General features: G+C 36.9%; 2 protein-coding genes across 4 annotated transcripts; one reads left to right on the forward strand and one right to left on the reverse strand.

Annotated features, from left to right (window-relative positions):
* Positions 1-20,367: 20,367 nt before the first annotated feature.
* Positions 20,368-26,239, forward strand: NXPH3 (neurexophilin 3). The gene is made up of 2 exons (XM_051994786.1): positions 20,368-21,483; positions 24,270-26,239. Exons 1-2 carry the CDS (start codon positions 21,430-21,432, stop codon positions 24,972-24,974), a joined length of 759 nt encoding a protein of 252 aa, XP_051850746.1. The 5' UTR covers positions 20,368-21,429; the 3' UTR covers positions 24,975-26,239.
* A 2,126-nt stretch (positions 26,240-28,365) lies between these two features.
* SPOP (speckle type BTB/POZ protein) lies at positions 28,366-118,379 on the reverse strand. Of its 3 annotated transcripts, XM_051994779.1 has the most exons (11): positions 118,212-118,379; positions 115,926-116,058; positions 65,878-66,027; positions 65,206-65,327; positions 61,216-61,367; positions 60,973-61,100; positions 53,085-53,262; positions 50,240-50,295; positions 48,942-49,064; positions 45,349-45,491; positions 28,366-42,837 (listed from the first exon to the last, which is right to left on the reverse strand). In XM_051994779.1, the coding sequence occupies exons 3-11, from the start codon at positions 65,953-65,955 to the stop codon at positions 42,693-42,695; spliced, it is 1,125 nt and encodes a 374-aa protein (XP_051850739.1). In that variant the 5' UTR covers positions 65,956-66,027; positions 115,926-116,058; positions 118,212-118,379; the 3' UTR covers positions 28,366-42,692. The 3 variants fall into 3 exon arrangements, with proteins under 3 accessions (XP_051850739.1, XP_051850740.1, XP_051850741.1); XM_051994780.1 differs by lacking the exons at positions 115,926-116,058; positions 118,212-118,379 and adding an exon at positions 102,653-102,758; XM_051994781.1 differs by lacking the exons at positions 115,926-116,058; positions 118,212-118,379 and adding an exon at positions 73,521-73,678.
* Between the last annotated feature and the right edge of the window lie 19,236 nt (positions 118,380-137,615).

A 137,615-nucleotide genomic window follows, 5' to 3' on the forward strand; every position in this document is an offset into this window, starting at 1 on the left:
GTATAAATGCTACCAGCACCCTCCAAATTTTGCTGTCCTTGGGTAAGACTCCCATCACCCTACCCTAGTTATGATTGTAGGATCATGGATATGAAGCTAATCTCAGGATTAGCTTGGATCCTATCATCCTTTAAGGAGTTTAGATGTTTTTTGCCTTTCTCTTTCTTTTATCTAAACCAGAAAGGCTTCGATGAAGTCAGGAGCAGACAGAAGACAAGCAGTCCTGAAGACCAGAACTCTTGTTTCTGAAGCAGGAGTTCTTAACTTTTGTGTCTATGTGTCATGAATCTTTATGGCAGTCTGGGGAAATGTAAAGACTTCTCAAAATGTTTAAAAATAATTGGAGGTAATTATAAATTTCAGTTAGAAATTAATGAAAATAAAGTTAAATGGCCCAATGAAAAGCACTGAATCTGGAATCAGGAAGATCAGAGTTTAAATTCTGCCTTAACACTTAACTGTTCTGTGATTCTAGGTCTCAGTTTCTTCCTCTGTAAAGTGGGAATAATAACCTATTTCAAAGGGTTGTTGTAAGGATCAAATAAGACATTTGTAAGGACTTGAATACCTTAAAGTACTGTTACATACTAGCTTAATAATAGTAATTTGGTCTTTGTTATTGAGTTTTTCAGTCATATCTGATTCTTTTTGACCCCAATTAGGATTTTCTTGGCTAAGATATTGGAGTAGCTTGTCATTTCCTTCTCTAACTCATTTGACAGATGAGGAAACTGAGGCAAATAAGTTAAGTGACTTGCTCAAGGTGTCATTTAAGAACCCTTGCTCTATCATCTCCCAATTGATAAATGATCAAAAGGTAAGAACTATGCCCAAAAGGCTATAAAATCATGCATATCCACTGACCTATCAATATAACTACTAAATTAGTATCCCAAAAGAGATTTTTTTTTAAAGGAAAAGGACCTATATGTACAAAAAATGTTTATAACAACTCTTTTCTCAGGGCAAAGTATTGGAAACTGAGGGGGATGCCCATCAATTGGGGAATGACTAAATAAATTGTGTATGTCATTATGATCGAATACTATTGTTCTATAAGAAATGATGAATAGGATATTTTCTGAAAAACCTGGAAAGTCCTCTATGAGCTCATGCAAAATGAAATGTACTATGTATAAAGTAATAGCTATGTGGGATGATCAGCTGTGAATGACTTTGCTATTCTTAGCAATACAATGATCCATGACTGCTCTGAAGGATTTATGATGAAAAATACTATCCATACCCAGAGAAAGAATTGATTGTGTCTGAATACAAAATGAAGCATGCTTTCTTTTTTAAACTTTATTTTTAAGGTTTTTTGGGGAGGAAGATCTGTGCTTTCTTTTGCAACATGACTTTTATGGAAATAGTGTGCATAACTTCAAAAGTACAGCAGATTCTTACAGACCTTACCTCTGTTCCCCCATTATTTTGACAGCTCTTCTCTCCCTCAATATCCCTTCAGTTTCCTCCCATGTTATAGTGGAAAGAATGGAGGACCTGGGTTCAAATTTTATTTTTGCTACTTAGTACCTATGTAATCCTGAACAAGTCAGTTAACCTCAATAAGACTGTTTCCTCTTCTATGAAATGAAAAGATTGGGCAAAGTGACCATTAAGGTTCTTCGGGTTTTAAATGTATGGCCTCTTTGAGTCTTATATCCTGTCCCAGTTCCTCCATTATCCCTTTAGCCCCTGTGCTTCTCCCACAGTATTTCTCAGGTCCTTCCTCAGTGATTCTCCCAGACAAAATTTTCTCTCCCTTTTTTGTTGAGTCTAAGAAACTCTACAATTAGAAAATTCCTCCACTGATGCAGACTGGCAATTTAACCAGAACTTAAAATCTCAGCGTTCTGCCTGTAGCACTGAGAGATTAGTGACTGGCGAGGGATCACAAGGCTAATATGTGCCAGAGTTGGAACCTACCCCAAGGTTACCTTCAAGGCTAACTCTCTAACCACTGCTATAACCTTCCTTTCTTCTGGTCTTACAGTCTGAATTTTTTTCTTTGACCACCAGAGGGCAATACAAGCCCTTTAAAAAAAGCCCTTTTAAAAAGATGGACTAAATTAGTCCAATCAGGGGTCCTCAAACTTTTTAAATAGGGGGCTAGTTCACTGTCTCTCAGACTGTTGGAGGGCTGGACTGTAGTAAAAACAAAAACTTTATTTTGTGGGCCTTTAAATAAAGAAACTTCATATCCCTGGGTGAGGGGGATAAATGTCCTCAGCTGCTGCGGACCCCTGAGTGGTCTCTTACTGTCCTTCCTGTTCAGTGTGTCCTTGCCCCCTCCACAACTTGCTCCACTATTTACCTCTCTTTCTGCTCTCTCCCCCAGCTTGATCTTTTCCCCACAGAGACCCCTTCTGGACTCCTTTGCCTCCTTCCCCAGGGGGGCAGCAGAAGCAAAGCCATCAGGGAAAGTATTCATATCAAGGGAAAAAACTTATTTCAGTCATGCTAATACCTGGGCCAGCTACTGAGGCCCTATAGGCTCTTCTAAAAAAAATTGCAAAATGAGAGTCATCCATTTTCAGAAGCTGACTGTCAGAACAGAGCCCCCAGCAATGGGGAATCCAATGAGGGAGTCCCAGTGGGGTTGACTCTCCTGCCTGAAACATTTTAGATTGCCTAATCCAAGAGGACATGGTGCCTTAAAGGAAAAGCCATCCAGCTGTTTCTGTTCAGGTTTCAGTCTCCACAACATGGCATTGCTGAGATCACAGGGCACTGAGGGTAGAGAAGAAGTGGCCTGAATTGGTCCCTATTCTCCTCTGCCTCTCAGCATCCCCTCCTTCTCAGACTAGCCCTTTCTTGGATTCCATTCCTGGATCTCCTATTTCCTGACCCCCCCCCCCCACTTTCATTATCTCCTCTCCCCATTCCATTTGAGGGTTTTTACATCACACACACACACACACACACACACACACGCACACACAGCCAGAATGCTCACTTGGAAGCTCATAGTCACATATAGAAATTTGATTAAAAATGGAAATAATACAACTGAAATCCTCAAATTGACTACAGGGGAAATAATGTTGGATTTGAATTCAGAAATCCAGGGTCTTGAACTTCACCTCTGTTATTCAGTATGTAATCTTAGGCATATGGACCAATCTGTTTGGGCCACAATTTCTTCCTCTGTAAAAATGAGATTAAACTCAATGATAGGTAAAAATCCTATGATCCTATTGTAGGATCACCACCACCTTTTTTGAGGAAATGTAATATAAGGATTCTTTTTCTCTCTTTCCTTCTCTCCCCACCACAAATGCAGATATTCTTTGATTACAAAAAAAAAAAAATTAAAAAGAAGGGGCTTTATAACACATATATACATAGTCCAGAAAAACGAATTTTCACATTGACTATGTTCCAAAATGTATGTCTCATTCTTCATTTTAAGTCTATCACTTCTCTGGCAGGCATGGGGTGGGGGGGGTGGGGGGGAGAAGCTCCTTCATCTTTAATCCTCTGGGTTTATGGTTTATCATTGTATTGTATTGATTTTGTATATATGCTGCATCTATTTATTTATGTGTACAATATCTCCCCAACAGAATGTAAGTTCTTTGAGATCAAGAACTGTTTCCTTTTTGTCTCTGTTTAACCAGTGCCTAGTACAGAACTTGATACTAAATGTTTTTTGATTGATTGGCAATCAGAATGAGAAGGATCCTGGAGGTTATAACTCTACCTTGCTAGATGGGGAGATGACACCCAAAAAAACCCTAGAAACTCATCCTTATTTTGAGAATTTGTGAATTCTGTGGAATTGGGAAAATCTATGAGGAAATGTCAGAAAGCCAGAGGGGAGTACTCCCTTTTGATTAATTGTTTGCTCAATCAAGTTGCTTCCTTTCATTCACCAGAGAAAGATATTTACACATTAAAAAGGGATCAGTAGATGTCAGAACCTTGCTAACAACTCATTATCTCTGTTATTCACTCTGCTTTCTGTGATTATATAAATTGAGGTGGGGTAGGGGAACCTGAAAGAATCAAAGGAAAGTGGTGTCTCTCTGGAAAAAGGGAAGGTGGGAAGAAGGGCAAGTTTGACCAGTTGTTTTGGACATGTTGAATTTGAGATGTCTTTAGAACATCCAGTTTGGGATGTTCGACAGGCAGATGGTGGCATGAGGATGGATCTCAAGAGAGATGTGAGAATGGAATATATAGATCTGCAAGTCATCTGCACAGAGGTGATAAATGCATTGGAACTGAGGAGATCACTAAGTGAGAGACTACAGAGACAGAAGGCCTCCAAGATGCAGAAGGATATGGGTGATGAACTAGCAAAGGAGACTGAGAAGTAGTCAGACAGGTGGGAAAAGAGCCAAGAGAGAAAAAGTATCATGAAAACCAGAAGGAGAAATTATCCAGAAGAGGATGGTTTACAGTGTCAGTTGCTGTAGAGAGGTCAAAAAGATTGAGGATGAAAAAAGAATGATCAGATATAGCAATTAAAATTGGTCATTTTGGAGGGAACAATTTTATTTAAGGGATGAGGTAAAAAACCAGACTGCAAAGACTAAGACATAAAAACAGCTGAGGTGAAGTTACTGAGTTTAGACAGTTTTCTCTAGGAGTGTGACTATGAAAGGAGAAGAGATGAAGGATGACAACGGGGGATGGTGGTAGGCAGCTAAGTGATGCAATGGATAGAGTGCTGATTCAGGAAGATGGGAATCCTAATCCAACCTTAGACACTAAGACTTTGCCTCAGTTTCCTCATCTGTAAAATGGGAGATATAATAGCACTCACCTCTCAGGATTGTTGTGATGATCAAATGAGATGTTGGTAAAGCACTTTACAAACCTTAAAGAGTGATATAAATGCTAGCTACTATTATTAGAATTTAGTGAGGCAGAGATATGCTGGTAAATGTTTAAAAGCCAGCTCTCAAGGAGAAAAAAAAAAAGTAGCATACTACTCTCTTTTCAGTTTAATTTGTATTATTAACACTTTTCCATATTTTTCTTAGGTTTAGATAAGCAACAACAACAAAAAAAAGAATTAAGCTCTGAATTATAGTGTTTTGTCGTCTCCAAGATATAAATGCTCACACCAAAAATTTTATATCTGACTCCAGTAGCCGGCACAAATCTGGCTCCCGCACACAACTGTGTGACTTTGTATTTTGTGTGTTTGTTTTTTTAAGAATGGGGAGGGGAGATAAGCATGTTTGTAGGCAGCAGGGAAGGGATAGGTAAATTGAGAAAGATTGAATATTGGAGGCTGAGGAAGATTATGGAGTTGATATGTTGGAGCAGATGGGAAGAGATAAAATAAAAAAAAATACATTGGCAGGGAGGAGTCACCATTGTAGAAGAGAAAGGTCACCTCTTCTTCAGAGACTAAAGGATAGAATGATTGACCAAGTCTAGGTATTCTGAGATTTGAGAATGAAGAGAAAGAGATCTCCTGGAGAAAGGTCTTGATTTTTAAGATTAAGGTTTAAATAGAGAACTTTAGCTAACAGAAGGAGCTGGGGAAGAGAGAAGGTTTGGAACAGAGGCTATGGGAAGTGGGAGAAAGTCAACAAATGCTACCACGCCAGGGACCACCATGCCTCTATTGATTTCTCAATCCCTGACCCTTCCTGCTGTACTTTTCTCACCTCTCCCTCTCTCGCCTCCTTCGTAACCAGATCCATTTTCTACTAAGCATGTCTCTGAACAGACACGATTTATTTTCCAGTCCTAATAAGCATTTCTGTTCCTAGTCTTTTTCTCTGGGAAAAGAGGGAGAAGAGAAAGCTCGCAAATCTGCTACAAGAATAATAGCTCACGTTTCTTGAAAGATTTATCATACTTTCTTCACCCTATGAAGTCAGTATTTTCATGAATTAGCAATATCATCATACTCATTTTACAATGAGGATGCTTCATTACCTCCAATTCCTCCCTTCCCCTCTAGCTGATTCTTTCACACTATATCATATTCAGATTTCAATCACTTCTTACCTCCCCCTCATACTGACTTTCTCTTTCTTTATCATTCTCTTTTATTGTTTTTATTGAGTCATGTCTGAGTCTTTGTGACCTCACATGGTGTTTTCTTGGCAAAAACACTGGAGTGGGTTGCCGTTCTGTCTCCAGTTCATTTTGCAGATGAGGAAACTGAAACACGTGGTGAAATGACTTACCAGGATCGTGCAGCTAATAAATGTCTGGAGGCTAATTCTGAACTCAGATCTTGATTCTATACCAGAAGCTTTATCTATTGCACCACCTACCTGCTTTAAATTTCAATTTAGAGACCATCTAAATGAGCCTTTCCTTTATCCTCCACCCCATACCTCTCCCTTCCAAACTATTTCAATTAATTAATTTTATATTTATGCAATATACAATTTTCTATGCATTTATTGTTTCCTCCATTAAGGAAAAAAGCTCTGAATAGGGAAGGGTTCCCTCTTTGTATTATATCTCAGATATCCAGTACAGTTTTTGGCACATAGTAGCTGCCTTTCTGATACTTGTTAATTGATTCTCTACCTCTTGCTTGCATCCTCAGTGCTCAATCACTTTCTCCAAGGAATGATCTCCTAACTTTTTAATCCAATGGCTTTTTTTCAGTCCTCATCCTTCTAGACTTCTTTGCAGCTTTGGATACTGTTAACCACTTTTTCTTCCTAAATATTCCCTCCACGCAGGATTTTGTGACACTGCTTCCTCCAGGTTCTCCTTCCTGTCAGAATATTTTTTCCTCAAACTTATTTTGCTGACTAATCACCCATTTCCCTCCCCCTTTTCATGGCTACATCCCAGGATTCTGTCTTGGGTCTTCTCTAAGTATAATCTCATATTGATCTCATTGTCAGCTCCACCTGGGTGCCCTTAGAGATCTCCAAATCATCACAACCCAAACAGAATTCGTGGTCTTTCCCCCAAACTTGATCCCTCTTCCAATTTTCCTGTTGCTGTCAAAGATACTGTCATCTCTCTGGTCATCCAGGGTTCACAAGTTAGGGATCATCCTTAAGTCATCCACACTACCTATATCCAAAGATTAGCCAAATCCTTTTGAATTTGTGTCCCAAACATCTCCATATGTATCTCCTTTACACATCTATATTTATCTTCTATACTTACACCCAAGTTCAGGTCCTCACTATTTTAGAGCAGACAATTACAGTGACCTCCAATAGGTCTCAAATCTCTTCCTCTCCACTTCATCCTCCTACAAACGGATATTCCAAAAGCACAAGTCTGATCATCAGTACCCTTCCTAAGAAACTTCTTATTGTTCTGTCGCATCCCCCTCTTTGTGACCCATAGGCCATATCACACCAATGTTGTCCATGGGATTTTCTTGGAGAGCTGGCCACTTAGGGCACTACGCCATCTAACTGTCCCCAAGAAGTTTCATTGGTTCCCAGATTTCTCTATCATTTAAAGCTTTCCACCATCTGGCTCCAACTTGACCCTCCATGAAGATCCTACATTACTGTCCTTCACACACTCTACATTCCAGTCAAGTAGGGCTACGTGTCTTCCCTCACTTAAGGCATTTCATCTACCTCCTTGCCTTTGTACAAACGTCTCATGTCTGGAATGCTCTGCCTCCTCACCTCTGCCTCTTAGAATCTCTAGTTCTTATCGGTTGAATTCCATATTGAAGTCCATTGCTAATTCTTGAACTGTTAGTGATCTTCTCCCTTCCTCCCCCCACTGAAACGACTTTGTCATCATTCTGTAAATGGCACAGGGGGAATGACCTCTCGGAGCTCGTTTTTGAAACAGGTGCAGAGATTCTCTGATTGATTCCAGCTTAAGCAACAACATGGAAACTTGGGAGGTTAGGGCTGTTTTCCAGCCATGTGTAACTAAAAGGCTTGTACCCTATAATGAATTAAAGTCTTCTAATTGACTGTGAAGCCAGAGGAACTTGTGACTCAGGGATTGCTAAACCAGAACTGAGTGGGAATACGAAGCAGGCAGCCTGCCCTTATGTTGATTTCTTTCCTCTGTGGCTGAGACAGTTGGGTAGAGAAGGGTGACCTCCCTTATTTCCCACCCAGCCATGGTGACTGTTGGGAGCACATGGCTGCCTCTGCATCTGTGTTTGTTCTTTCCCGATCTTAGACAAGCGAGTATTCAGAAATAGAAATGTCCAGGAAACATTGGCAATTGGAGCTGACGTTTCATTAGAGGTCTCACTGGCAGTCAGAGTTGAATATCAGTTGGAACAGTAATCACCAGAGCAGTAGTGGGCAACAACAGAGGAAGTAGCTGCAGATGGATGGGAAAAGACAATCATCTGAGGATACTAAGCAGCTTCAGAGAGCACAACTCCTTGCTTAGCTATAAACTCCAGAAAAACATTCATTATTCCCCACTGCACCCCAATAGATGTTGTATGCATTGGTGGGAGGATATTCCTCAGGTTTATTCGTTTATTCCTCAGGAGAGAGCTGATTATTATTTTATACAATTATTTTTACTATATATATATATATTTTTTTTAAAGCTGCCTGATTAATTGTTAATAAAGAGCACACCCATGGAGGCTTTCAAGTGATATTATTTAAAAAAACAAAAACAAACAAACAAAAAAAACAGTCCCTCAAGATTATTTCTAGAACTTGGAAGGAAAGCAGTTAGCCACTCTCTGGAGATCATAATATGTTAGTTCAATTGAGGGCCCACTCAGGGGTACTGCCTATTATACATTTTGATATATATACAATTTTTCCCCAATTGAATATAAGCTCCTTGGGTTCATTTCCACTTTGTATCTATATTTCCTGAATCTAGCTTATAATAGTCCCTAGCATATAATAGAGACTCAATACATTTTTGATAAATTTCATTGAATTTTACAGATGAAACTCAAGCTCCTAGACACAAAATGGATTGAAGGTAAAATTCAACAGCAGGTCCCTTAAGTTTAGGTCTGGCCCTCTTTACTATCGATCACTGTGTTAGCTCTATGTTTGCTGCCCCAATCTTTTCCCTGAGTTCTAAACTCCCCTCTCCCAATGCTTGGTAGGTTTTTTTCACCTAAATGTTCTTCAGGTACCCCAAACTCAGAATTTTCCAAATTAAACTCATCATTTTATTCCAAAACTTGCTCTTCCCCCAGACTTGCCAGTCTCTGCCACTGATACCACATTCTCTCAGTCACTCATGCTTGAAACCTGAGTCATTTTTCACTCCTACTACTTCTTCAGCCCCTATCTCTAGTCACTGAGCCCTGTCAAGTTCTTCCTTCACAATGGTTTTAAAAATCTCTCCCTTCCATTCTAAACCAAGCCCATCTCTTTTCATAGATATATTATTGAAGAAGTTTTCCAGTTGGCCTCCCTACCTCTGATTCTATTTATCCATATTTATTTATCAATTTAAACATATTTATCAATTATTTTTTCAAATTTATTCATAAAAGTAGGAGGGAAAGAAAATTGGTTTTTTGTTCATTCAAAAATAAATAAGTTTAAAACACAGGCAGAAGACTCTTCAACATTCTAAAGCCTCTTCCATTATTCTCTATAATCTACTGAAGAAGATTGAAATTTGTTAATCCTGGCATTCAAGACCTTTCACAATTCCCTGACATGAAGCCTTCACTCCATCACACTGCTATCTTTGATGAGATTCAGGAAGAGTAATTTCAACACCAAATGATGAGTTTGAGATCCAGCACCAAATGTTAGAGTTTGAACATATGACAACTTCACAATGGCTTTCTCTCTGCCAAAAGGTACATTTACTTACAAGAGGTTACAGACAATACAAAGAAGTAAACTAGACCCAGGAGTGGTAAATATGAAATAGATTTGGGAGAAATCTAGCTAGGAAAGGTGTTTTAACAATTAAAACCAGTAGAACTCATAGTTAACCAGGAGAAAGGGAATACACCATGAGGTGGGAGTATACTGTTGACTGACAGGCTAAATCTATAGAGAAATTTAGCACCCTAAAAGAGTTTATTAGCTATAACAAAGAAAGACATCATGAAGCATGAGAAGAGGGGATAGGAAGAAGATAGGAGATAGGAGGATAGGAGATACCATGAGGCAGGACCCTGTGGCAGGCTAACCCAAAAGATATTCAGCAAAGATGGCCATGGGTAGATTTATAGGAGAAATTTACCTTTGGGGGTTTGAGATCATAACGTAATTTTCTGATTACAGTAAGGTGGGGCTTACCAAGATCTCCAGAAGGGTGATGGAATTGTAAGGCTGAGCTGATCCCCTTCAGTACCTTTCACTGCTTGCCTCAGTGAGATTATAATCTTCTTAAAGAAGGGAAAGGGACCTGTATGTGCAAGAATGTTTGTGGCAGCCCTTTTTGTAGTGGCGAGAAACTGGAAACTGAGTGGATGCCCATCAGCTGTGGAATGGCTGAGTGAATTGTGATATATAACTGTGATGGAATATTATTGTTCTATAAGAAACGATCAGGAGGATGACTTCAGAGAGATCTGGGGAGACTTCAATGAACTGATGCTGAGTGAAATGAGCAGGACCAGGAGATTATTATACATAGCAACAGCAAGATTATATGATGATCAAATATCTCAGAGACTGGCAGAGTGGCAAGAGCCACTTCTGATGTGGTTCTCTTCAACAATGAGATGATTGATAACAGTTCCAATGATCTTGTGTTGAAGAGAGCCATCTACACCCAGAGAGAGGGTGTGGGAACTGAGTGTGGATCACAACATAACATTCTTACTCTTTTTGTTGTTGTTTACTTGCATTTTGTTTTCTTATTCATTTACTTTATTTTTTTGATCTGATTTTTCTTGTGCAGCAAGAGAATTGTATAAATTGTATATACATATTGGATTTTAAATATATTTTAACATGTTTAACATATTGGATTGCTTGCCATCTAGGGGAAGGGGTAAGGAAAAGGAGGAGCAAAGCTGAAATACAAGGCTATGCAAGGGTCAGTGTTGTCAAATTATCCATGCATATGTTTTGAAAATAAAAAGCTTTATTTTTTAAAATGTTAAAATTGTAATTGGAGAGAAAATACTAAATAAAAATTTTTAAAGATTAAAAAAAGAGAGAGATTATCAGTACTTCAGACTCTGCCAATCCCACCTAGTTACTTAGGACCTCATCATTTTTCCTAAACAGACTGGTCTTTCCCATCCACTCCTTCTTTCACCTTCAGTTTTGCTCATATCATTTCCCACCTCCACCCCAAATGTCCTCTTCTATCGGTACTCTCTCTACTCTTGCACGTCTTCTTTCCATGATCTCATCAGTCCCCATGGTTTCATCTACCACCTCCATACAGATGACTCTCAAATCTACAAATCCAGCCAGCTCTCCTCTCTCACTTGATCTCCAGTTCCACAGCTCGCTCCATCTATCAGCTTGAGATCAACATTTGAACATCCCTTTATCATTGCTGTTGTTCAGTCATGGTCCACTCTTCCTAATCCCATTTGGGGTTTTATTGGCAAAGATACTGGAATGTTTGCCATTTCCTTTCTCCAATTCATGAGGAAACTGAGGCACACAGGATGAAGTGACTTGTCCAGAATCACACAACTCGGGGTTTGCCCTTTTTTTCCCTCCCAGCTCATTTTACAGATGAGGAAATTGAGGCAAACAGAGTAAAGTGATGTTCCCAGAGTCACACAGGTAGTTGGTGTCTGAGGTCAGATTTGAACTAAAGATGTGTTTTCCAGATTCCCAGCCCATTGCACCACCCATATTACAACATCCTATGTGCATTTTAAACTCAACATCTCTGAAAGCAAGTTCAGCTTTTCATCCCTTAAATCCACCCCACCTTCTACCTTCTCTATTTCTGTCCTTACTCTTTACCCTTACATAGCTACCATTCTCATGCAATTGCTATCTTTTTAATCTTTTTAAGAGTTTTATCTTTTTAATATCTTTAGCATCTATTTCCTTCTTTCTACTCATATCGCAATCACCCTAATCCAGGCTCTCATCATTTCTTGCCTGAATTATTGCAACAGCCTCCTAATTGGTCTCTCTGCTTCCAAACTCTCCCCTTTCCAATGAATCCTCCATATAGCCCCCAAATGAATGTTCCTAAAACTTAGGTCAGGCCATATCCCTCCTTTGCTTAAAAAAAAAAAAAATCAGTAGCTTTCCCTTAAAATGCAAACTCTTCTATCTGACATTTAAAGTCCTTCACAATTTGGCTCCAGCCCATCTTTCCAGGCTGATTAAACATTACTCTCCCTCATGCATTCTGTGCTGTGGCCAAATTGGTCTCCTTTTAGTTCCCGTACACAACATCTCATCTCCCATCCCTCTGCCTTTGCTGCCCTCCATTTCCTATCCATCCCTCCCTCTTCGAACTCTTAGCATCCTCAGCTAAGTGGTACAGTGGTTAGAACACTGGAGCCTGGAATTAGAGCGACTTGAATGCCAAAAAAGCCTTACTAGCTGTGTGACTCTGGGCAAGTCACTTAATCTCTATCTCAGTCTTCTCAATTGTAAAATGGAGATTTAATAACAGTAACTACTTCCCAGAGCTGTTATAAGGATCAAATGAGATAATGTTTATAAAATGATTTGCACCTCGCTTAGAACATAATAGAGGTTTAAAAAGCTAGTTCCCTTCCTCCCTTCAAGGCTCACTTCTTTTAAAAGCCTTTTCCTGATTTCCTCACTTGTTAGTGCCATCCTCCAAATCACAGGCTTTTAAAAGATATTCCTGCGTTTATTTCTTTGTGAACACACTGTATTCCAGGAGAATGTAAACTCCTTGAGTACAGGAATTGTCTCCCTTTGGGCTCAGAATCCCCAACCTTGTGCAAGGCACTTAGTAAATAATTAATAAATGCTTGTTATATAATTGATTGATTTCTAGGGCTCATAACCTCAGAATCACACACTTTCCTTTCCCTCATCTAATTTGAATCTTTGCTAAAGTCTATTGGGTGGATAGAACCCTGAGCATGGATTTAGGAAGACTCCTCTTGCTGGGTTTAAATCCAACCTCAGACACTTATCAGCTGTGTGACCCTGGGCAAGTCCCTTAACCCTGTTTGCCTCAGTTTCCTCATTTGTAAAATGAGCTGGACACAGGTGGGTCCACAGAGGATTGGACCATGATCCCCCATCAGTGCTCTTCCCTGCTTGCCTCTGGGAGTTGTCTATCAGAACTTCAATTTTTCTTTGCCAACCCTGCTTAAGTTACTCAGGACTCCATCGCCATGAAGAGGGTTTGTTTATTTTTATTTTATTTTATTTTAAATTAACTTTTTATTGACAGAACCCATGCCAGGGTAATTTTTTACAACATTATCCCTTGCACTCACTTCTGTTCCGATTTTTCCCCTCCCTCCCTCCACCCCCTCCCCAAGATGGCAAGCAGTCTTTTACATGTTAAATAGGTTACAGCATATCCTAGATACAATATATGTGTGCAGAACCGAACAGTTCTCTTGTTGCACAGGGAGAATTGGATTCAGAAGGTATAAATAACCCGGGAAGAAAAACAAAAATGCAAGCAGTTTATATTCATTTCCCAGTGTTCTTTCTTTGGGTGTAGCTGCTTCTGTCCATCCTTGATCAACTGAAACTGAATTAGCTCTCTTTATCGAAGAGATCCACTTCCATCAGAATACATCCTCAAACAGTATCGTTGTTGAGATGTATAATGATCTCCTGGTTCTGCTCATTTCACTCAGCATCAGTTCATGTAAGTCTCGCCAGTCCTCTCTGTATTCATCCTGCTGGTCATTCCTTACAGAACAATAATATCATGAAGAGAGTTTAGAGCTTTCTTTTGTCCCATGACATCCTGCCTTTTATCACACTTACTTGGGAACCTCTTTCTCCTCCTCTCTGACTAGAATGGAAATGCCTTGAAAGCAGAAGCGTGGGACTTTTTTCTTTCTTTTTGTATCTCCGACACATAACAGAATGCTTTGCACTTAGTAGGAATTCAATAAATGCTTGTTGGTTTGATTCGAATTGATTAGTCTATGACTTTGGGCAAGTCACCTCATCTTTGACCCAAAACTCATCATTTCTGAGTCTGTTTTTTCATTTGTTAAACGGGATCGGTGATATTGTTCCGCTTGTCTCACAAAATTTAGGGGGTTAATGAGTTAATGTACCTGAATAATTTCTAAAACCCCTAAAGCTCTTCATAAATGGCAGTTACTGCAGTTATTAGATAGACTTTTCTATTCTTAAGAATCTACATCTCCTTTTTCCAAGGAAACCCAAAGCCCCGGGACAGTCAGCTAAGGAGATGGGACAAAATCTCTAAATCCCCCACAGTGCTGAATGTGCCAGTAGGTGTTCAGGAAATAAACAGGGAAGGAATGAACGGTTGGATGGATAGCTGGGAATTCTCTAGAGGGGTCTGGGATTCTTGCCTCATCCATATGGGCAAAGAGCACAATTTATCATTCTGGCCACAGGAGGTGGCTTGGTCCTGGGTGCCGGATCCCTAATTGTCCACCAGGTGGCAATCTGACCTCACTTTACCACCTACCCTCTCCCACCTACCCAACGTGATGTAACATTTCACCAGCCCTGACGCTGACTCTCCACCGCCCCCTGGGGGAACCTAATGCCAAATACTAAACAGACCTGGGGCTGCCCCAGGAGGAGCATTGGGCTGAGCGCCAGAAATCTACGTTCTGGATCTGGGGGTCCCCCAGTATCCCCAATTCTCCTGGTCCCTGTAACCTGCTGCTGCTAGGATTTCACTCTTTTCATTGGATTGATTATATTGGATCATCTATTTACACTGATTGACACTAATATACATATTATAAGGCCAGAGAGCCGAGGAGGCTCCTGAACCCCTCTATATCCTTGCAACAAAAAACAAAAACAACCAAAGAAAATTCCTCCTTTCTTTCTCGTTTGAAATGTCTTGAATGGAATTTGGGGAGGGCAGTTGTTATCCAGCTGTTTAATAAAGCAAATAACAACTCGGGCCTGGAATCCTCCAAACACCCATTTTCTCTTAAAACAAGAATGATTAATTATGTCATTGCAGTTGTTTGTTGCATCTTTATTTCTAATGCCTTTTTTTTTTTTTTGGCCAAAGCAAATACCAAGTGATTCAAATTCAAAAGAATATGTCTTGGGGGCAGCTGGGTGGTGCAGTGGATAGAGCACCAGCCCTGAAGTCAGGAGGACCTGAGTTCAAAATTGACCTCAGACACTTAACACCTCCTGGCTGTGTGACCCCGGGCAAGTCACTTAACCCCAATTGCCTCAGCAAAAAAGAAAGGAAAAGAAAAGATGTCTTGTGGGATTAGGGCAAAAAATGAACACCAATGGACTGAGATAGGATTTTAACCCATTATTCACCTAACACTTCTGCTCCTAATCTGTGACCCTTTGAATGCCATCAGAGAGAAAGCTAAGGAACATCCTACCAAGGGAAAGCTTCAGTTATGGGTCTAGTGGAAACTTTATGTCCATTGTCTGAGGAAAAGGGGCCATGGTCCAGAGGAAGGAGCACTAGAACTGGGTTCTAAACATGCTTGTCACTTCCTACCTGTATGACCTTGGACAAGCCACTTAATCTCTTTGGATCTATTTTCTCTTCTCTTAAATAAAATGAGGGAGTAAGCTTAGAACAGTGGTTCTTAACCTGGGGTCTATGGATTTCATGGATAGATTTCAGAAGGTCCATGAATTTGAATGGGGAAAATAATTACATCTTAGTTTCAAATATAATTGGTTTCCTTTATAATTCTAGATATTATTTTATGCATCTAAAGCATTCATCTGAGAGGGGGTCCATAGGCTTCCCCAGACTGTCAGAAGGGATCTATAACAGAAAAAGAACGCCTGACCAAGATGATTTCTAAGGTCCCATTCCCTTCTAGCTTGAAATGTAGGAGAGTATGACCTTCTTCTCTATGACTGAGCAAAACTGCTGAAGGATAGCTTGAGTCTGGATGAGTAGAAACATTTCCTGATAGGGATGCATTGGGGAACTCCTAATGTGGATGACTCTTGTATCTCCCTTGCTGGAAGCCTTTCAAGCCAAAGGAGAGTCCTATAAGTCCTTTGTGTAGGGATATAAGATTATTTCTTATATTATTTAAAATCATATTTATTATATTAATTATTAAATTATTAAAATAAATAATTACATTAAATAATCTTATATTATTTTTCTAGATTTCTGCAAACTTAAAGTGTCTGTAATTTTAGAATAGGGGAAAATAAAATAGAAGCCAGGGCTGAGGGGACCTAAGAGATCAATTAGTCCAACCTCTTCATTGTTTAGAAGCAGAAACTGAGACTCAGGAAGGAAAAGTGGTTACCTAAAATTATTTATTCTGTTATCAGCAAAGGATTCTTTAACTTTCTATAAGAGTTGGAATCATGGCACAGCACTGCTCATTATCTCACAAAAATCCATCTTATCGCAAATCCCAAAATATGCACTATTTACTTTTCAGAATTGTGGAGTAGTAAGATTGTAGTTAATAGATATGCTAGGTGGCTCAATGGATAGAACACCAGATCTGGAATCAAGAAGACATGAGTTTAAATTTGGTGTTAGAAACTTACTAGCTGTGTGACCCTTTACAAAGTCCTTAAACTCTATTTCCTCATCTGTAAAATGGGGATTAGAAAACCACCTCCCTTGCCAAGGTTATTGTATCAAATGAAATAATGTTTGTAAAAGTCTTAGCATAGTGCCTGGCACAATTTAGGGACTAAATGCTAGCTATTGACCCTGGGCAAGTTCACTTAGCCCTATTTGCCTCAATTTCCTTATCTGTAAAATGAGCCGAAGGAGAAAATAACAAATTGCTTCAGTGTCTTTGCCAAGAAAATCCCAAATAGGTTCACAAAGAGTCTGACATTACTGAAAAAAGACTCAATAATAAATTATTATTACTATTACATAGCAAAACTTCTATTTGGTAAGTTTTCCTAGAATTCTTCCTTACAGTCTTACTCCTTTCTCCCTCCTTCCCAGAAACTTCCAACAAACCTATATCCACAGTGATGAGGGAATTTAAAGCAAAAGAAAGATGCCAGGATGTATAGTTAGCTGGACAAAATTTCATGGAAGTGGAGGAAAGGGGGCTCATCACCAAAGGATTCATTGAAAAGACTTCCCTTTTTCTCTCATCAAAGAGGAGAGATAGTGGACTACAAGTAAAGAATGGGGCAAACCTTCTTAGAACTGTCCAGCATATATACTCTGGTTTCTCTTAAAATTGTATAAATCTTTCATCTTTTACCAACATATTGGTCCTTATTTGGAGAGTATCTTGGGTAGAATAGAATGCTGGATTTGGAGCCAAGAAGACTTGAGTTTTAATTCTGCTTCAGACACACTTATAAGCTGTGTGACCCTGGAAAAATCATCTTATTTTTCAGCATGAATTTCCTCTACTCAAAATAGGGATAAAAATAACACCTACACAAGAGGTTTATTATGAGGGTCAAATAAGAGAATATGTATTTTTAAAATGTTTTTTGTTGTTCAGTCATTTTGGTCATGTTCAACTCTTTGTGATCCCATTTGGGGTTTTCTTGGAAGAAATACTGGAGTAATTTACCATTTCCTTCTGCAGTTCATTTGACAGATGAGGAAACTGAAGCAAACAAAATTAATGACTTATCTAGGGTCACACAGCTAATTTTTTAAAATGCTTTACAAAACTTAAAAGCATTATATAAATGCCAGTTATGGCTAGTATTCTTATTACAAAGGAGAGTTTTTTGGGAGAAGGGATAGTAATTGAGGTTGAGAGGGACAGACAGAGATGGAGACAGAGAAAGGACAGAGACAAAAAGAGACAGAGAGGCAGAAACAGACAGATACAAAGAGAGGATAGAGACACACGGAGTTAAAAAAAAGAGAGACAAAGAGGACAGTGAGAGATAGAGAAGACAGAGACAGAGGCAGAGAGACAGAGACAAAAAGTAGAGACCCACACAGAGACAGAGACAGAGACAGAATGAGAGAGAGAGAGAGAGAGAGAAAGAGAGAGAGAGAGAGAGAGAGAGAGAGGATAGAAATATAAGAGATAAACAGATAGACAGAGGATATAAAGTAATGGACATATATTAGAGAGGAGAAAGGATTTTTTTTTTTTTTAACCGGGAGAAGCACTGTTATTCAGAGCAGGGACTTGCTTGACCCCTGGGCTTTGACTCCCAATGTAGAACTCTGCACTCCCTGTGGGAAGGAGGGGAGCCCTCCCGGTGAAGTGATGACTGAGCAAAGCTTTCTCCCTGTCTGACCTTAGAAATGACCCTCTGTTAGGCACAACTGCAAAGCCTGCTGAGTTGTCTCTACAAGCTGTCCCAATTGCAGCTTTCCTCTCAGACATCCCCAATGGCCATCTTCGTCTGGAATGTCTTTTGTTTCTTCTTATGGTTTTTGAAGGGTCACTGTTTAAATACATATCTACAACTCTCCACCTAGTCCAGCATTTCTCCCCTGGGAGCTGTGGTCCTGATCATCCAAGGCTGTGGTGTAATAATAATAATAATAAAATGAGGGCTTGGCAATGCATCCTAAAACACTTTTTTGTTTGTCTTCCTCATTACACTAGCTCAAGCTGATATTAAGATTCATCTGCATTCCCTGTGCACACACAGACTGACAGATGGTGGGGGAGGTGGCTGGGGGCTGGAGCAGGGGGGAAGCCATCCTGTGATAAAACCTTGGCCTTGGACAATCCACAAAGCACAGAACCCACAGGCCAAGCACTGAGAAAGTGTTTTCTAATCCCTTCTGAGGAGGGGCCCCCTTCTCAGTCTGAGAAATGGACTTAAAATGTAGAGACTTACATCAGACCTCAGAGGTTAGATGATATCTCTCATCTTCCAAGATTCCAAGATCCAATATTAGAGGATCTTCCACTTCATCCTCCCCTTCCCCCCCATATGATATAATAGTTTCCCTCAAAGAACATTGATTAGAATTAAATTAAGGTATTTCCTGATTAGGGAGGGATCAGAGGATCATAGATTGAGAGCTTGAAAGTGCCTTTGAGGCCATTATGTCCAGTCTCTTCATTTTACAGATGGATAAACTGAGGCACAGAAAAGTTATGAAGCTAGTAAATATATAAAGTGAAGGCTCTTATTTTGGGGGATCACTTACATTAGCCTCATTTTGTTCTCCCTTTTAATTTGCTTTTGAGGGCCATTTGGAAGCAATTCTGTCTGAAACTGTTGAATACCTGGCACCCTGACTGCCAGTCTGAACCACAGAGAACAAGAAGCAGTAAAAAAAAAAAAAAAGAAAAGAAAAGAAACAAGAAAAGGAGGCAGAGAGAGAGAGAAAAGAAGAAAGAAAGAAAGAAAGAAAGAAAAGAAAAAAAGAAAGAAAGAAAGAAAGAAAGAAAGAAAGAAGAAAGAAAGAAAGGAAGGAAGGAAGGAAGAAGGAAGGAAGAAAGAAAGGAAGGAAGGAGACAGAGGGAGGGAGGGAGAGAGAGGAAGGAATGAAGGAAGAATGAAAGGAAGGGAGGGAGGGAGGAAGGGAGGGAGGGAGGAAGGGAGGGAGGAAGGGAGGGAGGAAGGAAGAGAGAGAAAGGAAGGAAGGAAGGAAGGAGGAAGGGAGGAAGCAAGGAAAGAAGGTAGGAAAGAGGGAAGAAGGGAAGGAAGGAAGGGAGGGAGGAAAGGAAGAAAAAGAGAAAGGGAGGGAGGAAGGAAGGAAGAAGAGAGAAAAAGAAACTATAGGAATTCTGTCCATCACAGACTTGCCCCTCCCTCATTCAGCCACACTCCCAAAAGCCATACTTACCAGTTCTGACCTATCACTTACTATTCAACTAATAAACTTAAATTGAGCACCTACTATATACAAAGTCCCTTTGAAGGTAATGAGATGGACTCGGGGACAAAGCCTGCATCCAAGGATTAGGGTCTTGTTCTCAGTCTCATAGAAAAACCTCCAGAAAGGGGTCAGATGAGAACAGGTCAAAGAGGGTCAGAAAAGATGGTAATGCCCTTAGATTGTGGGGGGAGTGATTGAGAAGGAAGTGACTATCTCCAAGTCAGAGGAAATGCTGTGCCCAAAGTAGGAAACAAAAACTTAAGAAAGGGGCAGACTGAGCTTAGACTTCCAGAAGAGAGAGAATCTGAAAAGAATTCAGAGGGGGAAAGTATCTTTTCTCTCTGAAAGATTTTTACCGCTGAGACACATGTGATGATTTTAAGGAGGCCCCGGGTTAGTAGCAGGAAGTCGGTCTTTCCATCGGTTTAAGCAGGACCACCCTTCCCTTCTACAGCTCATCCTCCCCTTGGGAGTTAGGGACAACGCTGATCAAGGTGAACAGATTCGCTTGGCCAATACAAGTCAGCCCCTGGCTTTAGAGTTGCCTAATCCAATCTGTGTCAAACTCAAACAGAAATGGAGGCCATCAAACCACACCTAAGGATCCTGGGGAGTCAGTTATTGATTCGGGAAAACATATTATCCATGTTTTATTACAATTTTTAAAACACTTTTCGGCTGCGTTTTAATATGGTCTGGAGGCACTCCGAGTTTGGTGGGATCGCACCCGGTGGAGTGTGTGACATCTCTGACCCAGGGTCACAGTCAATATATGTCAGAAGTGGATTTGAATTCAGGACTTTCGGGCTGGGAAGCAGCCTAATCCACGATGGCTCTTCTAGAGATGGGTGGGGATGGATTTCTGGATCTGATGATTCCTAGAGAGCCCTGATCCAGGGGGGCTGAACGAGTAAGGTCACAAGTGCACTTTAGCGCTGTCCAGGAGCTGTCCTTTAGCCCCAAATCCTGGCTCCCAGATGGGAGGAGAGGGCGCCTGGGTCCCCTGGCCTATGGGCCGGCAGGGGAGGAGTTAACTCCGGAGGTGCCGGCTCGACTCACTGTACCTGCTGCCGCCGCCGCTGCCGGTGGGAGGGAGAAAGGGAGGGACGAGGAGAGAGGGAGCCGGCTGGGCGGCGGGAGCGCTCCAGTCTGGGCCCGCGCTACAGCCCGGAGCAGAACGGGAGGGCTCCAGGAGGAGTGGGCAGACAGTGAGGGGGGCACGTACGCCAGGGGGCGCGCCAGTCCGAAGGGGTGGGCTGCCAGGCTAGGGATAGGTGTCACCTCTGGAATTAGGGCTGCAAAAAAGAGGGGCTGCGAGACAGTCCCTCGCACATCTGGAAGAACAGGGGGGCCCAAGGGCGGCGGCGCCCCTGGAGCCGAAAGGCGCGCAGGACGCACATCTGGACCCAAGGAGCGGTCGCGCAGCTGGATCCAGAAACGAGCTCAGAACGCACAGCTGGGACTTAGGGGTGGTGGTGGTGGTGGGCTAACACCTCGAACAGCTGCAAGAGAGGGAGAGGACGGCCACACAGCTGGACTAAAGCAGGGGGCGGGGCCCATCGTAGACAGCTGGAAGTGGGAGGGGCGCTCCCCGCAGGGAGCCGGAGAATGGAACAGTGAACCTAAGGGCGAGGGGCAGGTGAAGGGGGCAGGGTGGTACCCCAAGAGGAAGAGGGAAGGAAAATGCAACTCACTCGCTGCTGCTTCGTGTTCCTGGTGCAGGGCAGTCTTTATCTGGTGAGTAGCCCGCGGGAAGCTGGGCGGAGAGGGCCCTGGGTCTCCAGGCAGGAGGGAGTGGGGGAGGAAGGCGGGAAGCTTCTGAGGACCAAAACTTTCTCTCCCACCCCCACCTCCCAACTTCCCGAGGCTGGACGTGGAGAAGCGAGAGTCCCGGGGCTGGGGCAAAGAATTGTGCAGGAAAGGGTTAATGGACCCGGCGGGTTGGGTGGCACGTCCCTCCCACAGTGATTCCCTGGTGAGGGAGAGGAGAGGAGAACTGAAGGGGGAGGGCTGGAGACAAGTCCTAAAGGGTAATGGGGCCCTCTCTTACGGGACGAACCACAGGATGTTAACCCAAGGGCTGCCTCCCGCTGTGCCCCCCCCCCACTCCCGCCTTCCGGGCAACTGATTTTAGCCCTCGGGGAATAGCGGTAAATAGATGGAAGCGAAGAACTCGTTGATTTTATTCTGGATGGTGGGCCGTCCCCCCTTCCCACTTCCCCCCAGGCTCTGGGTCCCCCAGCGCGGAGTCAGATCTGAAGAGGGTCCGGCCCCCACCTCCCTGCCTCTCTCTCTCTCCTTCGCTCCCTCCCTTCCTCTCCGCCTGTTGTTTTCCTCTCTTCTCTCGGCTGCGCGCAGCCCAAGCCCCACAGGACTCTGGCAGCCGGCTCCCCGCCCCGGGCTCTCTCGGCAGCTGAGCGAAGCTCCCAGATTCCCTGTTCCCTTTTTCCTGCTTCCCGCCCATCGCCACGGAAACAAGTCCCCCTCCCCAAACTCCTGGACTTCTCCCTCCAATTGCCACTTCTGTGTTTCTGACCCACCCCCGGCCGCACAAGGAGAGTCTGTCTCTTACACTTGTTCCCCAGCTCCTACCTGACATCCCCCCGTGTCACCTTTTTTCCCCTCAACATCTCCAAATCACTCCTTAAATCTGGGGAAACCCGATCCCCAGATGCACATTTCTGGCCCTGTGCCATCAATTAAGCCCACCCCTCCCCCACCCCACATAAAACAGTCCTCTCTTCTCAGCCAGCCAGCCAGCCAGCCACCTGTGGCCTTCATCTCTACTCTACACCTCCATCCTCAGCTATACGCATCTGGATCTACGACTCCTAACCCTTAGTCTCCCTCCGGACCCATGTCCTCTCATCCCTTATCTCTAGGTCCAGGAAGACTCACCTGGAAAGGGGGAGAATAGTCAGTCAATCAATAAACATTAAGCCCCTAGTATGTGTCAGGCACATGAGATAGAGATGGATACACAGTCTCTGACACTGACAGGAAGAAGAAAAGGTATTTCAAAAGGAGCAGTAGTGCCCTTCAGAAAGATAAGGACATCTATCCCCTTCTCACTAAATAACCTATTTATTACTGACTCTTTTCCAAGTCAGAGTCAGGGAGCTGTCCAGCATTTTCCATATGCCATTCAGTGGACCTAAGTCAATATCCGGAAACACATGCAAGCCCAACAAAGACATACTTACAAAAATACCCCTGCACACATACTGTGTTACCTTCAGGCTACCATGCCTGGGCTAGATTCCCTCAGATTGTCCATATGCTTGGACATCCTTTCCTAGCAGCACCCTTTCCCTCCCTCTCTCCTCTAGAAAGATTAGTCAAGGGAGAGAGAAAATTGGCATTCTCTAGCTCAGCTATGTCTTGGGAGGTGACTCTCCCTGTCTGACTCTCTGCCTCCCCCTCTCTTTCTCTCTCCACGTAGAGATATATAGATACATAAATAGATCTCCATTTAGAATATGTGTATACATATGTACACATATATAACACATACATACATATGCATCCTTAGTCATGAATACAAGCTCTTTGTGGTTTGGTCCATGTTGATATTGCACTGTCTGCCCTTTTTATGTCTGGGCATCAGTTTCCAAGTAGTATATCCTATGTAGACTGAATGTGCTGTCTCAGGTTGGGTGCTGTATTACTTCCTTTGCTGGTAAGATTTCAGGAGGAAGAGCCTCAAAATTGAAGGCATAATCATTATTATGGCAGATACTATGGTAGATGGCAATAGTAATAGGGGCAAAAACTCATACATACTGCTTTAAGATTTACAAAGGGCTTTCTTACAATAAACTAATTTCATGATGTAAGTATTATTTCTGTAAAGCTTAGAAAAAGTAAGTGATTTGTTTCTGGTCACATAGCTTAGTAAGTGTCCCAATTGGAAATCAAACCCAGATATCTCCTGACGGCAAGTTCAGTGTTTGTTCTAATACAAAGGAATTGGAGATGTGAGGAAGGGGAAGAGAACAAGAAAGAAACAAGAGAAACTTTCAACTCAGGGCAGATGTTCTTCATTTGGTATAGGTTTAAAGTAGGAGTGAGGAATGAGTACTCCTTTGTTCTATCAATCAATCAATCAAAGGCATTTATTGTACCCACTCTGCATCAGGTACTGTGCTAGTCACTGAGGAAACAAGTATAAAGAATGAAACAACCCCTACTTTCAAGGTACTTATAATCTAATGGGGAGACAAGTGCACATAAAGTATATACATAGCATAAAAAGAATATAGTGTATATAAAGTCTAAAACCAAATTAATAGCTGTGAAGTAAAATACAAGGTAGCTTGGTGAGGGGGAGTAAACTAGCTTTGGGGGTCTCAGGAAAGACTTCATGTAGAAGATGGAACTTGAAATATATCTTCAAGGAAGAGAGGGACTCATAGAACCAGAGATAACATCAGTAGACTGGAAGAGGAGGAGTTAGCAAGGACTTGACCATCTAGATTTGCTATGAATGGGACTCTCACCTTTCTTTCCTCTCACCTCCCCAGGTCATCTGCGGCCAAGATGAATCCCCCCATGGCTCTGATGACCCTGAACGTGATGATGCTGAGGGACAACCTCGGTCCCGTGTGCCTCGGAAACGGGGACATCTTTCCCCCAAGTCCCGTCAGATTACCAGCTCCACACTCCTTGGGTTGCTGGCCCCACCAGGAGAGTCATGGGGGGATCCAGGACAGCCCCCTGCCCATTCCCACCATAGCGCTGCATCTCCTGCCAAGCTGAAAAAAATCTTTGGTTGGGGCGACTTCTATTCCAACATCAAGACAGTGGCACTGAATCTCCTGGTCACAGGGAAGATTGTGGACCATGGCAATGGTACCTTCAGTGTCCACTTCCAGCACAATGCCACTGGCCAAGGGAACATCTCGGTCAGCTTAGTGCCCCCCAGCAAGGCTGTGGAGTTCCACCAAGAGCAGCAGATATTCATTGAAGCCAAAGCATCCAAGAGCTTCAATTGCCGGGTGGAATGGGAGAAGGTAGATCGGGGCCGGCGGACCTCACTCTGCACTCATGACCCTGCCAAAACCTGCTCCCGGGACCACACACAGAGCTCAGCTACCTGGAACTGCTCCAAACCCTTCAAGGTCATCTGTATCTATATCGCCTTCTACAGCACAGACTATCGGCTGGTCCAGAAGGTGTGCCCAGATTATAACTACCATAGTGATGCTCCCTACTATCCTTCTGGGTGATGCCCTGGGTGGGTAGAGGGGAGGACCTTCAGGTACCTTCCCTCCCTCCATCAGGGGCTAAAGGGGATCATACTGCCAAAAAAAGTGGGAGACCTGGGGGGGAAGGAGGGGGAGACAGACTGATTTCTCAGCAGGAAGGGATAGTGGAAGAGAATTGTGGGGAATGATCAGAATAAAAGTTTTGGAGTGGGAAGTATAGAATAACCTTGAATATGTGAAATGGAAAAGGATGGGTTCTAGTTAACAGCCTTACAGAAGACTATGGCTTATGGATAGACATTGAGTTCCAGGATTTGGGAGGAGTGGGTTATTGAAGCCTCTGGTAAAGGTCTAAAGTCAAATATCTAGGGATCAAGTGATGTAGAGGCACCTAGAACCTTAGTTCCTTGGCCAATGTACTCAAGAAGAGACAGACATGAGATGGTATCTTTAGAGAAAATGCAACATTGGGAAGGCTCAGGGAAGTTTAGAGTTAAGGGTATTTTCCAACAAGCTTGTGGAAACAATAATTTGGCTTAGAAAAAATACCTATTCTAGTGGTTGAGTGGTCAGCACCTGGTCTTTGAGTGTAGTAGAGTCAGTAGAGTGAAGTAGGAGGGATAACCCATTGATCATAAAGGTCTCGGTTAATGGAGCACCACACCCCCCCCCTCATCTTCAAGATCCACTCACCCCAACTAATAAGGATTCTTAAGGAAATCCTACTTCCCCTTCTCAATGTTGAGAGGTATACTCTGATGGGATAAGATTTGCTAAAGTTTGGGAAAAGAGTCTTCTAACTCCAGCAAAAGATTCACTAGGCACAGATGGAAAGACATTCAAACATTGTACTATTGATGTCTCCTCCTCTGCCCCCCAATCCCTCCTGAGTTCTATCCTCCTGTACTGGGTATCTTTCCCCAAAGGAGTAAGTTTAGGAGAGGATCCAAAACACCCGAGTCCCCTCTGCAATCTCTGCTTCCTCCTCTTTAGATGGCTCTAAGGAGTTGCCAGTTACTTGGGAAGAAGCAAGACTGAATGAGACAGAGGGCACTGGGTCTCTGTTTCATATGTTCTGTAGAGTCTGTAATGGGGGGGAGGGGGAGGGTTATGGTGGGAGGAAAGGGAGGGAAAGGGGATGTCTTGTAAAATTATCTTGAATGTCGATTTCTGTTTGCAGAATCATGTTTTTGGAACAGAGAATAAAGCATTCCCAGGACTTGGGAATCTTAGTTGTCTAAATGAGAGAAATGACATTTGCTTTACCTAAATTCCATCCCCACATCATTTCCTTATCCCTCATTGGTCCATCTAGTCTTGGAGACCAGAATTAGGATTTCCTTCATTTTTCCTGTCCTTCCAAGAGTCAGCGTCATGCAGATAAGGAGAGGATCAATGAGCTGTTTTGAGGATATTTGTCATAACTACATGATCAAAGTTAGAGAAAAATTCATGCTATTCCTTCCTCTCTTGAAGTTTAGAAAAGCAGTTTTCAGGTAATGTGACAGAAGGAAGGGAAGGTAGACTCATGGAAAGAAACCTGAAGTCTAGTCAAGAGTTTTGTCACTGAATTGCTGCATGACTTTAGGCAAATTCCTTTAAAAAAAAAATCTTTTTTCCCCCAATTTCTTCATCTCTGTGAGATAATGCTCTACGAAGCTTTTAGATCTGGACATTACGTTTCTAGAAAATCTGTGATTCTAAGTGACTATGGAATGCAGAAATACTATTCTTTAATTTTTGTATTATTTTATTTCTGCCTGCTGTCACCAGCACTCCCACTCTCTCCAAGAGAGACAGCTAGTGATGCCTTATGAAGAGTTAAGTCAGTCATAAGAGCTTGTGCCTTCAGATTTTCTCTAGGAGGAGATGTATTGAATCAAAGGATATGTCAACAAAGGAACAGGCAATGAGGGGCGATTTTGAGGAAGCCAACCACCCAGTACTGCCTGTCAGCGGCAATTGAGTGGGGTCTGGGAAGAGTAGTTACTAGGCAACCAGTGCTGACCATCAGCTTTCTGACCCTTAGCCTCAAGGTGCTTCCAGGGTCAACATGGGAAAGGGAAGCAGTAGGGAGCCTCCCTAAACCCGACCCAGGCCATAGCTCCCTTAACAGGTATCTGGAAGATTCGGACATCAGGACATCTCACTCTCCTTCACTATGTTAATATGAAGACGTTATTTTTACTGGCTGGATGAGATGTAGAGAACCCTGGCATTTGGCCAAACATGTTCTCCATTTGGAGGCAACAGGACAGGTCTGTGGACTGAATCAGGGGATGGGGCATTGAGGGTGGAGATGGTCAGTGATGGTAATCCCTTTGCTTTTCTTCTCTTTTCTCTGGAAGTGCCCCCCACCCCATCTCTCTGAGACCCAACCTGAAAAATGAATTCTTTCACTTGGTTCTCCTTGACCCTCGTCCCGCTCCTCAAACCTGCAGAGATCCAGCTGCTGGCAGCAGCTGCACACCCTGGGCCTTGCATGCCCGACAAGTGCTCACCATGCAGGGGGTTGTTGCATTTTAATTACTTCATTTCGCACCCCCCGATGCTTTCCCCCCTACCCACCCCTCCTTTTCCAACAAGGCCAAAAATGTTCATTCTCAACCTGCTTTCTGCTATTTCATCTTCTTTGAAGCAGTATGGTCCAGTAGAAAGAGTCCTAATTCTGGAATCAAGAGATCTGGGTTTAAATCCTGCCTCGAGACTGCCTGTGACACCTTGGGGCAAGTCACTTAAATTCTCAGGCCTCAGTTTCCCCTTCTATACATTAATGTGGTTGAATACATTGAATTCTATACATTAATGTGGTATTCAGCTCCAAATCTATGATCCTATTCCAACTACTCATTCACTCGACCATATTTCTTTCCCATCCCCAATATAGTGTCAATTCTCAATCCTTTTTGATTGTAACTGTCTATTCCTCTACTTCTATATACGACATTCAAAAACCCTCTCTCTCTAGGATGTCAGGAGCCAGTCTCTCTACACCTGGAGAGATGATCACTGGGAAGTACGATGCCTGACCTCCCTTCCTCTGCACTTCAGGCTTTCAAGCCCTTTCTTTCCTCTGTTCAGGAGAGTCTCTTGAGAATAACTTTGTTCCTCCCCCATCCCAATGAAAGTTCTGGGAGAATTTCTCAGCCCCCCTCGACCCCCCCCCCCATGGAAGTTTTGGAGGTCTTTTTTCAGACTATAACAGTTGTCTACTATACCATTTAGCCTTGCTGCTTTGTCATGCTGCTGGGTACATGGTCCTACAGATCCTCTCCACATAGGTGTGTCTGAGACTGTTACCTGTTCTGTTGGCTGGGAGTGCCAATGGTGGCTCCCAGGAAGTGGACCATGTTCCATATGGCCGAGCTTAGTTCTAATAGCAAGAACCTCGACTAGGATGTCAGAACACCCATTCATTCAATAATCATTTATTAAAGGCCTTCTATGTTCAAGGCACTGTGGACATAAAAATAAAAATAAAACAGTCCCTGCCTTCAAGGAGCTTACATTCTACAAGGAGAAATAAGACATATACACGCAAGTCAATACACAATATATACAAAGTAATTTCAGGGGTGGATGTGGAGGGGGAGACTGGAGCTATAGATCCACTCTTCCCTCACACTGTGACCTCACACAAATCACATCACCTCTCTGGGCCTCAGTTTCCTAATCTGCAACTCCAAGTGTCCTTGTTGTCCTATGGGATAGTAAGGCGGCTATATGATGTGAAATATCTGTTTGAATGTCAATCACTCTGACGGTTTCTCTTGGTAAAAAATGGAGAAATGACTGTGGAACTAACAGTCTTCCCTCCTTCCTGCCATTCTGGGGATGAGCAAGCGGAAACTGAGTCACCCGCTTCTCTTCTCTCAGTGACCTGGGCTTGTTTCCTGACTCTCAGAGAGAGGAATGGTGGGTGGGCAGCTCGGCTGGGAGAGAAGGCTCATGCTGCTCGGGCATCTGGGTCACAGTGTTCATATGGGGAAGGGAAGGGCGGTGAGGAAGGAAGCAAGGATACAGAATGAGCCAGTCATTCCCCATTGGGAGATAATCCACTGGCGGGGTTGGGAGTGGGAGAAATGTCATTTCTGAAGACTTCCAGTCCTATGGTGTTGCCAGCAGAGCTGGTGACTGGTGTATCTATGTGTGCTAGCATGTGTGTAGGGATAGGCAAGGGGATGAGACATAGCAATGCGGATGCCCTCCAACTCCATGAAGCCTGAGCTTGGAGAAATCATGAAGGCATTTGCTAATTACCCCAAAGTCATAGGGGATTGATCAGCAGCTGCCTTTGCCCTCCCTAACGTGGTGGAACACTGTCCCTGTCATAGCTCTCACATATGGCTGGGAAAGGAAGACTGAGGATTTGTCTGTTGGAAGGGACTGGCCCCTGGAGAGAAGTGGCACAGGAGAGGGGGCTTGGAGAGGAGGATCCTGTTTCTTGGCAGAATATAGACCCCTAAATGCGAGCTGGGGGATAGTGGAGACAAAGTGAGATCTTTTTTACTATCCAAGTGGCACCTCGCCAGACAGCCTAAGGCAAGGAGAATCCAGCACCTCCTGGGCCACAGAGACAGCCAAATAGGTTTCTTTCCCCCCAGATGGTTGGCCAAGAGGACTGGTTTGGAAACTGCTCTGGGTAAAAGGAAGAGCCAATCTCTTTGCTTCCTGCGATGGGTTTCCAATATCTTGAGCTTCACTTCCAGCGTGGCTGGCTACAAAAGCAGATTCTATTACTGATTCTTGTCCTCATGTGACACCTTGAGTAAACCACTTTTTGCCTTTGGGCCTCAGTCTCTCCATCTGTAAAACAAGGTTTATCCCTGACAAATACCTCAAGTTTGTTACAATGACAATTTTTTTAAAAGTGAAACTGCTTTAAAAAGTGTAATACTCTCCTGATATTATCATGCCCTTCACCTCCATCTCGGGGTTGGAGTCATTCAAACCTGCTTCTTACATAGACATAGAGGGCTCAGAAGCATTCATTACCACCCAGTGTCTTCTAATTCCCATTTGAAATAACTCTGGCCCCAGAACTCAACCTCTGCTCAGCTAGGTCCCCATCCACTTTCTAATATAGCTGACATAAGATCCTCATTAAGGGCCTGGCTCATCCCAGCCAGATGGGATCCTAATTTAATTAAGACCCTTTAATTAAGACCTGCAACCACACAGCTTTGAAACTCCCAACTGAAGTAAGGTGATTGGTAAGAGGGGGAGATCCCAGCTCCATCAAAAATAGCATTAACAAGTCCTGATTTTGGAGGGAGGGGAGCTCATCACACTTGATGGGGACTATGTCTTTCCATTGAGTACAGAGTTTATTATCTTCCCAACACAGTAAAAACTCCCTAAGAGCAAAGACTGTCTTCCCCAACAGATAAAAATCACTTTTGGAGTAGACACAGTGTTTCCCCCCTCATCACAATGGGAACTTTCTGATAAGCAAACAGTGTCTATTCAATCTGATTCACTCTCTCCAGGAAAAGGACTTTGTCTTTCATTGCTTCTTTGCTGCTTAATACTCAATACTAAGTCCTGAACAACTAGAATATGAAATAAAAAGACTTGTTTGCTGTTGTTATTTAGTCATTTTTTTTCAATTGTGTCTGACTCTTCACAAACCCATGTGAGGTTTTCTTGGCAGAAATACTAGAATGGTTTATCATTTCTTTCTCCAATTTAAACAGGGTTAGATGACATGCCCAGGATCACACAGCTAGTGGAGGTCTGAGGTCAAATTTGAACTCAAGCCCAGAACTCTTATCTACTCTTATCTAAACTTACCTTACAACTCAAGAAGCAGATAAACCATATTATCTGTCATGTCAAAAACATATAACTGGTATGTATAGATTCTAGAAATGCTGTCTCAAAGAAGCCCTAATCTAGACATAAGAGACCTGTCTGTCAAGCTAGACACCCCAGAAAGAAGATGATGCCCATATTCAGCAATTTCAAGGACCCGGTTCTCTGTGAATTTAAGGAAAAGAATTTTATTCCTAGTAGCGGTGAAAGAAGGCCACCACCTGAACAGATTTGGAATTTGAGCTCCTCTGAAGATCAGAAATTCTTTGGGGAGAGCAGCTTGGGACTCACTTGTGAATGTTGTTCCCCCTTCCTGTAGGGAACATCTCTTTATAATTAATTCAGAAAATTCTTGTTGACTGGTCCTGCTGGTTGGGTTTAATCTACTCAGATACAGTGAAAACAATCAACATGGCCAATGTGGGTTTTTGTTAGACTATGCATATCTGTTACAAGGGTTGTTTGTTTTTAAGAGTATAGAAGAAGGGATTGAAAAAGAGAAAACAAACGTTTGTTCACTGGAAAAACAATTTAAAAAGAAATAGTGCTACACGTAAAGTCAGGAGACCTGGTTTTGAATGCAGGTGCTGATATCTACTTGTAGCCTTGTACATATGCCACTTAATCTCTTTAAACCTCAATTTCCTCATCTCTAAAATGGAGCTAATAATGTTGTGAAAAAGCACTTTGCAAACCTTATAGGGAGAAACTTGTGTTATAATAATAATATAAAAACCAAATATCATTAAGAGAACTGAGAGATGGCAAGAAATCCAGAGAGTAGAACAGCTGAAACAGAAAAAGGATAAAGAATTCAGTTTTTTAAAACTGCATTACGCAATGGAAGCAAATTAGTTGTTCGTGGAAATGGGGACAGGATTGAGGATGGAGTTGTACAGCAAAGGGAAATAACACCCCATTTTCCATTCACTTTGTTTTCAGGCCTCTGATAGGGCCTGCTGCTCCCTCGTTCTGATTCTGCCATCTGCCACATCATATCAGAGATCAAATCTGGCGGGTTTATTGGTAGCTTTCTTTCCACACACACACACACTCCCTCCCTTTTCCCCCCCCTCCCTTTTAATGCAGAGGATCTGGCTCAGGATGTCACTCTACTGAGCAGAACAGGAAATTGAGGGGGAGGTAGGTGGTCTAAGATATATGCCTGGGGGGGCAGGGGAATGGGAGAAAACTGGAAGCATCAATCAATACTGTTAAAGGAGAGAGAGAAGGGGGGGGGGGGGAGAAAAGAGAATGTTGAGGGAGGTGGGGATAAGAGGAGGGGAAATAGAAGCAGGAAAAGAATGTTGAGGACAGGAGGACATGAACTTCTCCAGAGATGTTGTCTTGTATCAAGTAGGTTTACTCAGATTCCTGACACTTTCCAGAAAAGTGTAGTAGCCCCAGAAGCCCGACTCCTGAGTTCAAATTCGTAAATGGAATCGACTTCACCTTTTTTTCTGTGTTAAGTTTTTTCATCTGGGAAAGCCTCATCTTTCTGCTCCTCATTTTTTTCCTCTGGGACAGGTGATCCTACATGTTTGATCCTTTTAAAGATAGTTGGAAAAAGCACTGCTATTTGAGACTGGGGATCTAAGTTTAAATCTTGTCCCTGAAACTTTTATAAATGAGTTTGGACAAATCATTTAACTTCTCTGTTCTTTAGTTTTCTGATCTTTAAAGTGGGGAAAATACTATCTCATAGAGAAAAGCACTTTGTAAAATCTTAAGGCACTATCTAAATAAGCTAATGTTGCCATCACATCAAAAAATGAAGGGAGAAAGCAGCACAATTTAAATTGTCCTTATGTTCCATCTGAAATTTCTAATTTATCATTAAGTATGCCCTTAGAAATCATATCTTGGTCATTCAAAGAAACTTGACTCTCAAGCTGAGAAATCAAACAACATACCTTGTTTTGCTTCCCCATAACTTTCATTGTCCAACTTACAACTTCCCAAAGTATGCCCACTGACAGCTGAATGTTGACTCTTCCCACCCCACCAAGATCTTTTGCTTTGCTAAGAATATCCCACAATCTCATTTTTTTGGTTGGTCAGTGGCTCAACTATTCGTGACCCCCATATTTGAGGTTTTCTTGGCAAAAATATTGGAACGGTATGCCATTTACTCCTCCAAGTTAATTTTTCTCAGTTCCAACTTGGTTCCTGATGGGGATGAGGGCAAACAGGGTTACGTGACTTGCCCACACAGCCAGTACCTGAGATTAGATTTGAATTCAGGAGGATGAATCTTCCCGAGTCCAGGCCCCTCACTTTATCTACTATGGCATCACCTAGCTACTCTAGAATTCCATTTTATTGACCGTAATTCCACTCTTTTCTTGTAGGAAGACAAATCATCTGCTCTGCCTTACTCCCCAAGATCCTCTGAGCCTAGGCATCTGCCCTGCTACTTTCCCTTCCTAAATATTGTCTGAGCTCATCTGCCATGAACTAAACATAGCAATGATCTTCCTTTTTTCTACCTCCCTCCATAAGAATACTGAGTTCCTTGAAAGTAAGAACTACCTCAATTTTCTTTTTGTAAATCCCAGCCCTTAGCACAATGTTTAACACATGGTTAATGTTTTTTAATCAATACCTTTCCATCACATTCCTCGAATGCAGAGTCACAGTATCCAAGATGGGACTTAAGGCCTCCAGCAGAACCTGCCACCTCCCTCACAAATTCACCATAACAACACAAACCCACACTTCTAACTGCTAAGAGATCAGCACTATCTGGATGTCCCCCTAGAACCTCAAACTTAATATGTTCAAAAAAAAATTTTATTTTTTTAACAATTTAAAACTTATTTTTCAATGGAACCACAGCAAGCCAATGTTCATTGGGACACTGATTTTCATTACCTTGCATAACCAGTTACCAAGTCTGTTAATTACACCTTAGAAACTTTTTTTGCATCAAAAGAATCTCAGTGCATTAGAGGTCATATAGTATAATTTCTGCTTCTCTGTATATATATGTATGTATGTGTACATATATATGTACATATGTTCTCTCTATATCTGCCATCCCCCCAAAAAAAAGTTATCTCTGCAAAAGTTGAGAAATTGAATATGTCCTAAACTAACTTAATTCTTATTGGGTAGGGTAGCTCTAATTCTTTTCTAATTTGAAAGGTTTTATTTATATATATAATTTGTTTTTTGCAACTAGTTCATTTCCCTATAGATTCCTCCCCCTCCTACCCAGTGAGCCATCTCCTAGAATAGTAAAAAAAAAAAAAAAAAAAAAAAAAAAAAAAAAATACAGTTCAGCAAAAACTAACACATCAACTGTGGACAACTCTAAATTTTAAGTTTTTACTTACGAATTGAAATTTGCCTCTCTGAAATCTTTGCCCATTACTCTTTTCATCACTCCCCATTGCCACCACCTTAGTATGTCTTCATTACCATACACTTGAACTTCTGCCTCTTAAGAGTTCCCACTTCCATTCTCACTTCTTCAAAATCATATTGCTTGTAGAACTCTTTGACCATAGCATTCTTCAGCTCATTTTGAGGGATTTTTTTCATTCTTGCTAATTGCAACTCCAGCATCTAGCATAGTGAAAGATACTTGTCGAAAAACTGTAGGAATGAACTTTGAAAGACTTAAAAACTCTGATCAAATTGATCAACTGTGATTCCAGAAAGCAGATGAAGAATATGACCTACCTGACAGAGTTAATGCAAAATAAAAGTATCTTTGAACATGGCCAATATGGAAATTTGGAGTTTATTTTGTTTTTCATGTAGGTGGGGAAGGGAAGAGGAGGAGTTGGAAGAAAATGCTGCACAACTGATAAAAGTAAAATTAAAAATACTTAATGGCTGGCTTCCTTTTGCCTATCACCTGAGTTCAAATGACTTTCCTGGCATTTAAGGCTGTGCATAATTGGCTAGCATCCCCCAGCCAAATTTCAAGGTGCTCCATTCCCAAACTCTCTTGCTTTGGCTAGTCTGAACTACTTGCTTTTTCTACAGTTGTTGCAAAATTCTGAACTTGAATCTTTGGTCACAGTATTCCCTTTATGCCTCAAGTGCCCTCTGATTTATATTCTTTCTAGCTATCTTTGAAATTTTAAATGCTACTTCCTCCAGGAAGCCTTCTCTGGCTTTCTGATTCCTGTTTTCACAGCAAAAATTAACTTTTCTCTCCTAAGGCTCCATGAGTATACAAACCACACTGGATCTAAACTTTGCATTTTCCCCAACACTTAACAGGATGGGTGGACAAATGGTTGGCATTAAATGTCTGTTGAATGAATTTTAATGGATTGAGTTCTAATGGCTAGTCAAAGTGGTTAGAATAGGAAAATATTTGAGAAAGGCTGTTTTAAACCGGTTCCCTTATGCCATTTACTAGTTGTCACAGAATCTTGTGGAACCTTAGCTTATTGTGATAAAGCAAGGATACTACCTACCTACTTTGTGCTTCTCAAGGTCACCTGAAGGTCAAATTACCAGTGAACTGGTAAATGCTAGAGTATGCACTTGGAAGGAATTAATATTCTTTTTTCTCTAGGAATCCTTAGAAAAGGAGGTTCCACAGCATCTTTTGGGTGATTGCTCCGAAGTTTTTTAATCAGGAATTTTTTTTTCTTTAAACTTTTCTACAGTAGCAATTTAAGCCAACGTTTTAAAAATACTTTTGAGCTGAATGAATTTATTTTCTTAGGAAACTAGGTAGATGCAGTGGTTAAGGCAGTTGGTCTAAAGTCAGGAAAACCTGAGTTCAAATCTGGCTGTAAGTCACTAAAATCTTTTTGCTTCAGTTTCATTTGTAAAATGAGGCTAATAGCACCTAGTTTCCAGGTTTCTTGTAGAGATTATCAGTATAAAACTCTCGGTCTACAACCCAAAATATAGTGCTATATAATTTTAATCATTATGCTAAACACTTATAGTGGGCTACTGATCCAGAATAGTAACGACGATGGTATATCATTTCAGCATTACTGGGAATTGTAAGAGATGGCTACTAGAGATGCTCAAGGAGTGGAACTGGATATAAAAGTTGAGTGCAAAATGTGAACTGGCCTCTCCGCTATTCCACAAACAAGACACTCCATCTTGGTTCTAGGCATTCCAATTATCTCCCTATCTAGAATGCTTTCCCTCCTCATGTCTTTCTATAATTTCCCTGACTTCCTCCAAGTTCCTTTCTACAGGGAACCTTTCCCAATCCCTTTTAATTCTAGTGCCTTCCCTCTATTTCCTACTTTTCCATTATAGAGTTTGTAAGAGTAGTTGTCTCTCTCATTAGAATATGAGTTCTCCAGGAGCAGGGACTATTTTTTTTTTTTGTTTGTTTGTTTTGTTTTGTTTTGTTTGCCTCTTTCTGTCCACTTAACACTGCCCCCAGCACAAAAGCGTTTAATCAATGTTTACTGATTGAACCAAGGTTTTTTAACACAGGAAATTGGGTGAATAGTTGTACCATAAGACAGAAATAAGTCAGGAGCAGCAGCAGATAATTTTTCCGGAAAGATAAAACTGCTTGGCTTTAGAAGCATAGACTCTAATGTACTACTGGTATTCCAGGTATGGAACTATCCATCCTGTAAACAGTCTGACATGTAAGTGTGAAGCGTATAAATTGCAGTCATTATATGTAGGGTAAAAGTAGAACTCAAAAGTGGGTATCAGTGTAGTAGGGCACCAGCAGAACTTCTGGGAATGTACATTTTTAAAGGAGATGAGCAAATTAGTAAAGAAGTGGAGTGGTTTAAGAGAGGGGGAACTAGAAGAAGGCGGGGTTTCAGCATCTTACATATGAAAGGGAATGCAAAAAGGGGCTAGTGAACAATGTTAAATACTGCTGAGAGATGAGATGATAAGAATTGGAAAAAAGCCTAACAGTAAATACAGTAGTGATTAGCTAGTCTCTAACTGTAAATACAGTAATAGAAATGAAAATCAGATGGCCAACAATTGAGAAAATCATGGTGAGGAATTGAAGGCATTACCAAGTAAATGAGAAGATTGGCACCAGCATAGTAATGTCTTGTTTGGATTTTTTAAAAGTGTTTTTTAAAAAATGAAGGCGCAATCTCAATATTAAGGAAATAATAAACATAACAGAAATGTAACAAATTTATACTGTGGTATAACAAGCCTATTAGCTGCTGTTAGTGATGTGTTATGACCATAGTGCAGTATGGGTAAAAAAAAAAAAAGTATTAATTCAAAATGGCATGATCACATCTGACAACATTAAGAGAATTTATGGTATTACAAAAAGCTAATAGAGGCAAGTTCCAAATCTAGACATCTAGCAGACAATTTAAGTCTTTGACAGTAAGTTCCAAGGATAAGCTTATCTGAATACCTGTACACCCAATTTACCTGAAAAACAGAGTAAGTTAAAATAAATAATCTACTATGTGCCATTCTCAGAAATGAATAAAAAGTGATGGTGGCCACTTTTCATCCGTGTGATAATATTCTAACATTACAATTTTACAGCTGTTATTCAAGTACATACTAAAGTTTTGTACCTAATTTGTTGAAACCACCTTAGAATTTGATCCAGTATTATTGTTTTAAAAATATAAGTGTAGTCACCTTGATAATGTATAATCATTAATTCTATAAGATATCACTCTAGGACACTGCTTATTCAGGTCATGAATAATATTAGAACCACTAGTCTAGGAAGACTGCTAAAGGGAGACCTAGGATAAACCACATGCAAAGATCCTTCTTGTCCTTAGATGTATTTAGCCACTTGAACATTAAAGCTTTCAAGAGTTATGGAAGACATAAGAATATGGTTTGAAGAGAATTCCACTACTAGGATGAACAATCATCTGGAGAGTCCTTCCTTTAAGTGGTTGTAGTTGGCCAGTAAACTGAAATCTTTCTAAGAAAGTCCCAGAGATAGGAAGACAAAGCAAGAGAGTGTGGTGGAAAGACTGGGCTGAGAGAAGACCTGGCTTCTAATCCAAAATTACCTCCCAACCAGCTATATAACATTGGATTAGTCACTTCTCTGCTTTGGGATCATTTCATTATCTGTGACATCAAGAAGATGGCTTACATGAATATCAAGGTCTCCTTTAACTTTTTCAGTCCTTTTCATAGGCAGGAACAGACCCATCTGGGCATCTTTAACTTTTTACCTAACCTATGTCAGATTTTTCTGTTTTGCATATTGGAACTTCATCTCATCTGAGTAAACAGTTTGTTTATTGACTTATTAGGGTAACTCTAGATTCCCATTCTCATTTTGGTTCACTATTCCTAGGTATTAAAATAATTTGTTTTCTGCTAGATTTCAGCTCTTAAAATCATCGAAGGCAAAGTCAATGTTGAAGAAACAATTTCCCAATATACACACTAGGGAAAGATTGTCTCTTCAGGACATACCCAGAGTTTGAAAATGTCAAAAAAGTGCTCTGAGGCTCTTAGATGTAGAAATCGAAGGCACCATTGCTAAATCCTTTAGCCAAGTTATACAGATTTCATTTTCATGTTTTCCCCTAGAGTTGATCCTTCCCAAACCCTTAATCATTTCTGTTGCTTATTCTGAATTCCCTCCAGCCTGAAACTATTTTTTTCCTGGCACTGTAGCAATCAGAACCAAACAAAAATCCAGATGCCATTCCCAAGCCAGCCATACAAATTGGGAAGGGGAAATGGTGCTCATCTTACTAAAATGTGATTCTTCTGGCTTATTGACTCAAAAATCTGAGTCAATACTGTTCCAAGTCTATATTTCATTTGTTCAATCATACCTTGACTTGAACTCAACCCTTCTGCCTCCTTTGGCTCATTATCTGAAATAGTATCCAAAATTTGTGGTTGTCTTTATTTAATCTCTGTTCCTATGGGGTGGGCTGACCTATTGAGAATTTGATCTGTTCCCCTTGAAATCAAAAGTCAGGAAAAAGATACATTGAAAATGCAGACACCCGTCTTACAAGATTTACCTAATCACTGGTTAATTTCTAATGGTTTACTAGATAATTTAGACTCAATAATTCCTTGGCAGTGTTCAAACAAATCACAAGGTAAAGAAAATGAAAGTGCAGAGGGATCCACAATAATTAAATAAGATAATTACTTGTGGAAAATATGGTAGGGTCCTGGCTGCGAATTTATACTCAACTCTTTTAAGTTTGAACCAAAGGAGCCAGAGCAGACATGTATGGGGTTTTAGCTGTTGTTCTTTTAACAGCAGTCTAAGAGCCAAAACAAAGCAACAGACCGTTTCAAAGTGGGGGCTGAACACCCCCTCTGTTTGCTGTTATCCTCATAAACAGACAAGCTGTTTCTTTTCATCTGCCGAGGCTCACACAAGAAAGAGAGAGCCTCTACCTTGGGAATCTGTCTAGATAATGAAAGAACAAACACCCAGAACAGTTCAAGCAGCAGCAGCACCAAGCCAGTGGTTACAAGCATCGATGATTTTGGTTCATCACTGCAGTTAAGGATAACAGAGTCCTTTTAAAATAAAGTGGATTCTCCACCTCTCGTTTACAAAGTCAATAACTTTATTATTAATAAGGAAACAGGGATTTCTTACCCAAGTTGCTAAAACCCCAAAAAGGAGTTGGAAGTCCTGAAGAAAAAAAATGAAGTTTGATTTCTCTAGAAAGAATGGAAAAAAAATTCTGAGGACATCATGATACGAGGTGGGTAGGTAGGGATACGAAAAGGGGCCTATATGAGGATGATGTATATAGATTTCAAATATCCAACTGGACATAAATCACAGCTCCTAAGATTCTATGAAACCACTTGCCTGAAATATTGTTTTGATAAATAAGCCATATCCTTGTGGAATTGAAATCTCCAACTGTTCTACTGGCACAGACATCTCTGCAGTGACAGCACAAGCCACAGATTGTGGAGTTAACTCGAATTAAATTTCAGATGTGAGGGAACTGGGGGAGGGGATAGTGATAGTGGGAGGTTTATGAACAGTATGCTATGGCTCTGATGTGGTCATAACCAGATGGTTCCAACAGTATCATTTGGGGGGGTGGGGGGGACCAAACACCACACCTAATAAAAATAATAACAACAATAGAAAACCTATAAAGCACTTTCACCTGAGATGCTTGAATTATATGAATTCCTAGTGTAAATCTCAAATTGGAATTTTCACAAACTTTGGATAATCCCAAAAGAAATACTTCAAAGTCCCAGAAGCCTTCCAGAAGTTACATAAATCCCTGTTTACTTGGACAAACCTCCAGTTTTTCAGTGAAGGAATAAGAAATCAAATTTTAACTATGATTGTTCACTAGGAAATATCTAAGGAATCACAACACTGAATCATTCTTGCAACTCCCAGTGGAAAAAACTCCCCTTTTGTTAGCTTTCCCACCAAGAAAGAAGCTTCCTTAGGTTAATTATTGAACCTTGGAGCACTGGGCAGGTCTATCCCTGCCTTTGCCAATTACTAAACGTGGACCCTTAGGCAAATCATTCCCATTCCTTAGCTGTATGACCTGGGATAACAATCCCTACTCTTGAGACCCTTAGAGAGGATCCAATGAGAAAATGCACATAAAAGAACTTTGAAAACCTTGTAGCACAATACAAATGCATTATTACCAGCTATGCAAGAGATAAAATGAATGTCAGCTATCTTGCGGACTTGTTCTGTGTATTAACTTCACAAGTTGGGGAGACAAGAAATTATAAGCCAAAAAATTTACAGCCCATTCCTTTACAATGATATTGTTAATAGAATGAGATCAGACTTTAGTTCAGATAGCATGTGGTAAGAGATTAGCAGATTGCAAATCTTGCTCTTGGTTATACTGATAATATACGGTCTATTCAGGACTTTCTTCCTCCATATTGCCAAACAGAATAAAACCTCTAATTTTTAGTTTAAAATCTACACTATATTTAACTAAATGAATAAAGTTAAGTGTTGACCCACACTCAAAAAAATCCAACAGCCCAGCTCAGCTTAAGTGCATCTGGGACTCCATTGTTGATAAGTACTGCTATGAATGGGGCATAAAAGGTGTCCAGGTTTCCAGGTGCTCAGGAAATTTAGTTTTATGAGCATGTCCATTAGTAATATAATTACAAAGGCTCTATTTTTTTTCTATAGCTAGATCAGGATGAACAAAGACACCACTCCAATCTCAATTCAGTCACAGTATGTCACTGTACCAAATTCATTTGCTTAAGTGATTCTGTGATGACAATCTCGATTCTTTTTTGTTTCATTATTAAGTGAGGTCTGTAGTCCTGTAATCCTGTAATTTGGTGTGGAGAGTGACACAGATCTTACGTGTTTCAGAAGGGTTACACTTTTTTACTCTCATTTCTATAGTAGGCTCCAATCCAATGGCAAACCTGAGGAGTAATTACTTAATATTTACCCTAACAAAGGAATGAAAGGGCAAGTGTTAAGTAAGAACAGGGCTGACAAAGGCTGACAGCTTTTGAAAAGGTAACTTTGATCCTATTTCTCATTTAAAGACATTGAGTCTGTGCTGCTCAAGCACTGAGATCAGAATTACTGTTTTTAATAGAACACCTGGAAAAGTGGCATTAGCTAGGTATAATTTTAAGGAGCCAATCAGCCCTGGAAATTCCCTTGAACAGATGCCTCTGATCCAAAACAGACCAAGGGAGTAGGAGAAAAAAAAGAAAAAAGGAAAACCAGGGATACCACACAGTACAAAATAGTAATTATTTATATTTTCAAAAAGAAAAAAAAAATGACCATTTGGAAGTTCTCCCCATGGGAGGAAGGAAAGGAAAAGAACAAGACTGGCTCCTATGCAGGCGGCAAGTCAGGTACAAAGAACTGAGCATTTCAGGACCAGGAATTTTTCATGCAGTATTAGTGAACAACTAACACAGCATATTAGTGTTTTTAGTGGGGTGGGTTTTCCCCCCACGCAGTGTTAGTAATTAACACTGTGTGTTAGTGTTTTCAGTGTTTTTTCCCCCACGCAGTGTTAGTGAACAACTAACAATGTGTTAAGTTTCCCCCCTACCCTTTTAAAAAAAAGGGGGCTGGAGAGAAAGAGGAGGGAGAAATAAAATGAGAGAAAAATGCCAAAAAACATTTTCCACAATATCTAAAAACAGAGAACCACAGTTCTTGTCAAGAAAGTACAAGATAGGGATGAAGGATTGTTTTCCCCCAGTTCTTCAAAACCAATAAAGACTCTTTGTAAAGGGCGCCATGTCCGAGTTCTTGATTCCCAAACCAGAGGGCCTCCTCTCCGCCTCTCACCTTCACAGGTCTTTTTCCCTCACAGAATGATAAAGGGTGTTTTCCGTTTTTGCAAATAACATATAAGTGCTAATAACAAGAGAGAACTGCTCTTCTGTTCGCTGTACGACGGTAAAGCGTTTTCATAAACGTCCCAGTTTTAGCACAGCTGAAAGGGCTAAAGTTTCTTTCTCTCAACATAAATACTACTGGAATCCTCCAGAAACGGCCGTTTGAGAAATTCCATCAAAAATTCTTTCCTCCTCTTCCTTTTTTCTTTTCCCTTCTCTTAAAAACTAAGCGTCCTTTTTTGTTTTTTTACTCCAGGCACCTGACGATTTGATCTGTTCTGTGCTGTCAGATGCAGAGATGGGTTATACCCTAGTACCACCTTCTGGATGTCTTTGTGGGGTGTCAGCACCTAAACCAAATCCCTGGAGGATCGACTTGTCCAAGCTGAAGGGAACACACAGACAATGCAGCAACAGGGTTTTCATTAGGATGAACTGCCCCGAGCCCCAGGCCCTCCCCTCCCCCATGTCCCCTCAAGTTACTTGGTGCTGTTTTTAAAAGTCAGGTTGTCATGAAACAGTCTTTCCCCCCATAATAGAGTAAAAGCTCCACAGACTGAGCTGTCTCTATGTAGTGGTCAAGGACAGCAAACGTGCTGCTGCTTCTGGGAAAAAAAAAATTGGGTCCTGCAACAAGCAGGGGCCTTAGGATTGCTTCAGGCGCTTTCGTGGGGGTCCCAAGAAAGGGCATTGTGCTGAAGCCAGGGAACGGTACGCTTCGGCCACCAAATGGGGGTGTGAAACCACCATGGACTTCCATCCAGAGGTCTCCATGACATCTGAAGCATGACTAGAAGAAACACAGACAGACGAGTTAATGGTGAAGAGAGGAGGTAAGCAAATTGTGGAGTACATATCTACCTTTGGTCTAATTTTTAAAACTGTCAAAAACAAAGATTCACAGAAGCTCACATATATGGGTGATGTGGATGTATGACAACAGCATTTTGTAGTTTTGCTCACTGTATTTTGTTGCACTTCTCTGAAATTCAGGTCACCAATGATTTTAAAGGTCAAGTCTGATGGCTTTTTTTCAGGCCTCAGACTTTCTGACTGCAGCACTTGATACCATTTATCATCTCTCCCCCTGGACACTTTCCTGACACTTCAAACTTCTCTCTTGAGTCTCTATAAAGCTGACCATATCTTCTTGATCTCTTTTGCCAAAATCATCACCCTGAGCTGAGGATGTACTCAAAGCTAGGTCCTGGGCTCTATTCTCTTCTCTCTTTACATTCTTTCATTTGATGATGTCATTTCTTGTCATGAGTTCAATTATCATCTTTACTAAGATGACTCCCAGATCTCTATGTCCAAGTTCTAGTGTTTCTCCTGAGCTCCAGTTTTGAATTACTCCCTATCTACCAAACATTTCAAACTGGATTATTCCAAAGATTTCAAACTCAACACATACAAAAATACAATTCATTATCTCTTCTTCCAACCTCCCCCTTCTTTTGACTTTCCCTATTTCTGTCCAAAAGATCGCTCTTTTTCCATTCTTCCTTTACCCCACCCACTTGGGGTCCACTCAGTTGCCAGAAGTTGTCATTTCTACTCCCACAATATCCCTTTCCCATCTGATCCCTTCTCTTCATTCATTTAGTCACTACTCTTGTCCTACAGACTATTGTTTCATTCTCAAAAGTGTTTCCACTTCAATCCACCCTCCAAACAATTGCCAAAGTCATCTTTCTAAACTGCAAGCCTAACTATGTCACTCCTGATTGCTTTCAGGATAAAATATAAATCCTGATTTAGCATTTGGATTTCTTCATAACCCAGATTTACCTTTCCTACTTATCAAAACATCACTTCCTTAGATTTCAGTCCAACCAATTAGCCTTATTTCTTCACTTGTAATCTCTCATCTCCATTCTACATGTCTTTCAGTGCCTAGAATTCACTTCTTTTATAGTCACTTGTTTCCTTCAAAACTCAGCTCAAACATCACCATCTGTAGGAGGATTGACAAGAAGATACTTCTTGTATCTCTTTTCACTTGTCCTTACCTAACATTTATTTTCTATTTTGCACATACTTCCTTATGTACATGCATAAAAAATGTAGGAAGTTTCTTGATAGACAGGAATTGCTTCATTTTTGTCTTTCTATCCCCATTTCCTATAAAAGTGACTGGCACTTAGTAAATGCTCGCTGGTTAACACGATTTACAATCTTTTATACAGTAAAAATCCCAACCTCCTCTATTCCTGTAGAGTGTCTCTTTGAAAACAATTTCATTTATAAGCAAAGAAATATAGTTCTTTATCTTTGAGGAATTTTAGTAAAATATGCTGGTTACTCATATCTCTAGGATACTGATCAAGAAGTTAATTTAAAGGGGGAAAGATGAGAAAAAACAACATATTTGGTCCAGAAATAGCTAATTGCTAAGATTCTAAGATCTAAGAAATGTGCTTGAGGAGTTAATGAAGTTTATCTACCAATGTAGTTAAGTCACTTTTGTTAGAATTTGAAATACTATTAAAAAAAAAAAACTATCAAATTTTCTCATTTAACCTAAATGAAAAAATGATCTGACCATGAAATACCCTGGCTTCACTGGTTCCTTTGGCTTCTCAGGTCTGCCAACCTCCAGAACCCTAGTCTGAAGCTCTACACCTTTTGTTTCTTGTCTCTGTCCCATCTCTGGGATGAATAGTCTCCAGAATTTGCACCTGAGATATATCCACCAGAGCAAGAATACTGTTACTCAAAAAATACTGACATTCTTTTGGCACATTCATCTATTACCTGATGACCATTGCTAATTGAGACTATTTCACGGTCAGATAATTTTTTCCACTTACTATGAGAGAACAGATCTAATGGAATAGACTGTTTCCACTTTGAATAGCCTAATCTTCTGATAAGCCCAACCTTCTTTTTTCCCATTTCATAACACACCGGTAGAGAAATCTCATTAACTCCTAAAATACATTTCTGGTTTGAGAAGATCTTCACAATTAACTTTTACTGGACTGAATCCCAAAACTGAAGTAAGAAGTAAAACAACTATTTTCTGAGGGTACAATGTTCTTTCAAATCAGTAAGTTACAAATAAATTAATATAGTTCTTCCCTTTTAAAATTATTCAAAAACTTCAACTCACAAGAAAGAGCATACCCAACAAAGGTAAAACTATTTTCCAAACTGTGAGGTGAAGAATTGCCTAAAATATACAAAACCTTACCTGCTATATCTGGAGAACTAATGAAGTCACCAGCATTCAAAGAGTTTTCTCTCATCAATTTCCCTCCCCTTTACTCCCCAAAAGGCCTTGAAGATTCCAACTCACTAGTTGATGAAATCCACTGCCTGTGTTTTCAGTTGATCTGCACTGTGCAGGTCAGCCAGAATAAGAATCTCTGCTGCATTCTCCACGGACAGGCTACTGCAAAGCGCATCTTCACACATGACCTTTAAACGCTCCAGGGCATACTGTGAGACACAAACACCACCATGGTCAGGGCAGTAATAGCTATGGGCAGAATGATTCTTAAGTTGCTTCCTTGGCAGTACACCCTCCTCCAGACAGACCTCAGACTCCATTAGACAAAGGGATAGAGTTGCACGCACTGATAGACCACAAAAAATACTGGTTCATTTACTCATAGCAAATTGGCACATTTTGAGGGACAATTATATAAATTTTAAACAAAGGCATCCAAGAAAACTTTCAAATATCTCGCATACAATAATAATTAAATAGAAATTCTAATGTCTACCCGCAACAAAATAGCAATTATCATAAAATTCTCTCTTCCCAAAATATATCCTAGTTTCCCCCACCTTATAGGAGTATACTACTATATTTTACTGTTTAGAGTTCAGAAGCAGTTTCACTTTAAAACTTCTGCTACATACTATTTTGGAACTAGAGTGAGGTGAAATATGGTTTTATTCCACCTCTTTCTTGCCTGAAAAAGCAACTTGCTATTTCAAATGGGAAAAAGAACTCTATGGTAGTTCAAGACCTTCTTCTGAATGGTTAAATGGAGTCCCATTCTGTTGGGGTTAAGGAAACATGGGCAAAGCAATAGAGACCTTTCCCCATCCCCCCAATTCTGGTTTCTAAACTCTCTATAGTCTAAGTAAAAGACTAAATATCCTTGAATGTGGACAGCAGAATTACAAAACACAATCTATCTGGATGACTTTGAAACAACAGTATTGTTTAGTTCCTAATGTTAAACTGACTTGATTTAGAGACTTTGTAAAGAAGAAACCAAGCCAGCACAATATAAATGTAATTCAACAGGATTCCCTAGTGGGCTGTTGTGCCATGGAGGCACCTAGGACCTGTCTTTGGAGCTGCAGAATTCTATGGGACAACCTCCCTTCAGGCAATAAAAATGAGGCTAATTGTATTTTTATGAATTTTGGATGAGGAGGGCAAATCTACTGGGCACTCTGATATCCAAGAGCAAAAGAAGATGGGGAAAGGAAAGAAGAGGGAGAGAGAGAGATTTATTGGTTTTCGTGCTCTGTGCATTTGTGCAAGTGGGAAAACAGTTTTTGTAAAAGAAGAATGATACCAGATGACAGCAGTAGGATGAGATTTCTGCATTCTAAAACTGGGACAGCTCTCTACAACTGTAAGAGAAATCTTCCCATTCTTCCTCCATCCATGTATTATAAGGACCTGTACTACGAATAGCTCTAATCCCCAAATGCATAATTAGACAATAGTAGCCATTTTGGTCCTGTGGGAGAGGGACTAAAGTTTTTTTTCCCCTTAATTATGATTCTGAAAAACCTGCCTAATAGCAGTACTTACCCAAGAGATTGAAATTGTCTCTCTTGGGCCTGGCAGACATGATGTGCTTTGTTTTTGGTCTAATTACACATGTTCTCAAGGGACTGGAAAAGCTCTGAAGAAACTGGTTTAGCCTCTTGTGCAAACACTACATAGTTTAGGTCCTTCCATGAATGGTTTCTTTTTCTGCTTTCCTTACATTCACAAGAAAGTTTAAAAGTAATATGCTAGGGCAAATCCCCCAAAGTTGGGACATTCTGAGTAGACCCTGAAAATTCTATTTTGTCAGCTTCTCTTTCAAAAATGGAAGGGAATACTAGGATTCAATTGCTTTAACTGATTTTTTTTTTTTAAATACCAATGAACATGTTGTACTGACAATAGTCTACCTGGGAATAGCTGCAGAAGCTATTCTCCTGTGGAGTTACAATAGGTCAGAGGCAACATGGTTCCCTGGCCAAGTAACCAAAGAAAAACCCAGGGGCACAGAGTTCTAATCTTGGCTCTACCAATGGCATGTTACACAATACTACGTGACTGAAGGGCCCTGCTACTCAGCATATCTCTCTGTAAACTAGGATTGCTGATTATTTGTCTCATGAAATTTGGGGAAAAGTTATCTAATGACTGCAAAATAGCTAAGGATGAAAGACAGTCTTAAGTTTCTAGTGAACAAATATCCATTAGATGACAATGGACACAAATTACCAACTATTGAAAAATCCCAGCAGAAAAATTAAAGGCGGAATATAAGCTCAAACATATTTTAAAGAGTCTTATCTTTAACTTTTACTTGTACTCCTATTATATATTTTCAGTACCCTGAAACCAACCAATGACTAATAAATACTTACTGATTGCTAAGTCATCACCAATTCTTGGCAGAGTAGAAGAAGCAATCAAAGGGAAATCAGGAGATTTGAATTGTAGTCTTAGTTCTGCTAAGCTATATTATCTCAGGTTAATCCCCACCCCCACACTGAGTCCCCAGTTTCTTCATCTGTAAAACAGATGGCAGCCTGCAAATTCCCTTTTAATTCTAATACTTTTATGATTCTGTGATTCTTTGGAAAGCAGGTATCCTCAGGCAGGTAGAATAATGAGGAACCTACATAGCCTTTTCCCCTTCAAAAGATTTTTTTAATTAAATTAAATTTTTTCTTTTGCTTTGTACTCAACAAACATCAAACATTTTCACATACACAGGAAAAACAGAAGAGGATACATAGAAGCCACAAATCTCTATTATATAGAGCTTGTGTGTTTTTAAAAGACTTTAGAAGAAAATATCTTCAGTTTTTTCAAACCAATTCTTATATCAGCATTAAATTATCTTTTATAATGTTCCCACCCATAAGAAGGCCCAAAATTCAATTAAACAAAGTTAACAAACACATCTGATTGAGAAATATAAAATCTCCACCTGTAAACAGAAGTCACAGAGTGATCTCCTCCATCCTCAGGATGTGCCAAAGGAGGTGGAGGGAGACCATGATGATCAGCAGATCCTAGGACAGCTCTGAGCCCTTAGGCTGGAGCCATCTTTTCCCTCTGATGAGTTCTGTAGCATCAGAGCAGGAAGAGAAAATGCTTTCAACAGAAAATCACCTTTCTCCACCAACAAGGTCTATTACTGCAGCTACATGAATCCTCCCAGCACACTTTCCTTAAATTCCTCCAAAAACATAATTATTTTCAAGACAGCAAAACCAAACAAGTAAAGAATGAATCTTTGTTTCTTTACCAGCTGTTCTGCCTGGAATTTTGTTTTCATGAACTATTAGGTGATATTGTAGGAATGGTTCAAGAAGCATGTACTCAGAAACCTTGGATTATTTTACAAATATTTCAAGTGATCACTTAAGAAAATATCCTGAAATGCCAACTAAGAAAACAAAATGAAAAGGGATCATTTTCCATTTCTTCCTACCCTCCACCCCGAGGTTTTTCCTAGATAGTTAATTTCACAACAGGTGACTCATTACATTAAGATGACACAGCTTAGACTGGGAATGACAGGAGAGTAGAAAAAGTATAAGTCATCAAACTCATGCTTCTTTCCTGATAGTGCCTGATAGGGGCCTGCCATGGAAATCAGAATATACCATGAGCCTCTAAAATGCGGACCTTACCTTGTCTGCAGCTGCCAGAAGATCATCAGCCATTTTATCTAGGTTGGGGGCCTTGCCAGTGTAAATGAAGCACATCATTTCCTTAAAAACTTCTGGCTCCACATCATTGATTTCCACCCGGTTCTATGTCCCAAACAGAGAAAAATTTCAACAAAACAATTCATCAGCTACTTTCATTATATTAGATTTCAAAGGGGATTTGCAATTTAAAATATTTACTAAGATTATATAATAGATTAGGAAAAATATGTTATGTCCTATTTGAATTTAATCCTTATTTCCTACTTGTATATCTTAGTACTCTATGAAACATAATGAACAGCAAAACAATCTGTAAAGTGGTACCCAGATAACCTCAAGAAGGACCAGATCTCAATTATTATGTATGGATATGATAACAAATTTTAACATATTTTGATGCTTTAAGAATCTACAATTTAATTCCTTCGCTCTATCCAAGGCATATCACAATTTCCTGAATAACTATGGCCAAAAATAACTTGGTTTTGTCCACCTTCCCAGAAGAAGAGCCTCTCTGAAGTTAGCTTGGTTGATACTTAGAAGACAGGCACAGAGTCTATACCTCGACACATACTCTTTAGCCTTCCCAGTTTCATGGACCTTGTGACTATAGTGGCATAGTCTTGGAAAATAATTGGTCACCATAATGACACATGCAAAGTAAACTGATAGATGAATTTTCATATTAAGGTAACAGAATTAGGAAGGTAAATCTTTTGCATTTCTAAGTTAAATATTAATAGACTGAATTATCTCTGATTTTATATCATCCACATAACAGTTCCCCTCTATTAACAAGGATAATTGAAAGCTGATAACAGGTGACCTGAGATTTAGTAACCTGTTTAAAAAAGATGCTCCATGATGGAAGTGGATATCTTCGACAATGAGAACTTCCAATTCAGTTTCAATTGATCAATGATGGACAGAATCAGCTACACACAGAGAAGGAACACTGGGAAATGAATGTGGACTACTTGCAGTTTTGTTTTTCTTCCCAGGTTATTTTTCCTTTCTCAATCAGATTTTTCTTGTGCAACAAGAGAACTGTACGGATGTGTATACATATATTGGATTTAAGATATACTTTAACATGTTTAACATGTATGAGACTGCCTGCCATCTAAGAAAGGGGATGGAGGGAAGGAAGGGAAAAAACAGAAGTGATTTCAAGGGACAATGTTGCAAAAATTACCTATGCATGTTTTGTCAATAAAAAGCAATAATTTAAAAAAAAAAAAAAAAAAAAGATGCTCCATACCTCATCAGGCACATACCTTTTTGCTCTCTTCCATCTCATGCTCAAACATGGCGCTGAAAACAGGAGAACGGGCTATGGTGAAGTAGAATAGAAACACAGAGTTAACTTATAACTTTTGAGATGTTTTGTCTTATCCAGTGATGATAAAATTTGCAATTTGCTTCCCATTTTACTGCCAAAGAAAAGGATACTAGTAATATCAATCCCAAAAGCTGCCTTGTGTGGAAAGATGGTAAGTATAGTTAGTGCAAAAGACCTGGGTTCCAACAAGCTTGTGATTTGGAGCAACTTATTTAATCTTTCTGAACCTGTTTCTGCCATAAAATGATGGGAATGGAATAGATGATCTTCTATAATGTTATGATTCTATTAACAATCTTTCACTGTAACTTCAAAAATTAAACACTTATTAAGTTCCTAATGCTGGGTACTAGGAAAATAGAAAGTTTATATATGCAAGGTATCTGGTACTCAAGTCTAGAATTTTTTGTGTGCATCCTAGATCCCTTTGGCAGACCACGGATGCCTTCTCAGAGTCATGTTAAGTGCATAAAATACACTATCAGAAGTATTTTTTTTTTAAAAGGTCATGGACACTAAGTTAAGAACCCATTACAATAGAGTAAAATAACTGAAGAACCTGATATTGTTTTTTATTTTAAAAAATCAAAATCAAACATTTATTAAACTCTTACTGTGAGCAAAGCATTATGGTTCTGAAAAATTTTAACATGTTTTGATATGAAATCTGCTCCTACTCCAATGTGTGTCTGGAATCTCTCAAAGGCTTAAAAACTATTTTCTTCACTGCACCTCAGAAAGTGGAAGTGTTGTTCATAGCAAGGGTATAAATAAAGAAGTACAATATCTGGTATTGTCAGTTCTATAGAAGAAACTATTGGTCATGTTTAGAATGAGCAAGCTAAGTATTCAGTCCTTGAGAACAATTTGATTCAATTCTTTAAGCATTTATTTAGTATGTGAGGCAGTGAAATGGATGAAGTGTTAAGGATACAAAAGCAAATCAAAATCTCTGCCATCAAAAGACTTCTAATCTGGAGTAAAAAATATACAACAATTATACAGTTAAGTAAATTTAAGATTCTTTAAGAAGAAAGAGATGTTAACAATGAGAGGAATCAGGAAAGGCTTCTTCAAATAATGGCACCTGAGTTGATCTTTGAAGGAAGTTAGAAAATCTAAGAAGCAGAGGGTGACCCATGTGTATAAAAATAAATATAGTCACAGATTCCTCAAATTAAAGTCATCTTTGATTCTTCTGTTTCCCTCATACCCTATGTCAAGTCTTATTCTAGTATACCTTTTCAATCTCACTCTAATTATCCCCTTTCTCCTTAATCCCACTGTAATCTCTTCATGAAAGTTCTTATTACCTCTTGCTTGGACTGTTGCAACAGATTCCTAAAAGAAATGACTCAGTTCTCTCCCTGTTCCAATTCATCTGATTATAGCCAACATTGGTTGACCATAATTAATCTTTGCAATTCACAAGTTTGATGAGATCACAGCCTTGCTTAAAAACCTTCAATGGCCTACAACGTTGTCTTATAAAGAGAAATCCTAAACTAACAAATTAGTCCAGTCATTCTAGAAAGGAAATTGAAACTAGACTCAAAAAAAGGACTAATATTAGACTCATTCATATCTCAAGGTGATCAAAAGGAATCATATTGTACAAAAATATTTTAGAATAGAAATCTTTGTAGTAGCTACAAACCGGAAACTAAGTGAGGCATAGGGTTGCCCATTTATTGGGAAATGGATAAAGAAGCTATAATATATACAGATAAGGAAATATTATGGTGCCATAAGAAATGATGAAATTGTCTATTTAAGAAGAAACTGGGAAAATCTCTCTGATATGATGTAGAGTGAAGTACACAGAACTAAAAAAAACAAATTCACTGATTCCAATGACATTACAGAAAAAAGCAACTTTGAAAGACTTTAGAACTCTGATTACTACAATCATAAAAGAGTTCAGAGGACTAAAGATAAATCAAGTTGCCCCTCCTCCCCCAACAGAGAGGTGATAAAATTTAAAATCCAGAATGAGACATATTTTCCCCAGTGTGGGAATTTGTTTCCTTGGAAAAGGTGGGTTTATTTTGTTTTTAAATTGTTCAATATGGCAAGGAGTTAGACAGATGATAAATGTTCCTAAAAACAAATACACAAATGAATACAGAATATTTAAAAATCAAAGATCACAGCATTTCAGAGTTGGAATAAACCTTAAGGACTATCCAGTTCAACTATTTTGTATTAAGATGAGAAAAATGAAGTCCACATAGATATCCAGGGACTTGAATAAGATGATAAAGTAAATGGCATAAATTCAACTATTTATCCTTTCCCAAGACAGTATACTTGTCGATCTCTGGGTCTGGCCTTTCTTCATGCTGTTTTTGATGGCCTCCTTTGTCTGGCATGTTGTATTGCTACCTACTTGCCCTTTCAAGGTTCAGCTCACATGACAAGGCTTTTCTGATCACTCTGCTTTGCTTGCAACCAACAGACATAGGATCTCTTTTCCTGTGAATTCTTGAGGCACTATATTTACTCATCTCCTCCATTTTCCCACTCTGCTGTGTCTGTCTATGTCTTGTTTTCCACCCCTACCATCTCACACCCTCCCATCCTTTATCAGCACTAAGGTTCTTGAAGGAGAATCTATAACTTATTTCATCTCTATATTACCTCAGGGCTTAGCACAGTTCCTTACACATAGCAGATATTAAATAAATGGTTCTTGAAGTGAATTCCAAAAGTTGAAAGGTTATTTGGCCACTCAAGATCTTACCTTGTAACTAAAACTCACCCCTGGAATCAATACCAACCTGCTAAGATAGCTTTGTGAGCTTGGAACTCTTGGCCAGCAACACACAAGCAGCAATCTGTGAAGCGGGAATTTTCCCAGAGTCCTCCCAACTCATCTGCCAACCGGCACTCAGGGACTTTCACCATATTCATGGTATTCTGGCCAGAAATGTTGACTGAATCTTGCACCACACTCACCTGTGAAAGGCAGGAAATGTATATCAAAGCTTTTTCCTATCAGACATTTTTCTTTTTGGAGAAAGGGGTGATATAAAGGTCTTGCCAATTACTTCCCCCAAGCTTTTGTACTGCAATTAAATGATAATATGGACTAGCTGTAGGCTTCTGAAATCAACTCTACCCCGCTTTCCTTTTTGAATCAAATAATTTCAAAAACATATTTAACTTCTTTTTCCTCTCTTGGAATCAGGCCTTCTCCCTCTGTTTCCTAACCTAAATTGTTCATACTGCCCAGAAAGTTACTCTTAGCCAAGACTCATTGGCTTCATAAGTACTACCTTGAAGTACTGCCAAGAATCCATGGGGGGATTGGGGAGAGGAAGGGAGAAGGAAAGGAAAGGGGAGAGAGGTAGATATGACAGAAAAAAAAAGTAAAAATAAAAACAATAGTACCCACCTTATTCAACTTAAGCAAAACATCAGGTACAAAGAGCTCCTAAAAAGACTACTTTTTGAATCTGCCACCTTGCCAGAATTGAGCCTGATTTCTTAAACCCAAAGGAATAATGCCCAAAAGCTATGCTATTTAACTCAGAATTTAGAATGAGGAAAATAAAATGTGCCATCTTCCACATATGAAGCTGACATTACAGACTCATAATCTGTAGGGCAAGTGCTTTGAAGCTTTTTTTTTTTTTCATTAAAGGTACAGAAATATATTATGATAAGGTTATTATCACTCGCTTGCCTAGTACCCCATGGTACCCAAATGGTACACCAATGCAAGATGGCTGACTGGAATACATGAAAGCAACCAGCTCATAGTAAAATCAAAATTAGGAGTATAGCCTCAATAGTATGTCTTAAATAGTTAAGCTAACTGGACTCAGATAATAAAACAAAGATATTTTCTCCAAAGTGAGTCAAAGAAATTTTGGCAAATCGCTTAAGCATAAAAGAAATAGGACCACCTGTCACCACTTGCTTAAAAACAAGTTAGTTCTATCTTCTGCAAGAAACTTTCCCCTTTCCTTAATGCTAATGTTTTTGTTATGTTGATTATTCCCATTAATTCATGCCATAGTTTGTGTGCACACAATGGACTGAAAACTGTCTCTCTCAAAATACTGAAAACTCCTTGAGGGCAGGAACTATCTTATCTTTCTTTGTCTCCCCAGCACTTAGCCCAGTGCCTGGTACATAGTAGGTACTTAATAAATGGCAGTTGACTGACTAGACACTAAGGCTTTGCAGTTATATTCTCTGTTGACAGCCAGCCTTCAACTTTACCTCCTATACCATCAGGTAATAAGTGCAATCATCACCATTTAAAAAGATGAGAAAAATAGACACTATGAGGTGAAGCCACTTGCTAAAAGTGGTCTCTGAATAGGTGAAAACAGAATTTGAAGTCTAATTTCTAGTTCCCCATTTTTTTCTTTTTGATAAGAGCAATATAGGAAAGACAGTTCAGGGATACCCCAATACCCAACTTGCTTCTTAAAATCAAGATTTAAGTCATCCACTGAATGCTGATATAAACCCAGAGGCAAAATTAATGCTTCATTCAATTCACCCTGAGTCTCTTCTGTGCAGGAGAGGGATATTTACTGTCATGTCTGGAAATTTATTCATTTGTTTTAAACTAGCCATTATGGTCTTGGGCAGTGAGGCAGCCAAGTTGATAAATTATGGATGTGCTTAGCAGCACATTAATCAGAAAAGATTATAGCATTATTTTGATAGCCAGGGGCAGAGTTAAATCCACCCCAAGGAGACTTCCCTCTTGACCTGTGCATAATAACAACAATTCTTGTCCTTTGACATTAAATGACACAAAGTCTGTTTCCAGTTAAAGCACTGAAACACTGATGACCACAGAATAGATTTGAAAAAATCAATTACACCAAATTTCCACAGAAAGAAAGGTAGAACCCTTGTGGGACTGAGGACAAAGAGATTGAAGATCTGACATAGGATTAGCAGTTTACATTAAATCAGATTGACAGCAACTCATAGTCATTAACACTTGATAGCATTTAAAGATTGGGTGAAATGAACTGGGAAAGTCACCACTGAATCCCACGCAACCAAACATAGTCAAAACTGATATGTAGTTTTGCCACCTGGACTGGATTTATTCTGTAAATATTTAAAAGGCTATAACCCCTTGGGGCTCTCAGATTTGGAGCATTTTCCCACCATTAAATATGCTTATATAACAAATAAATTTTAAATGATATTTAACAAGTGAGTCTTCAGAGTAAACTTTTAATTTTAAAAATCATTTTTTTTTTTTTTTTTGCAAATGATACTGTTGAGGGATGAGGATACCCTAACAGCGATGGGAGTCTCCAATGTTGCACGTTTTGGGAAAGAATTCTCAGTCCCAGTCTAGAAGTGAGGTTTTTGGCAAAAAGGGTTTATTTTCACTAAGAAACCCTTTCTCTCAGTGGACCTCTTCCTGATAAGATTGGGGTACAGAGTTTTTATTTTATATAGCCTTCTATGACTTGGGGGCTAGTGAATAATTAGGGGTTAATTTCCAAATCAATAAGGGAGGTGAGTGTTTCCCAGACCAAAGTGATTCCCAGATCAATTGGAGGTGGGAATTTCCCATGGTAATTTTCCCAGATTCAGGGTTTTTCTAATCCAGTTTCACCCCCCACCCCAAAGATCAGGGGGATACAGTTCTATTACATCAATACTTTTTTTCAAAAGGCAAAGATTTTTTCCAATGCCTATAAAACTGACTATAGTGATTCATTCAGAACTACAACTGTAAATCTACACAAATGATATTCCTTTCTTATAAATGGCTACATGAAAATGTCTCATCACTCACCTAAATTTAAAGTTGTAAGAGTTTCTTTTTTAAAATATATTCCTGTTTCTAAACAAAATCAGTTTTCACTAAAGAGCACAGAGTCTGCCACATTGAAATTTTTTTCTCGAGGTACAGAAATTTACAAAGTTAAGCAGCAAAGTTAAATTTTGTTTGACATTTGTGTGTTTAAATGCAATCTAGAGAAATAAAAATGAGCAAAACCTCCTTATTTCAAATTTGACCTGAAAATCTTGGGCTAAGAAGGGTTAACGTTATATTTAAAACCAGAAGGAATGTTTTTAAAAAGTTTAAAAGCCCCTGGAAATAGAATGATGGTCATTTCAACCTTAATCACAATACTGCAAAGTGGGTACTAAAACATCCTATTTCCCAGAAGGTGGAAAATATGTATCTTCATTGATAACAGCCACTTGTTTTCAACATTAAAAAGCTCAATATTAAAAAAGACATTGGTCAACACAAGCAAAAATTTTTTATTCAGGAACCAAATCATGTTCTTATCTTAATTTCCTAAGGTTCAAAATGTATGAAAACTAACTAGGGGGATACCTATAAAAATATAATTGAAGTAAACTGAGATCTTTTGGGGATTCCGAATCCCCTTCTGGGGAGGCTCCAGCCCCTAGAAAAAACAAACCTTTCTCAGACAACACCCAGTTAAGTGATCTCATTCAATTGGAGATGACTCTGGGACCACTCCCAGTAGCTCAAACTCCTAAAATAAGTGATCTCTTTTCAATTAGAGATTTAAGTCCTGGGCATTGACAACATTGAAGGAATCTTATTCAATTTTGAATTGAAGCTCTAAGCCTCAGAAGGCTAATAAAAGACAACTATGAAGCCCGAATCTTTGCAGAAGTCCAAAACAAGAATTTGCTTTGCCAAGGAAGCTCTCTTCTTGGCAAGGCTGCCTTCCAGGACTTTTGCCCAGTGTGAAGATATTCTCTTCTCAGTGTTAACCTTTATGATTTCCCTAACAGGACCTTTTTACCCAGTAAGAAGTCTGTCTTCCTAGCAAAGCTGGCTTCTCAGGGTCAAATTCCTAATAAGGAGTTTTGCCTGCTAAGAAAGCTTCCTTCTTAGTGAACGATAAATCCCTTTTGCCATACAGATTTTCAGGTTTGCAAACTCTTTCACATTAAACCCAGCTTGCAGACCAGAGGGGATTCCCCACCCCAATTCTCACACCTCTTCACTCCATTAATACCTCATCATTTGTACCTCATCAAAATGAATAGAATGACTATCACTGTTAAGTAAGAAACAATTAATACAATTAATAAAAAAGAAGCTTTGGAGCTGGGAAGGAACCTACTACAACTGATAAAATACAACCAGGAATAGAATATTCAAGACTACCACAATGGAAATGAAAGAACAAAAGCAACCAAAAAATCAAAATCTATGAAATTATAATGACCAAGGCTCCCCTCCAAACAAAAGTTATGAGAAGGAACTGTCCCCTGGCTTCTTCACAGCAGTGATAGAACTATGGGTCTGAAACACAAGATGTAAAGTTATATTTTATTAGTTTTGCTCAACTTTTTTTAGTCTTCACTATGGGAAATGTAAATGTTATAAAAACAAACAAAAAAATTTTTAATTAAAAAAATAAAAATTCAAACCAAATTATGTCCTTATTTTCCTCCCTTATTTTTCTAAAGTCAATTGCCATTAACGTTGTCTCTCCTCTCAAATGTAGTATTCACCTGCATTGTCTTCCATGGAATAAAATTTTATTGTTTTAAGGGAAATTCAATTAACAAGTGAAAAAACTGAGACTATGAGCTCTAATTGGAGCTCTATTACAGATTTCTGGTGTGATGCTAAGCAAACTAACTTCTCCAGACACTAGTTTTCTCAATCATAAAACAAGATGAACTGAACTCTCAAGATTCTTGCAAAAAGTGACTCTTAGAATGCTGTGTGCTATAATTAAACGGACCAAGTTAAATGAGGGAAAAGCTTACTCCTCAGAGTTACTACACATCACCAAAAGAGGATTTCGTGCTAGCTATATTTACATGCAAAGACAATACATGTGCTTTAAGATTTTATGATTTATCTAAACTTTTATTAAAATAAAGCCACTACAAACATCCCAAAAAGTACAAACAAAAATGATCAATTTTCTCAAATCTTTCACTTTGAGATTTCTCTGGTGGATTCTAGAGATGTGACAAAGTCACCATAAAAGCAACTGCATTATATCATTAAACCAATAGTCTATAAACCAGAGACAAGAACAAAGCTGTAAATTAGGAATAAATATTCAGTGTGAATTTACATGAGTATATCTATCAAGAGCTACTAAATATAAATTAAATATGAATATGAATAAATATTACATATGTAAATAAAAATTCCATGTAAGATAGGAAGCAGCAATGATCAAGGAGTTGGAATTTAAATGCAAAGATGTGTTCAAGACCATAAAAAGGTATTACAAACTTGGATAAAAGGGATTCAGAGTTAGAAGGTCATCTAGTCCATATCTTCTCATTGTACAGATGAAAGGAACTTACAGACTTTTTTAAAAACACACACATTCATTCCCTTTCTCTTTCTCTCTCTCTCTGTAACAGTCTTGCAATGATGAATGTTATAAAGTCCATAGAGAGCTTTGGAACAGGAAACAAGCCTCACTGGGCACAAGTCCAAAAAGCAAGAAACAGAGCTCTGCACCTGTGGCCAAGTAAGAAGTGTGAGAGGAACATATGGCACACCTGGTTTGATGGGAAGAAACTGATGGCGTCAGCAGAATCCAGCAGACGCTTCCCAGCTCAACATCTTCCAACTCCCAAAGTGTAATCTCGCCTCCCTCCCAAGTTAGCAAGGCAAAGCTAAACTTAACCACAAGACTTCTCCTCCTGAGGGAATCTCATATGGAAAAGTGAGGGCAAAGAGGATTGGAGAACAGCCATGGACTCAACAGCAGAAAAATAGGCAGCCACGTGAGGACCTAAGCAAACTGCTTCCAAATCAAGACTGTCAACACAAGGCAGACTGAAACAGCTGGAATGGGTTGACGGGAAAAAATGGGAAGAAGCTGAATCTACGAATGGGGAGAGAAACTGTTGCTATTCCACTGTGAAATTCTGGAATGTTGCAATAAAGACTGTGGCATTGTCTAAAAATACCAATAAAAAAATTTGGAGTTGATACTTAAAGAGAATTGTTTCTCTTCCTTCAGAAAATAGACTTCCATGACTTGCTTTTGTTTCAAATAGGTATTAAGCTTTTTACCATTTCTAGTTGCTTTTGAAATAAAAAGCTCCAAGATAGGTAAAGACTTCTTAGCATAGTTTCTCTGGATTAGATTGCACAATCACACAAATTGAAAACTTGGGCAGGGCTTTTTTAAAAATAGTGTCTAACCTCACATTAAACTCACATTAAACATTAAAACGGTTCCCCCACTTCCTCCTTCTGGCCTACTGCGTGTGATCTGTACACAATTGGACCTACTTGAAATTCAACTTTCAAAAATCTTCAGACACAGAACAACTTCCACATTATCCATAGTTAGGCATCCCCTTTTCTCACTGGACTGTTTCTATTTTGCCCCAACAATAAAAGAAAGAGAAAATAGCAATCACATAAAACCCCATTTTATATAAGCAGTATGTTGTTAAAAAACATTTCCTCCCCCAAAAAAGGTTTACACTGGACATCAAATTTTCCATGGAGGCACAGGAAAAGCTGTGACATAGAAAACAAAACAGGTACTGACACACTGATCTCTGCTGCTCACATAGATCCCTAGGGGCGAGAATCCTTCCCTGTTGACCAAATGAGAGCATTAACTCAATAATAATAAAAATAACAACTAACATTTACAGTATTTATTCTCAAGACAGATGTTATTTCCCATTTTACAGATGATAGAGGTTAAAGTGACCTGTTCAGGGTCATACAGTTAGATTTGAACTCAGGCTTTCTGACTCCCGAGTTAGTTCTCTATACACTGTGCCACCAGCTGCCTCTAACTCAAGACTAAATCTTATCATTATACAGTTCTCAAATAGTTGGAAAACTGCATATAGGCTGTCATCATCAAGGTGTTGGCACAAGATTGGTACTGCTCAGAAAGTGATTCTCAGACCATGTGATGGGCAACAGCAAAATACTGAGTCCCTTCCTAACATTCTGCTAATGGATGACAGCTGGCATCCTTTAGGACAGGTTATGTAGGAACCTAGAGCATCCCTTCTATCAATACTGTTTTTCACCTTCCCACCTTAAGATGTTCCTAAATAGAATAAACTATAAGCACTCAGATCCTGATTAGAGGCCTGGGGCAAAAAAAGAGTAGTTACTGCAACTGATCTGATGTATGTTTATATGTTGTATTGTGTTATGTTCACAAACATGCATACCTACCCCAAAAATATTGCTTTCACATTTCTAGCAACAAATGAGGGTGTATTGCAAAAGAATGCCTAAAAAGGCCTTCAATGGAAAAGTCCCAGGATCCTGAGGTAAATAGTCCTTACCAAGAAAGTCCCTGCTTTTAAATCTTTTAAGAACAGGCTTTTAGATCCAGAACTTTGAAAATCAGGAAAGTCAGTCTTTAGTTAATCCCATAAATCAGAGTTTATGAGATCATAGGGCTACAGTATAATTTAGAGATCATCTAATCCAATGTCCTCATTTTATAGATGGGCAAACAATGGCCCAGAGAGGTGAAGTGACTTGCCAAGGTCACACAGGTTGTAACTAGCAGAAGGTGAAATCTGAACCCAGATCCTCTCATTCCAAATGTAATTTGTGCATGGCATTACCCTTTGAGGTTTCCCCCATTTTTTCTTCTCCCAAGTATAATACAAGTGGATTCTCCAGCATTCCAGCCAACTCCACAGCACTCTTGGTGGACTTACCTCACAAAAGAGGGTGAGTTTATCATCAGGAAGGAGACCATTGGCCTCATCCAACAGAAAATCTCTACGGATGAACTTCTTGAATCCCCAGTCCTTGCCCTGTACAAATCGATAGGCTCTCTGGCTCTCTACAAAAAGATATCAATAAGGCGATTGAAGAAAACAATCTGAAGTCACATCTGCACAGCAGAGGGAGTCACCATGGGCCAAAGCAGTGAGACAAGCCAAGAAGAGGACACTTACCCATTGCCTTTGTTTCTTCCCCTTTGGCATTCAGGATGGAGAATTTGAACTTTGCCCTGACTTCACTCTTTGGACAGCTGACCAATAACAGGTATAGTGACAAGTAATCTTTGCTTTCTTCATCTAGCCCTTTTGGATTTACCCGCAAACACCTACCCAGGACAAGATAGGAATGAAGTTAAAAGTGGCTGTGTTCTCAGAGTCTTATCTCAAGCAGTAACATGGAACATTCTCTTGAGGATCATAGCTCAGCTATTCATTTATTAATAAAATAAAAAGGAGGCACTTTAGATTGATCTAATTATCACTTAGAATTTGAATTTTTCCTTTTCTTTTTTCTATAATCTTCTAAATCACCCTTTTTCTCCTCATTTTTTAAACTAACTATCCTAGTTTTGTTTTAGTTTAGTCAACCTTTTTATATCCAAATCCTCAATCCTTGGAAGAGCTACTAGTTAACTACTGGTATATAACCTCAGCTAGTGAATGAAAGTCCTGGCTTTGGAGTTTTTTTTTTTGTTTTGTTTTTTTTTTAAATGTTTGTATCTGATGCCCTAATTCTCTGGCTAAAACCTTGAGTTTTCCTTTTTTTTTTTTTTTTTTTTTAATTTTTTTTTTAATTTCTATTTAATAATTACTTTATATTGACAGAATCCATGCGAGGGTAAATTTTTTTTTTTTTAACAACATTATCCTTTGCACTCGTTTCTGTTCCAATTTTTTTCCCCTCCCTCCCTCCACCCCCTCCCCTAGATGGCAAGCAGTCCTTTATATGTTGGATATGTTGCAGTATATCCTAGATACAATATATGTTTGCAGAACCGAACAGTTCTCTTGTTGCATAGGGAGAATTGGATTCAGAAGGTATAAATAACCCGGGAAGAAAAACAAAAATGCAGATAGTTCACATTCATTTCCCAGTGTTCTTTCTTTGGGTGTAGCTGCTTTTGTCCGTCATTTATCAATTGAAACTCAGTTAGGTCTCTTTGTCAAAGAAATCCACTTCCATCAAAATATGTCCTCATACAATATCGTTGTCGAAGTGTATAATGATCTCCTGGTTCTGCTCATTTCACTTAGCATCAGTTCATGTAAGTCTCGCCAGTCCTCTCTGTATTCATCCTGCTGGTCATTTCTTACAGAACAATAATATTCCATAACATTCATATACCACAATTTACCCAGCCATTCTCCAATTGATGGGCATCCATTCATTTTCCAGTTTCTAGCCACTACAAATAGGGCTGCTACAAACATTTTGGCACATACAGGTCCCTTTCCCTTCTTTAGTATTTCTTTGGGATATAAGCCCAATAGAAACACTGCTGGATCAAAGGGTATGCACAATTTGATAATTTTTTGGCTGGCTTTGGAGTCTTAAACAAAATGACCAAACCAAACCAAAAAACACTCAGTTGAGTTTTTAATGCAAAAATCACTAATTCTTCTATTTTACAATCTTCCCCCCCCAATGAGTATTTCAATCTTTTCCTCTCTTCTCTTAAAAAACTCCATCTTCATTTCACCAGCAGCAGCACCAACACTACAATTCTTAGAAAATGACAGCCTATTTTACTGAGAAGACTGAAACCAACTGACTGTTGGCTCCTCAGGTTCCTTTCTCTATTCCTCAAACATTGTCAGCATCATCTCTCTCTCTTTTGTTCTCTTCCTTCTCTCTGGCCACAAATGGGATATATCCCTAATTCTTACCTAGGCTCCAAGCCTAACCCTATGCCTCAATTCTAATCCTTTCCACCTTTCCCCCATAGTCATCTCCTCTCTCATGTGTCTCCAATTTTTTCCAAAGGTAGTTTTTCTCATTTGTCCAAATATGTTCAGGTCTCTTTAATTTTTAAAAACACCATGACATCTTCCCTTGACCCTTCCAAATCCCCTTTCATTGGTAAAACTTCTTTTAAAAGTTATCTATATCTGATACTTCTACTTTCTTCACAATCACTTTTCTTAATTCCCTGTAATTAGACTTCTGAAGTCTTCTGAAGTTCAGAAGTCTAGAACACATCAATTCTAATAAAATTGTTATAAGATCATCAATGATGACCTAATCATTAAATCCAATGGTCTTTCCCCAGTCATCCTTAGCACTCTCTTCAGCTTCTAACACTAACAACACCATCTCTCTTCTACTGGATATTTTCTTCTCCTATAACTTCAAAGAAGTGGCAATTCGTCTATTTTGCAGAACTATCTATAAACGATTTCTTCCTCACAATGACGATATTAAGCTTTCCTTCTCTTTTCTTACAAACTACTGTATTCCCCAGTGACTTTTCTGCTGTCACCTGCTTCTCCTCCCTAATTTCTCCTTTGCTGACATCTCTTACCTCTCATTACCGCCAAATATAGGTGTTTCTCTACCTCAATCTTACATACTTCTCATGGCTTAACTATCACTTCTATACAGATGATTCTGAATACTCTTTCTCTCTCTTCTTAATTTCTTTTTTGAACTATAAAACGTCTATTGCATATCTAACTGCTCCATCTTACCTTGAATTCTGGTCCTCCTCAGCTAATCTCTTTGTTGGTGCCTATTTATAACCTGGAAGTCATCATAGACTCTTCCCTCACTACATTACTTCTCAGATATAATTTGGTATAAGGTGCCATTCCACTCCTCTACAACATTCACATCTGTCCCCTCCTCCTTTTTCCCAACACCAACACCCTAGCTTTACTACCCTCTTAATTCATCTTTCAGATCACTGCCAGGATCTTTCTTATGTAGAGAGTTGGTTATGTCAATCCTCACCTCAAAGCTCTTCAGTCACTTTTCTGGTTCAAGGCCACAACCTGGTACCATGCTCCCTTTTCAGCCTTATCTCTCATTGCCTTCTATGGAAGGCTCAAGTCAAAACGAACAATTTTCCTTACTCTAAGTATTCACACTCTGCCTTCCTGCCTTTGCTAAAGCTGTTGCTTGTGCCTGAAATCCCATCCCATCCCTTTTCCTGTGAAAATAACCAATATTTAAAGCCCATTTTTAATACTCTTTAATATCTCTTCCAGGAAGTCTTTTTTGATTTCTCTAGCAAATCTGACCCTTTTAGGTTCACTTCATCTTTTAGCTAATACATTTATGTAATATCATATGTTACAGGTATTTTTGTTTATTGGTTTCTTGCTTTGCCCCGAGCCTTTCTCCCAACTTTGCACCTATGTTTTATCTAAACATTTGTCCCAAAGTCTGGCACAGTGCTCTGCACACAGCAAGAGCTTAATAAAATTCGTGTTTGGGTTTTTTGTTTTGGGGTTTTTTGGTAGGGCTGGGCAAAGGATAGTAAAAATCCCATTTTTAAGGAACTTTATCAAATGTATAATGATTTGAACGAAATTTACCAAATCTGATCGTGAAGAATTTTTTTTTTAAAGTATGGGTTATTTAAAGTTTTGCTTTTTTTTTTTTTTTAACAGAATTTTTTTAAGAAGAAGGGGTGGGGAAACAAAGACAAATTTATGACATTTCTTCTGGAAATGATTTTATAGATGTAGTTTCTAATTGTACTTACAAAGACAGCCAATGATATAAATCCGTAGATGAATTAATGAAAGCTTATATGGAGAGTTATCTACTTAAGAGGTTCTATCTAAAGTATAAATGTCACAAGTTGAATACATAGCACATAGATTCAGATGCTGCTCCTGCCACATTCAATCTACAAACCATATGTATCCTCTTCTAGGCCATACCAGAGTTATGGCACCTCTTCTTGGCCAGGAGCCTAACACTATGCCTTTCTTCACTGAGAGTATATGCTACCAAAATCATTTGCACATACTTTGCCAAAACATGCATTTGAACAAAATGCCAAGGATCAAACATTTCTCTAAGCATTTGATATAGTCCCATGCACACAGTAGGTACCCAATAAAGATTTTTAAAAGATTGCATTCTCCTATATTTGTATACCGAACAAGATGGAAACACTTCTAAGTTTCATTGTGCTGAATGAATGCGCTCCTTACCATTTTAGTTTATCATTGGCTCCCGATGAAAAAGTTGAACTTTTAATGACCTCACCCATTTCTTCTCGACAGAAGCTAAAGTTATTGATGGTCCACATGTAGGAGAATTTCACTACCTTGATCTACAGACAGAAAGTCAGAAAGAAACTCAGTGAAGAACAGTCAAGCAAAAGAAGCACAAAGAAACTCAGTTCTTTCCTCTTTTCCCCCGCTTACTACCAATTTCAATTGGTGAACAAGGGAAGGTGAGTAGGGAATGAGTAGACTCAACATGGAGAGAACAAATGGTCACTTTCACAAATTCTTTTAATAATGCCTGAAAAATACTTATTTGAAAGTGAAAAAAAAAAATTCAGGCAAAAGAATGAAGTAAATGAAGTATCCATTAATCAAAGAGTCTTTGCCTTTTCTCCAAACAATTTGTGCTACTTTATGATTTTGGAAACAAGTTTAGAACATTCAGACAGGTTCTGCTATATGACCCAATGTTCTAGAAGACTGAAAAGACCAGGACTGCAGGCATATTTTTCCTATTCTAGATTGACATCTCCTGGTATCCCTCTCTTGAAAGACTTAAAAGTGTTAACTTTTAACACTCAGGATAAGGAAAGAATTTCATACTTTTGACTTCCAAAAATCCTGTAAAATCAACATATTAAAAAATTAGCTTACCTGTGTGTAGCACCAGCTCTCAGCTACAGGGCCACTCGACATTTCTGCCGGAGGAGGAGGACTCGGGACCCTTGACATCGCCAGTTTGAAGGTTAAACGCAATTTCCCAAGTTTAGAAGAAAAAAAACACCTTTCTATTTAGTCTTCACCCTGTCAATCCCAAAGAACAATAGGACTTCGGTTAAAACTCCAGAGACACTAATTAGTAACTGTTTTATTTGCCTGAGAGCTGTAAAATTATTTTTGAAATAAACTTTGGACCCTCTCCCACTAACCCTTAGCATACAATACTATATATGCTAGAGATACAAAAGGAACATTAAACAGACTCATCCATCTAATTAATTTACACCAATTAAAAAAAGGTATCTTTTAAAAAGGTGAGAACAAATGTTTTTACACTAAGAAGTTAATGAGATACTAAATATTGATCCTCAAAAGTGCTAACTATTGTAGGAAGTATATGGATACTATATACCCATTTCCATCTGAGGTTAAATATCTAATGAGGCTAAATATCACTTCAGGGTTTCATTTTCTGTTTGATTTTTCTAAGCACATAATAAAAAACTGTTGGAATAGTTTTGCTGGTCAAATGCCACTGAAGTAAAAAGATAAGTTTGTTAATATAGGCTTGAGCACTTTGGAGGGCTGGCTGCTAGTAATGAGAATTGGTGGCACAGAAATAGAAAGCAAGGAAAAGCAAACAAAAGAGAGAAGAATGGAAGAATGATCATCCTGAAGAAAATTTGTGCTTAACTGAAATTCTCCTACCATAGAATTATAGTTTTAGATTTGAAAGGACCCCAAAGGTCAATGAATCCAGCACTCTAATTTTATAGAAAAAATCTGGATCTTGCTACCTATACTAGCTACTATCTCTCTTTTCCCACATTGCTTAGGAAGCACCATGGCTTTCACCAAATATTCTAGATACACCGGAGGCTCAGAGAAAGTAGTAGTTGGTGATGGGCTAAATCTCAACTTTATTTTCTGGTCTCCTCATCAAAGACTATTCCTAAAAAGAAATGAGAGCAAATGTTAAGAAGGTCAACTTGAAAATAAATTTACAAAGAAAGGGTTAAAATGCTTGGTTTGACTATCTGATGCTCTTTACAAGATAGCATCTTTATTAGTCCATATGGCAAGGACAGAGATGGATAACTTTACACTGAAATGAATGAGCCTCAGAGACAAGAATTTTTTAGCTGCAGTATGCCTTTGAGGCTGCTGAAGATAAGACTTTTCTCATAAGTGAATGAAGGAAAAGCATTCAGTTGGTGGTAGAAATAGAGTTACATAAAATATCACATTATCACTAATATTTGAAACTAAATGTTGTTCTTATAAGGTTCTAACTATTGTATAAAATATAAATGAAGTCAGAGGTTTTGTTTTGCCCCTTAAGCATTTACAAGCAGAACATTCCAAGAAATAGTGAGATCTAATTGTAACACATAGCTATCTATCCCAGTTATACTAGCCAAATACTGCTCCTGCTGATTTTCATCAATCAACAATGATTTGGGAAAAGAGCTCAACTACCCCTCTATGATTACCATCTCATCTCTGATAATTTCTAGTTATATGAATTTGGTTAGTCAAGTCACTGCCTGTCTGGGCTTTAGTTCCCTAATCTATAAAATGAAAGTGATATATCAAACAAATGATCTCTTAAGGTCCCTTCTAATTCTAAATACTATGACTTGATAACCTTATGACCAAGAAGAGGAAGACAGACTGTAAGGTTCTGATTGGTTTTCTGGAAGTTTTTGGGACCAGCTTTCCTTTCAACAGAGTAATCACCACAAGAATAGCTAGGTGTTAAAGTCTAAAAGTCTTTATTGTCTCCTTCACAGTCTGTCTCCTTCACTGGGGCTCAGCAGGCTTTCTGGAGGGCCTTCAGACAGGACTTGGTCTCAGTGAAGAAGGATAGGCCAGCTATCATGGTGTCCCTGGGAAATTGAGTGAATGTCTCTCATCCAATTCTAGTTGGCTTTTATAGGCTCTATTATAATAACATCATCTTAAGTGTGAAATTTTGTATAACAGGTATCAATCTTGTAGAACTATAGTAAGTACTAAGTACATGTACTGAACTAGAGAACTATTAATCATCATGCTAAACAAGATAACCATTGTCTTATTAATTCCACTGAGTTAATACCTTGTTGTAAGAATCCTTGACTAAGTATATTTCTCCAGAGTTCTGGCCCATTACAACAGACTGCATTTCTTGTGAAATGCATGAAATGCATCACCATAGTACAATTTATCTGCTAATTGAATTTAAATTCAACAGCTGCCTACTATGTTCCAGGCATTGTGCTAGGCCCTAAAATACAAAACAAAACAAAGTTTCTCCCCCACTCAAGACCTTTAAATTTTGGTAGTTTTTTATTGCTTTTTTGGGGGGGGCAAGGGGGAGCTGTTCAGAAATGAAAAATATATACGTGATTATCTGAGAAGGAGAAATGCACTAACCAGGAAAGGCCTGCTCTAGATAGTGTTATTTTGTGAGGTGAAGGGGATGGAAGTAGGATCTCAGCAACCTCCTTCTTCCTCCATCCACCACCAAAGTGACCCTGGCTCATCTTACTCTACCTCCTAGTCCCTCCTACAATTCTCTGTATACATCAATTATTGAGCCAGCACAGGATAGTGGGAAGGGCCATTCCCCAAGCACATGCCCATAGAGTATTGTTCAATTAGTAATTAGCCCTACATGTAAGTTTGAATGGACCTCAGTGCAACCCACTCAAGAGTTTCAGCCCTCTACAGTATTTAATCTAGGCTTTGAAAGAAACTGTGAGAGCAGTAATAGCACAGTAAAAAAGGGGTCTACCCTGGGTACCACGGAGAAGTGGTGCAAACAGAAGATATGGGCTCAAATTTCACCTACAACAAAAACTTATGATTACCTTACATAAGTCACTTAACTTTTTTGGACTGCAGTTTCCTCTTCTGTAAAATGAAGAGATGGCCACTAAAAGTTCTCTCCAACTCTAGGCTGATTATTCTAAAGTTTTTAAGAGTTGAAGCTGAGAAAGGAGTACATTCCAGACATGAAGAGGATCTGCCTATGCAAAGGCTTAGAGACAGAAGATAGAATTCCAAATTTAGAGAATAGGAAATAAGCCTTGCTGGAAAGGAGGAGACATAGAAGAAGAGTAATGTGAAATAAGTCTGAACAGGGTATAACCAGAATGAGAAGTGCTTTAAATGCTAAGTTGAAAAGTTTGATTTTATCCTAGAAACAAAAGGAAAACATGGTTTTTAAGATTTTTAAGTAACACGGTTAGACCTAAGCATGAAAATTATTTTAGCAGCTGTCCCATATCTTGAGCTAAGTTACTGGTCCAGTATGGGTCACCTTTGTCAGTAGGGAATTTCAAAATTTCACTTAAAAATAGCACTCATTTGGACAAAAAAAAAATCCATTAAGATGTGAACAGAAAAGGGGACGCTAGGTAATGCAGTGAATACAGCACCAGCCTTGGAGTCAGGAGGACCAAAGTTCAAATCTGATCATAGCTGATCACAGTGATCAAATCTGCGGCAATCTAGCTGTGATTCTCTGGTCAGTCTTATTTAACCTGAACTGCCTTCCATCTCTCCCCCCAACAAACAACAACAACAACAAAAAGAACTTAAAAGAAATTACTTAGACATGGAAAATTAATATCTTAAAACTAATTTCTTGTTACAATTATCAAATATGACAATATCAGTTTCAACTGTATATTTAAAAATCACTCATTTTATAGAATAGTGATTTAAGTCAAAAGAATATGGTTTTAAGTCTACATGAAAAAGTTAATATAGAAATAAATATTTCTATGGGAAACAAATCCATTTAAATACTCAGTAAAGGCATTGCAAGAACTATTCATTGATCTTCAAGAATATACCCAAATCTTTCAAGCAAAAGAACTTTTAGTTAAAATCCTGAAACACTACTTCACAGAGGTAGTAGCCTGTATTGCTGTCAATTTGTCCATATATTAGATTAACAGAACAATGCAGGTCAAAACTGTGTCCATCCAGTTTTTTTGGCCAGGATTTTTGTATATGAGTCCAAAGCTAATAACTAAATAAATCTTGAAACTAATGAAATAGCACATTCCTCAAACTCTTCTACTTAGATAGCTTAAATAATACTCCTTAAAATTAAAGTGATAGAAGAAATTCTACTGTAGTCATACAAGTTTCTTTGAATTTTTTTGATTCTTGTTGCCTGGTCCTCCTTTACTAATTCCACTTTTCTTTCTTTTTATGTCCAATTCAGCAACTGGTTGAACTAGACTCCCACATTGATGAGCTTTATCCACACTGCCTGCTGAGAGAGAAATTGACTAAGATAGCACAGATCTAATTAATTTCACTCATAGCAGGCACCATTGGTAAAGTGCTTCATCAGTGCAGAATCCTGGTGCTACATGAACTCTCTAGCACACCATGACAGTTGCCACAGATGCCCAGTGGAGAAACAATTTTAAAAGAAAAGAAATCTATTTGGGGGTCATCTTTTTGAGAACTTCTGTAGGAAATAGGCAGTAATAAAACATATTATTGGCTTCAAACAGATTTAAACAAGATTAAAGTTCTCTCTAGTAAAAGACAATTTACAAAAGATATTTTAAATTTTAAGCAATGTTTTAAAATGTTTTTCAAAGACTACTGAACCTGGCAAAATTCTGGTAATCCCAAACTCAACACTAAATAATTTCTCACAGCCAGAACCTCACTACTATCTCTCTTATTTCTGTTCCTAACTTGAAAATATTTGGGTTTTTTCCCTATCAAGAAATATTGCAGTGTGCCTAAACATCCAATGTGAAGATGTTTTCAAACAGTTAATAGCAATCCCGATATGATCCTCCAAAATACCTATAAAGTGACATTACAAAAGCATGATGCTGTTATTCTTGTGTTACATTAGGAATTTTTCCAAGTTAGACTGACACCAATATGAAAAAGGAATGCTATCAATATGAATTCTAATTCTAGTATTAGGCCAAAGGAGAATAGGTAAAAAGTTGTCCTGATCCATAGAATGTATTTTCAAACAAACATGTGTAGTGTACTGAAATACCCATTTCTGTTCAAACTCATTAATTTTTCTCTTACCTTTATTTCAAATCCTTAATACAGGTTTGGCTCCAACAATGCTGAATGTGCAAGATTCACAATGAAATGAAAACTATGACATAAATGAAGTCTTGCTAATATAGGCTTTTGAACAGGATATATGCTAGGCCTTGATGCAAATTTGGCACCTAACTTCTTAAGTTACCAGAGCCAAGGTGAATTATTAAAGTTTGAAGGAATGCTTTCTTAATGCTGAGGGGACTGAAAGGAAGGAGATAATTATAGAGAATTTGCTTCACTTTAAGACCCAGAAGCAATTCCTAGTGAAAATTAGGAAATGGTTTGAAATAAAACACTTCTGCTTAAATATTACATAACCAGGATTCTTTCTGGGGCAACAGAGTGTTGTATGAGAGGGGATGAAATGCCAGTAGTTGGGCATAGCTGGGCTAGAATGTCTTTAGTGTTTCAGACAGATTTTGCAGTCATTTTTATTTTTCATTTTACTTCCTGAGTGACCTCCCTATCTTATCTTCAATTCAAAAAGCTCATCCATAGAACCTAAAACTCTATTGACTGGTACAACCATATCAGATTTATGATTATTATGGGTAATCCTTACACCAGGGTCAGTTTTAAAACACCCAGAGATAAATGAAAAAAGTGTGAATTCAGTATACAAAACTTTTAAGTTGCTAAGTTGAAGCAAATGCCTGCAACTATCTGCTGTACTGGAATTTTTTTTCCTTTAAAAAAGAAAAATCATCTTTTTTTTTTTTTTTTTGGCCTAGGTTTAAAATATAGTTCAGTTTTCAAGTAAGGAAAAATTCCAGTATCATAACTATTTTAAAACTGAGAGACGCCTGCACTTTCCAAAACAGAAGATGCCAAAAAAAAAAATTGTTGACTAAGAAAAATAAAAGACATGGAAGGAAGACATGGGCAAACCATAATAGTTGAGGATTACTATGACCTGCAGAGTTTTCTTTGTTCCTTTATTCATGTGTACTCAATAACATGTAGTCCAGAGTGCAATAACTTCCTTCTCATTACCCCAAGGACACATTATTACAGGTCACACTGACTTCCTTTGTTGCAAAGCTCATCTGACTTTTAAAGACAAACTTTTGGCAGTTCAACCTAGTCTAATGGATTCTTGTTACAGAAGGTTCAGTGGTTTTATTATTCAGACACCTCTTAAAATGAAACAGGATAATCCTAAAGACTATCACGGAGTGATATAATAGGGCAATGGATAAAAGATTTTAAGCTAGTTGTTTTTTGTTTTAATTCTGTTTTGTGAATGATGTATGTTCTAATTAAAGATGGCTGCTTCTTTATTACATTAAAATTTTACGACTATACTTTCAAATTAACCTAACAATCTTTACAATTAAAATATTTAAATTATGGGACAGTTTGTGACTATCTTATAACAAAGACAACTAAACAAGAAGGCTTGAATATAACATATGTGAAGTAGTATATTTCCTCAACAAGGTTTAAGTTATGGTATAATTACCTTATATGGCTATTAGAGGTAATATGAAATCTGGCCACATTTGTAATACTATGAAACCCTGAAAATTATCAACTCATCTAATTCCAACTGTAAATGATTTAATTTCTACTTTAGTCTGGTAAGAAGATGAAAACAAAAGAAAAATTAGAATAATCCATATGTCATAAAAGAGGACAGGGGAGAGGAATGTTATCAAAAAATTTTTTACAGACACATATGGGAAATTTCCTGCACACAAATGATTACACAGAAATACCATCAAAATTGCATAGTAGATGCAACATATCTAACATATATAGGACTGCTTGCCATCTAGGGGAGGGGGTGGAGAGAGGGAGGGGAAAAATCGAAACAGAAGCGAGTGCAAGAGATAATGTTGTAAAAAATTACCCTGGCATGGATTCTGTCAATATAAAGTTATTATTAAATAAAATAAAATTTAAAAAAAAATAAAAAAAGTGCATAGTAGATAGATAAATAGATAAAGGCAGGCCACATCCTGTAACCAAAAATATGATTTACAATATATAAGAATAAAGACTCAGCCAATGACCTACTTATTTCAAGTTCCAGTCAACGCAATAAAATTCCAGCATAAGGTAAGAATTTGGGCAGCCCCTTGAGTTTATTGCACTGGGATTTGATCTGTAATTTCCATATCCATTGCCATTTAAAACTAATTCATGGAATGCACCTTCCACAATTCTTTGTTTTGAGAAAAAACATTATGGCAGAGACTCACTCTCTCCTCCCTCCCTCCTACCTCCATTCTTTCCCTCCCTTCCTCCCTCTCTCTCTTCTCTCTTCTCTCTCTCTCTCTCTCTTTCTCTCTCTCTCTCTCACACACACACACACATACACACACACACACACACACACACTACCCCTTTTTCTCCTTCTCTCTCATCGCCCCTCCCCCGACCTATTCATCCACAAATCTAGATGTATTGCTGCATTTTTTCAAAGCCACATCAAGACAGTAATTTGTCAAACATAAGGAAAATTCCCAAACTTGAATATATATTAGTACCTATGAGGTTTTTCCAGCTTGCAGCTATTTCCTAGTAGGCCTGGATTTTGAAACTCAGAGAACAGTCTGAGTAAATCTTCTTCAGGTTACTTTTCACTTCCAATCCAAAAATAATTCAGAGTATTACAGAAGGAACTTGGGCAGCAAGGCTCTTCCTGACAAAGCCAAACAGAGTATAACCAAGAAGATATATGAAGGAATCCCAAACCACGGAAGTCAGAGGGATTAGCAATAGAACACTCCACAGTGCTTCCTAAAGTCTCTGTGTGAGCCAGTTGTTTATAGACAGTGCCCTTCTCTCTAGATTATAAATAACTGCAAATAGTCCTTGTCCCTAAAGGGACCTTAGCAGCCAGCTCAAAGGTTAAAATATGAAATAATTCTCACCTTAAGAAGAAAGCTCTTTTCCTATCACAAAACAAAAACAGCAAAACTTTGTCATTTAAAAGGAAATGATAATTTTTTTATGAGGCTCAGAATCATTCTTTCCCTTTTAGATTACCCAGCACAAGCTAGCTATCAGTCTGAAAATACTGGCACAGTTCTTTGACCCCAAAAATACACACAGGGAGAATCTAACACTTGATATTTATTAAATATGAAGGTTTTCAACTAGAACAAAGGCAGAAAATTAGACCACCACAAAATTAGAGCTGGGAAGAGTTCCTTCCAAGAACATCTAATCAATCCTTCATTTTATAGATGAAGAAACTGAGACCAAGAGAATGTAAGTTTCATGAGAGCAGGAATTTTTATTTTGCGTCTTTGTATCTCCAGTGCCTAGCACAGTGCCTGTTATATATTAGATGCTTAAACTCTTTATAAAGCAGAATGAAACCCATAAATTGTTTTAAGGTAGCATTTCCATTTATAGAGAATAATTCAGTTACATTAGGGAGTTACTGGGTGAGGTACTGAATGATTGAAATGAATTGTCCAAGGTCTCAAAAGTAGTAAATAGAAAATGATTTATTCAAACATCTCCTTTCTACAAAATTCATAAAGGCTCTGAGAAAATCGAAATGACAAAAAGATTCAAGATTTGGGCCCTCAAAATCATGTAAACATGTCCAAGGTGCAAGAGATTAGAAGAACTGTTAAGAGCCATTTCAAAGCAGCAAATACACAGAGGTTGCATTATCTCTTGGAGTCCTCTGGGCTCTAAAGGAGCCAAATACAATAGTTTTTCTGGTTTGGTACAAACCTTGATCAAATTATGTTTAAATACTACATCTCGCTAATACAATATGACTGCATGTTGGATAAGGTCCCTATGGTTTCATCTTAAGAGAGACATTGGGTTTCAACTGAGTTTCTACTATAGAAATCTCAATGATTTCATTTACCTAAAATTTCCTATTTGCAATTTGTATGTCCTCTCCCCAGGATCACATAGATAACCAATTAGAGTATAATACTACCTATATATACATTAAAAGATAGAAGTTAGCATCACTTGAAAGAATTTATTTTTGCCCTAAACTTTCTTCGATCTCATTTAAAAAGAAACATCAGCTCTCTGTGTGCATTTAATCAGCTTCTCTATGTACTAAACTATAGACTTTCTTTCTTTAAACCATAAAAATGTGGCAGCTGTATTCATAAAATACAAATTCCCTATACCTAGAAAACCAACAAAAATGAAGTTCCCATTTCTTTTGAAGTGTCTTTCTTTTACTATGAAAGTTTTCTCCCCCAAAGCTATGGGAAGGCGTTAACATTTGGGTTCTAATGCTAAATGGCGCAAAAGGGGCACACACTACAACAACATTCATTACAAAATTTAACACAGAAACTGGAGAAAGTAAAGACATGCTATCAGCACTAATCGAATTTCTAGGCTTCTATTGGCTAGTAAAACCTTTTTCATCCAATGAAATTGTGAAAATCTGCATAAGACTGTTAGGCAAAAAAGAGGTTCTTCTTTTCACCATAAGCAAATTATCAAGATGGCAAGCACTACACAGGACACTGTTACAGAGTGCTAATGCTCTAAGTCAAACACACAAATAAGGCAATCTACTTAGTCAAACTCTTTTTATAGAGCAGAATGAAACCCATGAATTGTTTTAAGGTAGCATTTCCATTTATAGAGAACAATTCCAGTTACACTAGGGAGCTACTGGGTGAGGAAAATAGTTTTACTTAGAAATCAGAGTTCTCCAATAACATGTATTGTCATCAAAAGAAAATTTAAACAAAAACACTGATTTCTCCTTTACATAAAGTACAAAATATTTTTCTTTGTCTCCTTTGTCTTACCCCCCTCCTACATGAATACTAAAAAAATAAGACCAAGGGTAGGACAAAAAAAAAAAAAAAATTAAATACATGGTCTATGTTAACAAAACATTTCCTTGTGCACTATTTGTAATGTTTTGGGAAATTTGCATATATTACTTCAGTTAGGTACAATAAATGGAGTTATATTTTACATAAAATTTAGGACCTTAGAGATCTAATCAAGTTACATTATTTTGCAGATGAGGAAACAGAGTGGAATGGGATCAAGTTGAGGATGGAAAGTAATTGACTTGCTGAAGTTCACAAAGGTAGTAAGCAATAGATCCTACTTGGTCTGAGTTAAAATTCAATATTCTTTCCATTATGTCACTTTTTCCAAACATTAACAATTTCTATGCATTTCACTTTTTTGCTCTTATATTTACATGAATTTTGAAATTTGAAAATGAAAATCTACTTAATGTGATTACAACTTGTTCAGTTAGAAAAAGAAATGAGTAAAACACTTAATTGAAGTCCCAACTGCTCTGACAAAGAGAAGGAGAAATTTTCACATTCATTGGCTTAAATTACTACAATTGCTCTTACATGAGTTAAGTAGTCAGTCGGTCTTAGTATTGTTTTTCAGTTTTCAGAACTGTGTGGCCTAGGAAAATAAGTTTACACCTAAAGGTTAGGTTGTGAACACAGCAATAAAAAGGTTTGCCCAATTTCAATCCATCTGCAAAAAAGGAATAAAATGATCATCTTTATCACCTACCTCACAAAGTATATAAGGAAAGAATTACAATGTATTTTGCCTTTCTCTTGCAAAGAGATACATTAGGAAAATAGCACCCAATTAGCATATCCTAAGGAAAGCCAGTTTTCCTATGACTGCTAAGAAACAGCTGATGAGGAAAATCTTTATGTGATTATCATTAAACAATATCATTATGAATGAATTAGTGATGATTAATATAAAGCAAGAAGAAGGAAGAATTTCTGTTGAAACACAGGTCACATAGTTTGATTAAGCAATAACATTAGTTCTAGTTATTATCAAATTAAACAAAGCAAGAGTAACGAAAATAAGTAAAACAAGAGCAGTTTTTGAAAGACCTTTAGCAATGGTTTATGGCCTGGTTTGAAATTCAAGTACTTGATATAATTAAGAGCCAACTACAAATCTTCTTTAAAATTAGGTGCTTATAATTGCAAAAGAGTACACATCCTTTAACCTACACTGGCAAAAATGAGTTTCTTCAATCTACTAGACTTCGATAAATGTAAGTTTAGAGTTACACTTAGCAATCAAGTCTGCCAAGTTACTGGAGTCAAAATAGGTCAATCTTGAAGCTAAGTAAAATTTAGACACTAAAATTAATCTATAAAAATCTTATCCTGCTTAAACAGAGTCACACAAACTGCTATAATGTCATATAATAGATAACTATACAAACTGCTATAATATCATATAATAGATAACTATCTGGCCTGGAGAAAAAATATTTTTAAAAAGCTAGAGTAGCTGAAATGTAAGATGAAAGTGGACTTTTTCTCATACCACTTGTTTTAATCTTTAAGTGAAGAGTTTTGCTTTTTCAGCTTATTTGTTAGCTTTAGTTTCACTTGTCAGGATCATCTGACAGTTTTTCCTCTTCCTTAAAATACACAATGTTTGATATCTACCAATATAATATCTGCAGGAATCTGATTTCTTTTGGAGAAGTGATCACTAAATATTCAGTAGTAAATATCTACATATCTATTTAACAGGAAGGAAAAGTATTTCCTTTTGCTTTTTATATGCATTTTAGAACTAAACTAGGCAGATTTCTACAGTATCTTTCGAAAAATTTTCATTATCTCTTCAGATTTTATTTTTAAATTTTATATAAGTCCATTTAGCAAGGGCCATTAGAATTGGTCTAAGATATTACAAAGAGCATGAATCTCTAAAAGCTGATTCCTGGATTTTACCTTATAAACTTTAATTCCCACTACCAGACCCATAACTAGTAATTTTTATATCTGGGGTTAGAAAAAAGAAAGTCATTCTCAGTTTGGAGTCAAGGAACCATGTAGATTAAAAACAAAATGGGGTAGATCAACAGGAAGAAGGAGGAGCTGACCCTATAAATCATCTAATAGCTTCCAACACAAACCAACATTCATTCACTAAATGTACATACTACTGTAAACTCCCTTAAGTATATTCTTCTAGAAGAATACAACATATAGTTAAATATACACATGATAATTTATGGATAAAAACCCCAATGAGAATCCAGGAAAATATTAGTAAAAACCTCCTGCAGGAGCCTCAAGAGAAGCCAATGATTTTAAAGAGTAGAGGTGAAGAGGAAGTACGTTTCAGGCATAAGGGCCAGTTTAGGAAAAGGAAAAGGAGGGATGGCTAGGTGGTGCAGTGGATAGAGTACCAACTCTGAAGTCAGGAGGACACTGAGTTCCAATTTAGTCTCAGACACTTAACACTTCCTAGCTGTGTGACCCTGGGCAAGTCACTTAACCCCAACTGCCTCAGCAAAATTAAAAAAAAAAGGTTGGGGAGAGAAATGGAAATGTTTTCAGGAAACAGCTACTAGACAATTTGGCTAAAATGTAGAATGTACAGAAAGAAGTAATTCAAAATGAAGCTAGAAAACTTGGCTGAAACCAGATTTTTAACACCTAAAGTGTCAGAAAGATTTGTATTTTTTCCTAGAGACAAAGAGGAGATGTTGAAGTTTTTTAGCAAGGTAATAAAATAGTGAAATGTGCTTTGTGGAAATTATTTTGCAACCATGTGCCAAATGGAGCAAAGAAGAGACAATGGAAGCCATAAACCCAATTACAAAGCTACTGAAATAATCCAGATGAGAGTTTACAATGGTCTGAACTAAAATGGCAGGAACATGAGTAGAGAGATGAATGAGAGATGTCATGAGGTAGAATCTACAAGATTTAGCAACTAGTTGGATATGACAGATAAAAGAGTGAATTAGAATGAAATCCAAAACTAGGCTAATTGGAATGATGAGAAAGGCCTCCACAGAAAGAGTGAAGTCTGGAGAGAGAGTAGGAGGATATGAATAATGAGTTTCATTTTGGACACGTGGAGTTTGAGATATCAAATTGGAGACACCAAAAAAAAAAAAAAAAAAGTAATTTATAAGGCTGGAGAGGTAAGGAGATTGGACATAAAGATCTGGGTGTCATCTGCACAAGAGATAATAGTTGAACCTATAGAAGCTAATGATATCATCACCTTCTTAATTGAAGGTATAATGATAAGACTATGGCCCAGGACATAGACTCATGATTAGTGGTGGTACATGAATATAGACATGGAAACCAGAAAAAGCAACATTATGACTGCAATAGGGTCAAAAGACTACAGAGAATGACAGAAGGTAGAGAGTTATGAATATTGTGTAAGGAGCTAAATGAAACATTTAAAAATAGCCAGGAGAGAGCAGAAAGGAAGTTCAAAAGGGGATATACACACACAGAGTCATATTGATATTACTATGTTAATTTTAATCTATATAATTTTTTGAAAAGCCAGCAATTTGTACTAGAGATTCATAATCTCACATAATACTCTTTTTCTATACTTTGTGGAAACTCATATTTGTTGATGTCTGTCAAGTTTATAACAATTTGTTTAAATCTGTAAGGAGATCAAGAAAGATGAAGACTGAGAAAATATTGGATTTTGCAACGAATAGATCTTTGAGAGCCTTGGAGAAAGCAGTTTCAGCTGACTGGTGAGGTAAGAAACCAGACTGGCAAGGATAACTGGCAAGGGTAAACAGAAATAAGTGGGAGGAGAAGAAATGGAGGCAAAGTACGGAGTTTTTTCCTAGAAGTTTGATTATGAAAAATAAAATTGCAGAATGATAGCTTTCTATTTTAAATAATGTTAAGCGTACTGCTAGGATCCATTTCTTGCTACTCAAATTTCTGGTGGGTAAGTTTTAACCCTAATGCATAGGGGTGGCAATGAACCAGGACTCCAAAAAGAAACAAGAAAGGAGTAGGAACTTATCAGATGACCTGGCCCCAAGCTAAACCTAGATGATTACACAATCTCACCTACTGACTATGGTGTCAAAAAATTGAAGGGAAGGCATAGGAGTTTATGTCTATAGCCTCTCAAAGTTAACAGGGAGCCTTTCTCAGGCCCTATCTGCAGCAATTTGGTTCTGGTTCCTGGCTTTCCAGTCCCTCCATAGGCTTCTTGCTTTCGCTCTCCCCTGTACACAGCTACTCAATTCATTCCTGGTAGAAAGATTTAAATATACCTTGCTCCCAACCTTGACTTTGCTGGGAAGTTCTCAGAATACTGGAAACAAAGTAACCTGAAGAAAGAGGAGCCTGTCTCTGACTTCCCTTGACCAAAGTGGATGGACAGGGCCCACAATGTCCATCTTCCTTTCTCCCATTTAAGAACTTAAGCTTAAAGCTTAGAAGTTTCCCCTAAACCTTTGGTAGCTTTAAATTTAGCCACATCTTGTGGCAAAGCTCAGTTGCTTTTCTTAGGCTAATTACCAGTCTGCCTGTTCCTTATGGCATTCTTATGAATAAGCTATTTGGAAGTGAGTACCAAAAATACAATACCTCGTTTGTGTCACTTAAACACTTTTGGTTTTTGCCTCTAAGTTTTGACTCTTTTGAACCATGAGCCAAGACTTATAATTTTAAAAGTTAATTTGTGTTCTATTATGTCTCACCATCAATAATTCAAATGACAAAAGTAAGAGAAAAACACAGTCACTATTGGAAAGATCCGAGTTAGAACTTAGTGGTAATCATAGTTAGAAAAGCTCTATTTTGTCTTAAGACAAGTTTAATGGGCAAGTTCCCCCAAAAGGCACAAGCAACAAATAAGATCTCATTAACATCAATGTTACATTTAATACATAATTTCAATCTTTAAAAACTACTGGAGACATTTCTTTAGAGATATTTAACACAGCTTTTCCTATATGGACATAGATGTGCATATTACATAGTATATTTTATGGTTCAGAAAATAGTTTCATTTAACAACTATTTATTACTACTATCCTCATGTTGTATAGATAAGGAAATTAAAGCTCAGAGAAGAAGAAATGATTTCTTTAGAGAAAATACAATCTGTATATCAAAGCTGGGATAAACATATATATTGGTCTCTCTCCCAACATAAATTCAGCACTACTTCCACTGTCACATTGCCTTCTACTTCATAAAGATTTGACTGCATTTTCTAACTGCATACAAATTGAGAAAATTACAAAAATTAAAAGAATGAGGAGGCCAAAATAGACATAAAAATTAGGACTACAATAAAGGAAATCATTATAGGAATCCATGCTACTGGATATTATTGGTATCATAAAGGTAGAAGGGAGGGCAAATTACAAAGCTTTATAAGACAAAATTGCTAAAGTTATAAACTTTTATAGAAGGATTGTAATGACCGCGTATTTAAAGTCAGCCGGAGTCAGGAATTCAGGTTAAGGGGAAAATCTTCAATATTTATTGAAGTGAAGAGGTGAATAAAGATTGCTATAGCAAATATAGGCAAGAAAGATTGCGATAGCAAATATAGGCAGTTGCGACAGGAAGCCAGCTAAGAGAGAGCGACGCGAGCCGAGGCAACCATGGAGGCAACTGTGTCGGCAACTGTGGCAATGGCCGTCCCAAAGGTCTCTCCTCCCCTTCCTTCTCCACTCCCCTGCCTCCACCCACCAAAATCGTCATTTCCTATACAACACATCAGGACTTGCACAAAGAGTGGGTGGGGGCCATTCTCTCTCCAAGCTTATCTATTAATAGAGTATGGTCCAATTACTATTTAGCCTCATGTGCTTGGGACCTCAGTGCATCAACTCAAGCCTCAGCCCATTACAAAGGATGATACTACTTTCTCATGCTCACAACAAGGAGCTGGAGTAAGAGAGGATTGAACAAATCCTAATAAGTCAAGGGGTTTGAATACAGCCAACACATAGGTACTAATTATTCTACTAATGCTGTATACATTGTTCCACTTTCAATTTCAGGATCTTTTCTGATAAATAAATTCTGATAAATAAAAAAATAAATAAAGGAACTCACATAACTGAACACAAGACCAACTCAAAGTTTGTTGATGCATTCACCAAGCAACTAGCTGCCCAACATAGTTAATAAGAAAGGAAGCCCTACTCAAATACTTGCGACTTATGGAGTATACTATTAGAAAGGGAACAATTTTCATTTGTGACACTTGAAGATTTCCACTTAGTCTTAGAACAGGATTTATGTTTGTAAGGAAGAAAAACAAAAATGAAAAAAATTATACCAAAGAAAGATCTCGCTTAGTTTTAAATTAAATAGATTACTACTATCTTGTGCTCTTTTGAATTAAAATCTTTTTTAAAAAACCGTATCAATACAAAAAGAATTGTAAATCACCATGTAATAAATAAAATATATGGGCTCTGAGCAATACTTATTTTCCATTATTCTAATCTGATATCAATATGTAGGTATAGTTTTATAATATATGCTTAATTCTACCTAATTAGGGCACAACTATTTCAGAAACATTCAACTAAGTTAGGATCATATTATGTTTTTAAAAGTAATATAATCAATTCCTAAAAGTGATCTGGAAAGCAATGAATATGCTGTATAATTAATAGGAAGACTTTTTAGAGCCAAAAAATGCAGGGGGAAAAAAAGAGGTTTTAAAAGAGTGATGGAGTTAATGAAACCGAAAAATGGCTATTGGCAAAAAAGCAAAATAAAAATCCAATAAGAGAGGCTGCCAAATTCTGTCAAATATTGAGTTCTATACTGAAATGAAATTTGTTAGCCTTTGAATTTTTTAGTAGAATTCCAAGTTATACAAAATTTTCTAAATCCCCCTTTCCAGAGGAGGTAAATAGAATTCATATTTGACATCATTCTTGGGGCATGGGCACTATTCATCAATCCTAATGTTATACATATGTAACATGTACATATATACACAGAGAAAATAATAGCCACAATCTAAGCCAAACTTAGAATTCTAGGGAATCCTGCAAAAAGCATAAATTACTAAAAAATCTTTTTCTAGTAATTTTTTTTTTTTTGGTAAAATATTTTCCCTCTGGTCGGATATCATCATTACTTAGAAATGGTTGCTACTTAGATAAAAGGAACAGAAAAAAAATCATATATACACTACATGCTGTAATTTTGAATTTGCTTTAAAATATAAATCGGCAGAGCAGGAGGAAGTTAGAATTAATGTCTGAGATCCATATTCAAAAATTCAACAGTAAAGAAATAAATGAAAAGAACAAGGTAGCACACTAATGGGAAAAATCATTATAAACATATTTTACTATAGCATCTCTTTTTAAATCTCTCCCAATTTTACCTCTTTAATCCTTTTAAACAGACTAATTCTCTCCCTTTTTCCTACTGTGATTCTATTAATCTCTAATTCTGGCACCCCCACAAACTAGCCTTCCTTTCTTTCCTCCCTTTTTGCTTATTTGTAATTGTAGACCCTCAAGAATATAAAAGGGAGATGCAACTCCCCTGACACAGGCCTGTTTGAAACTTGATCTAGCTTTTTTCCCCCTCTTTAAAATCCATTACTTTCCCCATCCCTAACCTATTCTGTTTTCTAGTGTCTTTTTCCTTCTACTCTTCCCTTTTACTGACCAACTGTCACTTTCAACTGTCACTGAGCCCCTAGCACTGTTATCATTCCTATGCTATGATATGTTACATTAAAAAAAAAAAAAAAAAACTGGTTCTTTAGAAAAGGATTTCAACAGCACAAAGTAAACCCCAAGATAAAATTGTGTTGAAAAATGTGCCTCCTCTTGCTTTTCCCTTTTAGTTTAACATCATGGTTCTAAATAACAAGAAATCATTAATTACCAAATAAGAAGTACAAAACCAAACTTATTTCATCCTATTATGTTTTAAATAGTTCACAGTTCAGCTAGTATTTGCTGGTAGTGATCAAGGAAAAGAACAAAATTTGTTAGAAACACATCATTCAATAACCAGCTTGATTCTTCAAGATTTCAAGTTTGAGGGCAGAAGTTCTTAATTCATCTTTGCATTCCCTCCAGAATTTAACCTACTTGCCTTTCACAAATAGGTACATAGAAAGTCACACAGGCAAACAGAGTAATAAAACCATGGTAATTCCCTATTCACTTTCTGACTCTTCACTTCAGTTCTGAAGTTTAATTTAGAATTTACCAGTTTTAATAAGACCTTTGGGTTCTCTTTCCAAAAAAGAAATCTTACAATCTAATTTCTGAGTAATTCTTAGTCCAGAAAAAAATTTTTATTGCATGCACAGAAAAAAGAAGCATGGTTTAAAGTCCCTTCAGATTTCAATTTCAAGGCACAATCCTTTAGAATATTTAGGAATTCTTAACCTTTCTTTTGTGTGTATGTCAGGGACCCCCCCCCCCTTCCCCACTCTCCCCATCAGTTTGGTGAAGTTACAGATCCTTTCTCAAAATATTGTTTTGACATATACAAAATTTTTAAGATCACAAAGAAAATAAATTATACTGAAATAGTTTTCAAAATACTTTAAGTTTCTAAGACTTCAGGTTAAGAATCCCTGTTTTAGAACAAATACCATCTATGCTCTAAAAAAAGCTATGTATCAACAAATACTATTAATAAATTCAACAAGACCACAAATATATATTGCCCAGATTATGTATGTGTCCACTGCAGGTTCAGGAAATGAAGTGTACTGGATTTGAAATAAGGAGATCAGGGTTCAATTCCTACCCCATACTTACTTAATTGTCTAATGCTGAGCAAGTTACTTCATTGTGAATCTATTTTTTCATATGTAAAAGAGATTAGAGCCTTTTTCCCCTGCCATCACCATCCCCCCAAAAACACCACCAAACCTGACATAAAGGCAGAGTATAACCACGATGTTATTTCAGTCATGTCCTTCACTTATGCCCAACTCAGTGTAACCTCATTTAGGGAGTTCTTAGCAAAAATACTGGAGTGGTTTGCCATTTCCCTTTCCAACTCACTTTGTACATGAGAAACTGAGGCAAGCAAAGCGAAATGACTTTCCAAAGATCACATAACTAGTTGGAGGCTGAATTTGAAGTCAGATCTTCCTAACTCCAAGTCCAGCACTCTATCTATTCATTGTGCTACTTAACTGCCCATATAATACACCAACTATACCTCAAAGAGTCAGAAAAGGCTAAGTGCAATGTACTATTATAGACCTACATCAGAATTATCTTTTATTATTTTCCTGATGCCCATAAATCCCAGTGTCTTCCCTCCTTTCCTCTCTGTCTTTTCATTTGTATTCATACTGTCTATACTCTTTCATGGACACTTTTCACTCCCATTTGAATGTAAAGCTGGGGATTCTTCCATTCTTTATATTTGTATTCTCAGCAGCTAACTCGGTGCCTCACACTTAATGTTGTGGATACGGATACACACAACACACACACAACAAACACACACACACAATTTTTACTAGCTTACATAGAGGCAGCATAATACAATGAGCAAAGAGTTGTTCTCAAAGCCAATACATGAATTCATTTCCTCACTTCTGACACATCCTAGCTAAGTCCCCAGGCAAGTCACCAATCTGCACAAGTAGAAGGAATTTTCTTCACCTTGTAGTTCCCACTACTTAAGACATCATAAATGCAATCCCTATTCCTAATTTAGGCACCATGAGAAGACATAATCTGAAAATCCACACTTATTTATTCCAATTAGTGATTCCTAAAACTAACCTAACTCATCAGTTGCAAAAGCAGAGTGAACCATATCAAGAAAAATTGTCTTCTGACCCATCTCAGTAATTCAGTTTTGAGACTCCAAAACAAAAGCGAATAGAACTCATCATGAACATATTTGTGTATCGATGACAATAATAGCAAAACAAAGCATAATTTATTTTTCATATATTTATCTTTTGATCAAGACCATCTTTAATCTTGCCAACATCTTCAACTCATACAGGTTAGGTCTCTTTCCTTCCTGAATATTGATCATGACCAACTATCCCACAGAACCTTTTTCATATTCTGTGCTATGAAATAAAATGACCCAAGCTTCTGCTTCATATGCAGGCTCATTCTTTTAACAATAACATTCTTCTAGTAATGTTTTATGACTAAGTCACCAAATACTATTCTCCAAAGAATTGAGAGGGGTCATCTAAAAGGAAATGGAGGGATTCATACTAGGCATGAGTAGGCTGTAATATTTCTAATAAAGAACAAGCTAAGTAAAACAGATTAGTAAGAGATATATATGGTCAGAAAAGAAGGCGGACTAGCCATATAATAGTGAGAGCAAGGAAAAAATCAACAGATAAAAAATGCACAGACGCAATCTGAAGAGGAAGACTGTCAAACTGTACTAGTTATATCCTTTACAGAAGAACAATGATGGGTTTTGAACTGCATCAATGCATGGAGCAACCACTTAATTGGAATCAAAGATCCATAAACTATAAAAGGATTTGCTTTAAAGAGGAAGAAAAATTTACTTCAGATGGAGAAATATGATAGGGACTCACAGGGACTAATTTTATTTAACATGTTTATAAAGCATTTAATTAGGTTCATTATGAATCCTTTAAGTCTACAGGTAACATTCAGTATCAACCAGATAAGAAAATAAGTCTAATAAGAAAACTGTGGGGAGTAGTAATCATGAATTTCTAGAGTTAGAAAGGTTTCCTATGAGACAGTCACCTAATTTATCTGATGAAAAAATTGAGTTCCCAGAAAGAAATTATTCTAGATTATTTCCCTACTCAAAAACTTTCAATGTTAAAAAGTCCAAACTCCTTAAACTCCTTATCGAGGTCCTCCAAGATCGGGCCTCTTTCCAGTTTTATCTTCCATTACTCTTTGGTTAAACTGTACTCAAAAGATGCCTTGAGATTTTTCATCTTTGTTCACATTGTTCTTTCTGCCTAAAAAGCCTACCTGTTCCTTTTTCCAGGAAAGGTGCTTTGACCAAAGAGGCCAAGTGATCTCTCCCTTTTTTGAACTCAAAGAATCATAAAATTCCAATATCAGAAGGGAGAACATCAAGTCTAATTTCTTCATTTTACAGATGAGAGCTAAGATCCAGAGAAATGTTATGATTTCTTAAGAGCAGTGGAATGAAAAAGGATTTTTAGAGAACTCTAATCTAACTCCTTTCATTTTACACATTAAGAAACAGAATCAGAGCTTAAGTGATTCAAAGTCCCACAAATATTAAAGTAACAAAGGAGGATTTGAAGATGACTTGTCCAATGTCAAAATAGGCAAAAATAGGATTAGATCGTTTAACTCTCAATTCCTTGCTATTTCCATATCACTTTGCTTCCTTAAGTGTAGAGGGCCAGAATTTTGGAGAAATATACTTGAAACAAGGATACTTATAATAAGGTATTAACTCAGTGGAATTGATGAGATGATGGTTCTCTAGTATACATATACTTAGTACTTAGCATGGTGATGTAATGGTTCTCTAGTTCACACATAAATCAGTATGCTGTAATGATGTAATTACAATAAGGTATAGAAGGGCTAAAGGACTGGAAGAGAGACATTCCATTTTTGACCATCCTCCTGGTGGCTCTCCTGCATCCTGCACTCTTCCACTAAGATCAAGGCTGGTCCCAAGGTCCTCCAGAAAGCTAGCCTGAACATTATACTTAAGGTATGGCAATTTACATAGAATAGTGAGAGAAAACATTCTGTACAAATCAATCTAAAATAAATACATGTAGGGACTGTAGTTAAAAGATTATGAGACTCTAAGTGTTATCAAATTACAATACAGGAAAGGGACAGCCAGAATGAAAAGGAGATTGGCTCCTGAAGATAATAGCAATGTGCTGCTGAAATCAAATCAGTCAAATTAAACAATGTCATCAGGAAGAATACTGTAAACAAAGTATATACCCAAACATACAAATGATATTAGGAATATATGCAGTTTGGGTCACCAAAACACACAAAAAAATTTTTTTTGAATGTAAGTGATTCAGTGGTCAGTAGAATGTGGGGAGTGGGGAACGACTAAAAGGATCAGGCACTTTTAGCCCAAAGAGAAAGGAGGATACAATCTACAGAATCAGAAATGGAGATAGGCAAAGCAATAAACAGATTAAATGCCAATATAACAAGGAATCACTATGAGGCAGTTCTAGAAAACTGAGTAAGTTAAATGTAAAAGAAATAAAATGGAAAACTGAGTAAATTAAATTTAAAAGAAATAAAAGGAATAACATACCACTTTATCTCAATAGGTACTCAATTTCCAGAACTCAACATTCCCACAAAAGGTGAAGCTAATAAAAAATAGATACAACTTCAAAAATAGGCTTAGATAAATCAATTTATAAAAATCTTATAATGAGTTATTAAAGGAACATCTCTATGTTTCAGGAAGGAAATCATAATGTCTTTTAGTGCTAGGAGTATTTGGTCTGACCCAGAGGGTGGTTTCAGTATGGTAGTATCTTATCTGAATTACTAAATGTTCTCTCCTCTTTTTTTGAGTATTTTCTGGAGAAAGGTTCTGAAGAAACTTCTATCTGCTGCTGCTCTTCTAATGTGGACTTTAATTCACTGAAAATAAATTTAATCAACTAAACAATATATTTGCTCTATTTAATTTGGCTCATTATAGTATTCAGAGTGAAGTCAATATGCAAATTAGTGATCAGCCATTATGCCAATTACAGGGAGATCAAATACTTTAATGTCTTGCACACTTGTCCATACCAATTAATAAATACTATATAAATGACTAAAGTAGCTATGTGCTTAGATGGGCTCAAAGTCACTTAATCCTCTAAATTATTTATCCATTATATTTCAGATCAAAAATAGATCTTTACTGATGGAAATAGTTCAAACTAAAATAGCATTAGAACTCGAAGGAACCTTAGAGATCATCTAGTCTAATCTCTTCATTTTATAGATAAATCAATCAAGCAGCACTTAATAAATGCCTATTATATATGATAGACCCTACGCAAGAAACTGGGCATGCAAAATCAAAGACACAACAGACATCTCCCTGCTCATAAGGAACTTGCATTTTATTAGAAGATAAAACTGAACCTTTAAAGAAATGAAGTGACTCAAACTCACATAATTATAGTGTGCAGTAGACCTAGGGCAAATATCCCGGTCTTGTGAATCTCAATCCTGTAGTTTCCCACTATACCATGCTCAAACTTTTAGAATATTAACTGAGTTCCCTCTATTGTATGTATATTAATAAAGACATTGTTATTTCAGTGACAACCTTCTTGAACTACATGTAGGCTTAAGCTTTTTCTACTTAAAAATCTCTTCCTTTTCACTAAAAAATGTGACACTCCACCCCCTCCCCCCATTTAGAATCTGAAATACATCAGATTCATTTTGTATTTGATTTTGAATTAATTTCTGGTTGTTGCATTCAGAAACCATTTACTGTTGCCAAATTTTTCATGACCCAAACCCCACAGTTTAGGAAGCTTTGGACTAGATAATGTCTATAGTCCCTTTCAACACTTTCCATTTCTTCTTTGTAGTGATCATCATTCTGTAACATATGTCTTGTAATTATTAGTGTACAACTGTTATTCTTTCATATTTGCCTCATACTTGATAAATGGTAAGCTTTTTAAGAGTAGGGTCTATTTTATTTCTCAATAGTGTCTTGCATGTAGATTTTAATGTTTGATTAAACTGAATTTTTTAAATGCTAGAAGGCCTCTTCGTTCTATTTTTCAATTATCTTTTTCTTTTTGCTAGGACCCATAATAACATAATTTTAATTGTTACAATTGTTTAATTGATTTTCCAATGTGTACAGGGTTCTGTGGAATATATAATTTCTGAGACATTCCTCTATCAACTGCACAATTAGCCAAATAGCATTTTTTTTAATTTAATAGTTTTCCCAATTACATATAAAAACAATTTCAATATTCTTTTTTCAAATTCTGATCAACAAACATTATAATGCTTTTACAATGTGCCAGGGTACTCTGCTACTAACTGGGAATACAAATTAAAGTGATTCATCAATAAATATTAAGAACCTAACACATTATTATTATTATTAAGAACCTAACCAGGGACATTCAAGCTAAATGCACCGGAGATACAAAAACAGGCAAAAGACATGGTCTCTGTTCTCAACAAGCTTACAATAATGAAAAAGACAACATGCAAGCAAAACACACAAAGCAAGTTATAGATATGATAAATAAGAAAAATGAATTTAAAAGGTTGGGAAATGTTTCCTACATTTTTATTGGGACTAAGCCAGAGAAGGTAAAAGTATGGTCCCAGTATTCAAATAATTCACCTTCTAATGGGGAGAGGGAAGGAAAGAGAGAGGAACAGAATTGTGAAAGTAGAAATAAAGACTTGACAAGAAATTAGATATGTGGTATTAGAGAAAGTGAGGAGTCAAGAAGCAGTACAGAGAATGTGGTGATATCCTTAACAATGACAGTAAGTTAGAAAGAGAGGGGAGCATTTGGAAGAAAAGATAACCAGTTTGAGATGTTCAAGAAGCAGTTAGTGATGTAAGACTGGAACTTGGGAGAGCAGAGCCCTGATAATAGAACTCATGAGAGCTGGTAAGATCACCAAGAATAATAACACAAAACAGAGCCCAGGTCAAAACTTTAAGAGACCCATCCATGGTTAGTTTGAATAACCTAGAAGATGATCCAACAAAATAAAATGAGAAGATCAGGTAGATAAGTAAAAAAATGAGGAGTAAATAGTGTCACAAAACTCTAGAGAGCAAAGAGTATTTAAGAGAAGGTGACCAATACTGTCAAATGGTGCAGAGATCAAGAAAGATGAAGAGAGGAAATTGGAGATTTGGGAAAATTGGCAACTAAGAGAACATGGTACCAAAGTAACACTTCACAGAATTAGGAAAAATAATAAAATTCACATGGAATAACAAAAGGCCAAAAGTCTCAAGGGAAATAATAACAAAAAGTGGAAAGGAAGAGGGGAGGGGCGTTGGCAGTACCAGTTCTCAAACTATGCTACAAAAACCATCATCTAGATATCAAAGCTTCTTAAATTATTTTCACTTGTGACCTTGCTTCAAATATGAGTTAAGGTGTTTCTTATAGGTTTCATACAAGAGTATGCAAAATGTGCACATTGTATATTCAGAACCATGGCTACAGTGAAGTTGTGCGATGAAACATGGATGAGCACTGCCATAGACACCTCATTCATTTTGCATTTGATTTTGAATTAATTTTGGTCATTGCACGTTCAGAAAGATTTACTGTTGCCAAATTTTTCACAACATACACATTTAGTTACCCACTTGGGTGGTAACCCACAGTTTAAGAAGCTTTGATCTAGATGATTTGGTACTGGTTTTAAAATACAGAACTTGACCAGTGGAACAGATCAGATATACAAGATACAAAAACAAACAAACCTTAGTAGGCTAGTGTTTACTAAATTTAAATATCTGCAGCTCCTAAAATGAAGATAAAAAATGCTGAGAAAAACCATGGATGGGAATCTGACGTAAAATGGACTTAAACTAAGATTTCTATCTTTCCTTTTTATCCTTTAATGAAATTTTAATTTTTCAACTAAGTAAAACAAACTCCCAAGGAATTAGAGTAGGTAATGAGGAAATCAAATTATCACTCTTTGCAGATGATATGATGGTATATTTAGAGAACCTTAGAGAATCAACTAAAAAAAAAAAAAAGAAAGAAATATTCCACAATTTTAGCAAAGTTGCAGGATGCAAAATAATTATCAGCATTTTTATACATCACTAACAAAATCCAACAGCAAGAGAAATTCCATTTAAAATAACTGTCAATAGTATAAAATATTTGGGAATCTATATGCCAAGGGAAAGTCAGGAACTATATGAGCAAAACTACAAAACACTTTCAACACAAATAAAGTCAGATCTAAACAATTGGAAAAATATCAAGTGCTTGTGGATAGGACGAGTGAATATAATAAAGATGACAATACTACCTAAACTAATCTAGTTATTTAGTGCTATACCAATCAAACTCTCAAGAAACTATTTTACTGATCTAGAAAAAATAACAAAATTCATCTGAAAGAACAAAAGGTCAAGAATTTCAAGGGAATTTCTGGGGGAAAAAAAAAGCAAATGAGAGTGGCCTAAACTGTACCAGAATCTAAAACTATATCATAAAGCAGCCGTCATCAAAACCACTTGGTACTGGCTAAGAAATAAAGTAATCGATCAGTGGAATAGGTTAAGTCCAAAGGACAAAATAGTCAATGACTATAGTAATCTAGTGTTTGACAAACCCAAAGACTCCAGCTTTTATGATAAGAATTCACTATTTGACAAAAACTTCTGGGAAAATTGGAAACTAGTATGGCAGAAATTAGGCACTGACCCATACCTAACACTATATACCAAGATAAGGTCAAAATGGGTTCATGACCTAGATATAAAGAATGATATTATAAACAAATTAGAAGAATATAGGATAGTTTATCTCTTAGATTTGTGGAGAAGGAAGGAATTTGTGACCAAAGAAGAACTAGAGACCATTATTGATCACAATATAGATAATTTTAAATAGATCAAGTTTAAAAGTTTTTATACAAACAAAACTAATGCAGGCATTAGATTAGAGAAGAAACAATAAACTGGGAAACCATTTTTACATTTAAGGATACTGATAAAGGCCTCATTTCTAAAATATAAAGAGAATTAATTCAAACTTATAAGAAATCAAGCCATTCTCCAATTGATAAATGGTCAAAGGATATGAACAATTTTCAGATGAAGAAATTGAAACTATTTGTAGCCACATGAAAAGGTGCTCCAAATCACTATTGATTAGAGAAATGCAAATTAAGACAACTCTGAGATACCACTATACACCTGTCAGATTGGCTCCGATGACTGGAAAAGATAATGATGAATGTTGGAGGGGACGTGGGAAAACTGGGACACTAATACATTGTTAGTGGAGTTGTGAACGGATCTAACCCTTCTAGAGAGTAATTTGGAACTAAGCTCAAAAGCTTATCAAACTGTGCATCCCCTTTGACTCAACAATGTTTCTACTGGGCTTTTATCCCAAAGAGATCTTAAAGGAGGGAAAGGGACCCACATGTGCAAAAATGATTGTGGCAGCCCTTTTTGTAGTGGCAAGAAACTGGAAACTGAGTGGATGCCCATCAGTTGGAGAATGGATGAATAAATTATGGCATATGAACGTTATGGAATATTACTGTTCTGTAAGAAATGACCAGCAGGATGAATACAAAGAGGCTTGGAGAGACTTAACATGAACTGACGCTGAGTGAAATAAGCAGAACCAGAAGATCACTGTACACAGCAACAACAAGACTATACGATGATCAATTCTGATGGACATGGCTCTCTCATCTCAACAATGGGATGATTCAAATCAGTTCCAATTGTTCAGTGATGAAGAGAGCCACATACACCCAAAGGATGGCTGTGGGAACCGAGGGTGGACCACAACATAGCATTTTCACTCTTTCTATTGATGTTTGCTTGCATTTTGTTTTCTCTCTCAGGTTTTTTTTTCTATCTTGATTCAATTTTTCTTGTGCAGCAAGATAACTGTATAAATAGGTATACATATATTGGATTTAACATATATTTTAATATATGTAACATGTATTAGGCTACCTACCATCTAGGAGTAGGGGTGGGGGAAAGGAGGGAAAAATTTGGAACAGAAAGTTTTGCAAGGGTCAATGTTAAAAAAAATTACATATGCATATGTTTTCTAAATAAAAAACTTTAATAAAGTTGAAAAAAATTAAAAAACAAAAACTAACTTCTATAATAAGCACACTCAAACAAAACAAATTCCAATCTAGATCATGTTCAAAAATGTTTCATTCTGCTTAGAAAGTGGTTTTATTATCAATCCTTTGAAATAAAATTTGTCTTTGAAAGTTGTGTCTTTACAATGTTTATATTGCAATATAAGTTATTCTGATTCTGTCTGCTTCACTCAGCATTAGTCCATACAAGTCTTTCTAAGTTTCTATAAAAACATCTTTTCTTATACTATAATACTAATCCATTATATTCATACAACATAATGTATTCACCTATTCTCCCCCAACCTAATAAATAGCCCATTAGTTTCCTCTTCTTTGCTACTACAATAAGAGCTCCCATAAATATTGTGTGTATATGAGGTTTTGGTAGATAGGTTAATTAGAAAAAAACTAGCACTCTGGGGGAAGGGGTGGAGGAAAGGAGGGGAAAAACTGGAACAAAAGATTTGGCAATTGTCAATGCTGTAAAGTTACCCATATATATAACCTGTAAATAAAAGGCTATTAAAATTTAAAAAAAAAAAAAAACTGGCACAGGGCACAGAAAGTTGCATCTAGAGTTAAGAAGACCAAAAAACAATCTCAGATACTTATTAGCTACGGGATCTCGGTTCAGTTGCTTAATCTCCATTTGCCTCAATTTCCTGATTTGTAAAATGAAAGCAATAATAACATCTACTTTCTAGCACAGTGACGAGGATAAGATAATATTTGTAAAGCACTTTGTTAAACTAAAGTGCTAGTTATTATTGTATTATATTATATACATATTTAGTTATAATTATTATCATATAGACAGTAATAGCATCAATGCAAAGTTTAGGAATTTGGACAGCATAATTCCACATTATTTTCCAAGATGACTGATTTACTTCAAGATTTCACACCATGGATCATAACAAAGTGCAAATGGATACATGACTTAGATATAAAGGTTTACATCACAAGCAAATTAGAGAAACATAGAAGAAAATATTCTACTATAGATAAGGAAAGATAAAAGGAACATTTTTGATTAAATAAATAAAATTGTAAAGTTTTTACACAAATAAAGTCAAAAACCAAAACTATTAGTTAGTTGGAAAAAAAGTCTTTGTAGCAAGTTTCTCTAATATGATATAAAAGGAATTGATTCAAATATATAAGAATGAACACAAAAAGAACAGCTTTGAAAGTAACTTAAATATCTCCTTTTCTAAAAAGCAAGTTGTCTGTATGAGATATATTTTTTCATATATAATACTATTTTATGTTCTTTGTATATGGGAATGTTATTTTTTGGTGCTTGTTTAAATTCAGAAAAAAAATTTAAATTATATATTATATATATTCAGAAGGGGATACAGAGAAGCCTAGCAATGTTCTAGTATATCAAGTTGAACATAATATATATTTGTGAGGTTTTTTCACATACAATCCTTTTTCTGGCCTTTGCATGCAGAAATACTCATGACTGTTGGCCTTTAAGTTGATAAATTTTTTAAAATTTAAAGGAAAAAAATCATTAGACCCTCTGACCTCAGTTAGAAGACCCAAGTGCTAATGCCCAGCCTGACACTAACTCACCAAGGGATCTTGGGCAAGTCAATAATCTTTACTCTGGTTCCTTACTTGTAAAATTAGTGAGTTAAAATGAAGGCTTTTAAAAAGTTTACTTCCAAAATTGAATGGAGACAGAAAGGAATACACTTTCTTCTCGGCAATTCATGGAACCAATGCAAATAATGACCATATATTAGGACAAAAAGACCTCAAGATCCAATGCAGAAATAGCAAGTGCATTTTTTTCAGATCACGATGCAATAAAAATTACATTCAATAAAAAGCCAGGGGAAAACAAACCAAAAAGTATATTGGAAACTAATCTCATCCTAAAGAATGAATGGATAAAACAGCAAATCATAGACACAAGTAATAATTTCATACAAGAGAATAACAATAATGAGATAACATGCCAAATTTTGGGGATGCAGCCAAAGCAGTAATAAGGGGAAATTTTATATCTCTAGATGCTTACTTGCATAAAATAGAGAAAGAAAAAAATCAATGAATTGGGCTTGCAACTAAAAAAGCTAGAAAAAGAGCAAATTAAAAATCCCCAATCAAATACCAAACTTGAAATTCTAAAAATAAAAGGAGATTAATGAAATTGAAAATAAAAAACTATTGAATAAATAAAACTAAGTTAGTTTTATGAAAAAACAACAAAATAGATAAACCTTTAGTAAATTTGATTAGAAAAAGAGGAAAATCAAATTGTTAGCCTTAAAAATGAAAAGGGAGAACTTTCCACCAATGAAGAGGAAATTAGAGCAATAATTAGGAGTTACTTTGCCCAACTTTATGCCAATAAATTTGATAATCTAAGTGAAAGGAGGAATACCTACAAAAATATAGATTGCCCAGATTAACAGAGGAGGGAATAAGTTACTTAAATAATCCCCTTTTAGAAAAATAGAATCAACTCCCTAAGAAAAAATCCCCAGGACCAGATGGATTTACATGTGAATTCTACCAAACATTTAAAGAACAATTAACTCCAATACTATATAAACTATTTGAAAAAACAGGGAATGAAGGACTCCTAACAAATTTCTTTTATGACACAGACATGGTACTGATACCTAAACCAGGTAGGATGAAAACAGAGAAAGAAAAAAGTATAGACCAATCTCCCTAATGAATATTGATGCAAAAATCTTAAATAAAATATTAGCAAAGAGATTAGAGAAAATCATTCCCCGGATAATACACCATGACCAGGTAGGATTTATACTAGAAATGCAGGGCTGGTTCAATATTAGGAAAACTATTAGCATAATTGATTATATTAATAGCCAAATTAACAAAAACCATATGATTATCTCAATAGATGCAAAAAAAGCATTTGATAAAATACAATACCCATTCTTCTTAAAAATGTACTTCCAGCTCTGCTATTATATAAATTCAAAAGAGGGAGAAATCACTCTTGTCTGGGATAAGGAAAGGTTCTCTAGAGGAGAAGTAAGTTAATACAGAGGCAATGACATTTTAGTCTTTGTCTGACCCCATGGGACAAAAAACTAGGAATGAATATATATAATAACAATGACTACCATTACCACACCAGAAACTTCCTATCTTTTAGAGCTATCTAATAGGGAATGTGTGTTCACTGAAAGTCTTAAAGTGGAGGCTGAATGACCATTTCTCAGGGATGCTGTAATCAATATATCAATAAGCGTATTAAGCACTATTTGCCAGGACTGTACTAATACTTAGAAATACAAAGAGAAAGCAATTCCTATTCCAAGTATGGGTTGGCCTAGATGACCCATGTAATACTTAAAATGAGGCCTTTTCTAATCCTCTCGACTACTATTGCCTCTTCGTCCAAAGTACCAAGGTCTTTAGTATATATTTTGCTACATACCTGAATGTGTACTGTTTCTTTTCTCTAACAGAAAGTAAGTTCTTTGATGCTAAGAACTATTTTAGTTTGTAGTCTTCTTCTGTCCTAGGAACAAGTTAGCATTTAGCTAGTCTTTAGTGGCTGCTTTATAATGCCTATTGATTGATTGATTGCATCTTTCCGGCTAGTCTATGGATTCCACCGAGGAAGAATGGTAAGAGCAAAGGTGGGAATTGCACAAGATATCTTTAAAGAACAATGGGAGGGGGGCAGTTAGTTAGTTGTAGTGGATAGAGCAATTGCCCTGAAGTTAGCAGGACTTGAGTTCAAATCTGATCTCAGATACTTAACATTTCCTGGCTGTGTGACCTGGGCAAGTCACTTTACCCCAGCTGCCTCAGCCCAAAAAAAAAAAAAAAGAGAGAGAAAAAGATTAGCTAGTAGTGTATAGGGTGAAAGAAGAGATATAAAATTGAAAAGGATACAAATCATTGAAGGTTTTAGGATTTGGTAAAAGAGGCCAAGAGAAGAACTGCAAGTTTTTGAGCAAGCAACCTTGCCTCTTATATAGTTTTTAATTATTTATACGTTGTTTTCTCTATTCAATTTTCAAGCCCTAATCTTTGTAATTCCCATCAACATAATGTTTTTTGCTTTATTTTAACACACTGAACTTGGGTTGAAGAGACAAAAAAGTCCTATCTTGAAGCATAAGAGCTGGATTATAGGTTCTACAGTCAGCACAAAAGTTAAAAATAAAAATAATAATCTTACAAATTCCTTAGTTTGATTGAAGAAGAGTAGGAGAGGGAGAGCTTTCTGGATAGGGAGAACAACCAGAGAAAATGCCTGGGGGCTGAAAGATGGAAGTATCTTGTTTGTGGAACAGCTAAGAAGCCAGTGTCACTGGAAAGAAAAGTACATATTGGAGAGCAAGATATAAAAAGAATGAAAAGGTAGGAGGGGGCTATGTTTTGAAGGTCTTTGAATGTCAAGCAGAACATTTTGTATTAGATTCTGGAGACAACAGGAAGCCACTGGAATTTATTCAGCAAGGGATGACATGATAAGATCTGAGTTTTAGGAAAATATCCTTAGTGGTTGAATCAGCTTATCTTGAAAAAGTCATTTATCTCAGTCTTTTTCATTTTTCATCCTCTTCTAAACTCTCTTCAATATAGTTTCCAAACTTGGTTAATTAACTGAAACTAAGCTTTCCAAAATTACTCATGATCAGTGAACTGCTAAATGTAATAGCTTTTTCTAATCCATCTGAACCTTTTGACAATGTTGACCATACTCTCTCGGACACTTTTCTCCTCCCTAGGTTTTCATGACTGGTTTCTCTTGATTCTACTTGTACCTAACTTCTCAGTCTCCTCTGTTGGATCTTCATATATAATATTATCTATGAACATTCCCTCAAAACTCTGTTCTAGATCTTCTTCCCTTTTCTTTATCTTCTCATTTATTGACTTCATCATTTTCCATCAGTTCAATTACCATCTCTAAGTCAGATGATTCTTGTATCTACTTATCCAGTTCTACTCTTTCTTCTGAGCTCCAGAGCCATATTATCAACTGCCTATCTGACAACTAGATAGTCTATAAGTATCTCATCAAAACTGACTACAATTCATTATCTTATCTTACCTGACCTTCCCAGGCAAAAGTGGCCTTTCCCATTTCAAATTGTCACTGAACTCTTCTTTCTCTCTTTTGTCAGCTTTTGTGTTGCGCACATGTATATGTCCCATATTAAACTCTAAGTTCCTTCAGAACAAGATATGTGACCTATTTGTCTTTGTAAGCCTAAGTAGAAATGAGTAGCTTGTCAGTAGTATGATGTCAAGATTCTAGAATCCCACCCTGTCACAGCAAGGTATTCACAGTACAGAGCCACCTAAGAATCAAGAGTGAGAGAGCTAGAGATGCACAGGATTACTGCAACTACTTAATTTGCTATTTTTCTTTCTTTTGGTCAGAACTTTAAAATTTGCACACATTAAATGAACATGATATGACTTTTTATACATCCATTCAATTAGAAATTTATTCCAGCAAGCATTTGAAGATGTAACTGAAGACCACCACACGGATTGATCAACTTCTTCCCTTGGTCTAACAAGGTTTTGTGGATTTCATAATCATCTGGCGTCAAGAGATTTCTTTAAATAAGTTCTAACTCCACAAGTAGAATTTCTTAAGTGGAGTTTGTAAAAAAATAATAATAATAATAATAATAATAAAAATAAAACATTTCCTTTAGAAGTTAAGAGAACATATATTCTGAATATCCAAATGATCATTTTATCAATATGTCTGAAAAAAAAAAAGCCAACTCTAAACACTACTCAATAAGGAAAAAACCATTGCAAGGCTGTCCTAAAAAACCATCTACTTGAGTTTAGCTGCAAAAATAACAAAAAGTACTACCATTTAAAAAAATTAATTGGACTTTACACAAGTTTAACATTACAGTAAAATTTGAACACAGTCCGGTGGGATTAAAGCAAATTCCATTCAGAAATAAGTTGGGTGACCAGTCCCAATTGCCAAATCTCACCATTACCAATTCTACTATGCTAAGAGGAAAAAAATATTCTAGTCTCAGGAATATATATGAAAAGACTTGATATAAGGTAAGAGAGACTTCCTTATAGTACTTCTCAAAAACTGAAAGTCTTCCATCAGGAAAACTAATCCCTTGTTCTGCCAGACAACAAATTTTCCTGCCATCTCTTTCGCTAGAGAGAATCTTTGCCTCTCTCAAATAGAGAGCCAAATGAAATATTGCTTATCTCTTTAGGTTATTATTCCATCTAGGTCAACAAAAAAATTTATAGTACATACCTAACAACGTCTCCCAAAATGAAGCTTCAGAGTTTATTATGTGATGTTATGTTCCCCAAAATGGAACTTTGGAGTTTATTATGTGATGATTAAATTAACATTATGGAATTCTATATTTAAGGAATTTGTGAATACAGACATAAAACCACACTAAGAAACAACACCTCTCAAACTCACAAAATTTGGGCAGTCCTGTGATACCATCTTGTTCTCACTTTCTTCTTGCATCTACCAACTGAAAAGCCTAGTTACCCTGGTAACCAGTTAATTGCAAAGATCTATATCTTATCAGGCTCTCCAAAAACTTTTATATGCCAACAGTTTCCACTGAAGACATCAGGCAGCAGTTAAACAGACAAACCATTAGAAAATAGGAAGTGAACAAATCACACTACTAATTTCTAATCTCAGTTTAATACTGTTACTGAAAAATGACTACCCCACACAAATCATCTTCTGTTAAACAGAGGATATGGAAATATTGAGAGTTTGGTTGAAAAGGGAAGTTTGGGTATAGTATGATATAATAATCACCCTGATCCCATTTATTGGGGAAAAAAATTAAATTGGATTTGAATTGTGGCACCACAAGTTTGCAGAAATTACAAAAATGACTAAATGATCTTATTAACAGAAAATAAACATTCCAATAAAGGCTGGACTTATGTGTATGCTCCTTAAGGACTATTACATTTGAGAGAGGAAGTTTTGAGACTTTTGCAGAGGCTACTCAAAAGTTTTTTGACTGGCAAGTCTGAATACAACTAACTTTCTGGTTTATACTGATAAAGAACTATAAGGAGTCAGCCACAGAATCTAAAAGTAAACTAAAATTGTTTTCCTAGCATTTATGCTTCTAAAAGAGACTAACGACCAATTTCAAATCATTTTCAGATACAAAGACTGTAAGAGTCAATCTAAGAAAAAGGGATTTAAACAGAATAGTTCAGATTAATGATATTACAAAAGAAATAACCAACACCTAAGTATGTCTACCATAATTTTTTGTGGAAAAGATTGTAAGGAGAATAAAAATTATTTTTATTTTCCTATTGCAAGTAACATAGGTGATATTTTATTTTGAAATACTTATTGAATGTTGACATCAAGTACTGGTTTTAGTTTCTCAAGCTTTTTGTCTTAATGCTTCTATACCATTATTCAACCTAAAATTTTCCTTTTAAAAATGCAAATTTGTACTTGCTACAACTATGTTGAAATTCTTGACCACTGACTTTTAACAGACATAGAAAACAGTTTTGTTTAAGGAAAAAAGTCTGTTGTAAATTAAACAGCTAATTAATATTAGTCATCCTGTTCCAGTATATACAATTTCTATGTTCCAAGATGCAACATAAAATTTTTTTTGCATCAAAATCGATGCAAAACATTCATTCAATGAAAAGAAAGTTTGTATTTAATGAGAACATGCTTTACACTCTACTTTTGGTATTTAATTGGAAAAATTATTACATTTGGAACTATTCTGTAGCTGTTAATTTTTTTAAAAAATAAAATGTTGCAGAGGTTTCACATGGTCAAAAAAAAATTTTCGACTGAGCTCAGAGAAAGTTTTCAGTTTATAGAATAAATGTCTTAGGGAAAAGAAGATATGCAAAGTCCAAATGATGGAGTACATGATCTAGCTCTAACAGGTTTTTCTCATACTATTCTTCTTGTGCCCTACACTCCAATTAAACTGTACTCATAGTCCTTTGCATCTATTCTCCTAGTTTACACAGTCAGCTAGTCCCCACACCTGGAATAGATTTCCACCATCTAATCACCACTAATTAAAGCCTTTCTGGATATCTCCAAGGTCCAATTCAGAGTTGCCTGCTCTTCCAGAAAGAAAGTCTTACCTGACCTTCCCAGGCAAAAGTGGCCTTTCCCATTTCAAATTGTCACTGAACTTTTCTTATTAGCTTTTGTGTGTGTGTATGTAATACAATATGTCCCCTATTAAACTCTTAAGTTCCTTCAGAACAAGATATGTGACATATTTGTTTTGTAACACTAGTAATCTAGCATATACCATCATTTTGTACACAGTAGGTAATTAATAAAAGAACAGAATGATGAAGAATTTAGAAAGGGATGATTTAAGTGAGAAGTGGGAGATAGCAAATTTGGGTTTCACTTTTGTCAAAGCATCTGGCAGCTTCTTACTACTCTCCATATAATTACAAAATAGATTATTCTAGTTTCAGGTTCTTCTCCTTCTTTCTCCTGTTTCCACACCTTTGAGAGCTGGAAGAAACCTTGCGTTTATCTAGATCATCTAGTCTAGCCCTCTCATTTTGAAGTTGGAAGAGCTGACATAGCCAGAGCAGTTAAATGACCCTGTGCAAGGTCACACATTTCAGTGACAGAATCAGCTAGAGAATCCATTATTTCCTAACTCTTAGCCATCTTTTCTTCTACTAAACCTTGAAGCTAAAACTGGTTATTTCTAACACCAACCACCAAGACAGTAGAAGAAATTAATAGAAGCACTTAAGAGAAAACACCCTTCCCAGGCAGGCATATGATCCTGGTAAATGACCCTTTAAGATAGAATGCAATTCAAATGAAAAATTCAACAGTCTTCCAATTCTGGCAAGTTCTGCCTAATGGATTCCAGAAAGAAAAAAATTCACTTACTAGATTGAATCTAACAGATCAAAGCCTAACTTACAAATAAAACTATTAAAGCAGTAGTGACAAATACTGCAGTCATACAACCAAAGAGGCAAGTAAATCATTTCGGCAAGAATGAGATGACTATGTCCTTGAAAACTCACTTCGATGTTCCCTAAATGCTTGTTGCTCTGCTTCTCATACTTGAGTATCACACGAACATTCTTGAATCGATGCAGTAGAACAGGAAGGAAAAAAAAAAGGCTTTACTTAAAATCTAATCTTAAAAAAAAAAATACACAGTCAATTTAACACTCTACTTGTTCTTGTGGTCAAGAGCAAACTGAAAGGATGTTTGGTTGGGTTGCTAAGTTAATGGCCAAACTACTTCTATGACATAAAAGAGAACAATGACTTATGATTGGCTAAAGACAGTCTTGTGATCAAGAAGTATATATTCATTGGTTATCTGGGTACCACCCAAACTCATTATAATTTTTTTTTATAGTTAACCAATAAGATCATATATGCAAATAATACCATCATAACTGGCTTTTCAACTGTCAAAACTAAGGGCCACTAAACTGATGCTTCAAGTTTTTAAGACTTCATAGAATTTTTGACTAGTCCAATTATTTGCATAAGTATTTCTAATGTCTACCATTCATGTATTATAAAATGTGGAGGCTGTGTAAGATGAACTCTAAGCTCACTTCCATCTTTGAATTTATAATCCTATGACAATACATTTAATAAAAAATTTCTTGGGCTCAACTACATTTTGGTTCGTTTTATACTGGAAATGATAGTGCTTTTCTAATTCTAATGTGAAAACTGACTTATTTATTCAAATTCTTTTCTTTTCTGTTAAAACTGGCAAATAGTGGCAGAAAACTCATGTGAAAAGATTAGATGGTGTATTTACTATTTCAATGGTTTAAAAAACTGAAGTATCAAAGCACAGAGATCTTTATAAAGCAAAACTTGTACATGTAATTGGGTGTTTATTATTTAGTTTATATGACATTCCCTTTTTTCTTGTCTTGTGATTTCTATTTCTCTCATTATTTGTGCTTTGGACCATTCTTTCATGTGATTGTTGATAGTTTGCTATCCTTTTGAAAATTTGTTTACTCTGGAAACTGAGTGGATGCCCATCAGCTGGAGAATGGCTGAATAAGTTATGGTATATGAATGTTATGGAATATTATTGTTCTGTAAGAAATGATCAGTAGGATGATTTTGAGAGGCCTGAAAAGACTTACATGAACTGATGCTGAGTGAAATGAGCAGAACCAGGAGATCATTGTACAGGGCAACATCAATATTATACATCAATCAATTCTGATGAACGTGATTCTTTCCAACAATGAGATGATTGATACCAGTTCCAATGACCTTGTGACGAGGAGAGCTATCTACACCCAGAGAGAGGTCTGTGGGAACTGAATGTGGATCACAACATAGCATTCTCACTCTTTTGTTCACTTGCATTTTGTTTTCTTACTCATTTACTTTTCTTTTTGATCTGATTTTTCTTGTGTTGCGTGAGAATTGTATAAATATGTTTACACATATTGAATTTAACATACATTTTAACATGTATAAAATATATTGGATTACTTACCATTTATGGGAGAGGGTGGGGGGAAGGAGGGGAAAAATCTGAAATACAAGGCTATGCAAGGGTCAATGTTAAAAAATTATGCATATGTTTTGAAAATAAAAAGCTTTAAAAATAAAAAGTAAAAAGAAAAAGTGTTTAGTTAAATCTACTGGGAAATGGCTTTTGGGGATATGTGTCTAGTGTGTGTGTATACACACACACACACAAATTTACACATATAAAAACGTTAATTGTTTATATACTTTACACATCAGTATCAAATCAAATCAAATGGATTATATACCTAATCAAATAAATTTGATACTAAGACTCTCCCCCTCCCCCATTCAACCACTTTTTTTCATGCTAGGTGTGTTGGGTTTTTTGTTGTTGTTCTGTTCTTTTGCTGAGGCAACTGGGGTTAAGTGACTTGCCCAGAGTGACACAGCTAGGAAGTGTTAAGTGTCTGAGGACAGATTTGAACTCAGGTCCTCTTGATTTCATAGCCGATGCTCTATCCATTGCACTACCTGGTTGACCCTCTTTCAGTTTTTTATGGTATAATCTTTTAATATGTCACACGTCAATTTAGAATACATTATAGATTATGGTATAAGGTGTTGATCCAAGCCTAATTTCTACCAGATTGCTTTCCAGTTTTCCTAGCAGTTTTCTAATTTGTTTTCTGCTTTATTGAATACTTGGTTCTATTGTTTCTCATTTTCCCTTGTCCAGTCTGTTCCATTAATCTATATTTTTTGTTTGTTTTTTTTAAAACCGCTATCAAATGATTTTAATAACTCCTGCTTTATAATATAAAGGTCTAGTTCCTGCTTAATTCTTATCTCTTTTCTATCATTTTCCTTGATGATAGATATGTTTTTGGAAATGAATTTTTTCTTTAATCAAATTTTGTAACATATTCCTTTGATAATTTGATAAGTATTAAATTTAACTGTAGTAGTAACATTTTTCTTTTATATTAGCATAAGTTATCATATGATCACTGAATATGCCTCCAACTATTTAAATTGTTTTTTACTTCTTAAAGGAAAATAGCGTATTTGAATCTACACAAATCTATCATGAAGATTGATAGACTGATCCTCAGACACTTTTGCATTTTGTAGTTATTTGGAACGGAATTTTCCTATTATTGCCTTTTGGATTTTGTTATGACATAGAAAAGCTGATGATTTTTGAGGGTTTATTTTCATAGTATCATAGCTTTGCTGATTTCATCTTGTCTGCTATTATGTTGGTTTTATTTTCTTGCTTTATTCTTTTTAATCATATTGTCTTAAAGGTTTATCCCTCTGATTTGTCTTTTCAAAGAACCAGTTTGTTTCTGCTTTGTCCAATAGCTTGATTGCAACTCCTACTTATTTGGATTTGACTGATACATACTAAATTCCCTCCACTCCCCGCAGGGCCTCATTTTTATTCACTGTATATATATATTTTTTAAGTGTGTTTCTGGCAAACTACAGATTGTGGAGTTCTGTCTTCTTATCTGTCACTTTTTCTTTTATTGAGCTACTTCATATTTAAAGGTATATGAGTTAGGTTTATATTTGGTTACAATTGTCTCTAATAGCGATTGGATTCCCCCACTCCCTAATTAAGACTCTTCCTATCTTTCTCTATAGATACAATGTTTTCTCCTTGGTTATTTTTGCTTAAAGTAACCATATTTCTATCAGCTCTCTTCCCCTCATATTCAATCCTACCCATTTCCCCATTTGTTAGGATTTTCTCTCGTTTTGGAGTTTTGCTTATTAAATCCTTTTTTCTTTTTTGCTCTTATCCTGTTATTTAATTTTCATCATTTTTCCCTTCTGTTAAATAGTACATCCTACCCCTAGCCTTTTTCTCCTTCCCTTCAACTTGCTTTTAGTTTTTTAATTTTACTTTACTTCTAAAAAAAAAAAAATTCCCACCATTTCCCCCTTCTATCTAGTCTAGACTTTTGTTCTTTCATTCATCACTTCTATATTTATTTAGTCTTTATACTTTTTAGTCTTTTCAGATATTTTCTAAATCATTTTCATGTTATTGGCCGTAGATCTTGCTCCCAACCCCTATTTTCTATTGTATCTCACTCTTGGAAATACTAATTTCTGCTGGTGATAGAAAATAAACTTCCTCCTGGCAAGAATTTCCTAGGTCCTTCCCATTTGCCCCCAATTTTCTTTTTTGTGTACATTTCCTCCTACTCTTCTAAGTGTCAGTTGCTTTCAGAGCTTGAAAAGCTTCTTCTAAAACAGGATGAGTGGTCTCTCTAAACAGCAAATCTCTGTATATTATGTCCATGTAAGGCCATGATTTCTCTCTCTCTCTCTCTCTCTCTCTCTCTCTCACACACACACACACACACACACACACACCCCTTCTCATGTGGAAGCATTCATCAATGGTATCTACTTCTACCACTGAAACAAGATTTGCTCCTTTTTCATTCCCTTTCCTTTTGCCACCTTACTCATTCTCTTATAGAATCTCTTTTTCCTGGGAGATTACAAGAGATATTTTTCATTACTGCTAGCCTTTGCTTTTAATTAGGTACATTATATATTCCCTCTATATTCTTCCTCCCTTCTATTTTATATACCTTCCCATGCTGTAATTTAGTCCAGCAAAAAATATTGATTCACCTATAGGCAGTGATATAAGATTTAGTCCATGTTGTCTCAGTTTCTCCAACATCATCTGTATCTGACCTTCTGCTTGCACTCTTAATAGTCTCTGTTAAAACTTTATGCTGTGTTTAGTTGCTGTATTTATTTACTTTTCTTATATTTCTGTTGTCTAGGGGTTTAAAAAGCAAATAATTTTTCAAGTCTAGTTCACTTTCCAGGAATGTTTCAAATGCATCTTTTTTATTGAATATGGATTATTTTTCCTTTAATAGGTAGGCCCAGATTTGCAGGGTGGGGCAACTTGAACTTCTTTGTCGTTTGGAACATATTATTCTATATCCTCATGTAGTTTTTAATGGGTGGGTAATCTTGTATTATTTGAATTTCCTTTCCTTTATATTTGAAATTTTAAATTTATAATTAAATAAAAATATATTTTAAAATTTCTCCAATTCACTTGAAGAATTCATTGTTCAATTTGTTGCAGAATTGTTCAATTTAACTACTATGTGTCAAAGTTTGAAACACAGATTTTTTTTGCTGTTTCTGAAAGAGGCAATCTGTGGATTATTTTAATCAGCAAATTTTGTTTCAGAAGTTGTGGACAGTTACCTAGTATTGATGTTGAGTTATGGTTTGATACGTTCATCTGAGAGTTCTATAATCTTTAAACTGTCTATATATCCTGTCTTTGAGATCAGTGTTTCGTTGCATGATTATGTTACTGCTTTTTGCTTCTCTTGTTCCAGACAGTCCTTCACTTTCATGTATTTGTATTTAAGTTTTTCTCTTTTGCCAATTATTTCTACTATGCAGGTCATAAATTCTGCTTTCACAAGTCTTATTTCTTTTTTAAACCATTCAGGAACATCTTGTTGGAGTATCATATTCTCTTCAAAACCCAGAGAATCCTCTGCCTAATAAGATATTAATTCATTTTCCTTTGTCTTAACGTATTTATTCATAAATGCCTTAACTCTTTGCCTGACCTGGAAGCCATATTCTCTAGTATTATTAATATGTTCTGAGTTGGTTTATTTGTTCATAGTCTTAAATATTGTTTTTCTCCTGAGAACTTTAGTAATTTTGATATTTTTTTTCCTTTTTTTCTCCTGTTGCTCATTTTCTGACAATCAGCTTTGATGGTAGTTTCACTGAGTGACAGACCTCAAAGCCATCTCAACCTTTTCCCAAGTTGAACAATTCACCCAATCTCTACCTCTGCCACGAGTGATTTGCAGTGGAACAGATCTGGCCCCAGTGAAAGTTTTGCCTTCAAGCATAGTGGAATACCTCAAAGTCACATATACATACATATCCCGTCAGAATCCTTTATGTATCTCTGTTTTTTAAGTTCTCTGGCCGAGCTCTATTGTGGCAGAGTACTGAAAAGCTGCTGTTGTGGTCTTTTTAGATTTCTATGTTTGAGTCTCTGAAGCAACAAGGGAAGGTAGGGGACGAAGACCAGGTATAGAGCTAAGCTCTATTACAAGCCTGCAGTTTGGCAGCAATGGGAAAGAGGGTATGAGCACATTATGGTTTAGGAATAAATAGCTTTCTTTATTGTTAGATTATCAGGTTTTTATCTCACTTAGGTTTTAGTGTCCAAGATAGCTAAAATTGTTTTATCTTGTATATAAATTCCTATTTTAGAGAAATTGAGAAGTCATGAGGATTAAAGAAAATATCTAGTCCTCCATCTTATTGATCATGTAATTCTGAACCTAAAGATTGGCTTTTAAGCCTCCCCAGCAACCAGATTTCCTCCCTCTTTAATTATTTTTTTCCTACCTTATAAGGAGTCTATGAGGTCCCATTTCAGTTAATTATTAAAAATGTATAGCTGTGGGACAACATATAGGAAATAAATAAGACAGGGGGAAATAAGATAAAATATCCTTGCCAATGAAATATCAAATATTTCGTAGGAATTACAAGGAATCCTCCCAAAGTAATTTTTTAAACCCATAAAAAGATTTATGGAAAATAACATCAAGCCCTTGAAGAGCTAAAAATAAAAAATTATGGTGACTTAAGATTTGTATATCTTATATTACACAATGAATATCTTGAACACCACAGTAAAAGAGAAAGCACAAGACTATGAAATAATGAAGACCTGGGTTCAAGAGGGTAAATAGTTTCAAATCCTTCCACTGATACTAAGTAACTTCAAGTTACTTAATCTCTTGGACCTCAGTTTTTTCCTCTATAAAATAAAGATGTTAGATCACATAACTTCAGAGGTTCCTTCTAGCTATGATTCTTTTCAAAATCTTTTTTAAAAAATTCAAAATTTTTGAAAGGTTATGTAAAACTTTTACAAATGGAATTTTTTAAAGATACTAAATGAACTTACTATTTAAAGCAGTGGTTCTTAAACTGGAGTCCATGAATCTGTTCTTTTAAAAAAAAATTTCATAACTATATTTCAGAAACAGTGTATTGTATACTGAAATACAGTATAATTAGTTTCCTTTATAATCATATATATTTTATTTTATTCATCTAAAAACAGTTAAAGAAGAAGTCATTTGGCTTCATTAGACTGTTACTGGGATCTATAACACACAAAAAATTAAGTATTCCTGATTTAAAGGAACTCTAATGTAAATTTTTTAGTAAAGCAAAAACTCACTGCAATGAAAAATTTTATTTTTTTAATATATATTTGTCTGAAATAGGGCATACCTGCAAATCTGTAATATAATAGAAGCCTTTACTTCAAAAATTCACTGAGAGTAAGCACCCATCCTCTGAAATGTAATTATAACCATATACTGTAAAATTATATTCTATGTTAGTTCTATGCCCAACACACTTGTATTTCACTACTTTAGTGGTACCTTACTTTAAGTAAATTTGATATACTAATTAATTTGAATCTATAGGTACAATAAATTAACCAGTTATTATTTACATTAAAAAACAAATTTTTACTTTAAAATAATCTACTCCTTTCATCTTACTACCAAATATCACCTAAACTCCCTCCATTTTCTTATCTCCAGGTCACCTAAGTATTAAAATAAAACTATTCATATTGAAATATGCAATGACTTTTTCTTTATTTTAGTCATTTCTAATTTCTCTCATTTTTTGTATTTGATGATATTACATTCCTACTCCTCTTTTTACTATCTTCACCACTTCTTCAGTTACCTTTCCTAATTCCTCTTCTTCATCTAGTTACTAAAATGTAAGCATATCTTAAGGTTCAGTCCTCAACCATCTTTTCATCTCTTTCTTTACCTTCTAAAGGATCTCATGCACTTTCCAATTCCAACTTTCATTTCTGGGTTAATTTTAAATCTATGAGATTAATGTTCTGATCTTTCTTCCTACCTTCTAGTTCCACATCTATAGTTATTCACTTGCATGTATCAACATTCCTCAAACTCAGGTTGCTGAAAACTAAACTCTCATCCTTACTTCACAAAAAAAGACAAAAACAAAAACTTCCCTTTTTGACATAGCAATTGTTGTGAATGACAACTACATAACTAGTCATCCAAGCTTAAATCCTGAAAACTATCTTTGACTCCTCTCTTTCTAGTCAAGTCTACTTGATCAGTCTCCATTAGACAAATTCATTCCTCCTAATATTTTTTGAATTTGTCCTTTCCCTCTGCCACCCCAGAAAGCCTCATACAAACTATACAAGCTTTTAAACTAGTATCCCATTTGTTACTGTGAATAAAACATTATTTTCAACATCATTCCCCCCAAAACCTTTAAGGACTAAGTGTCTCTTCTTTTCCTTTACTTTCCAAACTCTGTGACCTCACATTCAAAAGCCTCCACAAACTGGCTCCAAATTATCCTTGTAATTTTATTTTCCATTTTACTTTGTAAGAACTTTCTATACCAACAAACAACTAGATTACTCATTCACTGTTCTCTAATAAGTCACCTATATTCCAGCTTCTTTACTTCTCATTTCTGCCATTTCCCCTGCTATTTCTCCTATTTCCCTCATCCCACCCCACCCCCAGCATCTTCTTCAATGTAACATACCTACAAACCCCCTCTCATATCCTATTTTTTCCAAGAAGTCTTCTATAACCATCCTGACCCACTTATCTTTCCCTTCTGAAATATATACTCAAGCTCTTATTGTCTGAACCATTTACTTGGAAGTTATCAAAAAACTGACTGCATATATTTAACCTATATCAGATTACTTGCTGTCCTGGTAAGGGGAGAGGTAATGAAGGGAGGGAAAAAAATTTGAAACACTAAGTTTTACAAAAATGAATATTGAAAACTAAATGTATTTGGAAAAAATAAAATACTATTGAACAAAAACAAAACAACATGACCAGAGTTTTGCATATGCTTGTTGATGACAATAATGGAATTTCTAAGAGAAGTCAAATATCCACAAAGAAATTTTTCCCTGATTTTCCCCCCCTCTGCAGAAAATTTGCTTTGCCTAGGAAGGTTGTGTTTTCCCCAAGCCACTTCAGAGGTCTGCTGTAAGTCATTTGGGTGAGATTCTCTGTCAAACTACTGCCTTTTTTTCTTCTGGCAACAGAGAAAAAAATTAAACCTTCTTATCAAAAGGGCTCATGTTTCAAATTTATAGGTAATTGCCAAACATTTTTAAGTTTGCATCTGCTGCTACTATAATATTCATTTCATTAGCTTAACTTTCTTATGGCAGGTGCCATTTTGAGATTACCATCCAACTCTGAAGAATGTTTGAAAAGCAAGTAGGAGAACCTAAACTGTGGTGTTCGGAGGATGATGTTAATTCCTGAAGAGATGTTCCACTTCATTATTTCAAAATTTATCATGTTTTTAAAATGCTGATAATGATGATGATAGCAGTTATATAGCATTATGTGCCAAACATTGTGCTAAGTGTTTTACAATTACTATCTTATTTGATCCTTACAACAACTCTAGGGAGATAAGTGCAGATATTATATAGAAGAAACTGAAGCAAATAAAGATGAAGTGACTTACCTAAGGTCACCCAGTTAGGGAGTATCAGAGCTGCCCATTTTGCCCTCAGGGCTTCCTGATTCCAGGTGGGTATTCCTGAACTCTTCCTTAAAAATCCAACAAAGCCTTACTAAAAATGGCAAAGAAGCAGAGCCCTATTTAACAACTGTTATCCTTCTCCCCAGACACAAGTATAAGGAAAATTATCCTTCACTGCTTCAAAATGTCATGCCTCTCTAAAAGAGGCTACAACAATGATTTTTGAGTCAGAACAACAGTCTGATTTCATGACAAGGTTTTTGTTCAAGGGTTAATTTGGGGTTGGGGGAGGGGTGTCAATTTCATAAAGTAGCACCTTTCATATTGTAAATATTTGTTTTCATTAAAATCTGCCAATATGGTCTAATTATTCATTTAAGATACTAGATTTATATGTGTATACATATGTATGGGTACACAAACAAAATCAATTCTTTGTCAAGTTCATAATAAGATAAAAAAATTTTAATATATACAACTTGGTTAGGTTTTTGTTTGAATTGAGTTTTCTTATTAGATTGGAATAAAACATAAAAAACATTTAAAATGGAATTCACTACAGCCAAAATAAAAATAAACTGATTTCTATATATTTTTATATTAGGATAAGGAGATATTATCCTAATCAAAAGCATAGTTTTGTATGGCTAAGTTAATGTCCTAGCCACTTCTAAATACCAAGGATTGACTACCATATAGAACCCAATTTAAGGAATAGTGGACATGTACTAAAAACCAAAGAGCAGTTCACAAGGTTTGTATAGAAATATTTCATGATTTCCTTGAAACAACTAGTATACTTAAAATTATGCCAGCAAAAAACAACTAATGCCCTTCAAAAACAACAGCTAAAAGAGTAGCAGGTTGCAATGCCAGGTAAGGGTTAATGTTTGGATGCTTAATTCCCACTATGAGGTTAGCATTTAACTTAACCTAACATTCCCAAGGCTGTATTACCAGCTCTGCCACACAGAGGAGTTGGGCCACTCCTATCAGTTTTATTTAAATATTTGTCCTAGAGGAATGAAGGTCTAAAGCTTTCCTTAAAAAGTCTGTGTTGGGGAATTGTTTTCCTGTACATAGTGCTTAAACAAAAAAGAGAGAGAGAAAAATTCAGAATAATCTCCTTCAAACACTATTTTTGATCAAGTACTCCCTTAATTTAATTTATTATTAAACAAGTAGTATTAAAAGAATTCCCATGGCATTTCTTCTTAACTTCTAAAAGGAAAGAAGAAAACTTAAGGATGCTTGGAAAAATACACAGGTTTTAATATAAGACTAATATTGGTATGAAACTAGGAATTCAAAGAACCTTAGAAAGCTTGGAAGTAAAACAACAAAATAAGTAAAGATGACTCACAGATATATATAGTAAAATTCTGTAATAATATGGCTCATTATCATATAGAGATGTCTGTATTTCAGATCAAGTTATAGAAACCACCCGAATTATAACTATTGCACATACAAAGTCTGTGCAACAGATTAAGCTAAGGTCCTAGGGTAATTTCATACTCCTAATACCAAAAATACAAATGAGTTCCACTATAGGACTCAGCTGTGTTTATTTTCCATAGTATGGTGAATTTTTCAAACTATAACTTGGATGCAACCAAAATTCTCTGAGTTTACAATTATCTTAGAAATTGAAAGCATTCAGTATTTATCAAAACTCCAAATCAAGCAAAATACACATGAGAGATTATGGCCTATACATAATAATTCGTAATTAAGAACAATTTCAATTTCATTTCGTTTTTATGAGGAAAATCCACTACTGATATTAAAAAAAAACACACACCTTAAGACAGCATAATCTTATTATATAACATTTCAGCTGTGTAGAAAGGGAAAAAACAGAAATACAGAAATATATACTTGTGCATATATACACACAACTGTTTTTATAAGAATCCAAACATATAACACACTCCCCTGCTCTTCCCTTTCCCCAAAAGCTTCCAAACACAATATAGATCTTTAAATTTCATCACGAGTATCCTTCGTCTTAAAAAACACTGTTACTTTCTAAAGACAGGCAAGAGTTCCCTACCATTTCTGAATTAAACCCTATAGAATTAAAAAAGAAGAAAGGAAAGACAGAGGGAAGGAAGAAAGGGTATCTGGAGGGGAATGGGCAAAATAATACTTTCCTTAAGACACTATCATTATTTCAAGAATCAGGACAGAGAATTCATGAACTTTACATAGAAAAATCACTTGTACAAAGATATTTTAAACACTTAACAGAAAAAAATATGTGCCAAGAATAGAAGGAACAAGTCCCTGTCTTTAATTTTAGTATTTGGTTTAAAAAACTCCATCACATATATACAGTAGCACCCTCTAGACAAATATAATGTCATTCCTCAAATAAGGACAAAAACTATGGTCCATGAGAGTTACATCCTAAATACAAACAGTTTAAAACTTGATTTTTCAGCTTAAATTGACATACTTTTAAAATGTGTCTGCTGCCTTTGACAATGCTGCCTACTCCCTTTCTTCTTAAAACACTCTTACATTCAGCCTCTGTAACAGAACTCTCCTAATATTACCCCTAAAAATCCTTTTCCTGTTTCCATCAGTGATTATTCCTGTCCTTGATCTTTATTACTGCCCCAAAGTTTAGTCTTTGAACCTGTTTTTTTCTCAAAAATAATCTATTCCCAAAAATAGTTTCCACCAACATCTGTATACTAAGGACTCTCAGACTTCCATTTCTAATCCTGACTTCTTATCTTTTCAGCTACCTACTTGAATATTCAGAGTCCACCCAAAACTTAACATGTTCATAGTCCCTCTCAAAACTATTACCTCTTTGAGACTTCTGAGTTATTGTCTGGTCCTGCCAGTGTTCTAAGCTCAAAACTCAGAAGTCATTTTAATGCTTCTCCTTTGCCCTCATATTCATTCAGTAACAATAAGCCTTGTCATTTCTTTGTTAAAAAATGGCTTCATACTGAAGATAAAAGGTGCCATCTACATACAGAGATAGAACTGATGAATTCTGAATGCAGAATGATGCATATTTTTTCATTATTTTTATTGTTTTGCTTTGTTTTTTTTTCCAACATGACTAATATGGAAATGTTTTGCATGACTACACATGTATAACTGATAAATGCCTTCTCAAAGAAGAGTAAAGGACAGAAGAAAGGAAAAGCATTTGTAACTCAAAATTTTTAAAAATGAGTATGACAATCTTGTTACATTAGGAAATATTGTTTTAAACAAATAATAATTTAAAATTTTTTAAATGCCTTTATAATCTTCCCTCTTCACTTCCTAATCCAGATCTTCAATACTTTATTCCAAGATTTCTTCAAATTAGTTGATCTCCTCGCTTTAAATCTCTCTCCTGTTCAATCCAACTATTTTATCTTATACTTACAAAATATATTTTTCTCAAGAACAACCATCACAAAACAATCGAAATGATATAGGTATGGGGGTAGATGTAGGAAGAAGAGAGAAGTCTCCACAGGGAAGGAATACTGAATTTAAGGCTATATTCTTTCATTGTTTTGAATGGTTTTGCCAATTTTTTTTTCTTTTACTTAAAAACAAATGCTATGATATAGCATTCTCTCCTCAAGGAGGAGAGAAAGATTCAGGGGGAAATCAGACAATGTAGAAAAATCAATAAAAATCTATTTTTTAAAAGAATATTTTTATCAAAAGACATTTTCATTAAATCATCCAAAGACTCAAAGCTAAAAGAACTCAACATTCCCCACAGTGTTATATCTAAAATTCTCAGTCAAAAATCTCATACAATTATTCATGCCATACTTCTCTAACAATTCCGACAATCAACCCCTCACATGCAAAATTTGCTCATTCCTGCCATTGTAAATTCATAATATTAAATGTCCATACTCTCTACATCAATCTAAATTCATCACCTTCTTCAAAACTGGAACAACATTCACTTAATTCAGGAAAATCACAGAGATAAACACTGATAAACTATAATTATTTCTTCACTGTTTTTTTTCAGTAATTGTATATATAATCTATTATTTTGCCTCGTCGCTTTGTAATTGTTCTCATTATTGCTCAAAATTCATTGTCTTATGAAAATAACTGGAAGCTTCTTAAAGATAAAAATACAGCTTCTCCTACTGTATCTCTCCACAATATGATCACAAATTTATATTACTTAAAACTTATTATAAACATGAGAATCAGTCTTACAAGAATTTACATGGAGGAACCACATATATTGAGGAACTGGAATTCAGGACATCTGTAATGTCTTCTCAATTCTGTCAATGATTTGTGTGATCCAGGGCAGATGATTTTCTCTTTTTACTTCAGTCTTCCCCATCTGCAAAGCAATGATAATATTTATCAACAAATCCAAGGTACTATGAAATTTAACAATTTTAGAAATTTAAATAAAACAAGCTACAGAAAGCACCTGAAAAATTAGATATGTTTTTATATGTATATTTATGTGTATTTATGTATGTATGCATATACATATTTTTATAATACAAAAATTCCATTTAAAGGACAAGGGAAAAATTCTGCAAAGGTGAATGGTCATTTAATAACTCTCAATTGTAGTTCATTTGGTGTTACTACCATTACTTGATATAAGTTTGTATAAGATTGACATCAAACATCAAGTATCAGACTTCTCTAAGATGCTCCATTTAAAGGGAAGCAAATTTCTGATATCATCCTCTCTTACAATGTTTATAGAGATTTCACAATATCAATGCCTCAGGCTCTATACATAGAGAGAAGGTGTTTTTCCCAAGTTCTTTCCCATGGATGATGGAATGTTTGCTACCACCAGGTAATGCTTCTACAAGGAGGCACTCAGATTTTCTGACTTTACCTTTCAATTCTAGCTGTAACTATGGTGATAGGTAACAGTCCTAAAGGGAGGTCAACTATGCAAAGACCAGGAAAAGTTACACAGAAAAGTTAGAAAATAATAGGCCCAAGAATATGGTAATCTGACTTCCAGTGTCCAAAAGCAGGCAAAAAGTTTCTCTACTACTTTCAACTGAATCCTAAAAAAAATGGATAGTAGGAGAAGCAGGAGGAAAAATATATGTGGAATTGAAAATATGACTAAAAGTGAATAATATGACTAATAAGTGAAATCCACCAAAAATGCCCTGGCTCCTCCTGGTCATTTCAGCCAATTGTTCCAATCTCCACTTTCATTAACTTTTTTAACAAGCTGACAATATCAACCACTGTACCTTTCCAGTCCTACTAAACTTTGTTATAGTGAAAAGATCAGTGAAATAGCCAGCAGAAAGGAGAAGGATCCTGGATAATTCCAGGAGAATTAGGCCACTGATATTTAACTATTTTAATCTCTTGTCTACAAGTGAAAAAACCCATTATTTCCCTAATTTAAAGTAAAACCGAAACAAAAATTTTTCAATGAATATTCTCTATTTGCATCAGCATTTCATATTTATCATCAACAATATGCTCTTTACCAAAAAAAAAAAAAACAAAAAAAAAACAAAAAAAAAAAAAAACACATGCAGATTCTATTATGGAGAGTGGCACAGAACAAGTCAGTTTGAAAACTGGGATAAGAGCTCAGAAGGCCTGACTCAGACTTCCCGTTCTAACCATTATGCCACACTCTTTGTGTTCAGAAAGAAAAGAAAGCACTTTATATGAGGGGAAAACCTATTTCATAGTGTCATGATTCATAACCACCAGCCCTTCTTCCTAAAGGAGACAGACTAGCCCTCTTAGGAAACTGGTCACCTAGAGTTGCATCCAATTGTTTTTACAGAGCGTTCGAAATATTCACAATAATGACTTCAAAAGGTGTAGCATTTTGATGAGGAGGAGGTGATCCTACAAATAGCAACTGCAATGGGAGGTAAGTCAGGTGGTGAAGACTTGGCCCCAGGACCTGAGCTTGTGTAACTCCGGAGGCCTCAACTGCAACACCAAGAGAGAACAACGCTTTGTCCCTTGACCGCCTCAAACAAACCAACTTCTCTCTTTGGACAGCAACAGCAGCTCACTATCTGGCAGTAATCAGGTTGAGCCACAGTCTGACTACGTGGGGTAAAAGGGATCGTTATCCAGCAGGTCCCCGCAGCATGATGCTGCGCATGCGCCTCTAAGACAGCGAAGGAACACATACCCCGCCTAGGTAGCGCTCGCGCATGCGTAATGCCTTCTCCCCTCGCCTCCGGCGACAGCTCACTATTTGGCATGGGGGGGGGATGGGGCAAAAGGGAGTGAATGGGGGGAAGGGAACGCAGAAGAGGGAGGGCCAAGTGTACATGAATTCAATGCCAGAGTGGAGGGAAAGGCCGGATGGCTGAAGAGCCGTCAGATTCACGCCATCGCCCGAGTGTGGGGTAGAGAAGGAAGGGTGTGTGTATGTGTGTGAGTGTTGGGGGGGAGGGTCTGGTCAGCCCCTTAGAAAGGCACCCCCCCCTCCAACCTCCGACTGGACAATCCCCTTTCTCTCCTCCCCCCACTCACCTGAGAACGGCCGCGACAGCTGCTGGTCCCCGTCCCCGTGCGCTCACCTCATACTGTCCGCAACATCCGGGACTTGCCGGGCGGACACACACACAAACACGCAGAGCGCGCACACTCACACACACACAGACGGATACACACCGGCCTGGCGTAATGGCGTCATGGCGTCAGCCCAGTGAGCGCGTGCCGCCCCACCCCGCCCCCATGTAGCACCTCCCACCCTTTGCCTTCCGTCCCCTCTTCTACCCCCGCCCATCCTTTCTGAGGCCTGCCCTGCACTCTCCTTGGTACGCCTGCGTCTCGGGGCCTCTGGTGCGGATCCTCGGAGCTGAAGGACGAAGACGCGGGAGAGAAACAGTGAGAGGGAGGGGCACAAAAGATGGCAGGACAACAAAATGGCAGAAAAAAGCGAAAATAGAAAAGAGTCGCGTGCAGGGCGGAGTAGGGTGGACGAAGATGCAAGGACTGAGCCAAATCCTAACCTTTAAAAACAGCAGAGAAACATGATCTGGAGGTTTCCTCTTCCAGATAATGATATTTGAATGGTGTGAAATTTTACAATAAGAAAGGAGTATTTTAGGCTACAGTTTTAAATTTGGAAACATTTTGAGTCTAAATTCCTAGTTTTTTCTGTACCATCAGAGGCGAATTTGGCTTCAGGGATTGATCTGAAATTTGTCACCACAGAAACAAGGGAACTCCAACATTTTCCACACTTAGACAGAGGGGATGGGCATCCTTGGAGGGGAATTTCAAGAGAAATGTGTCTTAGTACTTCCCAAGAGATGTAGGGGAGGAGGTCCTAGGTCAAGAAAAGAGAAACAATTTATTCAGTGATAATCAGTATGTAGCCCACTCTGATCTCAACTCCTTGCTCTGAAACTACGTCTATTGTTACTAATCAATCAAATCCACAACTCAGGAGCTTCTAACCTCCTAATAGTCACTTGTTTGACCACCTGGAAGGACAGAAATCCAATGAAATGTTTACTCAAAACATAAAACAGGATAAACAACAAAGGTGGGGGGTGGGGGGAGAGAAAGGATAAATAGCTAATCTGTCTGCCCATGAACATGGGTTGCTGCTGCCTTCTCACCAAATTAACCCAAATTATGATTCCCTGCAATCCTAGGAAGTAACCATTCATTGCCTTCTCTCTAATGGATGCCCACCTGTTTTGTTCAGGCCCTTATTTGCTTTTGCCTGGACTATTACAAAAGCCTTCTAAATATTTTTTCTACCTTAAGACTTTTCTCTTTCTAATCTAGACTCCAAACAAATTTTCTTGTAGTTATTAAATCTTTTTCTGTCATGTCTCTTCATGATCCCATTTGGGATTTTCTTTTTTTTTTTTTTTTTTTTTTTCCCATTTGGGGTTTTCTTGGCAAAGATGTAGAATTTTCTTCTTGAGCTCATTTTATAGATGAGGAAACTGAGGTAAACAGGGTTAAGTGACTTGCCAGGATTATACTCAGGAAGTGATCTCAAGATGATGAGTCTTTTTGTCTCCAGGTCTAGGATTCTATCCACTACACTGACTAGCTGCCAAACAAAGACCAATATGATGTCTAATGTACAAGGCATGTCAATTTGCTCAAAAAATTCTAATGGCTTCCTATTGCTTTAAAGATTATAGACACCACAGTTCTGCTTGGCATTCAGCACCTAGCCTAATCTGGCCCTAGTTGACCTTTTCTGTTTTGTTACACATTACTCTCCTTTCATATGTTCTATGTTATAACTAAACTGGCCTTTTTGTGATTTATTCCTAAGAAGCACAGGGCATTACCCTTGCTAAAATAAGAATATATTTCCTCTTTACTTTCATCCCTTAGAATCTCTAGTCTCCTACAAAACTCAATTAAAGCACTACCTACCACCTTTTGCCTTCCGTGGAAATCACCTTATGTTTACTCTGTATCTACTAATATGTGTATATCTTACTTTCCCAAGTAAAATGTAAGCTCCTTGAGTTCTATTTTCAGCTTTTTATCTCCAGTACTTAATCTGACCCATAGTAGGTGCTTAATAAATATTTGTTGATTAATTTATTAAATGAGTGAGAGTTGCTCTAAGCTGCTGGTAGGATTTTCAGTGCTAGAGACTAGTTTCAGCAAATATTCTCTATTCAATTACCTCTTCAATATCTGAAGCAGGCTGGGGCACTGCATCCCCTAACATCAGGGCTTGGACATTTCTACAGGACCAGGCTCTTATGACACTAACTGCCTACTTTGTATATGTAATTCATTCTTAGACAATTGTTCTTTCCTCCCACAAGTTTTCCATTCTCTTCAACTGAGCATGCTTTAAAGCTTCTAAATTCATATACAGACTTCTGGAAAGATGTGGTTCTCAAAGCACCTACCCACTTAAAAGAATAATATTTGGATACTTGTATTTCAATAGCCAGTCATTTTTTGTTTATCAGGAATAATACAATGAAAAGTGAATGTTTCTGTCATACTCTGTGGCCTCATTTGGAAAAAAAAATCAATTGATTCAATTAAATTTTCTTTTAAAAATTACCAACGAGGTACTCACCAGGGCAATGTCCCAGCCAAAGACTGGTAATTTCAAGCACCTTCATTAAAGCTGCCACATGCCTATTATAGCACATTTGGGAAACTCTCCCTCCCCTTAGGAGCAGGGCTTTGTAGTACAGTGAAACCAGTCACCCAATGCCTCTCAGACTAATGCAGCTGTTTTCTGTTCCACTTTAAGCATGCAGCTGCCTGAACTGGCAATCTGGGGTTCAGAAGTATCTCTATTAGTCTAGGGACTTACGTGTACCCTGGTAGGTTTATAGGGGAAAATATTAGCCTTTCTGATTCTCTCATCTATTTCTCTGCCTCTGTTTTCCTGTCTCTATATGTCTCTGACTTATTTCTCTAGGCCCCCTCTCCCTCCTCAGCTTGTAGTTGAACAAATGTTTCTAAAAGGAAAAAAAAAAATTCTCTCCCTTTCAAACTCTGCATACAATAACCAAGCAGTATCAGTATTAATGGCCACACTACTTGTGGAATCATTTAGATTTATTCAGACATGAAAGTGAAATAAGCGAGCTGACACTTTTCCATCTTCTTACCCTTTTATCTATCAGCAGATGTTAAGAACAGTTGAGAACAAATGAAAAAGAAGGAAGTTTGGGAATTAAGTATCAGTGGGGAAAACTGGGTAGACAGAAGAAAGGCAATAAGGAGCTGTTAGCCAAGCTAAGGTTTCTTAATGATCCACTGACCACAGGTCACTATCTTAACTCCACCTGGATTGTCCAATTCTGTGCATGACTTCCAATCCAACTCCTCCAACATTTCCTCCTTGTTCTTCCCATCATTCCATACCAGCATACTGGCCTATAAGTATTTTATTATTAGAATTTAGAATTTTAGAATATTAGAAATTAGAATTATTAGAATTTTAGAACAAGATTTATCTATTTACTTATTATTATTTAAATTATTAGAAAGTTAGAAATTTAGAATGACTGTGGCCTTCTCAATTATTTGTAAAGTCAGGAAGTCCTGAGTTTAGATCCAGCCTTCGATTGCTCACCAGCTATATGTCTATGACCAAGTCACTTAATCTCCATTTGCCTATATCCTCAATTGTAACATAATAATAAAGTTATTATGAATATCAAATAAGACAATATTTTTAAACCATTTAGCTTAGTGCTTGGAACATAGTTATTTATACTTTATATTTTGTAGTTTATTAAGTGATAAATATATATTTCCAAGAACTCAAGATTTGACAAAAATTGCTGGGAAAATTGGAAAGCAGTTTGGCAAAAACTAAGTATAGACTAACATCTCATACCATATTTAAAAATAAGTTCAAAATGGATAAATCATTCAAATGTAAAAGGTGATATTGTAAGTAAATTAGAGAAGGATGGGATAATATATCTCTCAGTTCTATGAATCAGGAAGACTTTATAACCAAATAAGAGATAGAGAGGATCATGGGAAGTAAAATGGATGATTTTGACCACATGAAATTAAAAAGGGGTTGCACAAACAAAACTAATGCAGCCAAAATTAGAAGGAAAGCAGAAAAGGGAGGAAGTTAAAGCAAGTTTCTCTGATAAAGGATTCAAGGACTCATTTCTCAAAAATATAGGGAACCAAATTTACAAAAATAAAAATAAGCCTCAATAAATTCTCCAACTGATAAATGTTCAGAGTAGAAAAAGTAAAAGAAATCAAAACTAACAAAAATCTCATTTTTCAAATGTTTCTAAATTATTATTAATTAAAGAGATGGAAACTAAAATGACATTAAAATATGCCAGCTCACACTTATCAGATTGGCTAACATGACAGAAAAATAAAATGACAAATGCTGGAAGGGATATAGAAAAATTGGGTCACTACTGCACTGTTGATAAAGTAGGGAACGAGTTTAACCATTCTGGGAAATAATTTGGAACTATATCCAAAGGGCTATAAAATTGTATGTACTTTTTGATGCCATTATTAGGTTTATACCCCAAAAGAGATCAAAGAAAAGGGCAAAGGACCTATTTAAATAAAAATATTTATAGCATCTCTTTTTGTGGTAACAATGAACTAGAAATTAAAGGGATGCTTCTAAATTAGGAAATAGCTGAACAAGTTATTTTAATTTGATTGTGATGAAATATTATTGTGCCATAAGAAATGATAAGCAGGATGATTTCAGAAAAACCTGGGAAGTCATATAAATTGATGCAAAGGGAAAGGAGCAGAAAAAGAATAATGTACATGGTAATAGCAAAATTGTCACAATGATCAACTGTGAAATACTTAGGTTCTATGATCAAGACAATAATCCAAGACAATTCCAAGAATCCATTTAAAAAAAAATTATATATCTCCAGAAAGAGAACTGATGAACTCTGAGTATGATTGAAACACACTTAAAAAAAAAAAAAAAAAAAAAAAAAACTTTATTTTTCTTGATTTTGAGAACCTAAGCTAGCTATCAGCATTTCTAGGCTCTATACCTCAGGAGTTCTACAGACAAAAGATTCTGCTTTTAGGTTCATTCCTTTCTTCCTATCTGAGTTAAGTTTCCAGTTCAATCAGAAACAAGGTTATTGGGTTATATTATACAACATCTTCCTAACTGGAAATGTCACTTTCTGAGCCAGTGACTTGTTCAGACAGTGTGGTGAGCTTTTTCTTCTCAAAAAGCAGCCAGGTGATAAAAGTTCAGATCTTTTATTATCTCCAATATAGCCCGGTTAGCTTAGAGGCCTATCTCTCTGCTTGGTTCCAAGAACTCCCCCCGAATGTCACCAAATCCAAAGGTTTTGTCCTTCAGCCTCTGCCTCTGCTTTCTTCAGCCTCCAGCCAGCTCCAATCTTCATGTCATTCCAGTGAAATCTCGACTTGTAGCTTCTTCACTCTGAAGAACTTCTTTGACTGGCGCATTGAAGCTCTATTTATGCTAGTGCTCTCTGGCCCAAAGAGCTTCAAGGGAGGTGTGAACTCATTGAACTCCAATGAGTAAAGGTGTGAACACAAGCCTTGTATTAATTAGTTCTACTTAGTACCTTGTTTCAGGTTCTGCCTAAAACATCTTCTTGTAAGATTAGATCAACTCTAATTAGTTAGCAGTTAGTAAGGATTCCAACATCTCCCCCTTTCTTTTGTTTTAAAACATAGGGGGTTTCTGAGGGGGTACACAGAAATCCATCAATATGGGCCAGAACTTTGTAACAGATATACATGGTATACATAAATCCATCAATATGGGAGGCATTATACATAATTTACATAAGCACATAGCAATATAACACAGGCTAGTAGTAATGTAACAACATGAATCAACCTGAAGATTTACACATGTCCATAAGTCCTAGAAATAGTCCATAAGCAATCCATTGTCCATTAGTTCATGTGCCAGGAATCTAATAATTCCTGTAAGCTCTGAAGTACTACAAAAAGTCTCATCAACAATTTTTCATCTCAGGGAACCCAATGATTCTTGCTGGTTTTTCAAGAACTAAAACAGTTTCATCTTGTGTCAGGAAATCCAATGATTCCTGAAGATTTTAAAAGTCTTTTTAACAGTCTCCTTGTCAGCCATTTGATTCTTTCTCCATCTGTGGAAATATAAGCAGATCCTCTTCCCCAAGCAGTTAATCTAATTCCCTTCTATTTACCAAATTTGGGATTTCTCCTCATCATCTGGTAATTACATTGGAGTTGTTTACATTGGATATTGTCTTGTTGTCTTAAAAGGCCTGTATTCTTCCCAACTGTAATCCTGATTGCTTTTCTGTTGGTTGATGACTTCAGAGTTCTGAATTTCTAAAGTCTCTCTGGGTATAACCTCAGCTGCTATCATGCCCCACCTGTCCTTTGATTGATACTTTAGAGCTGGGCCCTGCCTCTCCTTCCTCTGGGTCAATATACATTTAGAGGCCCAGTGAAAGCCTCCGTTACATTTTGGACATGGGGTTTTGGGTTTTCTCTCACCCTGTCTTCTCACTCTATCTCCATATCTACAATGAGCTCTCAAATGTCCAATTTTTCCGCACTGAAAACATCGACGAGTTTCTCTAGAATTCCTCTGCCAAGAAGGACCTTGTCTTTCCATGTTCATCATAGTTTGGGCATAATAAGCATTTATGTCCACTGTGGCACAGCGTCTTATGATCTCTTCTAAAGGAGCTTTTTTGTCTAGCCCCCATATAATTCTTTTGCAAACCTCATTGGCATTTTCCTTAGCCAAATGTCTAGTCATTATTTCTGTTGCTGCATTATTTCCAATGGTTCTTATTACAGCTGTTTGTAAACGTCCCACAAAATCTGCAAAAGGTTCATTGGGACCTTGCTCTATTTTTGTGAAAGCATTATTTCCATCTTTCTGTCCAGGGGGAGAATTCCAAGCTTTTATTGCAGCCTTAGAAATTTGCTCATACACTGTTATGGGATAATAAATCTGTTCTGAACTCTCTGCATACTGACCTTCTCCAGCTAGTTGGTCAAAAGCAACTTGTACAATAGCTCCTGTTTGCCTATTGCGTTGGGCTTGAATCCTACATAATTCATGAAACTCTGAAAGCCACAATAAATTTTGTCCCGGTTCAAGACATGTTTTAGTGATGGATTTCCAGTCATTCGGGGTTAAGATTTCATAAGACAAATTATCCAGTAACATCTTCACATAAGATGATGTAGCCCCATAAAGAGTGCAACCCTTTTTCAAATCTTTAATTTTTCCCAAATTAAAAGGAGTGTATCTTCTCTCTTTTTGACCTGAGGAGTTGTGCTCTTCAATCACAGGATATGCATTTATAAAATCAGATATATCTTCTCCTTCATTTTTTGCTTTAATTAATGCCTTTTCTAATCTTGTCAAATTCTGCTTTACAGGAGAAACTGACTGTGTTTCTGTCTCTCTCCCTCCCCCTTGTTCCACCCATGAAGGGTTAATTGCGGGGGGAGGGTCATGAGATGTGGAATCACCTAATTCCTCCTGCTGTGAAGTATCATACTCAGAATTGTAATTAACTCCATTCTCATCTGATTCGTCCTCCTTTTCACCTAGTAAAGTTGGCGCTTCTTCCTCCTATACTTTCCTTTTCATCATTCTACCACTTAAATAACTTCTTATAGCCAATTGTATTACATTATATGTATTAATTATTGAGTTAGGCCCATTTTTATCATAGAATTGACAAAGATCCTCTCCAACCAATTTCCATTCATTTAGATCTAATTCCTTATCAAGAGAGAAACAAGGACATATGTCCTTTACAGTTTGTAAAAGTTCAGTGATTTGCTGTAAACTTATAATTAAACCTTGGCTTTCCATAATTTTGACAATGCTCTCTAAACATTTTCCTTGAACAGAAACAGGCTGTTTTCTAAATATCTGTCCCATCTTAGATGAAATTCTACTTTAATTCTTCTAACAAAATTTTTTTGTTGCACTCACCCTAATTTCTGGGTTGAAGAGTCTTTTCCACTGGATCAGGATCAGAGGTTTTTCCACTTGAATCAGGATCGGAGCTTTTCCATTGAAATCCACTGAGGGGGGTCTGTTAGCCCCACGTTGGGCGCCAAAATGTGGTGAGCTTTTTCTTCTCAAAAAGCAGCCAGGTGATAAAAGTTCAGATCTTTTATTATCTCCAATATAGCCCGGTTAGCTTAGAGGCCTATCTCTCTGCTTGGTTCCAAGAACTCCCTCCGAATGTCGCCAAATCCAAAGGTTTTGTCCTTCAGCCTCTGCCTCTGCTTTCTTCAGCCTCCAGCCAGCTCCAATCTTCATGTCATTCCAGTGAAATCTCGACTTGTAGCTTCTTCACTCTGAAGAACTTCTTTGACTGGCCCATTGAAGCTCTATTTATGCTAGTGCTCTCTGGCCCAAAGAGCTTCAAGGGAGGTGTGAACTCATTGAACTCCAATGAGTAAAGGTGTGAACACAAGCCTTGTATTAATTAGTTCTACTTAGTATCTTGTTTCAGGTTCTGCCTAAAACATCTTCTTGTAAGATTAGATCAACTCTAATTAGTTAGCAGTTAGTAAGGATTCCAACAAGACAGTCGTTATATTATTGGTGGGTAATCTCTTTTAGAATACTCTTAGCTAAGTGTCACTTCTTTTCTTCTCATCTGAGAACTTATTTCACTCTCCCATGGGCAATAAATGGCAGTAAATTTGTTTTTCAGGGCCCCATCACTCTCTTAAAACTATCCTATAGAAAGGTAAGTTGCCTCATCCATTAGCTTTCCATTGATCTGCTAATGTTTATGTCTTTTGAGTACCAAGATTCCTCAGCAAAACTTTATCTCCTTGTTGAAGGACTTGAAAATAAAATTGATCATCATACCATTGTTCAGTTCTGTCAGAACTCTTCTGAGCTGGTCATGCCCAATTGGTAAGCTTCCTTCATCCTCTCTCTCAGCAGAGATGTAATTGTCAGTGTTTGCATTCTCTTCATCTTCTGAGCCTCCAAAGTATAAGCAATAGGCAGATATACCTGCCAAACAAACATCAACAAATATAAAGTTTGTAGTATCATTCTTGGGAGAAATGTACATGTATACTAAGAATGCCACATTTTGATGACTCTCTCCTAATTTTTGTTTTGGTTTTAATGTTCCTAATCAGTATTTACTCAGGCAGACTGTGACTCTCCCTAGGGACAGGAAAGTATAGCTTTCAATTTCTTGATACCTGCAAAAGCTAGCATTTTTTTGAGTTGCTTATTTATGTTTGGGAGAGGGGAAGGGTAACTAAGTATATCTATTGGAAATAATTGATCACCATGAAAATATGTTCTATGTTCTTGCTATCTCTTCCCAGAGATAAAATGTCAATTCAAATGTCATAAAATGTTAACAAATTCCAAGGATTTACTAGTTTTGTTAAGGGCTTACTATGAATCAGAAATGTGCTAAATACTAGGGATACAAAAAAGGTAAAAAACAGTTCCTGCCCTCAAGATCATTATATATCTATATCCATACATGTCCATATATACACATATAAACTGTATACATACTACACACACGTTTTTACTCATTTCCATTTATACATTTATAGACACACATTTATAGTATGTACCTAATTTAAGTATATATGTATAACATATATATAAATATATATGTTAAGTATATATGTCTATATACATATATGTATATATATATATATATATATATATATATATATATAGGAAGTTATATATGTGATAAATACTATAAATGCATTAGCTTCTATCTACAATATATTTATTTATATTATATCCAAGCCAGGTATTATGTACTCTACATAGAGTACTATATTTATACTATAGAGGGTATGTGGTATATATGTGTGTAATTTTCATTGTTGCTGTTGTTGTTATTAATTATTCAAAGAGGCCCAATGACATCATGAAGGTAATGTCTTAATTTATTCATGAATTGGATCTGAGTGAGACAGAGCTTCAAAAAAGTATAACTCCTACCTCTCTCTTCAAAGTCTCCCAGCTGGTTGTTGTGCTTCATTGTCTAACAGGACCAAAATGACATCACTATGTCAGATCTAAGTTACAGTGTGTTGGGTTGTGGCTGATCACAATAAATATGAGCTGCAAGTGCTCTGCTACAGGTTGAACACAAATAGTCTCTCTGAACATTTAGAGTAGACTCTCTTGACTTTATGCATCTCACATTGCTTCTGCGCCAATTCAATTTAGTTTTGCTCATAGAGCACAGCACCTTTGATGATGAAGGCACTCCATGCTAGACAGTTCTATGCTAGTATCTCCCATGTCATATAATCAATTCTAAAGTTCTTAAGAGAGACCATCAGAGTCCAGTGGCAAGACAAAATTCAAAAAAATTGGCAAAAGCCCATAAAGGATTATATGAGTTAATTCTTTCCCCAGTCTCAGTTTATCCAAGGCCATACCCATTCAATGACTAAGGGCTAGTAAGAACTAAGACAAAAATGACCTAATTTACCATCACAAGGATATCAGTCTGGTAAGAAAAGGCTCCTCCTTCCCTTCCTCTTTCTCCCCCTTTTCCCCCCCCCTTCACCTCCCCACCAGCTTCTGGTGAGAACCGAAAATAATTACTCTTTACACTCATTCCAAGTCATCAAAACCTAAACAATGAACTTCAAAGGCTTAAGCTAGGATTATTATTGGCTATTCAGTGAAACCTAGAATGATTTGACTTTAAAGGCATAGTCAAGTAGCTCCATTTAAAACACAACAGATTTTCTAAAAGCCTGTTTTTCAGAGCTACATTTCAAAAAATCAAAAATGAAAATTTCACAGAGGAAAGAATCAATCTGAATAATATTCTCTAATTTATCCAGGCTGCCCAAACTCAACTGCTTTTTGCTTTGGTGTATTGTGAGTATATAGTAAAAGGAAACCAACCCATTATATATTTATATATTTATATATTCATTATGTGTTTAGTGTTTGGGTGTGTATGCAATAATTGGAAGATCCTCTCAGAGGGAAGCCATAAGCATCTAGAGAAGAAGAGAGTCTAGGAAGGGACTGCTACAAAAAAAATGAGATTTGAACTGAATCATGATAAAGTCAGAGAAGCAAAGTAAAGATGAAGAGTGAGAGTATTCCAGTATGGTGGACAGCTAAGGAAAGGTTTAGAGACAGAAGATGATGTGTCATATGCAAAGAACATCAAGTTGGAGGACCCAGCAGCTCATAAATATTTATTCAATGAATAAATGATTAAAATAATAACAGCAATAAAGTTTTGCTAGTGTTTCTATTTTCTAAATATGCACAAGAAGTTGATAAAATTTTTCTTACTAGGCCCAGGGTTATCTCTTGACTTCTGAGTCTAAACTTATATTGCTTGTGTGACCATTGAGTATTATGTATCTCCTGCTTCTTGGTACTTTTCATGGAATCAGGTACAATCTGATAGAAAAGGGCTTAACTTCAACTTGTCTCAGTAGTAGGGTGCCTTCCTGGCAATAGAACTTGAGTCCTTTAGCGTCATTTGCTCGCTCCTTGGCTTCCCTCAGCCATCTGTTCACACTGCCAGTAATCCATAGGCAACTGAAGCAAAAAAGGTTGGTTCAATGAATCATGATTTTCATATGCTGCTGGCATGCTGAATGTTGGAAGAACCAAGCTCTTAGCTATACTCGATTATAGCCCAACATCATACATAACCTTCAGAACTTCTTTCTTTATCACCATGGCTGTGATGACAGCCTTCAAGACAGATCACTGGCAACAAGGAATAATCATTTTTTTCTCCTCAATTACAACCAGTATTTATTAAGTGCCTACTATGTCTCAGGCACTGTGCTAAGGTTTGTCTCTACAAAGTAAAGCAAAAAACGGTTCCTGCTCTCAAGAACTTGCAGTTCAATGGGTAAAACAACATACAAACCACCATATATAAATAAGTCATAGCCAGGATAAATTGAAGATAATGAACAAAGGGAAGGCACAAGCATTAAGATGACTGGGAAAGACTTCTAGTCAAAGGTAGGATTTTTGCTGGGACTTAAAGGAAGCCAGAAAGCAGAGATGAAGTGATAGCCAATGAAAATGCCCATAAGAGATGAAATGTCTTTTATGAATATAATCAAAGACGCCAATATCACCAAATCAAAAACTGCACAAGGCAGGGGGAGCCAAGTATAGGAAGACTGAAAAGGTAGGAGGAGAATAGATTATGAAAGTTTTTGATCACTAAACAGAAGATTTTATATTTTATCATAGAGGTGACAGAGAGCCTTAGGATTGGTTGAATGGAGAGTAACATGGTCAGATCTGTGCTTTAAGAAGATAGATTTGGCAGCTAAATGGAAGATGGTTTGGAATGGGCAGAGACATGAAGTTAAGAGACTGAGCAGAAGCTTATTGCAACAGTCTAGGAATGAGTGGTGATTTACAGCATGTGAACTGTTGTCTACATATATTCCTTTCTCTAGGCAGTAGTTCTAGACACAGTATTCTCAATGATACCATCTCCTCATTGCTGGCAAGCAACATTTAATCTGGCACTGATCAGAACCTAGGTTTATAGATTGTTATCATCGCAGGGATACTCCAAATGTTGATATGAATTAGTTGTGCCCAACCTGTGGTAGAACCTTCTGAACTTGTATTGGTCTGATTAGTCAAACTGTACCTTGACTCCAACATAGTAATGCCATTTTGGTCCTCTTCAAGAAAGAAGGACAATTAATAAAGGATTGTTCTTCATTTCTGGTTGTATCCTCATAATATCATCTTGTTGTAGACTCCATGCCTTTAGTCCTTCTTTCCAAGTAACATGATTTTGAGCATGGCCCCATGTCTCAAAAGAATTTCTATCTGCCTTCAAATTGGCATTTTCAGGATGGCTTCCTTACTTTGTTCTCATGATCCATAAACTAGATAATGTTCTAAACTTACAACTGAAGTCGAGCCTTCCCAGGGAAAGTCCTTCTTACCAGCCTTTTGTCCATCTACCCACCTGAACAGGAATTGTTCACTGCTAGGATTCTTACAAGGTGCTAAGTCATTGGAATTGATAGAGACAATAATTATCTAATTTAGCATGGTACGTAACAGTTCTCTAGTTCACTAATGTACATAGTACTTATTAGAGTTCCACAAGATTCACATCTTTAAGAGAGCATATATAAGAAGGAGCCCACTAAAGGATAAGCCCACTAAGAGACAAGTCCACTCTCAGAGATAGAGACGGATTTACTCCATTTTCCACCTTTGTGCTGGCTGGAGGCTGAAGCTGGAGAGGTAAAGGATTAGCGGCAGGAGCTCTTGGAACCAAGGAGAGAGATAGGCCTCTAAGAAAGCTAACTGGGCCCAAGGAAGGAGACAAGACTTGAAAGAGAAAATAAAGGATCTGGACTTTAACTCCTGGCTGCATTCAGGGTGATTACTTTGAACTGAAATGAAGGCTGCCTCCAGAAGCCCCCCAAGAAACCTGCTCCCAGAGAACATTATATTTTAGAGAAGAACATTACAATTCACAATCTGTCAGATGCTGTCAAATGTCAATAGCAAATAGATATCATTTAATTTCTGAGTTGTACATAACATACTTCCATGCACTCACTCCGATTGAGTAAAACTCATGTATTTCCTTAGGGGTTTATTCCTCCTTTCCTTCCCTTTCCCTATGTGAAGCATTCACATATATTTCAAAGTTAGGTGGTTGTTTCCTTTTGTATAGAGGGCAAATATATCATATATTTGCTGTGGTGTCTTGTGATCACCATATTGCTTCTCTTGTTTGTGCATAAATTATGAGTCTAGGCTAGTTCATTTACATGCCCTGGAAAAATCCAAAAGCCTATGCTTTTAGGTTCTCCATTGATCTTCCCCTCTTTTCAACTCAAGTGCCTGCCACTACTATAGTGATTCTATCATATTGTTAATACTCCCTTGATTTTTCTCCAAGGTTTCTTTTCCGAATATGTCCCTAATTTAGGCCTATTATGATTTCCTCACTAAATAATTCCTTCAAACTTTCTCTGACCTACTCTTCTTGCTCACCCAATATTCTATTCTCCTGATGAATTTCTGGGGTGGAGAGGGAAAAAGAAGTCTTGTAGATTAATTTACAGCATCTCCTATTGTCAGCATAATATGTATTTCTAATCAGTAAATGGATCTGACAACTCACAAAATAGTGATCTCTTCAGGCCTAAACTTGTTGTGAAGTATTCTGTAATCCCCCCAACTTTTTCACATTTATTGTCAATATTTTATAACATTTTTTAACTGTCTGGATCTACTCAATATTAAAAGGCTTCCTATGCATTTCCATACCTATCACACTATATATTTATTTTTCCCCACTTAATAGTATTTATTTTTCCAAATATATGAACAGATAGCTTTCAACATTTGTTTTTGTAAGATTTTAAGTTCCAAATTTTTTTCTCTTTCCCTTCTTTTCCTCCTTCCTCTCTAAGACAGCAAGCAATCTAATATAGGTTATACATGTACAATCATGTTAGCCATATTTCCCTATTTATCATGTTATAAAGGAAAAATCAGAACAAAAGGGAAAAACCACAAAAAAAGAAAAGACAAAATGAAAATAGTTTGCTTTCATCTGCATTCAGTCTCCATAATTCTTTCTCTGAATGTGCATGCCATTTTCCATCACAAGTCTCTTGGAATTGTCTTGGATTGTATTTCTGAGAAGAGCTAAGTCTATCACAGTGGATCATCATATAATATTGTTGTTACTATGTACAGTATTCTCCTAATTCTGCTTACTTCATTCAATATCAGTTCATATAAGTCTTTCCAAGTTTTTCTGAAATCTACCTGGTCATCATTTCTTATAGCACAATAGTATTCCATTGCATTCATATACCATAATTTATTCAGCCACTTCCTAATTAGTAGACATCCTATAATTTCTAATTCCTTGCTATCACAAAAAAGAGCTATGATAAACATTTTTGCACAAGTAGGTTCTTTTCCCTTTTTTATGATCTCTTTGGAATACAGACCAGTAGTGGCACTGCTAGATCAAAGAATATGCACAATTTTATAACCCTTTGGTCATAGTTTAGAATTGTTCCTCAGAATGATTGGATCAGTTTACAACTTTATCAACAATGCATTAGTGTCCCAGTTTTCCTACATCCCCTCTAATATTTATAATTTTCTTTTTCTGTCATCTTAACCAATCTGAGAGGTTTGAGATAGTACCTCAGAACTATTTTAACTAGCATTTTTCTAATCAATAGTGGCTTATAACATTTTTTAATATGACTATAGATAGTTTTAATTTCTTCATCTGAAAATTGCCTGTTCATATCCCTTGACCATTTTTCAATTGGGGAGTGAGTTGTATCCTTATAAATCTGACTCAATTGTCTATTTATTTGAGAAATACGGGTTATAAAAATTGTTCCCCAGCTTCCTGCTTCTCTTCTGATTTTGGTTGCATTGATTTGGTTATGCGAAAGCTTTTTAATTTAATGTAATCAAAAGTATCCATTTTGCATCTCATAATGTTCTCTATTTCTTATTTGATCATACATTTTTTCCTTTTCTGGAGATATGACAAGTAAATTATCACCTGCCCTCCTTACTTGCTTATATTATCACCCTTTATGTCTAAATCATTTTGGTGGTCTGAGATGTTGGTCTATGCTTATGGTCTATGCCTAGTTTTTTTCCATTTTGTTCTCCAGTTTTCCCAACAGTTTTTGTCAAGTATGGTGTTTTTATCCCAGAACTTGGAGTCTTTGGGTATATTAAACAGTAGATGACTAGAGATATTGACTACTGTCTCTTGTGTTACTAATCTGTTCCACTGACTTACTACTTTATTTCTTAGCCAATACCAAGTGGTTTTGATGACTGCTGCTACAGTTTTATAATACAGTTTTAGGTTTGGTACAGCTCACATAATACATTTCAACCAAGTCAACACTCATATTTTCACTCACTTTCTATGTTATATTACACTATTCAGCAAGCCAGTGATGATAACATAAGTACTAGGAATGCAACATAAAACCACATTAACACAATGAGTCAATAATGTAATTAATGCACATGCATCACACATGCAAACTGGTGATCACATTTATATGTCAACAATTAGTTTATGACTAGGCAACAACACCTAATGAACCAAAATCAATTGTACATGCATTTTATTTTCTCTAAATATACTGAATGTAATAAATAGTAACATTGAACAATTCTTATTCTATGAATTCAGCAGATTGATCCTGAGAGAGGACAACCTATTTGGAAAAAACTAAAATAATTAAAATAAAAGTAGAAAAAAAAAAAAAAAAGGTTTCCTTTGAAAAAATTCAGGACTGGAAAAAATTCCACGAATAGAACTTTGAAATATTTTTAAAATGTAAGCATCTAAAAAAACTAAAAATAAAGAAAAAATATCTACCAAAAAGGATATTAAGAAATGCTAAACTAAAATTCTGTTCAAACTGGGTAGGAAAAAACCCCATATATTTTGGGGAGTGAGAGAATTCTAGTGTCTGTATTGACACTATATAGGGGACTCCTGAGCATGTGTGAAGGATCTTCCTATAGCTCCATTGCTAACAAGAAGCTGCCAGATGAGAAAAGTCCAACCATTCTGGGTAAGCTTGTCTAAAATTTAGTTTTAGAGTTGTTGCCTAGAGACAAACTCAAATAGGAAAGGTAACACATTTACTTAGAAAATCACAAAGTAACATTTTTTTATACTGTGTTTTTATTTATTTTGTTAAACATTTTTCAATTACATTTTAATTAGATCACATTGGGAGTTTTCCTGCAGCTGGAGGGACAGAGTTTGACCCTTTCTTCCTCTTCCACCCTCAGTCCTAAGAAGTTAAATAATTTTCCAGGGTCACACAGCCAATATATGTCAGAAATATGCTACGAACCTAAGTTTTTCAGCCTCCAAAACCAGTTCTTAATATCCTTAATCAATCAAAAACATGATTAGGTTTTTTTAATTTTTAAGTAAAATTGTCTTCATAGTGACTCCTGTTTCATTGAGTCAAGAATTAAACCACATAATTAGCTAACCTTGCTTCTGAGGTGTTAAATAGTAGGAGAAATTCCAGCAGCTGGCTAGTTAAGTAGGGAACCAATACTTTGATGAAGGATTCTAAATTCAGGAGCTCAGGATTCCAGGCTCATAAAATGAATTCATTTTATGAGCTCAGGATTCCAGGCTCATAAAATGAATTCGTTTTTGATGGGGTCAAAAGGGACGATTTCTCTTTCTCTCTCTTTCCTTCCTCCACTATCCATATCAAAGAGATTGGACCAGTGGGATGAAACACACCTAGTGAGGCACAGAAAGAGAGACATACTGAGATTAAATATAGACACAGAAGAATAATCTTCACCTTAGGAAAAATAGCTTCAAGAAGAATGATTTCCTAATGGTAAAGAGAAATATCTGTTCTAGTCTCAACAGGGACATGGACCCTCAAGATTCAGTTGGGCTACCTGTTCAACAGGGAGCTACCCTTAGAGGGAAACCCTCATGAGGATTCTATGAAAAGAGAACTTGATTTATAGTAACCAGGAATTGGGAGTTATTCTTTTACTATATATATATTCTTTACATATGTGCCTCAAAACTTGCACTTTATGTCTGAGCCAAATTTTCTCAGTCATCCTGTATGTCCAAAAGAATACATGGCTGGTTTCCACAGAATGTTTTTGTAGCTATTCTTCTTATTCTACCTTCTTAGTAATTAAGACTAACTGACTGTCGATGGGAAGCCCAATGGTGGGGGCTCATAAGCAACAGCATTAGAAATCTAAGCTCTGAAGGCAACCCTAATGAGAATAGCAATAAATATATTTGGGAAACCCCAACATGTGAGTGAATGCAAGTGTGAATAGGGAAAGTGGCACAATAGGAACTATCTCCCACATATGTAAATATATATACTTACATATTTTATGTATCTATAAATATGTAAAACTATACTATATATGTATATATAATACATACATGCACACACATGTGTGTATATATTTTCTTACACAGAATTAAGTGAAATAAGTTATCCCATAGATGTAATACTTCTTTTCAGTCTCCTTATGCCCTAGGCAGGTATTATAGCTTTCTGAACTTATCCCTCTTTCACAAAAGGACAAACCAAGGCCAAGAAAGGTAAAACAACCAACTTCAGGATCATAGAATGAGACTGAGAAGAAGTACCTTGGGAACAGCCCCCAGGGGCTCTGTTTCCTAAACTTGTGGAGCTGTTACTAGGAGATGGTGCTCCCTGGTCTCCTGCCACGTTCATTCTGGCGCCTGGGTAGTAGCCAGGAGTTAGGTGGCTGACAGAGGTTTAGCTCAGCTCAAAAGGCTGAGAGTATACTTGCAAAACCATAAGGGTTTAGATTATCAGCAATGACAAACTTGATTTCAAATTCTCCTGTAGACATTCAGCTCTCCAAAATTTTAATTTTAAGAAATAGTGGACAACATTATCACACTACAACCTTCTCTATTTCAATTATCAAGGATTTATTTTCTCTCCCACTCCCACTTATCCCTTTAAAAAAAAAAAAAAGAAAAACATAACTTAAAATAAATATGCATAAGCACACAAACAACTTTCTACACTGACTATGTCCAAAATTGTATATCTCATTCTGTATCATCTCTCTGTCAGGAGGTGGGACAGCAGGGATGGTAATCAGTGCTTTTGAAACATGGTTCATTATTGCATTAAACAGAGATCTTAAGTCTTTCAAAGTTGAGTTTGCTATTATTGTGTACAATGTTGTTGTTTTGTATACATTATTTTCCTAATTCTGTTCACATCACCCTATCTTGGTTTATACAAGTCTGCCCAGGTTTCTTTGATCCGTCATCTTTCTTTTTCTGACAACCACTATAATATTTTATTATATAATAATATAATACTTATGTCAGAATTTATTCAGCTATTCCCCTAGCTTATGAACAACTCCTTAATTTCCAATTCTTTGCCACTACAAAAAAAAAAAAGCTGTTAAATTTTTAGGTTTTGTTTTCTCTTTCTCTGGAGTACAGGCCTAATTGTGGTATTTCTGACTCAAGGATATGCACGATTTTGTAGATTTGGGATCATAGTCCTAAATGGCCTTCCTGAAAGGCTAGACTAATTCATAGCAACAGTGTATCCGACAGTCCATCTAACATTTATTGTTTTCTTTTTTGTCCCCTTTGCCAATCTGGTGAATAAGAGATAGAAACTCAGAATTGCTTTAATTTACATTACAAAATTATTTGTTATTTGAAGCATTTTTTCATATTCATGTTGATAGCTTGGACTTTTTTCTTTGAGAATTGCCTGTTCATCCAATTCTCCCTACGCAACAAGAGAACTGTTCGGTTCTGCAAACATATATTGTATCTAGGATATACTGCAACATATCCAACATATAAAGGACTGCTTGCCATCTAGGGGAGGGGG

This window comes from Antechinus flavipes, chromosome 4 (genome assembly GCF_016432865.1).
Source record: "Antechinus flavipes isolate AdamAnt ecotype Samford, QLD, Australia chromosome 4, AdamAnt_v2, whole genome shotgun sequence".
Taxonomy (NCBI): Eukaryota; Metazoa; Chordata; class Mammalia; order Dasyuromorphia; family Dasyuridae; genus Antechinus; species Antechinus flavipes.

Bases quoted from the DNA above. Each gene is read 5' to 3' on its own strand.
- SPOP (XM_051994779.1), bottom strand. From the start codon at position 65,955: ATGTCAAGGGTCCCGAGTCCTCCTCCTCCGGCAGAAATGTCGAGTGGC. The intron at 65,328-65,877 runs GTAAGCTAATTT...TTCTGTCTGTAG, and splicing joins AGAGCTGGTGCTACACACAG to ATCAAGGTAGTGAAATTCTC. The intron at 42,838-45,348 runs GTGAGTTGGAAT...TGTTTCTTCTAG, and splicing joins GCAGTGGATTTCATCAACTA to TCATGCTTCAGATGTCATGG.
- NXPH3 (XM_051994786.1), top strand. From the start codon at position 21,430: ATGCAACTCACTCGCTGCTGCTTCGTGTTCCTGGTGCAGGGCAGTCTT. The intron at 21,484-24,269 runs GTGAGTAGCCCG...TCACCTCCCCAG, and splicing joins TGCAGGGCAGTCTTTATCTG to GTCATCTGCGGCCAAGATGA.